This window comes from Pelodiscus sinensis, chromosome 3, assembly GCF_052426305.1.
Source record: "Pelodiscus sinensis isolate ZL-2025 chromosome 3, ASM5242630v1, whole genome shotgun sequence".
In the NCBI taxonomy this organism is placed as follows: domain Eukaryota; kingdom Metazoa; phylum Chordata; order Testudines; family Trionychidae; genus Pelodiscus; species Pelodiscus sinensis.
The window spans coordinates 101219774-101363952 of NC_143054.1; the positions used below are offsets into that span (position 1 = coordinate 101219774).

The 144179-nt window shown below is 43.1% G+C and overlaps 3 protein-coding genes across 4 annotated transcripts; 1 reads left to right on the top strand and 2 right to left on the bottom strand.

The window, feature by feature from the left end:
* The first annotated feature begins 426 nt into the window (after positions 1–426).
* Positions 427–33404, top strand: HECA (HECA ribonucleoprotein granule regulator). The gene is made up of 4 exons (XM_075924306.2): positions 427–1182; positions 20217–21257; positions 24613–24767; positions 29064–33404. The coding sequence occupies exons 1-4, from the start codon at positions 948–950 to the stop codon at positions 29226–29228; spliced, it is 1596 nt and encodes a 531-aa protein (XP_075780421.2). The 5' UTR covers positions 427–947; the 3' UTR covers positions 29229–33404.
* Positions 33405–56790: 23386 nt separating this feature from the next.
* TXLNB (taxilin beta) lies at positions 56791–103152 on the bottom strand. 2 transcript variants are annotated; one of them, XM_075924309.2, is made up of 10 exons: positions 102999–103152; positions 93268–93737; positions 89026–89117; positions 77951–78121; positions 70432–70626; positions 66979–67098; positions 64171–64245; positions 61799–61891; positions 61111–61206; positions 56791–60009 (listed from the first exon to the last, which is right to left on the bottom strand). In XM_075924309.2, the coding sequence occupies exons 2-10, from the start codon at positions 93707–93709 to the stop codon at positions 59449–59451; spliced, it is 1845 nt and encodes a 614-aa protein (XP_075780424.1). In that variant the 5' UTR covers positions 93710–93737; positions 102999–103152; the 3' UTR covers positions 56791–59448. The 2 variants fall into 2 exon arrangements, with proteins under 2 accessions (XP_075780424.1, XP_075780425.1); XM_075924310.2 differs by lacking the exon at positions 61799–61891.
* A 21187-nt stretch (positions 103153–124339) lies between these two features.
* Positions 124340–126731, bottom strand: CITED2 (Cbp/p300 interacting transactivator with ED-rich tail 2). The gene is made up of 2 exons (XM_006112703.5): positions 126504–126731; positions 124340–125919 (listed from the first exon to the last, which is right to left on the bottom strand). Exon 2 carries the CDS (start codon positions 125910–125912, stop codon positions 125208–125210), a length of 705 nt encoding a protein of 234 aa, XP_006112765.2. The 5' UTR covers positions 125913–125919; positions 126504–126731; the 3' UTR covers positions 124340–125207.
* Between the last annotated feature and the right edge of the window lie 17448 nt (positions 126732–144179).

A 144179-nucleotide genomic window follows, 5' to 3' on the forward strand; every position in this document is an offset into this window, starting at 1 on the left:
TACCAACAGGGTAGCCAACAGTTCCTTCATACATGGGATGTCCCTTGTTTTTTCATCTCTGTACAAAATCGGGAACACTGCAAAAGGCAGCAAGAAATGAATATAGGTGAGTACCTACTTCTTAATAACAACAATGATGATAAAAACAATATGAGGAGGAGGAGTGTGCAGTAGTGCTAAGAAAAGTCCTTTATTTTTGAAATACCGTATTGACAACCCCACCAATGGCATGCCAGCTATTTTCCAGGGAGCCCACCAGAGGTACTTCCTGTGAAGTACACTTAACACAAGTTTGCAGCTGCCTCCCGCCTTGCATTTTGGGGGGGTTGTTCCTTTTCGAAAAAGAGGCAGATCTCCCAAGGAGTTGCTCTCTTCTGCTGTGAGCACGTGAAGCTTCTCCTAGGCCAAAGGGAGGAGCCTTATACAGCAACCCCCTTCTACAGCGCAGGCAGCCACCAGGCCCTGGGGCGGAAAGTGGGGGTGGGGAGGGCCCGCTTCCAGCGGAGCCCCTCCTGCTTTCTTTGCTGCCTGTTAGAGCTCAGCCCCGTAGCTCCCCCACCCTCCCTACTTTAACTTGCGCTGCTTCCCTCTGTCACCAGCCAGCGCTAGTGCGTGTGAAAGGAGGAAGCGGAGAGGGGCGGGCGGAGAGCGGTAGTAGGGGAAGCAGAATCAAAACAAGCGGGACACGCCTTTTCCCGTGGCGCTGCTTCCCCCTGGCCAGGCGGCTGGGTGTGAGTGTGTGTGCGCGCAGCGGGGCTGGGCTGGCCGTGGGTGCCCGCCCGGGAGGGCAGGGAGCGCTCGGCCTGGGAGAGCCGCCGCCAGCTCCTCTCTTCCTGGGCGCCCTGTTTGTAATGGAGCCGCAATGATCCGGGGTTAGCGCAGCAGCCGCCGCCGCCGCCTCCCCCCCACCAGCAGCAGCTGCTTCAGCCTCCTACTCCAGCTCCGTGATGCCGAACCAGAAGAGCAGCAAGGGCAAGAAGAACAAGCGCGCCAACAGCAGCGGGGACGAGCAGGAAAATGGAGCCCTGGCCCTGGCGGCGGCGGGCGCTGCGATGGGAGCGGCAGCCACCGCGGCCGGGGCGGCTGGAGGAGCGGGCGGAGCGGCGGCCACGGCGGCGGCAGCCGGAGGCGGCGGGGGAGCGGTGGCTACAGCCGGCGCGGCTCCCAGCGACAGCAGGAGCGGTGAGAGGGGGCGGCGGGGCGGGGCGGCGCTGGAGGGTCCCTGGTTTGTGCAGCGGCGGCGGCGGCGTGATGAGCAACTTGTGCCCGCTCGGGCTGAGCGCGGGGCCCGCGAGAGGCGAGCGAGAGGCGGTCCCCGCGCTCAGCCCCGGCTCTGGCCGGCTGCTGCGCCCGAAGAGAGACGCAAGCGCCCGCTGCAGCCCGAAGGGCCACGCCGCCCGCCAGGAAACAACATGTCATCTGGGGAGCTGCCTGGTCTCCCCGCCCGGCAGCCGGGGGGTGGTGGGGGGGGGGGGGCTGGCAGACTCCTTGTCTTTTCCATCCCCCCCATTTTATTTTTCTTCCTGGAGCGGCTGTGTGGGCGCCCGGCGCGTGTCATGCGCGCACACCAGGCGGTGGGGAGGGGAATAAGAAGGAAAAAGAACCAAGAGGAAAAGTTACCTCGGGAAAAATATTCGCCTCTCCTTTGTGTCGGCTGGCATTGAAGGGGGTGTGTGTGTGTGTGTGTGCGGGGGTGGGAACGATCATCTCCCCACTCTGAACTCAGTGTTGAGCACTGTGATGGAGGTTAACCTGTAAGTGACCGCCCCCTTGCTTGCAAGGGTGCGTGCATGAGAGTCAAACAGGTGGAAAGCACTTTGCATGCTGCCCAGGCATTGGGGTCTGAAAGCTTACACACTCTGGTAAAGGTACATTAGTGAAGAAAAAATAACCATCTAAGAGTTGGCTGGTACTAAGGTTAGGACATAGATGTCTAGGCTCAGCACATTCTGATGAAGGTGGCTATTCTTACTGCTACATATATAGAAATGTGCTCCTATCGGAGGCCTTGGGGCACACTCACAACTGAAACATGTAGGTAATTTATTTTTATTTCTTCAGATTTCTAAAATGGAACTGTAGACATCCATCCAGTATTAATGAACTGTCAGTCAGCGACCCCTATGTTATTTTACCATTTGCAGTTCTCTTTGTAGAGTGGCCAGCTTTAGTTGCTTTAAGTGACCATTCAGAGTTATACAAACCCCAAGGTAAGCTAGGGGATTTGGGAATTTTTTTTGACAGACAAATACATTGGAATCAGTGCTTGAACTTTTTCCATTATCAGTAAGTTGGCAAGGCTAGGAGAATAGATGCAATTGGTTTTATACTTTGTCATGTCAGTTTTGCACACTGCAGTTAATTAGCAATAAGAATTTTACAAGTGTTATCACTTCATTTTGGGAGGGAGGGGAGGAGAGCTCTTGTTGCATATATTTAATGGGCATGAATATTTAACAGTTAATTACAACCCTTTTTTTTATTTCACTGGGCTTCTGTCAGATTGGTTTTATAAGAATATAATTATACTTTTTATATTTCTGTGATAAGGTTCTGGTTTTTGGTTTAAATGCCTGAATGAGAAAAACTGAAGTTAGAGAATAATTAGGGTCTTTTACCTTGATTGTTGTGCTGTGTTACAACAGAGGCTTTTATTATTATTTTTATTTTGTTCTATTTTTATTTTAAATCAGAAAATAAGTATTAGGCCAGCTCAGGTGATTTTCGTTGAGACACCGCGGGCACCGTGTTGGGGACCACGGATCTAGCTTCTCTTTAATCTCTATTATAGTCCTAGCCTTCACAGCCTCCTCTGACAAGGAGTTCCACAGGTTGACTATACGCTGTGTGAAGAAGAACTTTCTTTTATTCGTTTTAAACCTGCTACCCATTAATTTCATTTGGTGACCTCTAGTTCTTCTATTTAGGGAACTAATAAATAACTTTTCTTTATCGGCCCTCTCCACACCACTCATGATTTTATAGACCTCTATCATATCCCCCCTCAGTCTCCTTTTTTCTAAACTGAAAAGTCCCAGTCGCTGGAGCTCCATGGGAGCTTTTAGGACTCCCAGGGCTCCATGGCTGCTGCAGGCCCCCCCACTACCACCTGGCAGCAGGGGCCAGAGTCCTGCAGTCCGACCTCCTTATGCCTGGAGTCTGTGGTCCAGAACATCAGTGGTCTTGCTGGATCATGGAAGTTGCCGGACCACAGAGTCCTGGTTAATGGAGGTGTGACTTATGCCATAGAGTACCATTACCTTCTTATTCCTTACCCCCCTCACTTTTGTATAATATCATAATTTATGTGTTACTACACAAAACTTATGTTGAAAGAACATTTGGGTTGTGGAGTCAAGCATTCAAAAAGCTAGGAAGTGCCAGAATTAAGGTTCCCAGTCAAAACTTAATTCTTCCCTCTTGTGCATATGCATTGTACCACTGTCTGTGATTCCATAATGAAGACTATTTTTTAATACAGTCTCATTTTCAGATGGATTTCCTAACAGTGAAGTTTCCTCTTCCACTGCTAAGGCATTGTTTTAGTGCTGTCTTTGTAGATGGAACTATTTCCCCTGAATCACTGCAATCACTTCCTGCAGTACTTATGTGTTTGTTAGGTCTTCTATATGGGTAGTGACCTACTCTGACTGTGCTTAATTTGAGAGATCTGAATTGGACCATAGCTCAGTGTGGTAAAGCTTGAAATATAATGCCACATTATATGAAGTGACCTCATCTTTTAGACCTGTCTCAAAGGTAGTTAAAATGAGAATCATACCCATGGTGTATTGTAATGCACAATTGCGAGTGACACAACTTCTTCTATTTTTTTTACTGGTGTCTTAAAATGTGCCTGCTTTGACTCTGTTGTGATTACTGTGTGGCTAATTTAAAATAAATAACTTTAAATATAGGTATCATTCTTTAGTATTTTCTTAGAGGAAACAGTAATTTGAAATATTTGGTAAAGCACTAGCATGTGCTGAATATTAATGTCACTATTCTAAGTTTTGAAAAAAAAAAAAAAAAAGTCAAAGAAAAGTGCTTCACAGTTGATTGGAGTTTTCACATGTGAAGCCAGTCAGATTGAAAACTGACTTAGTTTTTTTATAAAAACCTCCAAAACGTCTTCCCTCCCTCCCCCCGCCCACTTAAGATAACCAACTGTATCTTTCTATACTGTTTAACTGTGACTATACAAGTTCTTAACTACTTTATTTACTTTCAATTTGAAATGCCAGCTGGAAGAAATATATAAAATACTCTTACTTTAAAATAGCAAATGGAAAAGGTAGGCACAGTGGTAGCTAAGAAATACTGAAAGCTGTGACTGGCCATCAATTACAATTTAAAAACTGATTACATTGTGGAACTAGGGTATCTAAAGAGGATCAGAGAATTTGTGTAAGAATTATATGTCAGTGGTTTAGTTTTCAAAATGAAATATTCTAATATATATATTTATGAAGGGCAAATGACAGTGGTTAAGCACTGATATATATTCTCTGTCAAGCATTCTCTGCTGTGTATAACAAATCAAATTGCATCTTGGCATTTTGATGATACTAGGTATCAGAATCTACTTGTTGAGTGATTTTAAATGGAACTGCTTGTGGAGAATAGGTACTGCTAAGTGTGAGTAGGGTCATAAAAATGACCTATAAGAAGATACTAAAACATAACTTGTGCTTCATAATTCTATTTATTTCAGTTTCAATTGAACATAACTGTTTTATGGTCTGCACCAGTGCACTTTATTTTTTTAAAAGAACCTTCATCCTGTATTTGTAGTACCTACTTGTAGGATTCTAGAAACTGCAAATACTTGCTTTTGTGAAGAAAATAGTTAATGAAATTACAAATTTGTGCAGACGGAAGCAATTTTATAGTATATAGAAACAATCTTTATCAGTATGGGTGAGGTAAGCATATACACATGCAGATGTCAGGAAAATTTAAGAATTATATGCTCTCAGAATGGTTAACTGTGGGCTGGATTCCATGTTCAAGGCCCTATATTTATTATTAGGCTGTGCTTTAGGAGGTATTTTTAAAACAGACTTCTTTGAAACTGGTGAGAGACTATTGTAAGAATTAAGAGGGGAGTTTGCTTTGCATTTAATCATTCCAGAGCTCCCTCCCATATGTCTGTAAACTGCAGCAACAAAACAATTTCTGGGCATGGGAGAGGTCTGTAAGCTCTTTTTCAACCCTCCCTTACATTATCACACAGATACACACTTTTGTCTGTTTTATGGTTGTGGATCCTGAACCTATGCTTGCTTCTCTACTTTTCTGCCTACAATACATTAAGCAAAAGTTATTGGCTGTAAGGCTGTTCATAGTTAAACAGATTCAGCCTACAGCTTAGATCACTGAGGGTACGTCTACACAGCAACATTATTTTGAAATAACTAGCATTATTTTGAAATAACTTAGTTTGCATCTACACAGCAGGTAGTTAGTTCGGAATAGAAATAGTGTCAAAATACTGTCAAGCTGGAGGACTTCTTACTCCCAACTCCTGTAACTGTCATTGTATGAGGAGCAAAGGAAGTCGGAGGGAGAGTGCTCTATTTCGAAATTAGTGCTGTGTAGATGCTTCCAATTTTGAAATAAGCAATTTTGAAAAAAGGTACACAGTTGACGAAGCTCAATTTGCATAGCTTATTTCTAGTTAAGCACTGCTGTGTAGACTCACCCTGAAATTCCAAGTGTTAGCTTCTGTTGATCCTCAGGGGTACAGACATTGGGCGTTCTGGGTATTCAGCGTGTTGCAAGGTTGGACCTAATTACAGGAAATAAATCTAAATGGTTTGTGACCTTAGAAGGTACCTGAATTACAATAACACAAAATAATGAAAAAAAGTTACAACCTTTTAATAAGAGTCCCTTTCATGGAAATTCAGGATTGTGGAAATGCAGAAGTTTTGAAGGAAACATCTTAGTTCACAGAAGTGAAAGTTTGGCAGCAGAAGCACTGGTAGTCGTGGTAGAGGGCAGACTGTGAAGATGGGACACATCTAAACTGCTGTTGTAACATGTCAAAGAATGTTTATTCCATTAGGAAGGAGGGAAAGAGAGAAAGAGGATATGATTCTACTCTATTTAAGGCTACAGCTGCACTACAGCTTAAATCAACATAAGTTGTTGCTCTGTAGTGTTTTCTGGAGAATAGTGTGGCTAATAAACATAATTTATCCTGATTTAAGCAGCAGTGTGAACAGCATTATGTTGGCAGGAGAAATATCTAGTCCTGCTTGCAGGATCTGGAATAATTAAGCTGACACGAGAACTCTCTCCCTTCCATTTAGGCTACGTCTACATTGGCAAGATTTTGCGCAAATACTTTTAACGCAAGAGTTTTTGCGTTAAAGTATTTGCACAAGAGAGCATCTACACTGGCATGTGCTTTTGCGCAAGAGATGTGCTTTTGTGCAAAAGCATCCGCGCCAGTGTAGATGCTCTCTTGCGCAAGAAAGCTCCGATGGCCATTTTAGCCATTGGGCTTTCTTGCGCAAGAAATTCATGTTGCCTGTCTACACCGGCCTCTTGCTCAAGAACAGTTGCGCAAGAGGGCTTTTTCCTGAGCGGGAGCATCATAGTTCTTGCGCAAGAAGCACTGATTTCACACATTAGAACGTCAGTGTTCTTACGCAAGAACTCCCCGCCAGTGTAGACAGGTAGCATGTGTTTGCGCAAAATCATGCCAATGTAGACACAGCCTTAGAGTAGCTACATGATAGAGCTTACAGCGCTGCTGAAAGCTCTTTAGTATAGGCATAGCCTAAGACTCAGAGCAAGTCTATAAAATTAAGTTAACCTGTTATGTTGACACACAGCCACCGCAATCACTGAATTGTTTTTTTGTGTCCACGCTACGCTCCTTGAGTTGGCAGTGCTCATCTTCACCAGGAGCGCTTTCACCAATTTAACTGCCAGCGTGTGGCACTGTGGGATGGTTTCTGAAAGTGAAGGGCAGTAACAGACAATGTAAGCAATAGGGATGTAAGCGACTAGTCAGTAGTCCAGTGGTTCCCAATTTTTTTTTTTTTTTAAATGGGACTGGCAAACCCATTCATAAACTTTTGGTGTATTGGTAATATTTTATTTGCATATTCACTATAAAGGTGGTTCCCTCTAGCACTGTCTCTGTGAAGGTAGGAGGCAGAGGTACAGTGGGGGACCTGGCATGAGCTCCTGGCTTGTTTCGTGTCCCAGATTGCTGCAGCTCTGCTTTTTAAATGACGTAAGAGCAAGGCTTTTACTACGTTTAAAAAGCAGAGCCACAGCATGGGGTGCCTCCCCTATCACCTCCTCCCCAAGTCTGCTCTTAGTACATTTAAAAAGCAGAGGTCCCGGGCTCATGCCACCCCCTGGAGCTACCCCCCTTATTGACTAGTCTATGGAAGTTTAATCGACTACTCAATTAGCTTATTAATCTCTACTTAACATCCCTAGTAAGCAACACAGTGTCTCGACTGACATTGTGTCAACCCAGCTACATAGATTTAGGTGCTATGGCTTTTGCAGAAGGAGAGTTATAAAGTGTATTGGGCAAGCAAGGTCAGTGGGAGCTCTATAGTAAGATACAGTAATCTCAGTGCAATGACCCCTTTATTCATCTCACAAGTTGGAATTTCACACTAGTAGCCTACTAGGATTGCAGAACTGGAAACCTACTTTAATTATTAGGTGGCTCTTTGCTTCCTGAAATACAGGGATTCATTTTCTGAAATACTTTAAATACTTAAAGCCCCTAGGGAAGGCTACATAGAGGGGAATTTAAAACATCTTTACATCATGAAGTTGTGTGTGTGGGGGGTTCTTATATGTGTTTGTCATTTTATTTTTCTCCGTCAGTAGAAACAGGTTAACATGTCTTACATCTGGGACGACTAATTTTAAGTTGCCTGTTTTAATCACCAATTTTTATACTGGCTAAATTCTGTAGTCTGGATCTCAGTAGGAAGCAGTCTTCAATTGCGTTTTTCATTCTTAAGGAAAAGTTCATTCTTAATCGATTCATATGAAAGCCAAAATATCTCTTATTTAAATAAGGATATATCTTGGCTCTCTGCACATTTATTCCAAATATTAATGTTTGTGAATATTATTCAATATAAAAGTATTTGTTCAACGGTCACAAAACAAAACCAATATATGAAAACACTTGCATGGAATCAAGGCTTGTTTAAACAATCATACCTTTGATGAATCAGTTGACATTCATGTCTCTGAAATGTAGCCATGTCTGGGCATAAACCTAGAAGCCATTCTGTTACAGCAATACATGTTCATTTCCCTTCCTTAAAAGAATTACAGAACAAAAGAGAACAGCAGCAACTTTAGCTAAAATTATAGGTGAGCAGAACAGAACTACTTAAGTTGGCATTTAGCCAAGACTCCTAAATGTCACAAAGTTTTACTAAATGAATGCTTTTATGACACAGACATCTATAATTCGTTAGTTTTGACAACTATTCAATACCAGGACTGAAAGAGACCCATTCTGAAGTGCATATTGACTTTCAGAACTGGAAAGTTGAACCATTGAATGACAAGTGGTCAGACAGCCACCTGGAAGCAGATTATGTTTAAATGGTAAATCAGCTTTAGGTACAAGGCCAGTATTTTCTTTTTGACTACAGTAGTCATATTTGCTAAACAGAGTGAGAGAAAATAAACAGTCATGTTTAATGAAGAAAATGAAGCTGAATGTGGTGAAGTGGGATTTGTCTGTCATGTTTAAGAAGTCTTGGCATGCCTTTGTGCTTTGCATCGCTGCCCAATGGGTGTAAAAGGGTTAAAGCTGCTCTTGGAGCAGAGTAAGAGAAATAAGGAGTTTGTGTGTTACAGCTGTCAGGGGTGAAATGAAGGGTCTGAAACTGGCCAATATCAATTGAAAATCTGAAAAGACAAGAGGAACCCCAATGGCCAGGATATTTGCAGCACCTCTAGGGAAGGTGATTCCGTCCCTCCCCAATCAGGGAAGCAGAGCATAGGCGGCAGCTTGAGAACAATGGGGAAAGTTGTCAGGTGGCTAGGTTAAGGGCTGCCCTTTCTGAGAGGCAGAGTTCCATCTTAAGACCAGTGGTCTCCAACCTTTTAAAGTATGAGATTACTTTTTGAATTTAAGTGCAATCCAGGATCAGCCTCAAACCCAAATACCTTTGCTCCACGTCCTCCGTGCCCCTTCTCCAAGACCCCACTGCTGCTTACTCCGACCTTCTTCCCTCCCCCATCCTTCCTCCCTTTCATCAGGTGGGTCAGGGTTGGAGTGCAGGCTCTGGTTTTAGGGCTAAGGGATTTGGAGTGTGAGAGGGGCTCTGAGCTGAGCCTGGGGCAAGGGTTGGGATGCAGGAGGGGGTTCAGGGTAAGGCTCTGTAAGGGAATTTGGGTCTAGTGGGGGACTCAGGGCTAGAGCAAGGGCTTGGGGTGCAGGACGGGGTACATGACTGGGACAAGGATTCAGAATGCAGGCTTCAGCTGGACACTGCTTACCAATGGTGGCTCCTGTGGGGTGATGCAGTGTGGCTAAGGCAGGGTCACCCCTGCCCAGGCCCTGTACCACTCTCAAAAGCAGCCAGCAAACTCCCTCCATTCCAAACCCTGTGGTGCCCCACACCCCCGTTCTGTGACGATAGGATATAGGATGCTCCAACGCAAAGGGTAAGAGATGCGCTGCAGTGGGAGGAGGGGCAGTTGAAGTGCTGCACTTGATAGTCTCTTGGCCAAACCAGTCAGAGGCTCCAAGATCTACCAGTAGATCCTGATCTACTGCTTGATGACCACTGCCTTAGACTGACAAGAGAGCTAAAGCCAGCAAGGAATTCCATGGGAGCTTGGCTAGGTGGAAGGCTTGCTTGGTCAGAATGCACTAGGTCTTAACCTTTATTTCTGTATGCTAACCTAACCATGTCCAGATGCTGTCTTTCAATTGGCTAATAAATTCTGTGTTTTGAAGAAAGCTCCCTAGTGTGTCTGCAAATACTTCCTGTGGTACGTGAGTACGTGTACAGCAAGAGTTTTATTTAAGTTGGACTTGGTGGGTGGAGCTCATGATGTAATGCAAGAGTGCTCAAGCCCGGAGGCTCGTTCTAAGAGGCTGTGAGGTCACATGGCCTGCACTTTAGGTAGGGTGGAACCTCTTGGATAGGATTTCCCCAAGGGACTATTTAAAAGCTGGAGGATAACACAGTTCCTGTGGATCCGTGACAGCAGGATAAAGCTCTGCTCTTTTCTCGTTCATTCAACTCAAATATTGAGATTTTGAAAAAAGCTCAGTCACTTTCATAATACTGGCTATAATATTCCTTAAAACAATTGCTTGGTGTTTTGGAAAACAAGCCGTATTGCTGCACGTGTGAAGTATTCTGTTGGGATAATAGCATAGACATGCAGTGCCTTTAATACTGATTCAATATACTAAACTAACAAGGTTTCACAGGTGGTTTAATTTCAATAGATTTTTTTTTTTATTTTAGTGAGCTGAGTTCTGGAGATGGAGGTTGGTAATTCAAAGGTAAATTTAGAACTTGTTTAAATTAAATTAAACCATCCATTCAAAGCAACCATTGATATTTTAAGCCACCATGACTTATGTAGCTTCAATGTGTAGAAAGGGAACACAAAACAAACAAAATCTAATTTTTCCCTTTTGTTGTGAAGTTCATATGTGAGACAGCTATTAAAATATTATTGAAATTCTTACATTACTAACCCCTTGAAAAAGGGACTTGTCAGGCTTATGGTGGGTGTCAAACTATACACTGACAATAAACCATTCTGTTTGAGGAAACTGTCTCTTTAAAAATAGCTCAGAGAACTAAAATCGAAACTTGAATTGTTTAAGCCAGAAAATGCAAATATGTGGTTGCTATATCAGTAATAACTGATGAGAATGATATATATATATATATATATATATATATATATATATATAATCATTACATGTACTTAAATAATAGTACATATGCACATATAGTATTTTGTTGTACTGTAAATAGTAATGTAGACTTTACATATAAAAACAATCAAATTTAGGGTGAGTCACTCACGCTGTTGCAATGGTTCTCAAACTTTTTGGCCTGTGGCCCACCCTGCTCAATGCAAACCTTTCTGTGGACCACCAGCCACCTACTCCAAATTGGTGAAGGAGGAGGTAGGGATCGGGAGTCTAGGAGGGAGGGTACAGGAGTGGGCTGAGTGTGGGGAAGTCTGCACAGAAGGGGGCGTAGCGGAGTGGAAGTGGGGATCTGGGCTTGAGAGGGATGCGGGTTTGCTTTCATGGCTCTGCACCCCTTCACTGCTCCTAAAGGGGGAGGGGAGAGAGGACAGCAGAAGCGGCATTGCGCTGAGTTGCTTCCTGCCCCTGTGAGCCAGATCTGGCCCAAGAGGCTCTGGCTTCCCCCCCCCCGCTCCCCTCTCCCCGAATCAGGAAGCCAGCACTGAAGCTCCAAACTCACGACGGGTGCAAGGCTGATGAGCCAGTGCAAGCTTTCCACTGTGGTGGGAAAGGATAAGCCCCAAACCCTTGGGCCCCCACCCACAAGACAGTCATGAACCACTAGTGGTCCATGGACCTCACTTTGAGAACCACTGAGCACAGGCTACTTAGATACTTTGCTGTAGTGGGGGTAACTGCAAGGACCCGATGCGAGACAGGACTGAGCCAGCCTGCCTGCCAGTCCTTAAGTACTTTTAGTGTAGAGTCATAGCAGGGGTAGCTGCCGGGACCTGGTGTGAGCCAGGACTGAACCAGTCTGCCTGCTGGCTCTTTAGGTACTTTTAGTGCAGAGCCACAGTGGGGGTAACAGCTGGGACTGAGCCAGCTTGCTGGCCAGCCTGCAAAAATGTACTTGTAGAGTGACAGGGTTAATACTTTTTGGTTAATCATTTAACCGGATATGCTAGTACATCCCTAGTATACATATCTCTGGTTGAGGACCACTGTCTTAAATGTTATTGAGCTTCTTAGAAGTCATGTATATGTGAGAGTAACAACATAGTAAAAAAGCCCATATCAAGACGCTAACATGTAACATTTCTTCAAGGAAATAGAAACTAATTCCCATCCCTAAGTAAATTAAGGAAATAGGAACATTTATTAATTCTATTGATAAATATCTTAATGTACCTATCTGTGCACATCATCATTCTTTGAGACCAAGTTTAAGTTATTTCCTCTGGTATCAAAATTCAAAGCTTAATTGTTACATCATAGACAACCATGATTTAGGATGGTAAGACCCCAGTTATATGATGATCAAGTTTTACTTGATATTGTCTCAGATTTAGTTGAAATTGTAATATAATATGATTTGTGATAGCTCTACACTCAAATTGAAGACTGTTTCAGATCAACCAGTAATGAGTTTAAATAGATGATGATGTGAATGTGTGGTAGTATTGCACTTTCTGGCAACACATCCCTTCTATCTTGATCCTTCTGAACCTGGCTGGTTTAGTGACCATTTTCCTAAGCCACTACACTCTATAGAGTGTAGGGAGTACATGGGAGCACACATGGAGCCTAAAGTTTAAAAATGTACAGATTTGAGATGTTCTTAGATTTGTTAGCTAAAAAGACTGGCTTAGGTTCGGGAATCTCCCTCACATCCTCTGCCAGGAGGACCAATGCAAAGAATTCATTTAGTTTCTCCCAATTGCCTTGTGCTCCTTTAGTGTCTTGATTAGGGATGTAAGTGACTAGTCAACTACACGAGAAGCATAGGCTTTTTGGCTAGATGAGTTGACTAGTTGCTCCGCCCCTTGCTGCCCCTCTATCAGAGGCAGCAAAGGGAGGCGGGAGCAGGCACCGGTGCTGGGGGGAGCAGGCTTAAAAGCTGGTTCCTCCCTGCACTGTCTCTGCGGAGTGTGTGTGTTGGTAGCAGGGGAGGCAGAGGCGCAGCAGGAAATTGTGCAAGTAGGGCCTGAAGCAGTACCCATTCATGCCAGTCTGATTGCTGTGCCACTGCCTTTTAAATGTAGCTAGAACTCTGAAGGCAGAGGCGGGCACAGCGGGAACCCAGAGCAAGCGGGCACTGAAGCAGTCCCTGCTTGCCCCAGGTTCCCTGCTGCACCTCTGCCTTTTAAATTTAGTAAGAGCTGCGGGCAGGATAGCAAGCACCCCACCCCAACCTTTATCAACTAATCAAGTAGTCAATGGAAATTCTATTGACTACTCAATTAGCTGATTAATCGAAATTTAACGTCCCTAGTCTTGATTGTCCATTCTCTGAGTGGTTGTAGAGCAGGGTTTCTGCTTCTGATGTACTTGAAACTTATTTTGCTATTACTTTTTGAGTCTTTGGCTATCTGTTCTTCAAATTCTTTTGTGGCCTTCTTAATTATCTTTGTATACTTCATTTGCCACAGTTTATGTTCCTTTCTATTTTATTCACTAGGATTTAACTTCTACTTTTTAAAGTATGCCCTTGGGTCTCTTGCTGCTTCCTTTATTTTGTTGTTTAGCTACAGTGGCACTTTTTAGGTTCTCTTATTATATTTATTTAATTTGGGATATACATTTAAGTTTAGCCTCTTGTGATGTTTTTAAAAAGTTTTCATGCAGATTGCAGGTGTTTCACCTTTGGCACTGTACCTTTTAATTTCTGTTTAACTAATTTCTTCATTTTTGTGTAGTCCCCCTTTCTGAAATTAAGTGCTTCAGTGTTGGGCTGCTGTTTTCCCTGCCACAGAGTTGTTAAAATTTAATTACATTGTGATTACGTTACCTCTGCTATATTTACCTCGTTGACCAGATTCTGTGCTCCATTTAGGACTAAATCAAGAATTGCCTCACTGCCCAAGAAGTAGTCATTTAAGATGTCAAGAAATTTTATTTCTGCATACGGTCCTGAGATGATATGTACACAGTCAATATGCAGTAGTTGAAATTCAAAGTTGAAATTCAAGTGCTTGTCACTACAATCCCCTGTCTCAGTTGCCTTTCATACTCTGGATAATTACAGGCCCACCATTCTGACATTGATCCTGGATAAGATAATGGGGCAGCTGGTATGAGACTTAAGTAAAATTAGAAGGCAAAATAAATTAATGGCAATCAATTTGGGCTTATGGAAATAGAACTTGTCAAACAAACTGGATGTTTATGAGATTACAAATATGGTTTTAGATGTTAATGCAATATAGTTAATATTTCTGTAATGTGTTTGACTTAGTATCGTACCTACCTTTTGATTTAAAAAAAAAAATCTACGCATATAAAATGAACATGGCACATGAAATAGATTTAGTTAATACATTTCAAAATGCAGAAGTAAATAACTCCTCATTGAGCGGGTTTGTTTCTAATGAGGGGTCTCACAGTGCTCAGTTCTTGGACCTACTTTATTTAATCATTTTATCAAATTACCTGGAAGAAAACCTATATCATCATAACGTTTGTGGATGACACAAAGATTGGGAGAGTGGTAAATGACGAAGAGGATGGGTCAGTGATAGAGCAAACTGGAGAGCTTGTTAAACTGGGCACAAGCAAACAATGTGTATACATTTAAGAACAAAGATTGTAATATGTAATTACAGGATGGTGAAAAGCAATGACTGGAAAAAAAGTTTGGGGAGAAGGTGGATAAACAGTGGAACATGAGTCTCTAGAGCAGCACTGTGCCCAAAAGGGCTAATGCCGTCATTGGAGGCATACGTGTAATCTCAAGTAGCAGTAGAGAGAATTTTTATTTCTGTATTTGACAGCAGTGTGATCACTGCTGGAATATTATGTCCAGTTCTAGTGTCCACAGTTGAAGAAGGATGTTGTTAAATTGGAGCAGGTTCAGAGAAGAACTATGAGAATGAGTAAAGGATTATGAAATATGGCTGATAGTAGTAGACTCAAGGAGCTTAGTTTGTTTAGCTTCACAAAGAGAAGATTAAGGAGTGACTTGGATATAGTCCAGTGTTTCTCAAAGTGAGCTATAGGCCCACTCTGAGGGAGCTGCTAATGGGCTGCTCTAGTTTGTTTACTTAACGGCTCCGCAGCCAAGGAGCTTTGCTACTCCCATTGACTGCAAATGACAGAACTTCCCTTCTGGCCTAGAAATGTATAGATTCATTCTTACCCTAATGTTCTGGAGAACAATCTTCCTTCCTTCTGGGATCAGATTAGCCATAATCCAGTTCCCAAAAGAGATACCTATTCATCTGCTGTGGGGTTGGGGACTCCCTAACCTTCTTTTTGGAACTGTGCATTTCATCCTGATCTCCTATGCCTGCAGATGCAACCAGCTAGTTCAAGGTCTCTTCAGCCCTCCTGGAAGAGGTTCGCGGTAGAATTCTCCTCCTCCTTTGAGAGTCACCCATCACAGTCATCCAGCCATACCCTTGAAACTTGCTAGGTGGATTAATTACCCCAGACTCTTGTGTTGGCTGAGTAGAAGAGAGGGGAGGGGAGCCTTGCCCTACCCACCAATCAAGGCTCCAGTAGATTCTTCAGAAAACTAAGGAAGACCACGTTTCACAGGGAGGGGGAAGGGAATAAAACCAAACCCCTTTCAAAGAACTATATCCATCATGAAAAAGTGCATTTCCCCCCCCCCCCCCCAAAAAAAAAGGTCATGGAGGAGGGGAGACAAGCTTAATTTAAGAAAAATAATCCCTCTTTCTACTTTGCAATCGCCTTTAAAATATCCACTAAATATAAAAATAAATTACAAACAATGAAAAATGTCTGTGTATGCCTCCCCCGCCCCACCCAAAAAGCATGGAAGTACCCTTTTTTTTTATGTCTAGCACTTACCTTATTAATGCCATTTTTTGTTTGCAAGCTCATGCAGCTAAGGCACTAGTCTTGTCAAATGTTTATGGATAATTTATTTTTGTGTTTGTTTTGCATTCAGCAAACTGAACTATAGAATGTTTTATGAGGCTGGGACAAAGGGAATTTTTTTATCGGCTTTAATGATAAGGACTCTGTTCCACAGGCTGTTCTAATTTAAAAAAATGGAGAACTCTGGCCGTAAAATTAAAACCATCATTATATTATTGGCCATCTCAGTTGTATTTGTGTACACAAATATTAGAGAGCACTTTCATTTTTAGGAGGTTTTTGTACTTTTGGTTTCTTTCCTTCAAAATGATATAAAAGACTGAATACAAAGTAGATGAATTCTGAAGGATGTATGAAAGAGAGATTTTCACAGTAGTGCTTAAACCCCCCCCATTTCAGTATTGGGTTTATGATTATGTGCCTTTTATGGTTTAACTTCAGTTAGATCCTTTGAGATAAATAGAATATTATTGCCTAATATGTTATACAGTAATTCGAAGCTACACTTTTCAAATCTTAAATAACATAAAAGTATTACTATCTGCTAGAGCAAAAGAAAAAATCCTGCACAAGCATTACTTGATGTGGTATGAGGTCTGTTGAATTGAAGGGGGCAGTATCGGATGAGTAGTTGGTTGGGAAACTCTTGAGTTTTTTGGGTCCAAAAAGATAAGTTGCTATTGATTGATCATCTTAGTCCAAGTTGGCATACTCAGCAATACACAGGAGCACTTGAAGTTTTAACAGCGACGGTAACCAGCAAAACAATTTGAAGACTAGAAATATAAAATCCAACAAAAGCCCACCATAGTTTCTGTGAGCTTTGTAAGTAGTAGGTAAACAAATCTTGTATTGATGGGATACACTTCATAAATGATGCCAGAGAGATACCATAGCTGTATCTCCTGATGCTATCTATCCAACTTTGTACTTGTCTTTTCCTCTTGGAATTGGATATGTTTATACCCAGGTAATGCATTCTGACATGGAATGTATGCTCTTCACACTTTGTGAGAAAAGGTATCTACATCTCAAACTGCCATTGCAGTGGATACCATTTTTGACATTAGGAATAGAGAGGACAATGATGTAATACAAGATTACAGAGACTTGATTGACCTCTTACGCTAAGAGGTGGGTTTCTTGAGAGGAGAGTTGAGGCACATTGATGGAGCAGCAGGGGTAGATTCCCCCCCACCCCTGCACATAATCTGCATATGTGTTTTGGATAAAGAGGGCTCTAGAGAATTCAGTTTTGTACTTTTAATAAATGTGTTGAAGTTTTTATGGGTTTTATTTACCCTTTTAATGGAACAAAATAGGAACGGGAAACAATGGCACTAGAATTGATTGATTAAAATGAACTGTGTGTGTCTATGCATGGCCACTGTGTAAGAGTTTCTTAAAGTGGAGATGGCTATTTAAGAGTAATATAAAATAGTCTTAGCATAATGTTTTTAGTGATGGCCAGAAGCAGCTGAAGCTGAGCTTTTTCCAAATTTTTTCTGAATGCGCTGAACAGCACAGATCCCCGTAGAAATCCTTAGGAAGCCCTGCTATTTACTGCTCTCCATTGTGAAAACTTGTTTACCTATCTTTTAATCAGATACTGATCCATGGGAGGCCCTTCCTTATCCCATGACTGCTTACTTTGCTTAAGAGCCTGTGGTGAGGGATCTTGTTGAAGACTTTCTGAAAGTCCAGGTACACTATATCAACTGGATCACCTGTGTCGGCATGCCTGTTGATCTCCTGAAAGAATACTGATAGACAAGTTGGGAGGCATGATATTTTTTTTACAATACCCATGTTGACTCTCTGACATAGTGTTAAAGTGTGTGTGTGTGTGTGTGTGTGTGTGTGTGTGTGTGTGTGTGTGTGTGTGTGTCTGATAATTTTGTTCTTTATTCTGGTTTCAATCGGTTTTCTTGGTACTGTATTATTGGGGAACGTCAAGGAGACACAAGTTTCTACAATGCCTATTATATCAATATCCTCATTAAATACCAGGTACTCCAGTTCACCCCTCTCAGTATTTAGACTCCTAATATTCGTATATAAGCACTTTTGCATTTGATCAATATTCAGTGGCACGCCTTCACGTATTATACATAAATGGGAGTCTTATACATTTGACTGTACCTCGCTAGTTCCTACCGTGCACTTTTCCCATTTTTTTTTCCCTGTCTTCTTTATGAGGCTGTTGAGTTTTCCCTTTAATTAATTGATCCCTGAGGGATGTCTTTGCCTGAACCCGTGGGCACCTGTTGGCTTTCCCCCAGTTTGGGATGAAATTCCCTCCCCACCAGGCCTGCCCCCTTGGATAGAATTCTACTACGGAGTCCAGAAGTTCTAGCAGCTCACCTGCTGAGCTCTCTGATCCTTGATCTGTGCTTTCTTTTGCTCTGAAGAAGGGTGCTTTTATCTGAATGCAGTACAGGTTTGAACCTCTCTAGTCCAAACAAGAGAATTTTCTGGACCATGGGAGGTCTATATTGCCTAGTGGTATTACCAACACTTCCACTGCTTACTGGGCTCTTAGAAGACATTTAGGGGTACATTAGAGCTAAATATCAGCACAGAACACTGAGAGCTGGGACTGGTGGCTGTTAACAAACTTTATGGGACCACAGGAAACTTGGCCATACCCATGAAAAGTGGACATTTGGCTAACTAAAATAATTCTGGATGACGGATGTTTCTGGACAAGAGAGTTCTGAATTAGGGAGGTTCAACTTGTAGTACCTAGGGACCAGTGAGACATCAGCCTGATCTGCTGAAATTCTGAATGATTTCTGGGAACGGAAGCAGAGTGATGAAGTGTAGAGTAAGAACAATTATGGGCAGTGAAAGAATATCCTATATAGTATGTTCAGTGCCTACAGTTGTTGATGCTTATACCGCTGAATCTCAGAGGCTGTGTCTAGACTGGCTGGTTTTTCCAGAAAATCAGCCGCTTTTCCGGAAAAACTTGCCAGCTGTCTACACTAGCCACTTGAATTTCCGCAAAAGCACTGACTTCCTACTGTAAGAAATAAGTGCTTCTTGCAGAAATACTATGCTGCTCCCGTTCAGGCAAAAGTCCCTTTTGCGCAAAAGGGCCAGTGTAGAGAGCTCAGATTTGTTTTCCACAAAAAAGCCCCGATCGCGAAAATGGCGATCGGGGCTTTTTTGCGGAAAAGCGTGTCTAGATTGGCATGGACGCTTTTCCACAAAAAGTGCTTTTGCGGAAAAGCATCCATGCCACTCTAGACGCTCTGTTCCGAAAATGCTTTTAACGGAAAACTTTTCCATTAAAAGCATTTCCGGAAAATCATGCCAATCTAGACGCAGCCAGAAGGTTTGCCCAAGGTTTATCATACTGCAGAAATCCTAAATGTTAGAAGTTGCAAAAAAAAAAAATAATCACATTCAGCAATCCAGAAGGTAGCAGCAGTGCCACTTCTAGCCTTTTGCATCTTCAGTTACAAGGTCAAAAAACAGCCAAATGATTTTTCCATGTATTACAACAGGCATTTAGATTAGGGGAAAAATACATAAGCCATAAAAATGCAAAGCATGTGTACAGGAGCAGGTATTTTCATATGAGAGGGAATTTCAAATGGACTGCTCTTGCTTGAGAATGTAGCAAAGGCTGCCAGTCGAACTGATTTGAGATTCACATAAAGGTAAATCAGGTCTTGAATCAGTAGTAATCTCTGAAAGCCTTTAGTGTGGCTGAACTGATGTAGTGGGGGTGGGGAGGAGGAAGCAGGCTGCCTTCAGGAAGCCCATGCAGGAGTGGTGGCTGTGCCAGAGCTCTCTGCATCCTGGCCAAAGATGGGTAAGGTGAATGTGCAGATCTGCAGCCACCCTGTCAAGGAAGCATCTGCAATCAAGCACTAAGGCTGTTCTAGGCTTCAGAGTGTAGTCATGGCTATGGATTTTCAGATAAGGTCTTTTTTTTTTCTTTTGATTCCCATGGTGCAGCCTATGTAGACCCTGTGTACACTTGCTGTGTATAGGCGTTAGGACTGGTGCAACACTTAGAAACAACAAAAGAAAAACTGTTAATAATAACCAGAGTTACAATAAGGCCCTCAGCCTTGCAAAGCCTTACTGGGTGTCACTTTACGTCCCTGAACAGTGCCATTTGAGTGGGACCATTCATGAACATAAAGTTATGCAGGTGTTTAAGTCTCTGTAGGCTCAGAGCCTAATGTGGTATTATTTTCTAATCCTGGTTATGTTGCAAAAGTCTTTCAGTTTGTAAAACTGACTATAGATAAATCAGCAGTTGTGGTAGTAGATTGCTTATACACCTGAGTACGCAAACCTAGAAGGAGAACTTGCTGTGCAAGATAGTGCAAGCCTAAAATAAGTATTGCGGATATATTACATTCAGTATAAGTTACTAATGTCTCTATTTTGTGTCCCACAGAAGCACCTTGTGCTACTCCACTGATCTGTAGCTTTGGAAGGCCTGTTGATCTAGAAAAAGATGACTACCAGAAAGTTGTATGCAACAATGAACATTGTCCTCACAGCACCTGGATGCACCTTCAATGTTTTTATGAGTGGGAAAGCAGCATTCTTGTTCAGTTTAACTGCATTGGCAGAGCAAGGAGTTGGAATGAAAAACAGTGTCGTCAGAATATGTGGACAAAGAAGGGATATGATCTTGCTTTTCGCTTTTGCTCCTGCCGATGTGGGCAGGGTCACTTAAAGAAAGACACAGATTGGTACCAAGTGAAACGGATGCAGGATGAGAGGAAGAAAAAGTCTGTGTCAGAGAAGAGCACAGGAAGGTCCATGGCAGAGTCTATGGAAGATGCTAAAAAGTGCAGGCCTGTCAACAAACCACAAAAAGGCCTAAATCATGACATCCAGCGAAGGCATTCAATGGACAGGCAGAACTCTCAAGAGAAAGGCATAATTAGTGGGAGCTATGCAGTTCGTTCTCCCTGTGGCTCTCCTGGCCAGTCCCCTCCTACAGGTTATTCTATACTTGCCCCTGCACATTTTAGTGGCCCCCGTTCTTCACGATACTTAGGAGAATTTCTAAAGAATGCAATTCACTTAGAACCTCATAAAAAGAACATGACTGGTGGTGGCATGTTCAGGAATGCCCATTTTGATTATGGGGCATCTGGTTTGCAAGTGCATAGGTCAGGACATTTTGATGCTCCTGTACAATTTTTGAGAAGGCTTGACCTATCTGAATTACTTACTCATATACCTAGACATAAATTGAATACTTTCCACGTACGGATGGAAGATGATGCCCAAGTAGGTCAAGGGGAGGACCTACGGAAATTTATTCTTGCAGCACTTAGTGCCAGCCACCGGAATGTTGTAAACTGTGCGCTGTGCCATAGGGCACTGCCAGTATTTGAACAGTTTCCGCTAGTGGATGGCACCCTGTTTCTTAGTCCATCAAGACATGATGAAATTGAATATGATGTTCCCTGTCACCTTCAAGGTACAGGTTGTCTGTCAGTTGTGTTGGGTGTCTTATAAAATGTTGACATGCTTTTTGTGTATATCATTTTAGATTTATATCTAAAATGTAAACAGCAAATGTTTTTGTAATTCCTCAGTTCATTTCCATTCTATCATTGGGTCAAATCTGAAGTAACAATGTTTGATACAAGTAAGCTTATCAGAAATGGACGTGTTATATATTCTGGAAGGCATAAATGTGTATATACCTTGCTATTAGTTCTACAGGTGAGGGGTTTTTCCTTCAGGGTTCCAGGTACAATGGGTAACTGTCAGCCACACTGTATAGCACTGTACCTACACTGCCTTATTTGCTGTGAGTCTTACAGTAAGGCATTGTAAGTCACTATAATATAGTCTCAAACCTAAATGTCCTGTTGCAACCTGGATTAAGGGCTGAAATTAGACATATACCGGAGGAGTTGGCCATGCCATTTAATGGTTAGATTATTTGTAGTGGCTTCTGATTCAGAAATCTTTGGATACCACGGTAATACAGAATTAAGGCTACTCCTTGGTACCTCTAATTAGGGACACACACAGGCAATCTAGGGAATTGACCAAAGAAGGTGGACAATGATCTGTGCAAGGCAAATGTCAACAGAAATATTAGTACTTTGGTTGAAACAGCAGTGATTATTTTGAGAGTTTAATGGAAAAAGCAAGAAAGTGGGACTAAGACAATCCCCCAAAGCAGGTTTTAATATGAATTTTTCCCATTTATAACATTTTTTGTATCCCACTCATAGTCATAATGCCCATTATATGTGCTTACTTTATATAGGCTAACAGTATTGTTTCCATAATACCTAATATACTTCAAAGGAAAAAAGTGGCAAACAAAACGCAAGTAAAATGTTGCTTTTTTGTAAGAAATATGCATAATGTGCTCGTGGTTTTGCCAAATTTTAATCAGTTTTTACAACAATTAATATATCACATGTCAATTTAATACTTGCAAAAAAAAATTCTGAAATTCTTCATGTGATCATGACTTACATGTATTTCGGTAATTGTTTCCTTAGTAGATGTAGTACTCTACTCCTAGTAAATTTATGTACACCCGTGGAAATACTAGATCCAAGGAGATTACCTAAATTTTTGAAATTTACTTTCCTTTGTCTTAAGCAGAATGATTTTTTTATAATAAAAATAACTTTTAAACTTCTTAGTGCACATTTTGACACACATAATTGAACTGTGAGTCTCTGTTCCAGGACATTGTTTCCCTCCTGAGTTAAACAAGTAATTTCTTTTTCAGTGAGTGACTTAGCAGTCAAACCATTTAACTAGGAATCTCAAAATTAATGAGGGAGGAGGTGAAATATTTCTGTGCACAAAAACTATGAATTCTGTGAAGTACACTTAAAGCTGTCTTCTATAAATGTTACTAATTTTGTTACACAGTAAAAGATTTCAATTGCATGGAATGATGTCATAGTTTGAATATCCAGATATTCATTTGAGCAAGAGATCTTGATGTATTTGCACTCCAGGAGCCTTGCAAGGAAAGATCTGAGTAAATAGCACTCCCATCATAAACTACTTTTTGAAGATTGTAAAATGAAGCTATAAAAACTCAGACATTTTCTCAGTTGGGAATACTTTTTTTTAAACCAGTTTATATTTAAAGCAATGATGCAAAAATAACTGGAAGCTTTATCAGTTTTGTTCAATGGCTTTACTCTCCTTTCTATTTCTCTAAAATATTTGCTTTAAAAATTGTTTAAAATCTCTGACACAGACTAATTTTACTTCTTGGCTTCCAGACACTGTGTATATTTTGAGACTTTTCCAAAGCAGCTGCTAGATTCATGAATTCATTACTTATGTTAAGAAATTGTACATTCAACTGTTGGATTCATAAGAGTACAGCCTGTGTCCTGAAAAGCACAAAATTACATCGCATAGCTTTTTTGTAGATGGTATTTGTAGTTAAGTTTTGGATCATAACTTTCTTGTGTACCAGTAATGCAAAATATAGGGTGATATTTTATTGTAATGTGAATATACACATTTAAATAGCCAGGGATCAGTTCAATAACATGCTATGAGCCCAGATTAAAATACTGGATCCCCAAAACTCATGGCCTGCGTCTACAATGGCACGATCTTGCACAAATACTTTTTAACACAAGAATTCTTGCGTTAAAGTATTTGCGCAAGAGAGCGTCTACACTGGCACGTGCCTTTGCGCAAAAGATGTGCCATTTTAACCATCGGGCTTTCTTGCGCAAGAAATTCATGTTGCGTGTCTACACTGGCCTCTTGTGCAAGAACAGTTGCGCAAGAGGGCTTATTCCTGAGCGGGAGCATCATAGTTCTTGTGCAAGAAATACTGATTTCACACATTAGAATGTCAGTGTTCTTGCGCAAGAACTCCCCGTCAGTGTAGACAGGCAGCATGTTTTTGCGCAAAAGCGGCTGCTTTGGTGCAAGATTGCGCCAATGTAGACACAGCCATGTAGAGCTTTTTATATTCTCATCTGAATTTTGTATCTTCATTAAGTCTCCACTGAGAAGTCTGTTAATGTTTTTATAAAGTAAACATTCAGTCTTTAAGTCTGAACTGCTTGACTACTATGGAAGTAAGTGACATTTATTCAACTCTTGAAAATTCACCCCTGTGTGGGGAGTGTATGATTAAAATATGATGGGAAGAGAGTTACTTTAACACGTCAAACTGGAATAGAGGATATCTAAAATACTATATGGTATGTTGAAGTTTGTATAGCTATCTGAAAAAGTAATGTGCATTAAAGCAAAATTTGCTCATGTCTGAAATACACACACCTTAAAGTGTACTGCCAACCAAAACCAAAAAGAGTTACAATTTTGCTCTCTTCTGCTTTGTGTGTGTGTGTGTGTGTGTGTGTGTGTGTGTGTGTGTGTGTGTGGTTTCTTGCGCTAGGAGTGACACATCTTTTTTGCTGGAAAATCTTGTCAATATATTTGGCAGACTTGAATAGAATTGTTAAACTACACTGGCAAGTAAGCTGCAAGTCTTCCTCTAGAGGTGGGAACAGAGAGTGGGTGAATTACTGGAGTTGGAGAGTCATCTCGATGACGACTTTCTAGGTTACCACAGTATTTTGCCAACGTCCTGCTGCAAAGAGAAAATTAAGGGTCTGCCTTTTGTTTATTAAAAAGTGGGCCTTTTTGCCCCTTGAGAATATACTTTTTGGCCCAGTCTGTATCATATTTAATGAATTATGTACTCTGTCATTCTTCTTAAAAAATGTATATAACGACAAAATGGTACATTATAGGAAATGTCTGCTTTAACCTTTCGGATAATGTCTCTTTTCCTTAAGAAATGTGTTTCCTGTTCACAGGAAGGCTTATGCACCTCTATGCTGTTTGTGTTGACTGCTTAGAAGGGGTTCACAAAATTATCTGCATTAAGTGCAAATCCCGATGGGATGGAAGCTGGCATCAACTGGGAACCATGTATACTTATGATATTCTGGCAGCCTCTCCCTGTTGTCAGGTTAGTATTCTGCATGATAACATGAAGCTCCAACTGAAGATAAACAAAGCAATAGCCTGTGCCTGTTTCCCCTCCTTCCTCCTCCTCCCCTTCTCCCCCCTGAAATCCACTAGTTTAACAGCAAAAACCAGCATCATACAGGATGCCAGACTAGATGATCTAATGATGTTTCTTGCTTTATAATCCTGTGGAATTATTATGTGTTGGGGTGTTCAGGAATAGGAGATTAAAAAAAGACACAAACCAATATAAACCTTTTGTGCAGGGGATAGAACTAAGATACATTTAAAAATAATTTAAAATGCTTAGATTGGATTGATGCTCCAAAATATCACGCACTTCAAGCTTTTCCATCATAGGTTCATTTTGGGATAAAAACAATATAGTATCAAAACTGTAATTACTGTTTAAATAGCACTTTTATTCAAGGCCTGGTCAGTTTGAACGATGGCTATGAACTATCAAGGGGTAGTCCTGGTGAAAAGGCAAAAGTAATGGAAACTCTTAGGAGAAATTCTTTGAGCACAGAATAGCTTTTTAAATATTCACTATGAGTGTAGTGATTTTATTCTTCCAAATTTTGAAGAAACTTGGTTTTGACTTGACTGTTCTCCAGTTTTCACCTTAGATGGAGAAAATCTCGGGTAAGGGACAGAATGCTTGGAATATTCTTGCATGGTGCTGCAGTCATTGCAGATTAATGTGGGGATCAGTGATTTGATGGATTGGGGATGCTCAACACCTTGCAGTAGCTCATAAGATGTTACTTTCTGGCGCAATGCTTACATGGTGATCTAGTAGACATATCAGTGATACTCCATTGATTAATTATAGGACCCACTCTAAGGAAGTGCTAAGAGAATGATTCATTGGATTAGTCAGATAGGACAAAGGAACAGGTTGAGTCAGTTCAGTAAATGTTTGTATTGCATCAGATGCATTCCTTGAAAATAGGGGATATATCTTCATTCATTGTTTACTCCATTATGTACCGGTACCTGGATTTCTGCTGCTGGAGAACATGAGTACTCAACATCAAGCTCTGTAGTTAATTGGCTTCCATAGTAGTAGGTACAGTGAAGAATGATACTTCAAATTTTGTGCACTTAATTTGTGAGCCTCTCTTTAAGTAGGTAGTTTTAAATGCAGTATTAAGATTGACATTTTGATTTTGCAAGTCAGTCAATTTAGATTATTTTTAACATTAATCTTAATTCTTTTTCCTTGTGTATGTGTATTACAAGAGTATTAAGTTGTGATCAGTGGGCAGTGTGAAAGTACTTGGTAAGCAATTCAATATAATATAATAGAATACAATTACTAGTTTTCAGTCACCTAAATTATTAGATATGCTCATTTTTGCTAGTGCACCCACAAGTGTGGTGCATGTTTTCAAAGGAACAGAAGTAAGATACATTATGTAGACTAAATCTGAATTAGCCTTACATTATTTTAACGGAAAAATAATATTTGGTACCTTATTCTAAAACATCTCTGAGCATTTCACAACAGCGCTGGGCAAGGCAAAACTTTGGCCAAGGAGATTATTAACAGACACGCATTCCATCAAAGATTGCTTTGGAATTTTCAGCTTCCAAGCAAATCAGACACTAGGTTTTAATGCTTTCTCAACCTGAGTTGTACATGAATGTTTTTTTTTGCATCCAAAACATCACTGAAGATCTCTTATTGAAGAAGATAATTTCTTTATTTTGAGATGTAGTTTATGTTCAGAAGCATCCTTTAGGCTCTGTGCAACTCAGACCCTGACTCCGTACTTACCAGCCCTAGTTTCCTCCTACACTCCACCGTGGACTCTGTTCTCTGCTTATCTTCTCTCCTCCCACTCTTGAGTCTGTCTTTTGCACATTGCCTGCTGTGATTGCAACAGCCTGCTGCTTTATTTTCCTCAAGTGGCCTGCATTTTTTTACACCCAAATCTTTCCTTAAGACTCTTGTATTTTACTCATCCCTCTGTGTAATCAGTGATGTTTCTGTCTATTCTCCGACTTGCATTTACACTTTGGTTCTCATCTATCCAAATAAGATTGACTTTAAGGCCCATCTAATTGGAATTTGTAAAATACTTTTTATACTATATTGCTGAATTATAGTAATGTCTAGCTCTTACATATAGTAATGTCTAGCTCCTGCATAGGTTATCAGAGTAAATATATTTAAGGTATGGTGCATGATGTAAATGATTCTGAATACCGTAACCTATATATCTATTAAGACATAAGAATTAGAATGCATCGTCCGCATAGTCAGGTTATGTTTGAATAGAAAAAATCAAATAGCATCACAATAATAGATTTTAACTATGTAGATTAAGAATTGTATGGCACAGACTTAATTCCTTTTCTTTTTACTTTAGCATTTAAGTTAACATGCTATGGCACTTAACAGTGATGATATTGTGAAGGATTTTATTTAGAGAATAATAACCATAAAGCCAACATATGTACATGTAAATTTGGAAATGCTGCATGTATGACCAGTTGGAACTGAATTCCTCTCAGTGTTAGGAGTCAGCGCTATATTTCATTTTTATATGTGGAAAAACTCTCAGTTTGTACTAATGTCTCAGAGGGATGGCTGTGTTAGTCTGTAATCTTTAAAAAGAGTAGTCCTCTAGCACCTTACATACTAACAAATATATATCATGAGCTGTTGTAGGCAAAACCCATCTGAAGAAATGTGTTTTGCCCACAAAAGCTCATGATATTAATATATAATGTTAGTCGTTAAGGTGCTACAGGACTACTTGTTTTCTACTAATGTGTCAAGCATGATTTCAGAAGTTCATTAGTGACCATCCATACATGTAAATACATACAGACAGAATGTAGTCTTTAATTTACGAAAACTCAGTTAGCAGAACATGCTTATTCCTGTACTTTAACTAGTTTACTCTAACTATAGCTACTGTAGGTAGAGGGAAATCACCACCATCCGTAGAAGTAACATGGCTTGTGCTGTCTTGGGATGCCCTTCTAGATGGCCTCTTTCCAAATTAATCATAATGCTATGATATCTGAAATGTTTCTTGCTTTTCTCATTGCTGTGATGTACTTACTAAAGAGTTAAGGTACACACTAGGGATGTTAAAGACCAGTTGACTACCCGATAAGCAAATGCTTACGATAGTCAGTCGATTAGTCAATTCCCCTCCCCCCTGCTGCCTCTATCAGATAGAGGCAGCAAAACGGGGGGAAAGAGGATACTTGAAAGCGGCAGCGCTGCACAGCTGAGCCCGGGCTTATCTGTGCGGTGCTGTGCGCTTGGAGCCCGGGGGCAGCTGGGGAGTCCCCAGGTGATCCCAGGCTCCAGCACGGCATTTCCGTGGAACCTGCGGTCAGTTGAGGAGTCCCCTGCTGACCCTGACTCAGTATGGCATTTCAAAGCGGCAGCACAGCATTGTCCCCCCAGTGCAGCATGGTACATGGAAGCTGGGGACTCGTGTGCATTTCAAAGCTGGCATCTGTATGCGGCCTGAAGTCAGAGGGACTTCCCGCTGGCCCCGGGCTGCACACAAAATTCCGCATTCCTTCTTTGAAATGAGCAAAAGCCCCAGCTCCTGCTGAGGCTCTCGTACATTTCAAAGGAGGAATGTGGAATGCCTATTGACTAGTTGAATAATCTATGGAAATTCCATCAACTACTCGACTAGTCAGTTAACCGCTAGTTGACATTCTTAGTACACGCATCATGCCTCATCAGTTCTCTCTTGTGCCTCTTCCCTCAACTAAACTGAAATACAAACTGGGTACAATTTTCAAAAGTGCTTATGTAATTTAGGCCCCGCTGTTACTTTTGAAAATGGCAGTTAGGCACTCTTGTTAATTTTACTCTTCAATTAATCCACCAAAAGTCTGGAAAGTCATGATAATACTAGCTTGCTGAAAAAAACTTGAAACACATGTAGAAAAATCTGGCTTGGAAGGAGGAATTGAAGCAACATTTGAAGGTTTATCTGCAGAGTCAGGTTACTATCAGCATGACAGATGAGTTACTTATTTGATTATCAGTTAGAGTTCAATATTGCAAGGGGTTTCAGTGGGAGTTGAGGTTGTTCAGAACTTAGCCAAATCCCCCAGAGGCATTCCAGTTAAAGAAGTTGCCATTCCAATTAAGTAGTGGGCTTTGCATCCAATCTCATAAGCTATATACTTTCTTAATCAAGCCTGTCCTTAGGAAAGAGAAATGGACTGTGAAACATACATTCTCTTTTTCTGGGGCAAGGGTGGAAGCAAATTGGAATGTTTGACAGTGTTTCTGTCTACTTTTTGACAGGCTCGACTGAACTGTAAGCACTGTGGAAAGCCAGTAATAGATGTACGGATCGGGATGCAGTATTTCTCTGAATACAGCAACGTCCAGCAGTGCCCGCATTGTGGAAATCTAGACTACCACTTTGTGAAGCCATTCTCTTCATTTAAAGTTCTGGAAGCTTATTGACGAAAGCTTTGCTTTAGTAATAGCTATTTTATGGGTATTACTACTTTATTAGACACCTTTTTATAGGATCCGTTCTGTGACAAAATTAATTTCTTTTCTAACTGAAAGAGCAGCTTCTTTGTGTGTCTGTGTACATATGTATTAATATGTATATGCGTGTTACTAAGACCTGGTCCTCCTGACAAGATTTCAGCAAAAGGTGGAGGCAAGTCGGTTAATGCCAAGAGTGGGGGAAATTTCATCTTAAATGGTTTGATTTTAATTTTTGTATCATCACAGAAGAGTTTAGAGGGGTGCAAAGGTTTTTAGAAGAGGAGCCCAGTTGGAATATGGAAGATTTTGTTGACTCACCACACTTAGGGTTGGGTTAAAGGGGAAATCTTCAAGAAGATTCCAATCTTGCTACCACTGATTTCTGTAGGATCTTTGCCATTGGCTTCAATGGGAGCAGGATTAGACCTTAAAAAACAGTTACTCTAGCTGGTCTGCTTCCCAGAATTGGGTAAACTAAAATATTGTGACGAGTGAATGTAAATCTGTGCCAGAAAATGCAACCTTAAAAATTTTTGGCATGGTGTCTTCCTGCAATATGTATTTGATATGAGTTACCCTTGCTGACAGATTGACAGAGATAGTACTGTTGTATGGAGATACACTGGTGGAAACAGAACTTGTAATTTTAGCAGTCAGGTCAATTCTTTATACCAAAACAAGCTTGAGATTTTAATACACTTCATTTAAAGTTATTTGCTTTGCAGATATTTTTAGAACTTTGTTGTGATGAACAGAAGGAACATATAGGAAGATGTGGTCCGTTGAAAACTAATTATGAAGGGGTAGGTGTATGCACATGTGTGGTGGGATTGGAACTTTACAAACAGCATATATGAGGCTGGTATGACTGACCTGTAAAAAGGATCTTGAAAAGTATGATCTCAGCAGAGTCAGATCTGTGAGCACTGTGAGAAATTTGTGCCATCTTAATATAAGAATTTGTCATGACTTTATTTCAAAGTTCAGTACATTTTCCGAAATAGCCTTTGCACCTTAGTCTTACAAAGGTAAGCAAATCTAGAGATTGCCCAGTCGATTTTGAGGACTTGGAAACAATGTGTATTTTTAAAAATTTAGTATAATTCTTTACATTCCCGTATGTAATAAACTATACCAGACAATGAACTGGTATGAGAAGAGTTGCCTCCATAGAGTTTGCCAATGTTCTTTTATCGTTTCCCTTTCTTCTTTGCAAGAATTTTTAAAAGTTCATGAGTCTGATCTTAAAGAGTCAAGTAATAATCTAAATATTTCGATACCATGTTCATCACTATGGTATCTCTTGTCACGTGACTGCCTATTGAGATGGCATAATTATTACATAAAAAAACCTAGCAGTATTTAAGTGGTCAGACACTGTTTATAGAACAAAATATAGATTTCTCCAGATTAATTGTTCATAATATTTATTGCAAGTATGAATTTAAAATGGCTTTGATATCCTGCATATCCTTTAAAACAACAAAAAAAGAAAAAAACCCAAAATGGGAAACAAAACGGTTAAATATTGACTGTTTTCTAACTTTTTAGAAAGTTCTTGAACTATGTGCCCAGGTTATTTAGTAACTGATATTGTATTCACAAAGAAATTCTTGCCTATTTTTCCTTTCATGTGGCTATGGCTTCTACAGATATACTACAAATTTTTTTTGGCATAGCTGTGTTGGCTAGGAATATTTTTTGGGGGGAGGCAAACACAAAAACCCACATACACAGACCCTGTAGCTGCTATAGCAACTGAAGCAGCCTTCAGGGAGTTTGGGAGATGGTGTAGCTACCTGTCAGGATATGTTCTTTTGTACTGATGTGCTGCATCTCCAATAGGTTTCTTTGATAAAGGCTCTGTAGTTTAGACAATATCAGTGTCTTCACTTCAGAGTGAACACCTCTTAATTTAACCTCACTCAAGTGAGAGAGGCCACTCTGCAAAATATAACTTGAGCTGCAGAAGGATTGTGTGAGCAGCTGATGTGTTGTGCTAAATTGAGCTGTTGCCTGAATCCCCCGACAGGCCAGCCAGCTTGAGCTAAAAGCATTTGAGTTAAGGGTTTGTGGGTGGACTGGTCTAGAGCTTGAATTCAAATTAACTCTGCAGTGAAGCTCTCAGACATGGACACCTTGTTTTGATACATAGGAATCACCTATGCACTGTGACTAAATGATCTAGCATGCGTGCCTGGAAGCATTATCAAAATCACTTTAGCTGATTTGATTATAAATATAGTCTACCGCACCTGTGCTAGCATGTTGCTGGTCTAAAATTATGTCGAAATGAGAAATGGCTTTAAACAAAGGAAAGGAACAGAGGGCACTTGCATTGCTGTATTATTCAGTAGTTGGGCCAGATTCTTCTCTGCCCTGATTCTCGTGTAGTCATGTACACCCGTGGAAAATGGGTATCAAAGACGATGAAATGGTAGCAAGCAAAACCTGCTTTGCACTCACTTTGCAAAGGTGTAAATAACTATGTGAGGGAGTGGAGAATCAGGGTCTTGGTTTCTTTGGGACTTTCCTAAATATTCCAGTTAATGCCTTTCATTCAATGACTTAATTTATGCTTCTAGTGTTTATATAATCAGTTAGATGCCTATCCATACATGCACGTTTTACAATCTATAGTATGACTACAGGCATAATACGACTTTGCCATTTAAAGGATAAATGTATGACCAGACTGTACAGTATCTTCAAAGCAGTGCCTAGAATTTAGCAATCTGTGATGGAATAAAACATGTTTAAGGGAGCCTTGAAAGAAACTGTACAGAGGACTGTAAATGCAATATTGTCCAAGAAAAACAATTTAAGTCTTGAGAAACTTTTTATTTTGCTATTGAATGCATTGATGCCACTATTTGAGACAATGTCTATTTTCTTATAAAACTACAACTTTCAAGCAGATGTTAGAATCACATGGTAACAAGTATTCCTATTGGATGCCAACTGAACTATGAAAATATTCCTTTTACCCTGCTCTGCAAAGAAAATTGTCCCTAATTTAGAGAACATGCTTTTTGTGCTTCTTGATGATAGTGAGAACATCCAGTTCTCAAGTTACATTACCTAAAGATGTATTTAGCATAACATACCAACAAAGACCTCAGTCCTGCAATCTAATCTGCACAAGCAGACCCTTTCCCCCGTGCAGACTTCAACTGGGCTGTGCACATATGCAAGGATCCAATTACAGGGTTGGGGCCCAATGGTAGCTTTTAATATATACATTAGGAGTTAAATCAGATATTTAAATTGATTTGCTTTTCATCTTAGTGAGGGGTGGAAAATATCTTGAGCTTTTAGGAGTTTCAACCAGGAAACAATTTTCTGGGGCTTAAAAAAATTGGTTGCAGTGTCTGGCTCAACTCCTCCTTGCTTTTCCCCTTTCCATCCACTGTGGTCTGCTTAACATGGTGCAAGTAAACTTGCTTTTGTAAGCCATAATATTGTCCATTTAAATTTAAGGGTTCATTCTATAGGCATGTCATTCCTATGCATAACAAGGACATGGCCTTTCTAAAGGAGATGCTTGCATTCAGATAAACTTTACATTGCATATATGCAAATATTTTTTTCCATCAATAGGTCCTTTAAAACCAAATTTTGATACATGTAATTAACAAAATAGATAATTTTAAATATTGAAATATCTCTTCCAACATGAACTGGGTGAAATTATTCTATCTGCTGCTACAAAGCCATTTTAAAACAATCCAATATTTTTACCTTATTGAGCTAAAAGCACAGAATTTGTTTTTCAAGATGCAATTAATCTATAAAAAAGTAAATTTCTAAGGTTGTTTAATTGGAGGAATAAGTAAATGTCAGTAAATGTATCAAGAGGGAGACATCTAACCCAGTTTCTTCAGTTTCATTCTGCTCACTTTACTGTATCAGGTAACCATGGGCAAATACATTGTGATGTCACCATTTAAAAAAAACTTGTCAGTAAAGGTTTCTTGTAAAGACATTTTTAGAATGCACTTTTACAGAGGGAAGAATATGTACATAGCAAACAAATGAATGTTGATGACATTAAAACAATTGGTTATGATACCGTTTGTGTGTGGTGTTATAATTTTTTGTTGCAATTTCTCTGTATTAAAAAAATAAATTCCAGAAAGCTAACCGTGTGGGGCTTTTTTAATGGTTGAAATGAAAGTTCATGGTAGAGTGCATTTTGGTCCACTTAGGGAATTATTTAAACTTGCTTTTTTCTCAGTCTATTATTCCTGGACAGTCACTTTTGAGGACTGAGCACTGGTGGGGAAGGGGAGGAGCTGGTTCTTATTCTGTTTTTTTTTTTCCTTTAAAAAAAAAAAAAACCCTGAAGTATTCAAGGACATGGTGACATTGTCAGAAATTAACACCAATAACTGCATAGGGACTAGAAAGGAAGGTCTATTAAGTGAAAAGCAGGGCATGGAATAGGACTCCCACTTTTCTCCTAGGTCAGCTCTATGGATCCGGATGCTTTTTTGTGTTATATGTGCCTTTATTTGCAAGTGAGAATAAATAGCATACAGCCTACTAAATTCTTTCTTGTTCCTCCATATTGTGACAGACCACAGCCTGAAAACTGCAAAACTCTTATAGAAGGCAGCCATATTGGGAGGTGGATTAATGCTTTCTTGTTTCCAAATTAGCCTCACCTGAACACAGGTAGAAAATAGAGGCCTAATTAGGAGGCAGCTGGGGTTAATTAAGCACCTGCTGCCAATTAAGGCCCCAAGGTTCCTATAAAAGGATTCCTCCCAGGCAGCAGGGGGAGTTTTTGGAAGGTGCACAGAAGAGCTGAGCCCAGCCCAGCCCCAAGGCCTATGATGAGAATGACTTGGTAAGCAGGGACCCTTACCTCTCGGGAAATCCCAAGGCAACAAAGGCGCCTCTGAGTCTCTGAGGCGCTCGAGGAAGATCTACCATATCAACCTCTTGAAACCTTGGCAGGAGGGGGATGCCTATGTGGTTACCCGGAGGGAGGAGCTTGATCCCCGACCAAACCCTCAGTACCAGTGAAAGAGGGCCCCGAGTTAACGCCAGTCCAAAGAAAAGAGGTTTCTAACATCATTGCTGAACAGAGATGTGTTTTTGGAGAAGCCTGGCTGAACATCAGAGGCCACCCACCAAATTATTACCAATCTGGGAGCCCGAGTGACGATGAGACCCTATCAGGTCCTCGCAGCTGAAAGACAGGAGATAAGTGCGGAGGTACACAAGATGCTAAAGATGGGTATCATCGAAGAATCCCATAGCCAGGGGTCCAGTCCCATAGTACTGGTGCCAAAACCTGATGGCACCACCCGTTTTTGTAACCATTTCCAAAGGTTGCATGAGATCTCCCAGTTCGATGCATATCCCATACTAAGCATCGACGAACTGGTAGACCGCCTGGGCCGAGCACAATACCTAACAACCCTGGACATAACAAGGCTACTGGAAGATCCCATTGGCCAAGGATGCCAAGGAGAAGATGGCCTTTGCTACCCCAGAGGGGCTGTTTCAGTACATAGTCCTCCCGTTCAGCTTCCATGGGACACAGCCACTTTCCAGTGCCTCATGGACAAGCTGCTGCGGCCCCATGCTGCCTATGCTGCTGCTTACTTAGATGACATCATCCACACAGTGGATTGGGAGACCCACCTGAAGAGGGTAGAGGCTGTTTTAGACTCCTTTAGGCCGGCCAGCCTCATGGCAAATTCAGCCAAATGTGCTGTGGGGTTCAGAGAGGCTAAACACCTCGGATATGCGGTAGGAAAAGGGATGGTAAAACCCCAGTTAAATAAATTAGAGGCCATTCAGCAGTGGCTCTGGCCTAAACGAAAGAAACAAGTTCGAACTTTTTTTAGGAGTAGTGGGCTATTAATGATTTATTTCCCATTTTGCAACACGGGCCACCTCCCTGCCAGAGTTGGTGAAAGCCCGGGGGCCTGACCCGGTTAAATGGTCCGAGGCAGCAGAGAATGCATTTGAGGACCTACAGACTGCTCTCTGTAGCAACCCAGTATTGATATCACCAGACTTTTCTCAAGAGTTTATCCTACAAACTGACATCAGATGTGGGGTTGGGGACAGTACTATCATGAACAATTGGGGAGAAAAACTCGCAGTGTTGTATCTTAGCAGGAAACTGCTCCCAAGGGAATGCAAGTATGCAGTAGTTGAGAGGGAGTGCCTCACCATAAAATGGGCCATGGAGGCACTACGCTATTACCTCTTTGGGTGACATTTTGTATTGGTAACGTACCACGCCCCACTGCAGTGGATTCAGAGGAATAGGGAAAAGAATTCTAGGGTCACCCGGTGGTTCGTATCCCTACAACCTTTCCAATTTAAGGTGCAGCACAGGGCTGGAACCCAACACGGGAATGCGGATGGGCTATCCCGCATGCATTGTTTGGTGTCCCAAGTTGCCCAACCCCCTAGTGCTGAGCAGCGGGGAAGGCTGTGTGACAGACCACAGCCTGCAAACTACAAAACTCTTATAGAAGGCAGCCATATTGGGAGGTGGGTTAATGCTTTCTTGTTTCCAAATTAGCCTCACCTGAACACAGCCCTGCAGCCAGGATAGAAAATAGAGGCCTAATTAGGAGGCAGTTTGCAGCTGGAGTTAAGCACCTGCTACAATTAAGGCCTCTGAGGTTCCTATAAAAGGATTCCTCCCAGGCAGCAGGGGGGTAGTTCTTGGAAGGCGCACAGAAGAGAGCTGGAGAGCAGAACAGAGCAAGGAAATACTGAGCCCCAAGGTCTGGCCTATGTTGAGACTGACTTGGTAAGCGGGGACCCTTGCCTCTAGGGAAATCCCAGGGCAACAAAGGAGGCTCTGTGAGTCTCTGAGGCGCTCAAGTAACTGCCAAGAAGTGCAGAACCCCCAGGGAGCTACCAAGTGACTTGGTCACAATATATTGATGGAACTACTCCTCCAGTGCTGATCATGGGGAAAAGAGGAAAATCCTATCCTGCTATATCATTGCCAGCTAGAAAGAGTTCTCTAGACTGGGACTGAGCACTTTATTTCTGAAAGCAAGTTGGGTCATCTTGGCTGCCATATGAGATTGGCTGCCTCTTGCGTTTTAGCCGTGGCTTTTGTAATGAGAAATTTTCACCATTGTATGCCACAAATGGGAATTTCAAAATAGTGATGCCTGAAAAACTACAAGGCTTGAGGGTTAGTCTGGTTGCTATAGGAGGGAACAAAGGCCTTGTGGGGCTGACAAAAAAAGTCAGAAGGGAAGATGTCATGTCCGCCCCAGAGGGGTCATAAGCTTATGTTATGTTGCTCAGCTGAATGTAATGAGAATTTGAAGCAAGAAAGATTGTGTAGTGGGCCAACAATAAAGTTGTCCAGACTAAGATATGGAGGTACATATTGCAAATAGTTCTGATAGCCAGATTACTGAGGCTACGTCTACACTACAGACTTCTTGCATAAAAGAAGCTTTTTGCACAAGAGCGTGTCCACACTACAAGAGTGCTTTGCAAAAGCAATGCGCTTTTGTGCAAGAGAGCATCCAGGTTGCATGGATGCTCTTTTGAAAGAAAGCTCTGATTGCTATTCACAGAATAGCCACCAAAGCACCTGTGCTTTTTTCGATTTGCTCTTTTTGTGTAAACCTCCCCCCCATTGCATGTCCCCACACACCTTTTTGTGCAAGAGCTCTTGTGCAAAAAGGAGTTATTCTTCATAGAAAGAGGAATACCTACACTGCAAAAACCCCTCTGTTCTTTTAATTTACTGTACATTTACTTGTGCAAAAACACCTTTGAGGTATGGACGCTCTGCGGGTTTTTACGCAAAATTGGCTGTTTTTGTGCAAAAACCCTATAGTGCAGATGTAGCCTGAGGTGAGTAAGCACTATGAGAAAAACCCTCTACATCTTCTGCCTCTTGAGTAAGTGAGAGTATAATGTAGCTGGAATTATGTCAAATTTTAGGGTATTAAACCTCATATGTGGGGATTCAATCCACCCCTTTACCTGTAAAGACCATTGTGGGAGCAGATTATCTCATATCTGCATGCTGTAGAGTTCTTATTCCTTCCTCTACATCACCTGTTGCTGACCACTGATAGAGACAAGATGGTAAATAGATAAACCTCAGGTCTAATTCAGCAATTCCTATTTTCCTAAGGAAAAATTAGGAGAAGGAAAAGAAAGGCTAGAGTGATGCGAGGTGAGTGGGTGGGGTATGCATGTGTGGGGGCACATTCCAACTAATGATAGAGTATGTTGTGTGGGTGTACGTAGGTAAATTGGGCTAGAAATGTGCCTCTTCTTGCGTTCCTGCTGAAGTGGATCAGAGGAGAGGAATAAGCCAGTACCACTGTATATGCATGTGGGCGTGTATCTAAAAATACAAATCCAAATTTCACACCACTATATTGGGATTTGATTTCTGTTCTGACAGCACTCTATGAAACATCTTCTGTTTATTCTGATGCTTGTACAACCTAGCTATATAAATAAAAAAATGGTTTCTTATCAAGATGCAGCCAATATACTTCATATTGACTTACTGCATTTAATTTAGAATTTTTTTTTGTTCTTATGTATGAGTCATAGATTTTGCTGTGCAGGTTGAGCCTCTCCAGTCTGGCACCCTGGAGGCCTGACTGGTGCTGAACCAGAGAATTTGCCAGATCATGGGATATCAATATGGACTAGCAGCATTACCAACGCTTCCATTGCTTACTGTGCTTTTAGAAGATGTTTAGGGGTAAATTAGAACTAAGTAACAACACAGAGCACTGAAAACTAGGACTCGTGCCTGTGAATAATCTCTATGGGACTGCAGAAAACTTGGCCACACACATGATAAATGGACATCAGGCTAACTAAAATCATGCTGGATGACGGATGTTGCCAGATCAGAGAGTGTAGGATTGGAGCGGTTCAACCTGTATATTACTTCAGTCAGCAATGCCCAATTTTTATTCAATAGGACATGCAGGGTAAACTGCATTTGCTGGACATAGCCTGATGCTTTAGCTCTTACCCGTCCGAGTAGTCCTTTGGTAGCCCTGGTCACGTAATTAAGGCTTGCAGGATTAGGCCCCAACCTTAGAAACTTTTCCCTATCTAAGTTAGTATTTCAAGGAGAAATTCATCTAACTTACCCTCACTCCACTTTTGTGGTGTTCTGATTTTCTGTGGTCCTGCCTGGAGTGCATGTATTCAGGGGTTTCTACCTGGGATCATCTGCACATCCTGAAGCCACAGCCTTTTGTTATATATATCCTGCATTGGTTTTGTTTTGAAAAAAGATGTAAGTAATATCCACCCTACTGCTTTTGCATCTCATTTTTGCTATGTACAGGCAGTCCCCGACTTACGCGGATCCGACTTATGTCGGATCCGCACTTACGAATGGGGCTTCTCTCGCCCCGGAGGTCGAGGTGGCGGATTGCTACCTGCGAGCTCCGGGGCGAGAAAGCCCCGTTCGTAAGCTGCTCCGGTGCCCCTGGTCTGCTGGAGACCGTCTCCAGCAGACCAGGGGCACCGGGCGGGTTCCCGCGCTTCTGAGGCTTTGCCAGAGCAAAGCCTCAGAAGCGCGGGAACCCGCCGCTGCTGCCGCTTCAGTCCCAGTGCCTGTGGTCTGCTGGGGACGGTCCCCAGCAGACCACAGGCACCCGGACTGAAGCGGCAGCAGCGGCGGTTCCCCGCGCTTCAGAGGCTTTGCCAGAGCAAAGCCTCAGAGGCGCGGCACCCCGCTGCCGCTGCGGCTCTGCTCCCCGTGTCCCTGGTCTGCTGGGGGGAGGGAGGCGCAGCTAGTGTTGCCGCCCCTCCCCAGCAGACCAGGCTTTTGTTTTGGACCCTGGGGCAGAGCAGCTGGGGCGCTGCCGATTGGTCCTGCAGTGCCGCTCTGGGCACTACTGGACCAACCCGGCAGCACCCCAGCTGCTCTGCCCCAGGTCCTGATTCAGCCGCTGCTGGTCAGTTTCAGCAGCGGCTGAATCAGGACGCCTGGGGCAGAGCAGCTGGGGTGCTGCTGGGTTGGTCCAGTAGCACCGAGGAGCGGCGCTACTGGAGCAACCCAGCAGCACCCCAGCTGCTCTGCCCCAGGCATCCCCAAGTCAGCTTCTGCTGAAACTGACCAGCGCTGACTACAGGAAGCCCGAGGCAAGGGGAAAAAGGGGGAGGGGGAGCTCAGGGTTGATTGTCATGAAAAACTTCTCCTGGGTTCATATGTAGCCTTTGGGGGCCAGGCTGGCAGCTATCCTGCCATAAATGGCTGCGTTCCTCCATCTAGTGCGGAGACCATGGACGTTGGGGGCATTCCCCCCCAAAGCTGAATAAGGTCCATGATTTTGTTTTGAAATAGCTGTTTGGCTGTGTAGATGATAGGAAAGCTATTTCAAAATAACTTCGCTGTGCAGACATACCCTAATATATCTTTCACAGGAACTGTAGGTTTTTGCCCCATACTGACTATACAAAAGGTATGAACCAGTTACAAAGTTCTGTCAGCATAGCTATGTCAGTCAGGGATGTGAAAAAAACCACCACCCACCTCACTGAGGGCATTTCTACACAGCAGCGTTATTTCAAAGTAACAAAGTGAATGTTTACACAGCAAGCCTGTTATTTTGAAATAATGGGCTTCCTATTCCACATTCTATAACCCTCATTTTATGAGGAATAACACCTATTTCAAAATAGTTGTTTCACAATAGGGTGTGTGTTAAGGATGTTAAGTGTAATTCACTAATGGATTAGTTGATCATTTTGGGGACTCCCCAGCTGACCCCGGGCTCCATGCGGTGCTGCCACTTTGAAACACTATGGCAGCATTTCAAAGAAGCAGCGTCACACAGCTGATCCTGGGCTTCATGCGGTGCTGCCACTTTGAAACACCATGGCAGCATTTCAAAGAAGCAGCATCACACAGCTGATCCTGGGCTCCATGCGGTGCTGCCCCTTTGAAACACTGCGGTTGCCCCTTTGAAATGCTCTGTGTGGCACTGCTGCATTGAAGTACCCCCTCCCCTTTTTGTCCCTCTATACTGCCTCTTTTTGATAGAGGCAGCAAGGGGGGGAAGCGACTAGGTGACTATCCTGACGACTATCTGATAAACATTTGCTTATCAGATAGTTGACTAGTCCTTCATAACTCTAGCAGCACTGTCTACACACACTAGGGATACTTCAAAATAAGTGGCCTCCAGGGCTTCCCACAGGTACGCTATTACTGCTGCCATGGCAGATCCCCACGTGCTTCCTCTGAGTCCCCCACAGCTGCAAGGGAGTAGTCAGCCACCTCCCAATCCCTTGCCCAAGGCTGAAAGAGGAGTGATGTGGAGATCCTGGATCTCATTGAGATCTGGGGTGAACACTCCCACATCCAGGATCTCCACATCAGACAGCAAAATGCAGATGCCTACGGCCACATGGCCGACAGCCTGGTCCAAAGGGGGCACAGCCACACTCTGTACCAGGTGCAAATGAAAATAAAGGAACTCCGGTAGGCTTATGACAAGACTAGGGAAATAAGTTCCCAATCAGGAGCGGCACCCCAGACTTGCCACTTCTTCACTCACAAGATACGGACCTCGGGTGGACAAAATGCAGAAAATACCAATATCCATCAATCTAGGACAGGGCTACTCAACTTTGGAAGCCCCAGGGGCCAGAATGATATTCAGAACACATGCCAAAGGCTGCAACTTAAGTGTGGTTGTATATACAGGCAGTCCCTGAGTTACGCAGATCCGACTTATGTTGGATCCGCAGTTACGAACGGGGCCTGTCTCCCTGGTCTCCAGCAGACGAGGGAGAGGAAGCAAAGCGGCGGAGCACGCGGGCAGCGGACAGCCCAGACGCGTCTGGGCTATCCGCTGCCCACGTGCTCCTTGGCTTTGCTCTGCTTTGCTCCCCGTCTCCCTGGTCTACAGACCAGGGGGACGGGGAGCAAAGCCGTGGAACACGCAGGCAGCGGACAGCCCAGATGCGTCTGGGCTGTCCGCTGCCCGCGTGCTCCGTGGCTTTGCTCTGCTTTGCTCCCCTTCTCCCTGGCCTGCAGACGAGGGAGAGGGGGAGCAAAGCAGAGCAAAGCCACGGAGCCCGAGGGCAGCAGGACAGCCCAGACGCATCTGGGCTGTCCCGCTGTCCCCGTGCTCCGCGGCTTTGCTCCGGATGCCTGTGGTACAGCAGCTGGGGCACTGCCGGTTGGTCCCATAGCGCCGCTCTGGGCGCTACTGGACCAACCCGGCAGCACCCCAGCTGCTCTGCCCCAGGAGTCCTGATTCAGCCACTGCTGGTCAGTTTCAGCAGCGGCTGAATCAGGACGCCTGGGGCAGAGCAGCTTGGGTGCTGCTGGGTTGCTCCAGTAGCGCCAAGGAGCGGCGGCGCTACTGGACCAACCCAGCAGCACCCCAGCTGCTCTGCCCCAGGCGTCCCCAAGTCAGCCACTGCTGAAACTGATCAGTGGCTGACTTCAGGAAGCCCCTGCCCCGGGCTTCCTGGAATCAGCTGCTGATCAGTTTCAGCAGCAGCTGACTTGGGGATTCAACTTAAGAACAAACCTACAGTCCCTATCTTGTATGTAACCCGGGGACTGCCTGTGCATGCAAATAGCTTCTTTCACACTGATGGACATGAATACAAAGATTAAGGCAAGACTATACAACACACAGGCCCCATTTAAGTCAGTTCTGCTGGTATATATAAAATGCAATATTTACCTGATTTCCACCCATATGACAGTCCAGGGTTTTAACTACTAAAATATATATCAACAGAAGACCATTATATTGACTACTTTATTGTTTTGGCTCCCATCCAGGGCTGCGTGTTAAGCCCCGCATAAACCCAAACCGCACCGCGGGCTGCAAATAAATGGGCTGTGGGCAACGTGTTGAGTAGCCCCAATCTAGAATATGTATCTAGTATTGTTGCTAGCGAGGTGCAGACCAAACTGTATTGTAGCAGACAGGCATATTTGTGGTGCCATTGGGAGTATATAGTAAGGACCACATGAAAAGTGTGGGGAATAAACAGCAAGAAATAGAATGGTTGTGAATAAAAACAACATTGTTGGCATCACGGAGACTTGCTGGGATAAAAGGCCAAGGCACGAAACAAGATTAAAGTAGCTAGAAATATAAAGAGTAACCAGAAAACATTCTACAAATCCACCAGAAGAAAGAGGGAGACCCAGGACAGGAAAGGTCAGTTATTCAATGAGGGGACAAAGACACCAATAGAAAATGACAAAAGTGCTAAATGACTTTTGTTTAAATTTTCAACAAAAAGGTTAGCAGCAATTGAACATCTCTCATAATGAAAGCCAGTGAAAATGAGGTAGGATTTGAGGCTAAATTAGGGAAAGAAAAGTTACGAATTACCAAGACCTATTAGATGTCTTTGCCTGATGAAAAACATCCTAGAATACTCAAGGAGCTGACTGAGGATATAGTTGAGCTATTAGTGATTATCACTAAAAACTTATGGAAGACAGGAGAGATTCCAGATGAGATACTACTGAACCCACCTGTTCTTCCAGGCTGTACACCCTATAACCCTGTCATGCTGAGCCAGGCTCTTAAGGCTTGTCCTGTCAAGCACAAACCACACCCAACTTCAGAACAATACAGACACTGAGATCAGCTCAGGGAATGCTCATTTTAATGGATTTGGCACAGAACCAGGTATTTCCTGTTCTTGGAGTGCAAATCCCAAATAATATGAAATTTTTCTTCCTCCCTCAATGTAGAAAGAGATAAGCAAAACACCTCACCACATTAGAAATTACATAAATTGAGTTATATTATAAACAAGAATACATTTATTTGCTATTAAAAACATATTTTAAGTGGTTAAAGAAATAGCAAACAGAACAAAGCAGATTAATACAAAGAACATAAACAAACCTAGATTCACTAAAGAAATTAGTTACCCTAGAGATAGGTTTAAGTAAATTCCTCCACAGGCCAGGACTATCTTTTTAGCCTGGGTCCAATAATTCTCTCCCTTTCACTTCCACTCTTTTTGTTTTGGGATGTGATCAAGTATCTCTGTGGGTGGGGAGGAGAAGCAAACTGAAAACCTTGATTGTTTCCCTCCCCCTCATTTAGGATTTCCATAAGGCAGGAATCCTTTATTTGAATCCCCGCCTCCCAATAGAAAAGGTCAGCAGATGCAGATTATTTTCAGGTGACCAGGTCACCTGACATTATGTTGTTATAAAATTCGTAAGTTAATGGCAGTAAGTCAACGGGAATGCCAAGTCCTTTCACAGTCCATTGTTCTCATTGAGGGGCCATCACCCCTGTTTTGTATTTTCATTATAGTACCTGAAGTGCTAGTAGAGGGCATCACCCAAAAGAGCATTGTTGAGATACAGATACTTGAGTAAACAATCCTAACTTCAGATATAAAAAATGATACATGCCTATAAATAGGATAATCAAATCAAAACCTTTCCAATCATACCTTACATTAGTTATCTCGACTAAAGTACATCTCAGTTATGTCATATTCATATCATAAGCATATTTTCATAAATAATAAGTGTAAGGTCACATACTACTATTAGTTTGCTAGCTCAGTTGGGAGATAGCACAAGTAGGTCTATGGCAAGCTGGGATCACATCCCAAGTTTATAGTAAAAAGATGTAAACAGTTATGACCACTTGCAGTCATTGAAGATCCCCTTTTTGGCACTTTTCCCCCAAATAGGAACATTTAACAGCGTGTCCTGACTGAATTCTCCTTTGAGTAACTGTACATCTAAATGTCCTCTGCAATTTCAACTAGGTAAAATATTCACTTCTTAGGGACAATGGAGGTGCCTATGGTTCATGCACTTCAGTATGTTGGGCCAGATTCTTAGATGATGTAAATCAGTGTGGCTCAGTTGACTTGAAAGAAGCTAGATGAATTTGCACCAGCTGAAAATTTGACTCTGTGTCAGGCTGTGGCCATACCTATGTTTTTCAGGGGAAACTGCAATACAGTCTCATAAGAGGCAATCAGGGAATAGTCTGAACATTGGGAAAGCTTGTTCCTAACCCCAGGAAGTTAATTAGTACCTGGTCTATGCTGTGAAGTGTGAGAAATTTGTATTCCTCATCTATCTAATGAAACAAGTGTCTTAAACTCATGTATTGTTACTATGAATTGTGAAAAAATTACTGCAGTCCACTGCAGAACTGTGATAGAAATGTAGCCGTGTTAGTCTGGGGTAGTTGAAGCAAAATGCAGGACAATGTAGCACTTTAAAGACTAACAAGATGGTTTATTAGATGATGAGCTTTCATGGGCCAGACCCACTTCCTCAGATCAAATAGTGGAAGAAAGTAGTCACAACCATATATACCAAAGGATACAATTAAAAAAATGAACAAATATGAAAAGGACAAGCTGCTTTTCAGCAGTGGGGGAAGTGATTCCTGTATGTCTATTTCTTGTAAATCATGTTGGAATCCTACGAGATTAAAGACGCTCTATGTAATATATTATTTATAAGGCTGTGATTTAGTCATGGATATTTTTAATAAAAGTCATAGACAGGTCCTGGATAAAAATTCACAGCCTAGTGTGACCTGTCCATGACTTGTACTATAAATACCCCTGCTGCTGCTGGGCCACTAGTTGGTGTGGAGCCTGGTGCTAGCAGCACCAGCTGATGGGGACCGCCAACAGTAGCTACTCTGGTCACCCCTAGGACCACAGCTCAGTTCATCCCTGTATCCAGCTGCTTGGGTGGAACTGGGGTCAGCCACACTGGCCACTACATAAGTCATGAAGGTCACGGAAAGTCCAAGGTTTTAATAAAGTCAGTTAGAATTAGATGATTCTCACCCCTTATTTGTCCCATACCTGCAGCTGTCTGGTGGGAAATCTTTGCCAAGATTTCAAAATATCTGTGACTGAGTGTGATGTGTTAGCTAAAGCTGCCTTTCATTCCCATTGCATTTTCAGGGGTGTGGTAGGTGAATCACAAATATGGATAGTAATTGCTTACTCAGGCATAGACTTGCACTGTAGCTTTTTTATTTGATTTGATTTTGGTAAGGGTTATCAGACTATTGCATGGAAATAATATTTCAGTGGTCTGTTAAGAGAAATTAGTCTCAAAGCACATGAATGACTAGTGATGTATGGGGGGAAAAGCAACAGCTGCCCCTATGCAAATGTACAAACTCCTCAGCCTATACAGACCTCCAAAACTGGTAGCATAACCTCAGTCACTATGTAAGGTGTGACTGTGCTCTGTGAGCACTCTGAATATGAGTATTAGAGAGTATCAAGGGGACATTTCTGCTACATTAACTTTAATCCTCCAGCTATGTGATGCAGATTTGGTCAGGGACTCAACATACATCAATTATTTTCTGATTCTGTGTTCTTCTGGCTCTTCAAACTCTTCTAGCACAGCCTCTCATCAACTGTCCCTCTAATTTTTTCCTTCCATGTGTAAGTGGGGGAATGGTCCTACTATTGTGGGTAACTTTCCTGGCTTCTGTACCACCCCGGTGAAATGGACCAACGAAAGGATCTGAGTCCCCGCTCCCACTTCCTTTACTCCACGGCCTCCCTGATCCTGAGGGCTCCCCCTCCACTCTCCTTAGTAGGAGTCCTCGAAAACCCAACAAGGCTGGGCCCAGGTTTCCTTGGGCTTAATCCCCGACCTTGTAGTCACTTGGGGTAGGGGCTAGAGTGTCCCCACTCCAGGGTGCTCTCATCACACTGCATGCTTTCTTGGCCCAGTGATCATTCCATAAAGTTCAAAGCAAATACAATTTATTAAACATCAACTGATTAGAGAGAAAAGAATAAGAAAAAATGAGAAAGGTTAAATGAGAACACACAGTCCTGCTCTGTAGCATGGGAACATCACAAATAGCAGTCTGCAGAGTGTAAGGACAGTCCACAGTCTCTTCCTTATAGGCCCCTTAGAGGCCCCAGATCTGCTGCAGGGGGGCTGCAGGCTGGACACGCTTGCTCTGGCAGTGACCACACAGCCTCAGGCTCTAGGTGGCCAGACCCCTCTCCCAGTCTGGCTTGCTGGGCCTCTTGGCTGGTGATATCTCCCTGCCCAGAGCCTCTCCCCCCACTTTGCTGGTCCCAGCTGCTCACCACACCCAGCTGCAGACTGTGCTGCTTTGTCAGTCTCCGGCTCCTTGCGTTGCTTCTCTGTCCCTTTTGGCTCTCTGAGCACTGCCAGTCTGCTGCTCAACACAGGATCTGCATTCCTTGGGCTGTGTGTGCCTGGCTCTGTTGCTGCAAGACTGCCTCCCCACACAGCTTGCTCCTCTAAGCTCTCTCTCCTTGCTCAGAGAGACCCAAAAAAATCCCAGCTCACAGGGAGGACGGGGCCTGGCCTCTTACTTTCCTCACTGGCCCGTCCAACCTGTCAATCAGGCCGAGTTGGAGTGTTGGCTGCTTTCCATTGTCTTTGGGGTCTGTCAGTCTCAGGGCCTTGATTTCTCATGGACTCTTCCCCTTTTGATACTGGGAGCTGGCAAACCAAAAACTCCCACAGAGTTTTAGTAAGGGGCTAACAGTCCCCTTACACATGTGTGGAATACATTTTGCTATGTGCACCAAGGCAGGTGTGGATGTAGAAATACATGCTGCTGGCTGTGGAAGCGCTGCTAATCAGTTGAGTGGCATTTGAATTTCTCCTGGGTGGCCACCCAAGCGCACAGCTTACAGGGAACACTACCTCTCATCTATGTAGCACTACCTCTCATCTGATGGGGTAGCACGCATACTCCTCTATAGTTGCCTTTTCCCCTTACATAACACTTTTATTTTTGTGATTTTTAAGATTCACATGCCATTTGTAACACTGAAACAAACATGCAAAAGTATAGGCACACCCCTCAACTCATTTCATAATTCATGGACAGGCCCTTCAGCACAAAGCCAAAACCTTCTTCTATCTTCCCACTCATGATGTAGAAACAGGGAGCACGGAGCCTGTGCAACGTCAATGTTCTCTGAAAGTGTTCCTTGTGCTGCTGGCAAGAAGGTAATTTTCTTTATCAGGGAGGGAAACTCTAAATTAGGATGTGCCTCTTTTGCTGTGCATCATGGGAAGGCAGTTATTTAAAGTGTTGTGAATCAAACATACACCAGTAAAAATAAAGGACAACATGGGGGGATAGATAGGGCATAAATACCATGCTTCAGTTTCCTAAACAAACTTTCAAAATAAACACTAAGGGCCAAACTGAGCACCGATGCATTTCCTGAGGAATGCTATTCATTTCAAAGGCTAAATCGGCATTGAATTTGGTCTTATGAGAGCATATGCAATGCTCACTAAGTGCAGTATAACAGGAGCGTGCATATTTATCCCAGGGAAGAATCTGGCCTAGAGATAAAGTTGATGTAATTATAAGGTGGTTGGGGAGGGGAGGGAAAAGGGAGAGAAAATTGAGAGAGATTTTGTGTGTGTGGAGAGAAAGGCTGTGTCCAGACTCAGGGTTTTTTTTGGGAAAAGTAGCCTTTTCCCGAAAAAACTTCCCCTGCGTCCAGACTCAAGCCGTGTTCTTTTGAAATTAATTCGAAAGAACGCGGCTTTTCTTTTGATGGCGGTAAACCTCAATTTACGAGGAAGAACGCCTTCTTTCGAAAGTTCCTCTTTCGAAAGAAGGCGTTCTTCAATGTAAATAGGGCTTCTTCAAAAGAGAGCATCCAGACTCACTGGATGCTTTCTTTCGAAAAAGCAAGCCGCTTTTTCAAAATTTCTCCGTGCAGTCTAGACGCTCTCTTTCGAAAGAGGCTCTTTCGAAAGATGCTTTCGAAAGAGCCTCTTTCGAAAGAAGCCTGCAGTCTAGACATAGCCAAAGAGAGAGAGAGACTAATGCCTCTTAGGTCTGCCATCTTTGAAGTATAAAGCCTGGGACATCTGCGATGATCCTGAGCTCATGAAACCAGACACCTGGCAGTATGTTCTCAGCTCTTTCGGGGTACATCTACACAGCAGGGCTAAACTCGAAATAAGCTACACAACTTGAGCAATGCTAATTGCGTAGATTAAGTTGAAATCGTTTATTTTGAATTTGGGAACTTCTACACAGCACTTATTTTGAAATAGAGCACTCTTCCTCCAACTTCACTTCTCGTATAATGAGGGTTATGGGAATAGGAGTAAGCAGTCCTCTAGCTCAACAATATTTCAACATTATGTGAATGTTGAATGCTGTGCTGTGCTTGTGTGCAGATGAGGACTATGTTATTTTGGAATAACATCCGCTATTCTAGAATAACACTGCTATGTAGGGTACGTCTAGACTACATGCCTCTGTAGCCAGAGGCATGTAGATTAGGCTACCAGACATAGGAAAATGAAGCGGCAATTTAAATAATCGCCGCTTCATTTAAATTTACATGGCTGCCGTGCTGAGCCGTGCTGATCAGCTGTTTGTTGGCTCAGCGCGATAGTCTGGACGCGCGGGTGTTGACATCAAAGGTATTTGTCGACCACCCAGGTATACCTCCTGGGATGAGGTATACCTGGGTGGTCGACAAATGCCTTTGATGTCAACACCCGCACGTCCAGACTGTTTGTCAGCTCAGATCAGCTGTTTGTCGGCTCAGCGCGGCAGCCATGTAAATTTAAATGAAGCGGCGATTATTTAAATCGTCGCTTCATTTTCCTATGTCTGGTAGCCTAATCTACATGCCTCTGGCGACAGAGGCATGTAGTCTAGACGTACCCGTAGACATACCCTTAGGATACGTCTACACTGCAACGCTATTTTGGGATACCGGAGTAGCTATCCTGCGTCTTAACAATAAGCCTGTTATTTTGGGCTCGCTATTCTGATGTCCCTGTAAACCTCATTCCACGAGGAGTAAGGAATGTTTCGAAATAGCGGGTTATTTTGAAATAAAATTGAAATAAGATACGCAATTTGCATAGCTCAAATTGTGTATCTTATCTCCAACTACAGTGCAGATGTAGCTTTATAGATTTCAGCTACCTCAAAAAAGGGAAGATTCTGGAAAAAGCTAGACCGGTGGTCACACTAGAGAGTATTATAAACAGTGCTGATAGTGACACCAATAATTAGTTACCCAACACTTGCTGTTATAAGATCTGCCTCCCACTGACTTTCTATGGGAAGTTTCAGATAAAATGGTTCAACTTCTTCAGAGAACAAAATTAGGGGAAAAATATATTAGTTTATTCATGTTAAAAACCCTACCTTTAGTTTCCTGAAGATGTAGCATCTCTATAGAGCAAGGACTTGAAGTTTGGGAGGGGTATTGTGAGCATCAGGAATGTGTCTTTTGCCAGCCCTGTGGAAAATCTGCCCAAATTTGGCCAAGGTATAAGCCTCTGAAAAATTTCAGCTTACAAATGCTTAGGAAAGGCTTGCTTGTTAGTTTGTCAACTTAGTTTGCTGAAGATTTCATCTTCACTCAGATTGTTCTGTTCATGGTTCTTATCAGAGCCTGGATTGTGCATGTGACCATCCCCACAGAGTGACTCAGCATGCTCCATCCTGAAGCAGCAGGGGCTAAGCCAAGGCTTGCATGGGTGTTCCTCCTCCCATTTAGACCACTGTGGTGATGGCTGCCTTAACTGAGAAAGGGTGATTGCCTCTTCTGTGTTCTCAGAGCTCCCCTCTGTGGACTCTTCAGCAGTGTGGAGGAGAAAAAAGGAAGCAGACTGACTGAAACACAGGGCATGTCTACACTACCTTATTTTGAAATAACAAGGTGAGCATTCACATTGCCAAGCCATTATTTTGAAATAAAGGGCTTGTTATTTTGAAAAAATAACTCCTGTTTGTGAAGAGGAATAAGCAGGAGTGGCCCGAGGCTGGCTGCAGCAGCTGGCGCCCTAGGTAGGGCGGCGCAATTGGCGCCCCTGGCTGCACGGCCGTCAATGGCCGTGATGTAATCACAGGGCGCCCCGGGACCCTGTGACGTCATCAGCGGGCACCTGGGCCAGCTGCACCCTAGGCAGCTGCCTAGCTCGCCTAGGCTCACGGGCTGCCCCTGGGAATAAGCTTGTTTTGAAATGATTATTTCGGAAGTTATTATTGCGAAAAACTCCCTAGTGTAGACATAGCCATAGAGAGATGAGTAACTATGGTAGGCCATATGGTGAACTCTTTATTATTGTGATGTTCTATTCTAGCAAGGGGGGGCACTATAGAGTCTAAGCAATTTGATGTAGCCAATAACCTGACAGCTCTTGTATTAAAAGTTCTCTGCAAGAAACGCTTAAGTTTTTGTTATGGCACATCCAAAGTTACCTCGCTTGCAATGGTTTTTGATACCAACATTTTAAAAAGTGGTGCCTATAATTTCCCAAATATTTGCCTACTCTGGGCCCAAATTGGTTCAAAATAATTGAAGTATATTAGAAATATCTTAAAATGATTAGTGACAGCATAGTACAACTGAAAGATGATACATAGGTGAAAATGTGTTTAAAATGCTCAAAAACCCCTCAGTCCCAGACCTCTGTATTTTATCTTCGCATTATGAGTGAAATTGTTTATAAGGCCCAGAAGTCTGGTCCATCTAGTGTATAATATACATAAACATTTTTCTTATTTATCATGCAGATTATATGCAATAATCAGCCATATCTCTATTTTGGTAAAACTAGTGGGGCAAAACATTACCCTACCCCCAATTTGGCTATCATCTGTACTACAGGCAGTCCTCGGGTTACGTACAAGATAGGGACTGTAGGTTTGTTCTTAAGTTGAATCTGTATGTAAGTCGGAACTGGCGTCAGCCGCTGCTGAAACTGATCAGTTTCAACCGCGGCTGAATCCGGACGCCAGTTCTGACTTACATACAGATTCAACTTAAGAAACCCAGGCGTCCCCAAGTCAGCTGCTGCTGAAACTGATCAGCGGCTGATTCCAGGAAGCCTGGGGCAGAGCAACTCTGCCTCGGGCTTCCTGTAGTCAGCCGCTGGTCAGTTTCAGCAGCAGCTGACTGGGGACGCCTGGGGCAGAGCAGCTGGGGTGCTGCTGGGTTGCTCCTGTAGCGCGGCTCCTCGGTGCTACTGGAGCAACCCAGCAACACTCTAGCTGCTCTGCCTCAGGCGTCCTGATTCAGCCGCTGCTGAAACTGACCAGCAGTGGCTGAATCAGGACTCCTGGGGCAGAGCAGCTGGGGTGCTGCCGGGTTAGTCTGGAGCAGCGCTGCGGGACCAACCCAGCAGCCCCCAGCTGCTCTACCCCAGGGGTAGGCAAGAAAAGCCTGGTCTGCTGGGGGGGGGGGCACTAGCTGCACCCCCCCCAGCAGACCAGGGAGACGGTGGTGGGGACGCCCAAATCCTCCACGGCTTTGCTCCGTCTCCCTGGTCTGCTGACCTGGGAGTCACGGAGCAAAGCCGCAGAGCACGCGGGCAGCGGGAGAGTCCAGGCGCGCCGCGCTGTCCCACTGCTGGCGTGCTCTGAGGCTTTGCTCTCCATCTCCCTGGTCTGCAGGCGTGCTCCCTGCGGGCGTGCTCCGCGGCTTTGCTCCCCGTCTCCCTGGTCTGCTGGGAGACAGAGAGCAAAGCCTTGGAGCATGCCTGCAGCGGGACAGCCCAGGTGCGCCTGGGCTGTCCCGCCGCCGGCTTCCCCGGTGGCTTTGCAAAGCCGCGGAGGGGCTGGGGCTGCGGGGCAGCCCAGGCGTGCCTGGGCTGCCCAGCTGCCCGAGCCCCTCCGCGGCTTTGCTCCGCGTCTTCCTGGTCTGCAGACCAGGGAGACGCGGAGCAGCTTTTCTCGCCCCGGAGTACACGGGCGGCGGGACCGCAAGGTCCCGCAGTCTGTGTCCTCCGGGGCGAGAAAAGCCGCGTTCGTAACTGCGGATCCGACATAAGTCGGATCCGCGTAAGTCGGGGACTGCCTGTACTCACTGTTCAGAATCACTATTAATGTGTTCCATTTTAACTCCAGGCAAATTGTTTGAATGATAAATGCATGATATTTTAAATTACTTTTTTCCTACATATTCATAGTTACATGTGTTTTCATGGCAAACAGTATATTTTTTCTTAGTGGCAGACTTTTCAATTTTTATCATCTAGTGTACAAATATTGAAAAGTTAATCTGGTATTAAGCCCCTCAAACCACATAAAAAGAGACACCAGTAAATCTTGGAGGCTTTGAATGTGACCAGTTTCATGTATTCATATAGAACCAATATGACCATACTCAAGGATGGTCATGAAGACTAGACAAATGTATTTGTTCATGCCCACAAAAGCTTCTGCTCAAATACATTTGTTTGTCTTTAAGGTGTCACAGGACTCCTTGTTGTTTTTGCTGACATCGACTAACATGGCTACCCCTTTGAAGCATGAAGACCAGAAAATACATTGTCATCTAAAATTCACAAAAATTCAGTGTAATAAAAACTATTATTTGCCTCTAGCTCAGTCTCCGGGAAGTCCTTGGCAGTAACTTCCTACTCTCTTGCTAGTGCTGCTGATGCTCTGGCAACCCCCTCCTCCCAAAACCAGCTGTGCTTTAGCTTCAATCCAGAAGTGAAGACTGTCATACTGACCACATTCCAGAGAATAGTGCAATAATGTTTGATGGAATGGCTATTGGCCAAACACTTTGTGATGCACTTTCAACATTGGATGAGCTTATAGATGCCATTTTAAAGTACATAATTAAGCTTGCAAGAAAATGCAAGTGTATTTTCTTTGGACTTTGTCACAGATCAAGAACCCAATGTGAGCCTCAAAAATGTGGAACAGTTATGCTAAGCAGCAGATGGCTCCCAAATGGTACAAATCTATGGAAAGGACCAGAAAACCCCCAGTCAGTCAGTTGAAGAAAATTCTTTCTTATGGCAACACTAGGGTAGCACTTCAGATAGTCTTGCACATGAAGTGAAGAGATGCAAATTTGCAAGGTGTAGCAAATGACATCATGCTCTACCTAGCTCAGGAGGGAAGTGTTACTGCCTGGCTGTGCAGAAGGGTTCAGTGGCAGTCACAGCTGTTGATGAATGAAGTTGTGTCCACAAAGAAGGTGACTCGTATATTTATTCATGTGAAACAGGCTGCCAAGGACTATGGGATTGTGATGATAACCTGGATACAGATGTTCCTAGAGTAGGCATCAGTCTTAAGTCACAACAGCCAGTCAATTTGCATTTCTTCACTTGTGCTAGGACTCAAAGCCACACTACACTACTGATTTGGAGAAAATCACTTCAACTCTAGGCCTGAAGGTAAATGCCCCCTTTACTGGACTCTGCATATTCACAAGATGTGATTCTACAAGTGCATTCTATAACAAGGGAAAAGAGAAAGGCACTGTTGTGGCTTCTCAGAGTGAAGAGTTCCTGGATGCTTTCCCGTATCTTGGGAAAGACTTTTCACTTCAAGACTCAACTTTCCTGGTGTTTGAGAAATGTGTGTGTCATCTGTATAGCTAAGATTCACTTTAGGATGTCAGTGATGCCTGATACAAGGTGTTTCATCTTCACTGCCTGAAGTGAGCGTCCCACAAGCATGTAATGCTCTAAACCAGGCTGGGGCAAAATACCCTCCACAGGCTGGATCTGGCTTGCCAAGCCGCCAGATCTGGCCTGTGGATGCAGCGGGGAGCCTCAGGAAGACTCCTTGTCTGCTCCCTCTCTTCCCCCATTGCGGTGCTCTGTTTGAACAGCTGTGAACTGCGAGGAGGGGAAAGAGGCTTTGTGTGTTACCCCCAACCCCAGCACAATCCCATTGGCCAGTTACCAGCCAATGGGAGCTGCCTTTTGTCAACAGCCAGCTTGCGAAGAACCCTCTCTCTCTTTCCTCAGGCTCATAGCTGTTCAAAAACCACATGGCCCTTGCAACTAGTGTAAGGGTGGGGCAGGCAGGGAGTCTGAGAAAGTTGTAGGTTGGCTGGGAGTCAAGCAGGTAAGTCTCCCAGCCAGAGCCTGCCTCTGGCACCCCAACCCTCTGCCCCCCCACCTCACAATACCCAAAACCTCTGCTCCCTTCCTGCCACCATATCTGCTCCCAGATTCTGCACCCTAATCCCCTGTCCCAGGTCACAGCCCCCTTCTGTTCTAGGTCACAACCCAAACCCATATAGATGACACACACATTTCTCAAACACCAGGAAATCTGAGTCTTGAAGTGTAAAGTATTTCCCAAGATATGTGAAAGCATCCAGAAACTCTTCACTCTGAGAAGCCACAACAGTGTCTTTCTCTTTTCCCCACTCATAGAAAACACTTGGAGAATCACATCCTGTGAATATGCAGAGTCCAATAAAGGGGGCATTTACCTCCTGTACCCCTACCCCACATAACCCAAACCCTCAATCCCCCACCTGCACCCATATCCCCTTCCAGATCCTGCACCCCAAACCCCTGCCCCAGATCACAATCAGTGTTCACTGTAAACTCAGTGCTTGTGCAGGCACCAGGAGACATTCAAATGCTGCTCAGGTGATTAGCAGAGTGCTCACAGTGCCCAGAGCCAGCAGCATGTATTTCTACTGGTGGTGCATATCTGCACATGCCTTGGTGCACATAACGAAAATTATTCCACCCACGGATGGAAAAGCTTAGAGGGTTATAACCCAAACCCTTGTTCTCTAACCCTGGTCACAACTGTCTTTCACCCAAACTCCCTCCCAGACCCCACACCCTCTCTAGCATCCCAATCCCTTACTGAAAGCTTTCTTCTGCACCCAACCTCCATCCCAGACCCCACATCTCCTCCATTAATATGAAAGAGTGTGACTCCTGACCACTTCCCAAATTCTTGGCATGGCCCCCTGTCAAAAATTATTGCCCACCCCTGCTCTATACTAACACAGCAAGCAGGCAAATTGCCAGAAGAAACACTCTCTTGTTGACAGGATGAATGCCCCATTCCCCTGCTGCTAATGGAGAGCATTAACAGCGCCAGATCCTATTTTGCAGTGTCTCACGCCTACAAGCATGTGATATGTCAAACAGGGTGATGTTCCTGTCTTGCTGCTGGGCTTTCCTGCCCAGACTTGTGTTAGAAGAAGTGTGAGAACACCAACAAAAAATCTGCTGAACGTGCTTTTCACAATGGTGACATGCCTGGCTAGAGAGATTGTGGTGAGTAGGTTACCAGACTGGCAAATAAAAATGTATTTTATTCAGGAATAACCATTACAGGGCCAACAGCAATACATATGATTCATAACAAACACTGGACTTGAAACAGAAATTACAATTTTGACTTATGTTAACAATTATATCATACCAATCCGGATAAACTATCACTTATAAATATTTGAGTAAGAAATAAAGCGGACTTCAGTGTTTTATCTCGTTCAGTGCTGTGGTTGAGGAAAACAGTAAAATTTTAGGTATTTTCATAAATTTAATATATCTGATGCATTTTTCTATCATTTCACGTAGCTAAGCTGGTGCAGAAACACTTCTCTTGAGGGTAAATTCTAACATAATTCTGCCTACAGTGAAAGGTGAGTATTGCTAAGAAACAAATTATAGGGATGGGGTAATAACTTTAATTTATACTTACTAGCAAAAAAGAGTCATGGTAATTTATTGCACATTATCTGTTAGACTGATTATAGAAAATATTAATACATAAACACCCCAGTAGGGCAAGAATTTTTAATTCTTTAGCACATTTTATTATCCATAACTACTAAAAAAATGTATTTTCACCCAAATTAGGTATTTACAATGTTTTGTCTTATGTATGACTTCTAAGTTCCTCAGTCCATTACACTTGTCTATAATGTACTTCCATATTCATTCAATGATTTGCAGCTTATTTGGGCCTTTACAGGCCAAATATTAATGAAATTATGGAGAAGAACTCTTTTATATTATATCAAAACTGCTAACTTTAGATGTGCCATGACGGTAGAATTAAGGGTTTCTTGCAGAGAACTTTTAACACAGGATCTCCGGTTATTGACTGAGAATAAATCTGCAGAGAATAAGTAGTGTCTGGTAAAGGAATAAAACTCATTTTCTAAGTACAACAACGGGCCTCACTGTATGGTCTATGGGGTGGTAGAGGAAGAGATGCAGGGTTGGAAGACAGGTGAGAGACATTGAGGAAGAGGAGGGAATTGGGAGACCTGGGCAGCAGAAAAGGATTTAAGAGCTAGAGCTGGGTTGGGGAAAGAGGCATGAGCGCAAGTGGCAAGATTACATACTAATTTTCTACAGGACTCCTGCCTCATTCCTTACATCACCCTGACTTGTTCTCAGAACACAGCATGGGTGATGTAGGGGATGAAGCTGTTGTCTGTTGGTTACACAAGCAGCCTTAATTCTGGCATTTCCTTCCTTCAGAGTGCATGACTTTGTAATCCAAATGTTCTTGTAATGTAGTTTTTTTTAGGGGGGATACACTCAATATTTAAGTTTGTAAGGAGCTTAAATACAATGGTGGTGAATACATTATAAAAGACTATATGGAGAAAAAGGAGTAGTATGAGGACATGTATTAAAATGGCAAAAAAACCCAAAACAAAACAAACAAAACCCCAAAACAAATCTAAGCCAGCCCCCCAACAAAAAATCCCCCCTCAAACAAACCCAAGCTAAAAAATTCACAAATCACCAGAGCAGAAAGAGGTTTAATGGATATATGATTTATACTAATTTAATTTTAAAACATACTAACCACAAGCAAAACTTTATATGCTTCAAATTTATACCGAGTTTCTATTAACACAAAATCACTAGAACTTAAACAGAAATCAACAACTGAAACAATTAATTTATAGGCTAAAATCTTCAAAGCCAGGGATCTACGTGGTCTGATTTTTCAGGAGAGATTACCAACATTTAGGAGCTTAAATATAAAAGGCAGCATCTAATTTTAGGCATCTAAATTTGAAAATTTTAGCCATAATGGCCAAGTCCAATCCCAGAAAAACAACTGTCATAAATCATTCTGTGGCTATTGCAACAGTTAATTTTCAAAAAGATTGTACAGAACAGTGCAAACATGAAACATTTGAAGGCATTTCAATGTTCATATATATGGATGAGTTTGTTAGTGTGTAATATTTCTTTTTCTAACTTCTGGACATCTGTTCTCATATTAGTGGCATTTTCACAGTTTTGAGATAGTCAGACTAGGAACTGGTAGCCGAAGACCTGGACTCAGTATTCTTATTGTGGATACTGGGATGGTTGGGCCCTAGATTAAGTGTGTCTATGTTGTAACTGGAAGCTGGGAATGGACAATGGGATGGATCACTTGATGATTACCTGTTCTGTTCATTCCCTCTGGGGCACCTGGCATTGGCCACTGTTAGAAGACAGGGTACTGGACTAGATGGACCTTTGGTCTGACCCAGTATGACTGGTCTTATTTTCATAAAAATGGCAGGCCTGGGCTCAAACATGACTAAAGGCCTGTCTCCTGGTGGGAGAGGAACCACTAAGCCCAGGCCACAAATGATACCTTGGGAGAATAAATGAGAAAACAGGAATGGAAGTGAAGCTCAAAGGGATCCAGAAAGAGACAGCATGCAGAGAAACCCTGACACCACTCCTTAAAGATGTCTAAGGAATCAGTGGACAGCACCCACAGGAACTCTACCTAGTGGTATGATTTGATGAGGAACCAAAAATAGGTGCCACAGTTGCAGCATGTTCCTCTTGCCCCATCAAGCTTCCTCCTCCTGGTCTGGTGGTAGTCATTTTGGCAAGTCTAGGAGAAGGTTGATGGGGAGATCTTGCAACATCCTGGGACCACGGATAAGGTGTGCAAGAATAAACAGGTCAGGAGAAAAGTGCAACCAGACCTTCAAAAAGAGATTCCGAAGGAGCTGGCAGATTGGCTATAGCCTGACACAGTCTACATAGCTGTGACCCAGGGTCTCCTTGCCATAGATACAACAGGTGTCATGGGATTCCATGAGCAGTGCTGCCTACATGCCTGTGCTCATTGCTCCCTGCAGGAACTGCCGGCTAATAGCCACAGAGAGTAATGAAACCAGAGTAGAATACAAATGGGCCCACTGGAACTCCCTACCCACTGGACTGAGTACAGAGAATGCAGTTTGGGGATGAGAGAGGGATTCTAGCTATGAGTGGGCAGGGAAGATGAGGATTCTCTGCCAAATAAAACACCTGACATTCCCTTCTGGGTGCCCTATCAGCGCCCCCCCATAGGACCATTTGCTCATGACTCTAAAATCAGCTCATCACTCTAAAACCAGCTGGCTAACATAGTAAGGACCAGATGGGCACTTGGGTGGGCTTGCTGATGGGTTGGGGAGTTCAAACCACCTTTCTTCTCCTATGCTCTGCATTCCTGGTGCTCAGGGGAGCACAGAGACTGTTTGCTTTTGTTCTACCCTGGGGAGCAGGATACCAGAAAAGGGAATGAAGAGAAAGCAGCATAGCCCAAGTCCTTCTCCTGTCTGCACCAGTTTAAGCAAAAGGGCGTATGCTTCTGGGAGCAATCTGTGGTGGAGCATTCTGTGCACCACATGGAGAGAACTATGGGGAGAAAGTATACCTGTCTGAGACACAATCTCTGGTTCTCCTGGCAAGGCAGGGCATCTCCATGGTGTCTCCTGCTCAGGGCTGTTCCTTAAAAGTCAGGATTTAATCCTAAAGAATAAAACAGCAATATTATGAAGCCTCTCACAAAGAACTTTTCCCTTTCATTATGTGTCATTTGAGAGCAATGACATAATCATAGCACTGTACAGAGATGGCAATTAGCGGTAGATGTTTGGAGTTGTGTATGGGTGTTCAGATACAACGTTTCCAATAACAAGTTAGTGATTTGTGCAGGTAGATTTTGCAAAAATATGCCATTGTTGTACTGAATGGCTCCAACTTGCCCTAACAATGCCTCTGCTGTGATCACAAATCCTCATCACCTCATTTATTAAACTCCCCTGGTTTCAACACAGGGCATGTTTTGTGCAACACCAAGCCAAATTAATGTGTTTAATTATATAGCTTTAAAAATGAGTATCTGCACTGCAACAATTCTTAAAACATGAAACCTGAACAATTTGTTGGGTGAGATGCCTAGAAAAAAGATCCTGAAATGTTATACTTTTGCTGATATTAAAAAAAAATTGTGCTTTGGACATATGAGGGACAGCCGAAATAGGTACCCTGCTAATACTGTGGGGTGTTGGTGAAAAGGTGACATGTTTGAGCATGTTTTCAAGCTTTTTGGTTTGTTTCAGAAAATTATTTCAGGGAGAAAATGGAGCTATGATTGGTAGAAAGTCGAGCCAGAAACCAGTGTTATGTTTAATCTACTCCTTCCATGTCATCATTTACTGTTTGTTGTGTGGGCTGATTTTGAAGAGGCTGCTCTGCTGGGGCTCCTTCACATTTTTCAACCTTTGGTGCACATTCAGTGGACTTCAGTGCAGGACTCAGCCGCCCAGAGGGACTCCCTGCCTCTGGCTGAGGAGTGGGATGAGAAGGAAGCTCTGGCTGTGAGAGGCAAAGAGGGCTGCATGCTTGATGGTCAGCCAGCTCTGGATTGCTGTTCTCTCTGGAGACTGTGAGGGGATCCTGCACATGGTGGGTCACCGTGAATGCTGCAGCTAGATTCTTCAATATGTTCTCATCGATACTGGACAGCTTTGCAGTATCCTGGTTGGTAATGGATGGATTTGCATCAGCCTCTTTCCCTAAGGTATCATCATTTCCATCCTCCTCATCCTCCTCTTCCTCGTTAGTGAATTTGGCTTCTTTTATTTTTGTGTACAGTTCATTCCTCTCTTCCTGCAGTGCTCTGCAAAGATTCTCTAGCCTCTGGATTTTCAGCACGAAGCACTCATACTCCTTAGCCCTCATTGCTTTCTGTGGGCAAATCAAAATCAGGCAAAGGTGTAGAAAAATGAAGTTATACAGATATAATGTGTTCCGTACAGTCTTTCTTCACTGCAAGTTCTAAAAGTAATCAAATACAATTACTATCTTCCTAATTAAGTACTAATTCACTCCAGTGCACTGAAGTGTCACTTAAGCGGTGAATAAGACATTCTGCAGGTCCTTTGCACTCAGCTGAATTTGACCAAGAGATATGAGGCATAGACATAGTCATGAATAATTTCTAGCAAGGGAGGACTATAGAATTGTTCAGGATGTCAGAACAGATAAGCACCTAAGATCTATATTGCTTACCTGGACTTCCTGTAAAACCACTGGAATTTTTTGTGAGAACAGGCTCTCTTATATTTTCAGTCCATCTTGTTTTTTGATTGGTAGGACATTCTGTGAGAACAGCCTTTCCTGCAGCATTTTGTGGACATCTACATTTTCTGAGTCTAGCTGGTGTAGAAATCCACAAAAATGATAGTGCTGGAGGTTGTGGGTGGATGGGGGGCACACGTGTTGTTCACCTTTTTTTCAAATCTCAAAAACTTGGTCCAAGTGACATTTAAATTTGGGATGGCTTCTTATTTTATTTGAACCTGTTCCTACATCCCTACTAATTTTCTATGCAGTCTATCTCTATCAGGAACTTTAAAATTTACAGTGGACCCCAATGGCTTCTATTCTGGAAATTAACTGAAGGTCTGACTTTAAAGTGCATCATTTAAAGCACATTAAATCCCTGTGTGGACACTTTCTTTCAGAAGTCAAGTGGCTTTAATCTAAAGTGAATTAAGGGCATGCCACTGCTGAATGAGAGCATCCACATGAGGATTTAATGCACTTTAAATTAGTCCTTTTAGTTAATTAGGAGAAACTTCCCATGTAGACAGACTGTTAGTGTAAGCAAGGAGGCAGACTCAGTTATATCTTGACCTCAATAGATTCAATATTTTTTCAAAGATCAACATATACAGAACTCAGAAAAAGGTCCCTGATCCAGAGCCATCAATTATCAAGATTTTAATGGGCTTTGGATCAGACCTTAAAAATATGAAAAAAAAAATTGTGAAGCAGGTTTCTCACCTCATCAATCATGTCCAATAGAGCTTTGTTACAGTTTTCAAACCTGGCTTTCCATGTAGCTGTATCCTTTTCCAACTTCTTCATCTTCTTTGTCATCTATGGAAGCAGGAAGAGAATCACACCATGAATCCCAAATGCGAATTGAAGTTAGAAGAGCACTTTTGTTATCTTTTCTTAAATCCATACTTATAGCTCTGTAATCAGCAACTACAGTGAACATGAATATAGCACTGTCAAAGAAAGATGGGTGAAGAGTAACATACAGCAAGAGACTGGCTTAATGTCAACTCCTCAAGCATTGCAAGTTGACACACGTGAATACCCCCGCCATACACACCTGCCTACTTGAAAATAGGAAAAACGTATTACACGGTTAAAAATTATTATGTGTTAAAAATATAGGCTGTGATTAAGGAAAGTTCCCATAAGTGTCTGTGAAGGGGAGATTCTGGGTCTCTTCTTAGAGTTTATATCAGTTGGCAGAAATCAGAAATGTACACAACATATCAAAACAATCCTACAATATATTTGGTCTTTCTGACCCCATCTCACATACCACTCAAACTTAGGCCAGTGTGTTTCACTCAAGCATACAGAAATGGCCCAACTGAAAGATAAATAATCGCAAAGGAGAATCCTGTGTCTCAAAGTGAAGTGTCAGATTTTAGAAATAACATGTGCTACTCACTTTCTCCATCTCCTGTTTGAAACTGGCAAACACCTCATTGCTTTTTGTCAGTGTTTTCTGAAATTCTTCAAATCTTTCAGAATAGAGGGTGAGCTACGTACACGGGAACAAACAGATCAGTTTCAGAAGCTCCCTGTAGTCAAATTGAATGAATACACCCCTTATTTTAATGTAATAATCCTTTTGTGCTGGCAGAGCACCTTTCATTTGAAGATTTCAAAGCACCACATTAGTGATCTTAGTCTCATTGCACTCTGATGAGATGTTATTATCCTATTTTAGAGAGGAATAGAATAAGGAAGAGCAGAAAGACTGAGGTCAATATTTTCTAAAGTATGTTGGAGTTGTGTGTGCTCAGCATTCTGAATATCAGGCTCAAGATGTCATGTGGAAGAGCTCAATAAGTAAAGACTTGAAAATGTCAATACCCACAATTTTCCTAAGGTCCCACGTGCAGAAAGCCGACATTGTAAAGCCTAGTAAAGAACCAGGGGCTCTGAATCGTAACCACAATGCCTTCCAAAAATGTCAAATGTGGCCATGGCAGTTTAAAAAGCATTTGTAACACAAGCATAATAGACCCATATCAGCTAGAAGTCTCAGTTGGCACTGGTATGTCCCAAAGTGACACATAAAACAACTTCTAGAAAGGCTAAACATGAAATAAAGCACAGGATGTAACATAAAACCAGGAAGACAACTGCCTTTGTTGTCCTTTTAAAGGACCATATATCCTTCTCACCTTGTTGAGCCATGGCTAGATTGTCACAGCTCTTACTTGGCTGCACAGTGAGGTTAGGTTACCCTACCTGGATTGTGAGTCTTTCTACAGGGATAGTCGAGGAACAATATATCAAGGCTGTGTCTACACTGGAGCGATCTTGCGCAAAAGTGGCCGCTCTTGCGCAAAAACTTGCTGCCTGTCTATACTAGCCGCGTGTTCTTGGGCAAGTAAACTGATGTTCTACTGTATGAAATCAGGGCTTCTTGCACCAGAACTCTGATGCTCCTGCTCAGGAAGAAGCCCTTTTGTGCAACTGTTCTTGCCTGGTGGTTACAACAATGAAAGCACCACTGCAGATGAGGTGCATTGTGAGTGTTTTCACCACTGTGTTGGGCAGATCTGCTCCGAGATCTCCAGTGATCTCCAGTAAGTGCTCTTAGGACTGCAAGCATTTAACAGTGAGTTTTATCTGGGCTATAGAGAACTATAGGCTGGTTTAAAAATGCTCCTTAATGGCGTAATTCTCATTTAAGTCCTAAAAGAGAATCTATGAATCTGTATGAATATTTCCATTAGGTATTTCCCTAATAGTCTAGGAAAAGCTATTCATGGTTTCTCTTTTTGGAATACACATCATATGTCTGCTTTTAATTGCTTACCCACATTTCAAGTCTGGTATCGTTACTGTCTGTGATGGAGTGACTGTTGTAAGGTTTTGTATGTTTCTTGGCTGCTATTGCATTTCACTCCAGCCCTATCTGTGATAGTTTGTTTAATACATTTTATTTTAATGTATTTTTCAAACACAGTCTTATGCCCTGTTAAGCAGAAAACACAAAGGGCCCATTTGTACAAGCACTCTATGCCTGGACGTTCATGGGAATTCTGCAGTCAGGCGCAATTCCGGCAAAACACTTAAGGACATGCTTAACAACAGGCTACACCACAATCCATGTGCTTAAAGTTAAGTACATGCTTCAATGCTTTGTTTAATTGGCATCTAAAAGGGTGTATTGGTCTGGGCTAAGAAAGAGTCATGGTGAGCATCCTGGTACGGGCTTCCAACATTATTACAGTACAGGCAGTCCCCGGGTTACGTACAAGATAGGGACTGTAGGTTTGTTCTTAAGTTGAATTTGTATGTAAGTCGGAACTGGTACATATTGTAGGGGAAACTCTAGCCAAACATTTCTCCAGAGCTCAGTTTTATTCTCCCACACCTCACTTCCCTCAGTCCTTTATTCTCAAGCTGAGGTTTCTGCTGAGAAAAGCCGCTTCGCGTCTCCCTGCTCTGCTGGGGGGGGGGCGCTAGCTTCGCGTCTCCCTGGTCTGCTGGGGGGAAGCAGCTACTGCGGGGTTGCCTCACCCTGTTTGTAAGTAGGGATCTGATGTAAGTCGGATCCATGTAACCCGGGGACTGCCTGTATAGAGTTTTGCGGCTCAGTATTGTATGCACATGCAAACACTTCAGTGGGGTTCACTGTTCTGCTACATGCTTGAATATATTTGGATTACATTAGTACAATGCCTTTATGATTCAGAATAGGCTTTGGAGGAATACAGACAGGGCTTTTGGAATACTTTACCTGGAATGTGTTGCGTGGGCTAAAAATGGGCAAACATAGGCACACCATGCAATCAACTTCACCTGAGCCTGGAGTACAGTCTCTTGTTCCTTCAACATTTTTGCCTGGAGTTTCCATTCTGCCGCTTGAGTTAGTAGCTGTGTTTAGAACAACAGAGAGAAGATGATTATTTCTGTGCCTTTGCAATTATAAATCCAACTAAGATGCACAGTGTTTCTGGAAATAGCTGATATAAATTCCAGCAACACAAAAGACTAGTTTATCGCGATTGGGGCCGTTAACATCAGTTTGAAAATTGTGGGTGAGGATTCAGTGAAAAAAATCTGGGATTTCAAAAATAGCTGGGGTAGAAGATCCTGGGGTAGAAGATCGCATGTGTTGTATACAACGTGGTCATGAAACATCTAAGGAAATATAACTATACATTTTTAGCCATGTTGGTAAAATCTTAGCCCCATTGAAGTCAATGGCAAAACTCCCATTGACTTTACTGGAGACAGGATTTAGATAATTTTGGCTAGGATCCCAAGTTCTGGCCAAAGTCAATTTAATACATGTGTAATTCAAAGGATCCCATGGAAGGCCATCCAGCATGAAGAGAGGTTATGGATGACCATTAGTTTGATGAACCCTAATTTCTGAATTACTTTCTTGAGAAGGCATGTAAGTAACACATGTGAAGAATACCTAATTGTGTTAACATTTGCATGCTGGACTAGATTTTCAATTCCAGGGGCTTGTCTATACTGGTATGTTTTGTCACCAAAACCTGCCTTTCAGCAACAGCGAGAGCATTTATACAGCAGGGCAATTCTTGTAGGGGAAAACACCCAGGTTTGGTGACAAAAAACTTCCACCCCAGCAAGAGATTTTTGTCTTTTCCTATTCCTCTATTGTCGACAAAGAGCCAGTATGGAATCTGCTGTTTGTTTTGTCGAGACAACTGGCTTTCTCCGGTATCCCTCAGTGCCTGCACTGATGGCTGTACTCAGTGTTTTTTTTAATCTTTGTTACTCTGCAAGTATGTGCCCTTTCCCTTTCAAAACTCTGGGAAGTATCTAACAATTGAGTGAGCTGCTCTGTCTTGGAACAAACAAAGAACAAATAATTGGAATGCTGTTCTGCCCTGCTAGGAACACAGCAGCAGGCAGACTGCTGTTGCAGGGGGAGGGCTGGAGAGCCTGTGCTAATTCACAAAAACCAAACTGGTAGAAATTCAATAATGAAAACTATTATTTTTAATTAATAAAATGTGAAGTAATAATAAGGGAGTAGTCCTACAGTCTGGATACAAGATTGTGAATGATGAATTCTGTTGTACCAAGTCAACTTAAAGACCAATTATAACAAAAATATTTAATGCAATGTTTAGACAAATTATGATGTTATTGTTGGTATTCATGTTTTGATTGTGGATCAGGATCAAGCTCCACTGTAGTAAGCATTATAAAAACAGAGTAAGCGACAGTCCTTGCCTCTAAGAGTTTGCAATCTGTTTTAATGCAAGGTGTAAAAGGGAGTATTACAGTTTCAAATCTAGACTTTTCTTTTTGCATTCACAGACTACAAAGTCAGGTAAATTAGATATTCAAGTACTTGACTGTGTCTTCAAATCAGGCACTAAGAGTCAAGTATGGCCTAAATTGCACCTGCAATTAATTGAAGACCTAAAAACTTATTAAAAGTAATGATAATACATGGCACATTGGGGTATCAAAGCAACACCAATCAAATGGAAGATGATGGAGAAAATCTACTATAGGCCACTGAAGCCTTGTGCTAACTCATCCTCAGTTTGTGCCAGCCTCTAAAGAAATGCACATACTACTAGATGTTGCATTTTTATTAGAGGATCTCACACTTCCTTACACATATAGGCCAAGTTGTACAGCCAACAAAAGAGTGCAGCATATTATGGGGCTGCCTGTGATGTGTGTCAGTAACAGCAAGGGCCACCAGAGTAATTTTGCCACCTGCAGCACCCAGTGAGCACTTGATGGGCCTTTTCTGATTTCCAGTTTCACTCAGATGATTAGGACTCTGTCTACTGAGACATAGAGCACTTTGGGACATTTTAGAATTGGTTGGGTGCAGTGTTCAAAAGTTATTGTGTAACAGACAAACTCTAATGAGCGGTGTGTGGGGCCTTGCAGGCTCTGTCAATTATACAATTAATTTTTATTGGGTGACTAACTTGTTTTCTCAGTTGGTATTTCTATTAGGGGGAAACTCTGGTCTTGTGCTTGACCTCAATGGCTGAGCTGAGTGCTCAAGACTTTGGGGGAAAGTTAGAAGACAACTCTGGGCTTTGTAGTCTAAGAGAGAGAGCACTTCTTAGGGTTTCACTTTCAGCACATGTTGTTTTGATTACTGGATAATGCACTCAAACCACTTTAATTGACTTCTGTGATCACCCCTGCCTGCAACCTCTACTGGAAACACCCTTTCACATGAGCTGTGGGGCCCAGTTAGAATTTAGTCACATTCATCAGAGCCCTTTGGAGAAATATCATCAACAGGCATAGATGGAGATCAGTGCTTTACAACTGGGAGTATGATCTGACCCTGTGTACTGATGAAATAAGCCATGCCATATGTACTCTGACCCATGTTATGGTTTGTTTTATTTATTTTTTAACATTAAGAAGAGGTGGCAATCTGGTAGTCCTGGAGGCTGTATTTCTGTATCTATAATGCAAACACATCAAGGGCAACAGCAGTGAAAGTTTCCATCACGTTGCCCTGTCACTGTATCACAACTCTCACTTGCAGAGCCAATTATTGTGGTGAAATAGTTTGAGGTGAATTGGGCCCATCTCTTATCTAAAGACAGACAGACAAATGAGCAGACAAATTAGAGAGATAAGTACATATTCCTTTTCTCGTTCATGTCGCTCCTCGGCTTCTTTCATCATTTCCTGTGATTGCTCCAACTTGGCATCCACCAGTTTCTGCTGAAGTTCTCTGTGCTTAAATATTTTATCAAGTTGCTGCAAAAAAACCAAAAACACACCACTGTTCTCAAACTGCAGTTATAGTGACACACACACCCCTGCATGCTCACACACACATGCTGCCTACTAGATCAAGCATAAAGGCCAAAATACTGCAAATGGATAGAGCTCTGCAAATCCATAGATATCCATTTTATATCCGCAGATATCTACATCCCTGGAGGTGGATGAGGTTATATTACTTACCATCTTTTCAGATTGTGTATCAGATGCAGATCCAACTTGCATACCAATGAGATATGGATGGATAGGCATGAGAAACAGACATGTGGAGGGTGCTTCAGCACCCACAGGTTTTGCCTTGTCTTCCCTGTGCCCGGGGGCCAGCTCTGCTGTCTACTCACCAAACCAGTATCCTGGCCTCCACGCAGCCGCTCCAGGGTTCGGCCTGCCCCACCAACTTTGGTACTCCCTGGGGTCCCACCAACTGCCATACCCACCATTCTGCAGTCTGATATCACCTGAGTTCAGCCCACTGGCTCTGATGGGTGTGCTGCTGCTTGTGGTTCTGTTGCCAACCCAGGGTTCCACAGCTGCTTTCAGCTGTGACTAGGTTGCCAACTCTCCCAGACCATATGCTATTTGTGGCAATGGCATCTGGTCCATCCAATCTCCATGAGTTGGCAACCCTAGGTATGACCCCAGCATAGGGTGATGAGGGGTGTGAACAGGTGGAGGGGTAGCACAGCTCAGCACCCCCACCTTACAAACAGTTCCTGCACTACTATGTGGATGTGGATACATATAAAAATAGAGTGTTTCTTGTGAGTCAGAAGTTAATTATCATGGATGTGGATGGGATGTGGATCCAAATTTTTGTTTCCAAGCAGGACTCTACAAACCCTAAACATTCCCAGCCTATTGCGGTTATTAGAAAACAATAGTTCTTTTCATATGAACAAATTGTGCCAGAATTCACTTCAGAAGCAAAGCCAAGTTTGTATTAGTTTAGATTTACACAGTAATAAAAAACAATCCTGGGGATCTTCATCCTTGCTATGCATTACAATGTACAATATCAACATATAAACTCATTAGTACAGGTTGAACCTCTCTAGACCAGCACTCTTTGGTCCAGCAACATCTGTGGTTAGTTAGCAGGATGTCCACTTATCATGGTGTTGCCAAGTTTCCCGTGAACTCATAAAATTTGTTTACAGCCACCAGTCCTGGCTCTCAGTGTTCTGTGCTGTTATTTAGCTCTAATTTACCCCTAAATGTCTTCTTTAAGCCCAGTAAGCAGTGGAAATGTTGGTAATGCTGATAGATAATATTGGTTTCCTGTGGTCCGGCAAATTTTCTGGTTCAGCATTGGTCAGGTCTCAAGGGTGCTGGACTAGGGAGGGTTCAACCTGTACAATCAAAAAGATTACTCGCATCTCAAATAGCTGCTCATCAGATCATGACTATGCACAGTGAACACTATTTATTGATACTGGTAACTGGTTAAGATTTTGACTGATGTATTAGAACCAAATATCTAAGCCAACTGATGGATAAAGTGAAAACAGAAGTATTAGGTCCCAGTGCTGCACATAGCTCAGTGTGAATGCAGGGATTCATCTGGATAAAACACTAAACAGGATCAGGCCCTTTGGGCATCAGTGTGCAAAGTGCTGAGCAGCCTGGCCTGACACAACAAAGCACTTGAGAACATGAGCTGTCTTGCTGAGGCAATGGGACTCCATACCCAGGTAAAGTTAAGCACATGCTTCAGTACTTTGCTGGATCAAACAACACTTTGTGGGAGTGAGCCCTTACTGACTATTGTTTTCTCCTGGTAATTATATGTGCTTTAACTCATCCACATAAACTGGGTCAATGCAGAAATTATTGAGTGAAATATACAGGCAGACAGACCAAATGATCTAATGGTGCATTCCGGCCTTGGATCCATGACTCTAGAGCAGCAGTTCCCAACCTTTTCCAGATGGGGACCCATTTTGACAATTCAGGAAGACTTGGTGACCCAGGGCAATTAAAAAAAAATGCGTGAATGACTCCTTAAGAGCCACCTGGGGAGACACCTGGCAACCCTTTTGAAATGTAATGGTGACCCATATTTGGGTCTCAACCCATAGGTTGGGAAACCCTGCTCTAGAGCATTGGCGTGCTCAAAAGAAATATCAGCAGTGACCCACCTGGCTTTTGTTGTGTTGAGTAAATCATTAGAGCTGGTTGGAAATTTTCCAATGTAACGTTTTTGTGTGTGTAACCAAAACTGTCCACAGGAAAAGGTTGTCCCCAACTAATTTCTCGATTTTTAAAAAAAAAAAAAGTTTTGAAATGATCAAAACATCCTGTTTTGACATTTTTAACAGGAAAAAAAAGGATTGCTTTATGGTTTGAAACAACTGTACATTTCAAGATTTTTGTTAATTTATTCCTAAAAAGCTTAAAAATAGAAAGTCTAAATCAGAACAAAATATTCTAAAATTATCAATGGACACAATCCAAAAACTGTTTCAGATTATTAGTTCATGAACATATTTAAAATTTTGACTTTTTTGTCCTGATTTGGAATTGAAACATTCCCTTAATCTCTCATTTGATCAGTCTATAAGTCATCCCACATTTAGATAAAACTTCTTTTTATTTTGATAGAAACCATTCAAAAACATGTATGTTTCACTCAGGGGATGATTTAATACAGGATACAATAAGATTCTAAAATAATTAGATGGGTTTCTTCAGTCCAAAGGGGGTCAGCATTTGAGACTGGAAATACACAGTACCTATATCACTTTTCTTTCTTTTTTTAGTGTGTTTTTAATGCATATATTTGGACTGAGAATCACAATGAACATACTTATTAACAATGAAAAGTCTTATGCAGTCATGGGTTGAGATATTTAATAGGTCTTGAAAAAAAATCATAGTATGAAAATGTTGGGGCTTTTTTGAAGTTTTTTCATCAGCTCTAATATTTACTGAAGGGATAATATGCTATCTATATTTTTAATGCAGATTTTATAGTGAAAGTTGTATCTGCATGCTAGAATCTGTTCAGCGTCCAATGCATCGCCGGTTAACACTTTTCATTAATCTGTAGCTGCCAGAGCATTTCTAAAGCACTAATGTGTTTCCCACATGGTCTAGATTAAATTGCAATGTGCTATTACATTTTGACAATGTTATCTATGTTGCACATCACAGAAAAGCTTTGCAAAGCACAAAAGTGACAGCAAATTGAGAGGATGGGGTTGGAAATACATCTAATGCTCATGCACTTCAAAACTTGCCTCTCTCTTCCTCAAGGAAGCTGCCTGCCCTAGTAGTCTGTCTGGAATGAAAGCACAGTAGTCTTACCTCCTCTCTGAGTTCATACTGATCAATGATGCTTTTCAGCTTCTCAGCCAGCTCTGTGTTCTCCTGGCACAGTTTCATGTTCCTTTCACTTTGCTGCTCAATCTGAGTCTGGATATCACTCAGTGTGCCCTGGAAATGATTTGTGATCTCTTTCCTCTTCTCATCTTCCTCCCGGGCCCGTTGAAGAGTTTCTTCCTGTTAAAAACATGGAGAATGTGATAATTTAAATAAATAAATAAAACAGCCTGATTTTAAAAAAGAGGGGAATTGGACCCATCTGAAAGTTATTATGTTTGCAGTTCTCATTAGAGCTCATTCTTTCATAAAGACAGGTGACGAATAAGACTATAAATACACAGATTGGATTAGACCAATCTTTCAAACCGAAGAGGCAAACTACATCAAAATTCAGAACAAGTGGTCAACAAAGAGCCAGTATAAGAATGCCCATTTGCATGACTGAAAATATACAACTTAATGTTAATGATAATTAACACAATGATTAATAATAGCATAATTGAAATGTATTCACAGACTTTATTTGATGGGACTTCTACTGCTGCATCTTTTCACACATTTCTTTGAAGTTTACATCATAACTGGTCAAATTCAACTTCATGCACGCATTCAGGCTGTCTTCTGTCAATCTTGAGCGCAAATTACCTTTGATGTGATTCAAATGAGAGAGAGCCTGCTCACACATATAGGTAGAACCAAGCATTGAAAATACTACCAATGTGACATTCTGCATGGTGTTGTATATTACAGGAAGTTCTTTTCAAGTTTTCAGATTCTGATTATCATCATGTTCCAATTTCTTCATGTCTGCCAATTTGTGTGGTTTTGCCAATACTGCACATTGTTGAGCAAGGTATTCTAAATCAGAATTCAGCTTGACAAATTTTTCCACCCAGATATCCGACTCCTTGAAATCTGCTAATTCCATTTCCAAATTGCTGACTAAGATGCTTGGAATGACTGTCAAATCCAGTTCTTCATTGGATGCTTTATGTCGATGAATCATAAACTTAAGCAGAGCACTGTGTTTGTAAAAGTCAACAAAAAGACACTTAAATGCTTTCAGGAGCTCAGAAACAAACCCGCCTAGCTGCTGCAAATCAAGGCTGTTATTTGGATTCTCTTTCTGATATGAATCATGAAACATTTGTAGTCTTTCAAAATGTGTGAGTCTGCCCATCTTGATATCTCTGATACAGACAATCAATTTTGACTCAAATCCAAACACTATCTGCTGCAGAGTCAGGACTGTATTTCCTTGCCCTTGTAGCTTAAGGTCCAAGTAATTCAAATGATCAGTAATGTCAACGAGATAGTAAAACTTGAGCAAAGAGTCACAGTCTGAAAGTTCACTGTGTTTGATGCCCTTCATATCCAAAAATGACTTAATCTCGTTAATGCAGGCGGTAAAATCAGAAAAAACTTTGCCACGATATAACCCGCGAACATTGTGCATTAGTAGATCAGGGTATTTGGAATCTACTTCCTCAAGAGTGATTGAAATTGATGGTGATTAAGGGCTCAGGCAAGAATCCAACTGACCATGCAAATGATCAGTCCCATTACATTTCTGAGTTTGGTTCCACAAGATTGCGCACAAAGTGGCTCCTGATGCACAATGCATTGAAAGTTCAAAAGTGTGTGGTTCAGCTATTCTGACAAAAGAGAAAGGAATTCCCTGAACTTGCTGACAATGCTAGGTGCACTGACCATACACAGACAGAAGATTATGCAACTGTATTTCTTTCTTGTTTACAAAGTTCATCACAGTTTTAAGGATGTTTTCAGCCCTTGTTTGATTTTTCATTGGTAATATTGCAATCATTTCTTTGTGCACTGCATTTCCACAAATATATTGTTCCAGAATACGCAACTGATAAATGTCACATATGTTGGTTGTCTCGTTCAAAGAAAATGAAAAATAAGTAGCTATACTCAAATTCTGCATTTGTTCCTTGTCGATTTGATGGCCATGTTTGCAGCTCTGGCATGAACTGTTTTTGCCAATAATGGCATGTCTTGAATTTTCTGTAAGATTTTGTCTTTGTGAAAAAAGTCAAATAGCTCATGACCAATTGTTAGCATGCACCTCTTCATGTAATCCCTGTCAAGAGGGCTTCCCTCTTGAATAATGCTATTTGAGCCTGCAAAATCTGCACAGTTTAAGCTCCCATCTTTTTTTGACCATGCCAACAGGCTATTTTGTCCAATGTTCATTTTTTGCTGCAATTCCTCACAGTCTATTTAGTGTGTCACCATTGGGGTATTTTGTAGTGAATGTTGCATGTTTTGTCATGAAATGCCATTCTAAATTCATTTTTTTTTGTTTGAGGACAGTCTCTCACAACAAATTAGACTGCATGGAGATCCAGAACTCTCCAGAAATGTATACAAGTCCACTCCTGAAAATGTTGGTACTTGTCATCTTTCTTTCTTTTTGCCATTTTTACTGTTAGGGGGGTCACAGAGTTCACCATCATGTATGATGATGGAAAGATTTCTCAACCAAGCAAATAAAAAGAGAAAATGCACAACCCCTGTTAATGAATGGTTGTTAAACTATACACAGCCTCAAAACCAATTCTAGCATCATAATCAAAGAGACTGACGAATGGGGCACTGTATTCATTATGAACAAAACAGATTATGAACAGGAGGCTGCCAGACAATTCACCAACACCAGATTCTACAAGCTTCTTTCCTGTGATCCCACTAAGGAATACCAAGCAAACAAACAAAACTAAAACAACTGCTCATGAAACTCCCTGATCCTGCTCAGGACCAAATTTCCACAATCACCCCCACTAATCCCCAACCAGGAGTTTTCTATCTGCTACCCAAAATAAACCAATCGGGAAATCCTGGATGATCCATTATCTCAAGCTTTGGTACACTTACAACATGATTATCGACCCAGAAGCCTGCTCCACTCCACCCCACTGCCCTCTATCAGCCCACTGTACTCTGATTCACCATGGTGATGGGAAGTGGAGCACCCAGGGGTATTTTGCTTCCTGCTGCCACAGTGAAGCAGAGCACAGGGGGCTCGGATATGGGAGGTGTGGTGTGGCTGCTGGGTAGCTCTGTCTCTCACTGCCGCCGTGAGTGGTGGGGGTAACTCCTGCTGCTGTCCCATGCCAGACCCCTTATAAGCCCCTGGACTGCCCTCGGTCCCATCCATAAAATGGTTGAGGCAGCCCCACACCTCTCCCCGCCAAAGCTTGGGGCATAGGGCAGCCACCCTGACTTGTCCTATGGATGGAATGTTTCTGCTGGTTGGGTTGTGCCCAGAATTAAAACTGTTGACTGGCTGGTGTTTATGTGAGAGACTTTCACTCTTAACTGTCCACTAGAAGGAGGCACAAGGGATATGAGATATTTATTTCATTAAACAGACACCTGGCTGTTATCTAATTCTCAGAACAGTAACAGGCACAGAGAAATATGTCACTGGGAATATTTGGTAAAATAGACTGGAGACTTTGGTAAAATACAATGGGATATATAGTATAACAATGAGAATAAATTGTGTTATTTTTAGGAACATCTATTTTTCTTAAGGGAGAAATAAAAAATCTGTTTTCTGCTGGCAAGTGTATTTGTAGGGAAATTATTTGTATGGTTGGTTTGTAAATGCATAAAGATTTGAGATTTCGTAATTTGTTTTTATATTAACCAAAAAAAACCCCCAATAAGACAGATCCTCTCCTTCCTGATTGGAGCTGTGTATTTTTTGTTTGTGGTGGAGTTCTGTATTACTGTAGCCAGACACGAACCCCATCTTGGTTTCCGCCCCCCCCAGAGAGCAGGAGAAAGGCAGTCAGTCTTTGATGCCCTGGGAACACAGGTGTGCTGCCTGTCCCTGACTCTACCATAAACAGAAACCAGACAGTAAATGGGCTAGCTGACGACCCGGGGCCTCCCGCCGCCCTGATGGCTAGTACCAGTAATTGACATGCCTGCACTGTCCCAGGAGAGGAATCTTCACCCATCACATACCAGAGGTGCCCATTGTCTGCATTTTCCCAGGTGTAAATTATGCTTTGCACCCTGCATGGGAAACTTGGCATTCAAAGCCATTTTTCCTAATTGGCCACTTGAGACCAGGAAGAAGCCTACATGACCCAAGGGGTATAAAAGAGGTTCACTAGCCCACCCCATTTGAGCTCCAATCATCTATACCTGCTGGCAGGTATTGATTGTCTCCTGAGGTCTGTGGGACGCCCAACCTCGCCCTACTTCTTCCCGAGGGATTGAGAGAAAGACGCTGGCCACGCCAAGTCTGGAACGCAGAGGTGAGAATTATACCTGCTATGTGTCTATTTTGCATGCATTTAATAAGAGCTCAGAGAACCAAAGGGTTTCATGGTACCTGTAAGTGACTTATTAGTGTAATTTCTGTCCTGTCCTTTGTAGTGTCTGTGTTATCTGTAACACAGCAGTAGCATTTAACAACTAAGTTTACAATAAAATAGTAACTGTTTAAGCTTTAACCTGACTCCTTCAGTTGCTGTAACAGAACCAAGCACAATTTAAAAGAACTTCAGCCGGTCATAAGGGACTCACTGCCCTGACCGTCGGCTGACAATTACATATTCATTAGTACTTCGGTGCATGCCAGTGGGAATTCCACACACTGAATGAGTGCAGACTATACACATGATGTGCTGTGCATATAATATGCCAGATGATAAATGAGAGAGGATTCATAATATGGATAGGAGAGGTCAGTTTTGCCCTTTGTTACTTAAGTGACACAATCAACTACTTTCTGTACTATTTTTTCCCCATGCTTTAACAACATAAACAAATTTTCCAACCCCAAATGTTCAGAAATTATGAACTAGCTCCTCCCCAAATAAATTGGCTCAAAATGATGAAATGTAAAAGAATATATACTCTGGATGCTTTTTATCACTTTCTAGATTTTTAGCCTCTTTCTGAAACCCTAAAGACAAGAAACATTGCTTTAAAAAAAAAAAAAGATTTTTCTGTAATCACATGAATCCAGGTGCTGGGCCTTAAAAACTGCTACATACTACAAGAATCATGGGTGGCATGCAAGGGAGGTTGGGGGAAGCTAAGTTTCCCTAAACCATGCACTGAGAGAAGTGAATAAGAGGCCCCAAGAAAAAAATCTCCCACCAGCGTGGCTCTGGGGCTGGAGGAGCTCTTGTTCCCTGCACTGGCCCTGGGGCTGCAGCAGGGTCACCTTGTTTTTCTGGTTGCTGGGCCACATGAGAGAGGGAGGGGAATGAGAGAGATGGGGCGGGGTCTTGGGGGAAAAGAGGCAGACTGTGGAAGGAACACGGTTGAGGCTGCGGGGGAAGAGGTGGAACATAGATGGGGCTGTGGATGGAACGAGGGAAGGACCATAGGTGGAAAGGGTGAAAAGGAGGAGGAACTCTGTTTTGGAATGCTGGCCAAGGCCAAGAGCCCAGTTACAGTTCCAGCCAAGGAGCAGTTATTCCTCCTGTGACCCCGACCAAGCTCTCTGCCTCTCCCCACAGTCCAGAGCCATGGGGGAGGGTCAAGAGCAGCGAGCAGGGGCTGTGGGGCCATTCAACCCTCCCAGATCTGAAATCATCTGACACAGCTCTGACTAGCTGGGGAGACATTCTGAAAGGACTGGTTCCCTACAGAAACAACTGACAAAGAAAAAGGCTTTGCATTCAAAGTGCATGTAATCAAAGGACCAAAGACCAACGACCTTCTCAGCTGCTTTAAAGGCAGGCATAATGGGATTAGTGAGAAAGGTAGAAGAACTCAATGGAGTAGTTGATGAGAGTGTACTTTTTAAAGGAGATACAGTGAAATAACCATAAGAGGCAAAGCTGAACCTACAAAATAACAACATCGCTATCAGACAGGCCAGGGAGGAGACTAGATGTAAATTAATGCAGATTCAGAGGACATCATTACCTGGTCCTCATGGATGAATTTTCCAGCGTTAGAGAAATAATGTATTTGAAAGACATAATATGACATAGTGTTATTGAAAAACTGAAGTGCACTTTACTCATTTTGGTATTCTAGCACAGCTAGTGGTGGACAATGGGCTACAATTTACCTCAGCATAATTTAAGTAATTGCAACAGAAATATGGTTTTGATTGTATTACTAGCAGCCCACATTACTCACAAGGAAATGGAGAGTCTTAGAGAGCTGTTCAGACAGCAGGAAGATTTGTTTGTTACTCTTCTGAGTTACAGATCAGGATCTGTAACAGCTACTGAGTATAGCCCAGTTCAGCTCCTGATGAGAAGACATCTCAGAACTACTATGATGACTTTGGGAAGAACTTATCTTCCAAGTGGCCAGTCTTAAAGAGAGAAGCCAAATCAAACAAAAGGCAAAAAGAGCCTATAAATTTGTCTACAATAGACACAACTCAGAGAGGGTCTGTGTGTAGAATCTTCCGTCAAAATTAGATGGAACAAAAGAATGGGGAAATCCAGCTATTGCAAAGAAAAAACAAACAAACGTATGCCCAAATCATACGTTATTGAGACCAACATAAATAGTGCACAAAAAACTGTTGATATCTATAGTTTGTTGTGGAGAGAGAACTAGCCACAGAGGGAACTCTGTAGATAGCAGATACGGAACAAGTTAAAAAAACAAAGATGCAAAAATTTTAAACCAGCCATGTCTGGTTGTAACTAATGGATACCCAGACGATCATGTTGTTACCTGTTTAGGTTGTGTAATCAGAAAACCAGTATGATGCGGAGACATGGGTAGAGACTGATCCACACTGAACTTTAAAATGGTGTGCTAGTGAACATTTTATAAATGGTAGGAATATAGAACTTAAACAGGGAAACATAATGCACTATAAAACTACATTACAAAGTTTCACCACTAGATGGTACTTTGTGTGTAACTTTACGTGAACTTGTGATAAGCCAGAGACAAGCAATGCATTGATAAGATCTCATGGCAGACACATCTGATGTAGCTCTCTCTCTCTCTCTCTCTCTACAGTAAGCTCTGTAGCCTGTCCACATCTGTCACAAGTCTGAACTATTAGCATAGGCATGGAACCTACTGTTTACAAGACAAACATGACAGAAAGGATGGCCACATCTACTAGCTATTTGAGAAGCTTTTCAGGGTTCCGGGCATAATTGTACAGCCCATGCTGCCACTCTTCCTACAATGCCTTCAGTACCATTGTTATTGGAATGAGTTAGATCAGAATTATCTCAAGTATGTGTCCGACACACCTCTGATTGCCATGTGTGTCATTTACCCAAAGATCCCTTTATACCACTCTGATGGCATAAATAAGCATTACAGTTGGTGTGAATGGCATTTAGACTTTCCTGAATTGTGTAAAGGGCCTTACTGTAAGCAGGAATGAGGCCTACTGTATATAATTGCACATTGAATACATTAATGTAAATAATCTTTTCAGTGTGATATTTGAGCAGTACAGCTAGGTTTCTGAGCTGTCCACTGTGTAGGGCATACACATCCTGCTGCGTAGTTTACTAACCTTGAGGGTTTTATTGTGTCTCTGGAGCTCCCGGCAGAGACTCTCCAGTTTGCTGCGGGCAAGGATGGCTCTGCTGTGCTCACTCTGCAGCTGGTCCTTCTCTTTGATGATCTGTGCTTGTCTCTTTTGTAGATACTTCAGCTTTTTCTGCTCAGCACGATGTTCTTCCAGCTAAAGACATAGGGAGTAATATGCAGATAAACATAAAAATGGAGTGTATTGAGAGGAAGAAAGAGAAAATGAGCTTTTTGGGTTGCAACCAAGTTACTACACTTTCATAACATTTTGGAAAGTGTTTGTATTTAGATCAGCATCAACTGAAGAGGGGAAAAGGACTAGCAGCAGAATCACAATCTCAACAGTAACTCAGTGAGGGTATGTCTCTGGTGACAGAGGCATGTAGATTAAGCTACCCAGCATAGGAAAATGGCTGCCGCGCTGAGCCAATCAGCTGTTTGTCGGCTCAGCGCACTAGTCTGGATGCTCCGTGGTCAATATCAAAGGCATTTGTCGACTGCCCTGGTATGCCTTGTGGGATAAGGTTTATCAGGGTGGTCGACAAATGCCTTTGATGTCGACCGCAGAGTGTCCAGACTACCGCGCTGTGTCGACAAACAGCTGATCGACAGCCATTTAAATTTAAATGAAGTGGCGATTATTTAAATCGCCGCTTCATTTTCCTATGCCAGGTAGCCTAATCTACATGCCTCTGTTGCTAGAGGCATGTAGTCTAGACATACCCTGAATGATGTATATGTGTTGTGTCCCAGGGTATGTCTACACTGCAGCATTATTTTGGAATAACTAATGTTATTCCAAAATAACATAGTGCTCATTGACACTACAAGCCTTTACTTCAAAATAATGTTGAGATGGAGGACTTCTTACTCCAACTCATGGTAAACCTCATTTCACAAGGAGAAAGGGAAGTTGAAGGAAGCGTGTTCTTCCTTCTACTTCTTGCTGTGTAGAAAGCGCCAAAATCTGAGCTATTTTGACTTACGCTACACAATTGATGTAACTGAAGTTGAATAGCTTAATTTGACTTTAGCCCTGCTGCGTAGACGTATCCCAGTTATGAGGTAACTTGGTGCTTATTCATTTTATAGTTTGGTTTTGCAAGAAGTAGCCAGATTGTTCAGACAAACTTTGTTCAATTACCAATGCCAAAAATAAATAAAACTCAAACATTTTTTATATACCCAAGCAGCTATTGAAGGAAAACCCCTGGTAATCAAAACTGTAGCTTTTCAACAGGTGTATGTTGTCACAAACACTGCATTTTTTAGTGGTAAAAATTCCGGTAGGTTACAGAAAAAGAATACTCTTGGCTGATGCAGATACTTGGTGTGAACCCCAAATATTTGCCACAACCACATTTTAATAGTGTATTTGGGTATAGAATGACTATATGTTTGATAATGATTGGAGCTGTTCATTACTGTAACAGGATAACTGGCCCCTCTAAGGGTATGTCTACACTAGCTCCCTAGTTCGAACTAGGGTGGCTAATGTAGGCATTCGAACTTGCAAATGAAGCCCGGGATTTAAATATCCTGGGGTTCATTTGCATGTTCCCGGGTGGGTGCCATTTTTAAATCCCCTTAGTTCGAACTGACTGCCCATGGCTACACACGGCAGTCAGAAGTTAATCTGAATTAAGTCCTAGTTCGGATTAATTTCTGACTGCCGCGTGTAGCTGTGGGCAGTCAGTTCGAACTAAGGGGATTTAAAAATGGCGCCTGCCCAGGAACATGCACATGAAGCCCGGGATATTTAAATCCCAGGCTTCATTTGAAAGTTTGAATGCCTACATTAGCCACCCTAGTTTGAACTAGGGGGCTAGTGTAGACATACCCTGAGAGAGGGGGTCCGGTGCACCTATGACTGCCCTGTTGTGTTAGGGGAAGTCACTGGGAACTTACAAAAGAGGATGCTATGGGAGAGTGAAGCTGTAGAAAGTTTGCAGGTGAGTCTGAGATTTCAGAGACTAAATGACTATAGCCAGGTACTGCTGAAAGTGGCTTGTCAAAAACAGGGAAGAACCAGGGAGGCTTGGATCCTCTTCTGGGAAAAAGGGAAGAAGTCCCAGGACTGAGTTTTGTTCTGAGTTCTTGTGACCCCTAGATATTCCTGTATTTATACCCTACACACTACTGCAATAACATGTATATGTTAAATTGTGAATAATAACATTGTATATGAAAAATTATGAATTCCCTCTGTATGATGTTACTAAAATGTATTTGAAATAGTCAAGTCTGGGGATTGGGTAGAGAGGGTTCTTTTTCCAGATAAAGAAAATGCCAGTGCTCTGATCCAGACACAATCACAGACAATTGGGAATTACAGTCCAGTGATCAGTCATTGGTATAATGGAACCTGCATGGCAGATCGCTTCGCACTGTAAGGGAACCAGCAGGGATGAAATCAGCAGGGAAATTTCTCCATCAGACTCCCTGGCATCTTTCCACATAACTGAGGTACTGGATTTTGAGATGGATACATTTCAAAAGTTTGCTGGAGCGTTAAAGAGATAGGCAAGGAAACCCAAGTTATCTTTCACCCTAGAAAACAAAGGAACCCAGACCTTTGGATTTTTAATGGGGTGATCAGCCATCTTGCTGGAAGGAGCATGATAAAAGTCTCACCTTGAACCAAGACTATAGTTTTGTTAAGAAATAGTCATTAGAAAGTGTTTTACACTTTTATTTGCTTGTAACCATTTCAGGCTTTATCCCTTAGGTATGAACTCACTTAAACCCTGTCTCCTTTTGATTAAATACACTTGTTTTACTTTTATTCTAAATCAATCCAGTGCTGTGTTGGAATTGAAGGGATTGTTAATACATGTTTGACTCTTTACAGGAAAAACAGACCTTATCACTCCACAGAGTGGTTCAGGAGAGGGCTGGACATTTCAGGACAGAGGGTTTTGGGGAAATTTGGGAATAACATTGGGGCCATCTGGCTAGTGGTAACTGAGACTAGTGGAGGCCACAGTGTGGTTGTGGTATGACAAGCAGGCAGCTGGCCCCAGAGTGGCTGAACCAGGGCTACTTAATATAGAGAGACTTGGTGATTGTATGCGAGGTTGGTTGGTGCATCCAGACAGAGGGCACTCAGGTTTACAGGAAAAACAGTCACACCATCTCTCACTGATTTGAATTATACCCCAGAATGTCCCAATAGAAGTGAACATCATGTGGTACACAGCTTTCAGTGCTACATTCACAGGAAAAATAATCACAGTGGGAAAGAATGTGTCTGTGAGCCACCAATAGAAGTAGCACAGTCCCTAGACGACTTAATGGAACCCTAGTCTCCATGGGGTCAAAACATCTGGTGGTGGTAGGGAGGATGGTGGTGGCTATATTTTGTTTTTCTGGTGGGCATTGTGCAGTAGACAGGGACATCAGTGAATGCCATTCTTACGGTGAAAAGGTTTTGCCCATGAACAATTTTCTATGTAAGAAAATTAGACCTGAAAAGGCAATGTTTAAGGACTATGATCTGGTGGAGTTTAATTAAGGTTTCCAGGAATAAGGGAAAGCAAGGCAGAGTGATGTAGATACACTTTCTGTCCATAAGGGGTTCTTGGGAGGCCCCTGATTATGTTACAATTAGCAGGCATTGTACATCCTACAATAAAGCAAAACATTCAAAGTGTGCACTGTATTGGTCAGTTCCATAAGTTACCTGTTACTATTTATATTCCCTAGAATCATAGAATCATAGGGCTGGAAGAGACCTCAGGAGGCCATCAAGTCCAGGCCCCTTCCCAAAGCAGGACCAATCCCAACTAAATCATCCCAGCCAGGGCTTTGTCAAGCTGAGACTTAAATTCCTCTAGGGATGGAGATTCCATCACCTCCCTAGGGGTACGTCTACACTAGCTCCCTAGTTCGAACTAGAGAGGCTAATGAGGGCGACTGAAATTGCTAATGAAGCGCGGGATTTAAATATCCCATGCTTGATTAGCATATTTCCAGCTGGTCGCCATTTTGGAAACTGACTAGTCCGAAGTAACTGCCCGCGTCTATACGCGGCAGAGATGCGGGATTCCGAGATAAACCCCTTAGTTTGAATTAACTGTTAAACCTCATTCCACGAGGAGTAACAGTTAATTCGAACTAAGGGGTTTATTTAAATCCTATGCTTCATTAGCAATTTCGGTCTCCCGCATTAGCCTCCCTAGTTCGAACTAGGGGGCTAGTGTAGATGTACCCTAGGTAACTCATTCCAGTACTTCCCCACCCTCCTAGGGAACTAGTTTTTCCTGAGATCCACCCTAGACCTCCCCTTCTGTAACTTGAGACCATTGCTCCTTGTTCTGCCATCTGTCACTACTGAGAACAGCCTCTCTCCATCCTCTTTGGAACCTCCCTTCAGGAAGTTGAAGGCTGCTATCAAATCCCCCCTCACCCTTCTTTTCTGCAGACTAAATAAGCCCAAATCCCTCAGCCTCTCCCCCTAGGTCATGTGCTCCTGACCCCAATCATTTTGGTTGCGCTCCGCTGGACCCTCTCTAATGCGTCCATATTCTTTCTGTAGTGGGGGGCCCAGAACTGGACACAATACTCCAGATGTGGCCTCACCAGTGCTAAATAAAGGGGAATAATCACTTCTCTAGATCAGCTGGCAATGCTCCTCCTAATGAAATCTAATATTCCATTCACCTTCTTGGCTACAAGGGCACATTGTTGACTCATATCCAGCTTCTCATCCACAGTAATCCACAGTTGTTTTCTGCCGAATTGCAGCTTAGCCAGTCGGTCCCCAGGCTGTCACAGTGCTTGGGATTCTTCCGTCCCAAGTGCCGGACTCTACACTTGTCCTTGTTGAACCTCATCAGATTTCTTTTGGCCCAATCCTCTAATCTGTCTATGTCACTCTGGACCCTATCCCTGCCCTCCAACGTATCTCCCTCTCCCCCTAGCTTAGTGTCACCCACAAACTTGCTGAGGGTGCAATCCATCCCCTCATCCAGGTCATTAATAAAGATGTTGAACAAAAACAGCCCTAGATCCGATCCTTGGGGCACTCTACTTGAAACCGACCACCAAACTGACATTGAGCCATTAATCACTACCCATTGGGCCCAACAATCGTGTCAGCTTTCTATCCACCTTACAGTCCATTTATCCAATCCATACTTCCTTAACTTGCTGGCAAGAATGTTGTGGGAGACCGTATCAAATGCTTTGCTGAAGTCAAGATATATCACATCCACTGATTTCTGTAGAATGAACAGAAACAATAAAGTCCCTATTGATTTTATGAAGCTTCTGTCAATTCTCCATTTTTTGTGTCAAAACTGTGCTTGGGGTAGTGTTGTAATTGCACTTATTTTCTAATAAATATTATGGAGTGGAAGGGGGATACCAGTGAATGCCCTTTTTATGGTGGAAAGGCTTTATCTAAGAGGATATTTAGGGGTACCAGTGGGGTTTCTTGAGTGAATAATTCCTAGATTATAGCTCACTCTAGTTGTGGATACTGAGATTTATATGAATTAATAGTTGAATAGATAAATCAGAGTTTTCACTACTTTAGTTAGTCACTTACCATATAATATGACAGAGCCAGTTACCTCATCATAGAAGCTAATCAGATTGGTTAGGCATGACTTGCTCCTGGTGAATCCATGTTGACTATTCCTAATCACTTTCCCCCCTTCCAAGTGCTTCAAAATGGATTCCTTCAGGATCCCCTCCGTGATTTTTCTGGGGACTGAGGTAAGGCTGACTGGTCTGAAATTCCCTGGATTGTCCTTCCCTTTTTAAAAGATGGGCACTACATTTGCCTTTTTTTCAATCATCTGGGATCTCTCCCAATCTCCACGAGTTTGGGAAACTCAGAGGTGCCCTGGTGGCCACTCCGTCCATAGTAATCACAGCTTAACTGTGAGAGAACCTCCATTTAGTGAGGATGCTATCTTTCAAAAAAGCAGATCGCTTTTTTGATATTCTTTGGTAGTGTGGATGCTCTCTTTCGGAATAATTTTTTTCAGAAGATCTCTTCTGGAAAAGCTTCTTCTGAAAGAAGTCTGCAGTCTAAACGTAGCCTGAAGAAGTGAGTTATAGTTCATGCAATCTTTTGCTCCAATACTCTAATAAACGTGTTAGTCTTTAAAGTGCCACCAGACTCCTCATTGTTTTTGCTGAAACAGACTAATGTGGCTACCTCTCTGAAACCATTCATGGCTTGGAAATTCTTCTAATGCTTTTTTGTTATAATTTTATAAAAGCCATTTGTCCTAGAAATTGTATTTAAAAGTTCTTGAGAAGATGAAGGGCATTGTATTAATTTTGAAACTGGAGAAGAATCTTTGGGAAGGAGCTCACTGGCAAATTAAAAATGACAGAATGGTCCATCGTGTTCCAGTGGACTTGAAAAGTGTAACAAATGATAGGTGGAGACCTAAATTTCAGTAATCACTATTAAAAAATTGCAATGTTGGCCCTACTGAAGTTAGTGGCAAATCTCCTGTGGATGTTGGTGAGGGTAGGATTTCACAGTAAGGTTCTAGCCTTTTTTCTCCAGATAGGTAAAGCCTTCAGAATGTAAACTGACCACAAGGAAGTTTGCCACAATGGTTCATGAGGAAAAGTTAAGATAAATCACATCTTGCTCCATAATCCGAACCATCTTTACCAGCTGTGGTGTTGTCTAGCGCAACCTGGTAGGGCAGAGTGAATAGTATAAGCATTTGTCAGCAAATCGTTGGTTAATTTTATTAATTTATTCACTTGGCAATGTCATAAGAACACAAGAATGGCCATATCGCGTCAGAACTATGATCCATCTAGCCCAGTATCCTGTCTTCCTACAGCAGTCAGTACCAGACATGTCAGAGGGAATAAATAGAATAGGGTGATTGGTGAGTGACCCATCCTTTGCTGTCTAGTCCCAGCTTCTGGCAGTTAGAGGGTCAGAGATACGTGGAGCAAGGGGTTGAATTCCTGACCATCTTGGCTAATGTCAGAGTTATATTCTAAGATGCAGGAAAGCATGAATGCTTTTGTGTGTTTCTTTTCTGATAGAGTCTTCAAAGCCTCTCCCTTTCAAGGGCAGTTGGTGGTATGAGTTCATATTTTCTACATGTTTTCAAGCTGTGTTTGACTGCAGTGGAGAGAAAATTGTAGCAGGACCAGTCCCGCTTTAACTTATTCTGAAGGTATGAAGTCCCTTTAAGTATGTGCTCAAGTTCCATCAAAGTCAGAATAAACCACCCAGATTATGACATTAGGGCATTACATGAAAAGAGCACAGCTCTGTTTTGTGATGAAGCACAGATCAGACACATAAAACCAATGTTCCAAGAAGCAAAATTTCAATATTCTGCAAACTGTACAAGTGCAGTAGTGTTTCCAAATGGATGATGTCAGGAGGCTATGGCTGTGGAGTCCTTAGAGGACTTGGAAAAATCCTTAAATCAAAAGTAACATATTTTGCAAAGTACGAAAGGAGCAAAGTAGGTTGGCACAGGTAGAGGGGTTTGGTACATTAACTGTTCATTTCCAGTTTAAAATTGATTCTGGATATTCTGGTTTTCTACTCTTTCTCCATCCCCTTTTATATAACTTAAGTCAGTTACTTTGACACTTAAACTACTCATATGTGTGCTCATCATTACAAGTTAGTTTTTTAAAACTCTGTATTTTAATTAAGAAAATGATACACACATTTTTGCCACTTCTTTAAAAAAAGATCTTTAAAACCAGAGTATAATTTGTTAATAAATTACATAAGCATACACACATATATGACTTTCAAAAGAAAGGAAATGTAAAGTTAGGAATGTCAGTCATTCTTAGTAGCTGTGTAGTGTCCAAAGTAACACCCACTTCTGAAAGCAGGGATTCCACTAATCTCCAGTGTGTGTGGGTTTGATAGTGCAAAGCCATGCTCAGTTCCTGAGTTTTCCTTAATATGCTTTAGGAAGCAAACCGTGCAGGAACCAATACACCGAGAAAATCATTGCCTGAGGAAGTCAGGCTGTCAGATGTGATATGTTGTTAATTTTTAGCATTCTCAGTTTGTTTGAGAGCTGTTTAAAGTACAAACTTGACCTGCTCTCTGTTTCATCAAAAACTCAAAACGGTTGGTTGGTTGGTTATGTAACTGGAATTCTGAACAATATGTTTCATAAACATTGATTTTCTTAAGCACAGAGGATATTAGTAGGCAGGCTTTCAGTGTCTGAAAGCACTGCTCCTTACAATTTTAAGGTTCACAAATGATAGACTACCTTGATATTTGTGCAACTTTGTAGTACAATAAACCTGTTTTCAAAGAATTGCTGTTTCAGTTACAGAAACAAAGCTAGATAGATTTCTATCCATCTTGGTCAATCTTTTCTGATTCCTTTATATTCTAGTTCTAGAAATAGAGCTAAAGCAAACATCCAGAAATGAACACCCCTGAACTTCAGAGAAGTTACATTGAAATGTTTGCATCAGGCAGAGTTAAGAGGGGAATGAAGACTTGAGTTCCCTAATATTTTCTCTGTGAAGTGCTGTACAGTAGAAAAGCGCTGCCTATTTTATTACCACACTCCATGTTAATGGTATCTGATCACAGGTGTAGCTAGGCAAATTCCTCATAAACTCAGGCAAATTTAAGGCATAACATTTTTATGGCTGATTTTTCTTGGTTATTCATCAAGTCTTTTATAATCCTGCTCCTAAATCAATCAGTCTGTCTATCTACCTATCTGCTCTTATTTAGTTCGTGTCCACACTGGGCCAAATGTAGCCAATGGAATTACACAGGGATGAATTTGAAGATCTTGATTCCACAATGAGCTCATCATGGGAAGATCACTGTACTCAAATGGAATCCAATTTACTAGTGTTGAAAATCAGCCCAAGCTGACTTAAATGGCATTCTATATGGGAATGAGTGCTGCTTTCAGGAAGCTCATTGCAGGATTGAACACTTGGATTGTAATTATAGAGCAGTTTACTCATGATTGGTACCTTTGTATAGTAATTTATACATGTGAAGTGTGGATATAAAATCCTACCACATCAGAGTGGTAGTGCTGTCCACCCACTTTGCACTGATGTTAATGACTATCCGTGGAACAAGTCAAAGGAAAATCAGGCCCCTAGTGTTTTTACAACCACTCTGAAAAGTTGTAAAATGATTACACAAGGTGCAAGTAGGGAACAGACCTGCCACCTGTATTTTTGGGTCAAAGGTATTTTTCTTTGCTTTCCCTGTGTTAAAAGTGATACTAGCCCCAGTTCTGATCTCAGCACTACTCAGTTACATCCATAATAGAAATTATATTCTAATCAATGGAGTTACTCTGATGTATATGAGATAAGACTCTGACCTAAAATGTGTGCTCAGAATCTTCTTGTGAAAGTTACTTGTGTGATGAGGGGGCAGGGAAGTCATGAGAAATGAAGATAAAAGGATACATGGAATCACAAACAACTGTTCTGCTCCCTGGTAAATAATCTTATACCTATAGTATAAAAATAACACGTGGCCTCCTTAAAAAGGACAAGGAGCAGTAGGAAATATACAAATTTAAAAGAAGAAAATCCTTTTTCAACTGCAATAGCTGTTAATCCTTTATCATGGCTGTAGCTTCACAACTGGTTGGCAAAACGCATGTCTTCAGTTAGACTTCATTTTACCAAAGATTTGGGACATATTTCATTTAAACTGCCAATCAACTGTCTATCTCTTTCCAGATCTTCTCTGAAAACATATCTTTTGGCCCTTACCCTTTTGTTTTTACTCTTCTTTGGCTGTGATTTATTATTTAACCATGAAAAGTGTTTTGGGACACAGTTTGTATAAAAGGCGCTATGCAGAATAAAGTTAGAGCATATTGCATTTCACATCATGTACAGGCAGTCCCCGACTTACGCGGATCCGACTTACGTCGGATCCACACTTACGAACGGAGCTTTCTCGCCCCGGAAGTCGGGGCGAGAAAGCCCCGTTCGTAAGCTGCTCCGGTGCCCCTGGTCTGCTGGAGACCGTCTCCAGCAGACCAGGGGCACCGGGCGGGTTCCCGCGCTTCTGAGGCTTTGCCAGAGCAAAGCCTCAGAAGCGCGGGAACCGCTGCTGCTGCCCCTTGAGACCCGGTGCCTGTGGTCTGCTGGGGACGGTCCCCAGCAGACCACAGGCCCCCGGACTGAAGCCGCAGCCGCGGGGGGGTCCCGCGCCTCTGAGGCTTTGCCAGAGCAAAGCCTCAGAGGCGCGGGGAACCGCCGCTGCTGCCGCTTTGACTGAAGTCCGGGGGCCTGTGGGACTGCGGCTTCAGTCCGGGGGCCTGTGGTCTGCTGGGGACCGTCCCCAGCAGACCACAGGCACCCAGACTGAAGCCGCAGCCGTGGCGGTGTCCCTCGCCTCTGAGGCTTTGCCAGAGCAAAGCCTCAGAGGCGCGGCACCCCACTGCCGCTGCGGCTCTGCTCCCCGTGTCCCTGGTCTGCTGGGGGGGGGGGGGCGCAGCTAGTGTGCTCCCCCCCCCCAGCAGACCAGGCTTTTGTTTTGGACTCTGGGGCAGAGCAGCTGGGGCGCTGCCGATTGGTCCTGCAGCGCCCGTGGGCACTACTGGACCAACCCGGCAGCACCCCAGCTGCTCTGCCCCAGGTCCTGATTCAGCCGCTGCTGGTCAGTTTCAGCAGCGGCTGAATCAGGACGTCTGGGGCAGAGCAGATGGGGTGCTGCTGGGTTGGTCCAGTAGCACCCCAGCTGCTCTGCCCCAGGCGTCCCCAAGTCAGCTTCTGCTGAAACTGACCAGCGCTGACTACAGGAAGCCCCAGGCAGAGTTGCTCTGCCCCGGGCTTCCTGGAATCAGCTGCTGATCAGTTTCAGCAGCAGCTGACTTGGGGACGCCTGGGGTTCTTAAGTTGATTCTGTATGTAAGTCAGAACTGGCGGTCAGTTTCAGCAGTGTCTGAATCTGGACGCCAGTTCCGACTTACATACAGATTCAACTTAAGAACAAACCTACAGTCCCTATCTTGTACGTAACCCGGGGACTGCCTGTATATCACTTCAGGTACAGATTTTCCCCCCTCATAAATCAACAAATGTTATACTAACCATCTCAGCGTACTTCCTAAACAACATGTCCAGCTTCTCTTCTGGGGTAGTCAGCTTGTTCAAGCTTTGCATCAGCAGTGTGGCTTCCTTCCCTTAAAAAAAACGAAAGAAGGAGGATCGATGACTAGGCAGGCAGTGTATGGCATGCTGTTGGGAAACAGACTGTTTGATACGTTAATCTAAAAAACTCAGAAATGAAACCTCTTGTTTTGAGAGGAATAATTTTCACTTTTTTTTAAAGGAAGTTATGAACAGAACCTGCTGATCACGAACATTTCTAACACTTGATCCTATTCTAGAACTTGGACCTGAACAGTTTTCTAGCTATGGGCACAGATTTTTCAAAAGCACCGAGGAGTCCTGTGGCACCTTATAGACTAACTGAAGTGTTGGAGCATAAGCTTTCGTGGGCAAAGACCCACTTTGTCAGATGCCATGCATCACGAAATGCGTCAGATGCATGACAAATGTCATGCGTCAGATGTTTTGCCCACAAAAGCTTATGCTCCAACACTTCGGTTAGTCTATAAGGTGCCACAGGACTCCTCGCTGCTTTTGCAGATTCAGACTAACACAGCTACCCCTCTGATACTTAAAAAGCACCCTTACAAAGCAGCATTATTTCAGAATAACTGACGTTATTTCGAAATAACACAGTGTGAGTTTACACAGCAAGCTGTTATTTCAAAATAATGTCGAGATGGAGGACTTCTTACTCTGACTCCTGTAACTCTCATTTCATGAGGAGTAAGGAAAGTTGAAGGAATAGTGTTCTTCCTTTGACTTCCTGCTGTGTAGACAGAGCCAAAAGCTGAATTAAGCTTTTTCGACATAAGCTACGCAATTGACGTAGCTGAAGCTGCATATCTTAATTTGAATTTTGCTCCGCAGTGTAGATGTATCCTGGGGTGTCTAAATTCCATTGACAGTCAGTGAGAATTAATTGTCTTTGAAAATCTGACTCATGATTCTGGATCCTAGTTCTCCATGATACAAACCCCAAAATTCTCCAATAAGAAAACCCATAAAAATCTGTATTTTTTGCAGCTTTAAAATGAAATGCTGAACTTCAGTTTCTCTAGCCACAATATATATAAGTATCAGTTGAATACCAGGTTTGTTTGATGTATTTACAGTGTTTAAGCAAGTTCAAAACCTCACAGTGCCATCAATCATTATAATAAAATAAACTCATTGGACCGATCCAGTTTTCTTTACTGTTGTCAATTGCCCAGTCTCTTATTTTCATTTCTTTCATTGTTTGTTTAGCACTTCCCATGTTTTCTACAATTGTCTGCCTTTGAACATAATTCACAGCATTGCTGTACACAGTACAGAACAGCATATTACCAAATTCAGTGACACAGTTTTTACGGGTGAATTTTAATGTCTTTGGCATCCTTTCATAACTTGAACTACTCACATCTGGAGGCTGAAATGAGCTGTATTAAATATGAACCCCCACATAGTACTGAGTAACTTCTGTTTGCTGGAAGCAGTTTATTGGAGTATGTTTAGCAGTGTAAATTTAAAGTACATTCAAAAATCCACCATGGGGGCATGGAGCTGGCTGTGCACATTAAATAAGTGACATTTGTACTTTCTGTAAAATTTAGTATTTGTTAGTATGTTTTTATTTTTTCACAAAATGCAAAAACTAAAGATTCTCTGTAAAAATACAAATTCTGAGCTTTTTTGCATTTTTCTGTGGCAAACCTTCTATGATCCCTGCTCAAGAACGATTTTTGATTTTTGTTCCATACTTTTTTGTAAAATGACTGAGATATATACACAGTATCAAGCTAGAGATTCCTGGGGCAGAACCTTTGCATGGTGCAAAAGGGCTGGATTCTGGTTGTAACTGGACAAATGGGACTTCCCTCAGCAGGTGGGAGCTCCTAGTTGGTGTAAAGCTGGTACATCTCGCTCTTGTGCCATCCTCTTTCCCCAGAGCAGGAGGCAAGATGGCTTTGGGAAAGCTTATGCTGGGGGGTCTGCTAAAGTGGGAGAGGGGCAGGAGATGATAGTATGCCACTATGCTGTTCCTCAGTGACGGTATGCCATTAGTATAAATTGAAGTAGCCCCTTGGCTGTTCTATCAAGGATCAGTGCAGACTGGCCCATGTTGTTAGGTAGCCACCTCTATCTGACAGGCTGGGAAACTCTGTGAGGGTATGTCTACACTACCCCACTAGTTCGAACTAGTGGGGTAATGTAGGCATACCGCACTTGCAAATGAAGCCCGGGATTTGAATTTCCCGGGCTTCATTTGCATAAGCGGGGAGCCGCCATTTTTAAAATCCCGCTGGTTCGAACCCCGTGCAGCGCGGCTACACGGGGCACGAACTAGGTAGTTCGAACTAGGCTTCCTAGTTCGAACTACCGTTACTCCTCGTGAAATGAGGAGTAATGGTAGTTCGAACTAGGAAGCCTAGTTCGAACTACCTAGTTCGTGCCCCGTGTAGCCGCGCTGCACGGGGTTCGAACCAGCGGGGTTTTAAAAATGGCGGCTCCCCGCTTATGCAAATGAAGCCCGGGAAATTCAAATCCCGGGCTTCATTTGCAAGTGCGGTATGCCTACATTACCCTCCTAGTTCGAACTAGCGGGGTAGTGTAGACATACCCTGATTGATTTGTGCTCAACAGGTTTTGAGGTTTTTTTTGTATGAACAATCTTTGTAATAGTAACAAATTAGGTATATAAAAAAGAAGAGATCTGAGACTGGTCAACACTTTAGCACTTGGGACCCCTTAGACATTTCTTGGATATCTTTCAAGCTCCCCTGCAGAAGGAAGGCTAGCCAGTGGAACTCTATAGATATCCACTGAAGACCTTCTCAAGACCTTGGGTAAACCTCAATCTGGGGTTAATTTTTGGGTGCTCTACTAACCGTCATAAGTGCTGGAGACTAAATAAAGTAGAAGCTTTGAGTGGAAGCACTTCTGTTTGCCTGCTTGCATCAACTAGCTATCAGCTTGACATGCCATGTTCCCATTGATTTATTGCCTGCCACTGCCTTGCAAAGAAAAAAGTTACCAAAAGCTCTGGATTCAGCAAAACCCCAGGCAACACTTCTCCCTAGCGTTTTCTCCAACCCACAACTTCCAAACTACTTTGAACAGGAGAAAAAAGTGCCAGTTGGGTACCACAAAATTGTATAATATTCTCTTGGGTGTGTATGGATGTGTCTACGCTGCACTGTTAGGCCGTGTCCAGACTCAGGGGTTTTTTCGGGAAAAGTAGCCTTTTCCCGAAAAAACTTCCCCTGCGTCCAGACTCAAGCCGCGTTCTTTCGAAATTATTTCGAAAGAACGCGGCTTTTCTTTCGATGGCGGTAAACCTCAATTTACGAGGAAGAACGCCTTCTTTCGAAAGTTCCTCTTTCGAAAGAAGGCGTTCTTCAATGTAAAGAGGCCGTCTTCGAAAGAGAGCATCCAGACTCGCTGGGTGCTCTCTTTCGAAAAAGCAGATTTCTCTTTCGAAAGATCCGCCTGCAGTCTAGATGCGATCTTTTGAAAGAGGCTCTTTCGAAAGATGCTTTCGAAAGAGCCTCTTTCGAAAGAAGCCTGCAGTCTAGACATAGCCTTATTTCGAGATAACTAGTGTTACTTTGAAATAACGATGCAAGCGTCTAAACAGCCATTCTGTTATTCAAAATAATTTTGAAGTAATGGACAGATTATTCCGAAATTTGTAAACCTCATTCTACAAGGAATAGCACCTATTCTGAAATAGCTATTTTGAAATAAGGCAGGTATAGACACTCCGCTGCTTCTATTTCAAAATAGCCCCTCACTAGGACCATTCTAAGTTATTCCTCCTCAGTGCCTCCTGGGACTCTCACTCGAGATAGCACGGCTACATTAGGGAAGCCTGCCTTGGACTAATTTTGAGGCTTCTGTGCAGTATAGACGTGCTATTTCGAAATAAGCTATTTCAGAAAAACTATTCTGGAATAGCTTATTTTGAAATAGCCGTGCAGTGTAGATGTACCTATGTTATTAAAAGGATCAATATCTCATGCAGCCTAAACTTATTTCTTGGATAATTATGTAAAACATAATGTAACTAGACAAAGATTGCAACAACAATCATCGTTTTCCACACATAATCAGGACATTTTTACTATCAACCATCAATAAAGATTTAATGTGGGAATGAACAGAAATCAGAAGAGTTTCCCCCCTCGTGTTAAGCCATGACTCTTGGAATAGCTGTATTTCAGTTACATAAATACTTGCCTAGCCCTTTCAGGATTTTCTTTTCCAATTTTTGCTCCTTATTGATGCTGGATTCCTTTGCTCCTGCAGCATCCCCAGTAGCTATCTGTTCTTTCTCGCTCTCGTCATTTGCATCTTCATAATCTCCGTCCTCATTATTGAATGATTCTCCCTTCTCAGGCTTGTCAGTGCCTTTGGCAGCTCTCTCCTTTTCCACTAGACTAGCAGCAGAGCCATAGGTTTTAATAATGTCCTCCAGCTGTCGGCTCAGCTCTTCGGATATGTCACAAACTGTTGTTTCAGGCTCAGCACTTGTTTCGTTCTCAGGAGGCTGGGGGTTGGTAGAGGATGTCTCACTGTTGTGTTTCTCAAGGCCATTCTGATTAGGTAATGTTGAAGTGCTATTTACAGGAGGGAGTGGTTGGTGTTCAGGTTTGAGATCAGTAGGCGGGTCATTCTCCATAGTTGGTATAGCACCTAATAGCTCACAGCTGTAAGTTTAAAATTAACAAATTAATGTAGCCATTACTAGGGAATGTGCTTTTTTCTTAAATATGTTGTGTAAAAAACTTTATCATCTAGGTCAATTTATCCTCGGTGAAAAAAGCAAATTTTATATATTAAAAATGGAAAAGGCCCACATAAGGCTAACATTTAAAAAAATTCTTATCCCCATTGCCAGTGATACTACAGACAATTAAACAAGATACTATCTACTTTATTGTACTTTCTGAGTGCACTCTATGCCATTTGTTTTATTTCTTGCATTTTTTTCCAGCTGATTGGAACAGATTTATTTTATACTAGAGGTTTCCAAATTCTAGTGCGTGTCCCCCCTGGGAGGTGTGTGTGTGGAGGAACATTTAGAAGGATGCAGTGGTGCCCAGGCTAGCCCACATGGAGGGCAGGGAGGAAGCACCACCCAGCTCCGCTCTGCTCCAGGGTCTGGTGTGGCCCTGCCCCAGTTCCCAGCCCTGGCCTACCTGTGGCTCCCCATCTGCCTTTGTTCCCAGCCTCTGGTCCACCCCCAGCCTTGGCTCTGTTTCTGGTCACAACCCTGCTCAGGTCCCAGCCTTGACAGCAACCTTGGTCGTCTTACCTCTGTCTACATCCTTCATGTGGGAGCCACAGCCCCATTCCTAGCTCCAGGGAGGTACGGACAGGAATAAGAGGGGCATGACCCTGAAAAGTTTGGGGACCATTGTTTTAGATTTTAATCAGTTTCACTTTCATTATGGCACAATGTCTTGTACTTTCAGTTAGCAACACTGAAGAGAAATCTAAAATAGTTCTAAAATTGTTATGTAATCATACAGCAGTGAGGCCCATCATCACTATCACAATAAAAACACTTAACTAATGTTAAAAAAAACTTCTGTAAAACACCGTTCTACTATTTAATTAGCACTGTACACTGTACACTTGGCATTGTACAAAACATTCCAAAAGGCAGAATCTCAGGATCACAATGTTATTTCTTGATGCTTAAGTTCCACTCCACTTGCTTCACTGGTTACACAAAAGATTAATCTAGTACACTGCGTGTTTCTCTTCTCTTTTTAATAATAAACCAGGGTATGTCTACACTACAATGTTAATTCGAACTAACTTAGTTCGAATTAGTTAATTCGAACTAAGCTAATTCAAACTAACGCATCTAGAACTAAAAACTAGTTTGAATTAGCGTTTTGCTAATTCGAACTAGCGCGTCCACATTAAGTGGACCCTGAACCGGGCTTAAGGATGGCCGAAAGCAGTGCTGGCAGGGCATCAGAGAAGAACTTAGAGCATGGAGATGCTTTCTCAGGCTAGCCGAGGGCTGTGCTTAAAGGGTCCTGCCCCCCACCCCGGACAGACAGTTCTCAGGGGTGCCCCGCTTGCAAACTAGTCCTGGCTTGGATTGCCCGGACTACCCACACTGGGCACATCACACCACTCGGCCACAGCCCGGCTGCACTTGCCGCAGGCTGCCATCTGGGGAGAGGGGGCAATTGGGGGGCTGCAGGAGAGCTTCCACCCCCAGAAGCCCACAGAGCCAGCCCAGTCCTCCCCATCGGGGGCTCGTACCCCATTCCTCCCTCACCTCCTTCCACTTACCCTTCCCTAGCCCCTCTTCTTGATGTACAAAATAAAGATAACGTGTCTTCCAAAATGGAATCTGTCTTTATTGAACAAAACTGGGAGAGACTGGGAAAAGGAGGTGGGAGAGGGGAAGAGAGAGGCTGGGAGAGGGGAGGGCAACTAAAATGATGAGGGGTTGGGAACAGGTCCCATATGAAGAGAGGCTAAAGAGACTGGGACTTTTCAGCTTAGAAAAGAGGAGACAGAGGGCGGACAGGATAGAGGTCTCTAAAAGCATGAGTGGGGTGAAGAGGGTGCATACAGAAAAATTCTTCATTAGTTCCCATAAAGAAGGACTAGAGGACACCAAAGGAAAGGAATGGGTAGCACGCTTCAAACTAGTAACAGAAAGTTGTTCTTCACAAAGCAAAGAGTCAACCTGTGGAACTCCTTGCTGCAGGAGGCTGTGAAGGCTAGAACTAGAACAAAGTTTAAAGGGAAGTGAGATCAAGTCATGGAGGCTGGGTCCATGGAGTGGTATTAGCCAGGGGGTAGGAGTGGTGTCCCTGCCCAAGGTTTGTGGAAGGCTGGAGAGGGATGGCACGAGACAAATGGCTTGGTCACTGTCTTCGGTCCATCCCCTCCAGGGTCCCTAGGGTTGGCCGCTGTCGGCAGACAGGCTACTGGGCTAGATAGACCTTTGGTCTGACCCAGGACGGCCATTGTAAGCTCAGGGCTCAGGGTCGGGGGTCTCACTGGACCCCCTTGATTCTCTTGCACACCTGCTCCTGGGTGGCCAGGCTGGCAGCTCTCCTGCCCTAGATGGCCACTTTCCTGTGCCTAGTGCGGAGATCATGGACAAGGTCCACGATGTCTGCACTAGCCCAGGCGGATGCCCGCCTCTTGCGGTCCCGGGCAAGCTCCCGGGGGCCGCCAGCCTGGTCCCGGGAAGAGGGGGAGGGCTGGGGGGCATCGGGTGGGTGGCTCGATCCGTGCCAGGTGCAGGGTCTGCTGGCTGGGTGCTAGTAGGCTTGCACCTGGCATGGGCACCGTAGCCAGCCCGTGCCCCTTTAAGGGGTCCGGGGCCGGGAGGGGGGCAGTAGAGTTTCCCTGGTGTTGGCCAGAGTGGCCACCAGGGAAACCTGGGGAGGGCTAGCCTCCCACTAGTTCGAATTAAGGGGCTACACAGCCCTTAATTCGAACTAGCTAGTTTGAACTAGGCTTAATCCTCGTGGAATGAGGATTACCTAGTTCGAACTAAGCGCTCCGTTAGTTCGAATTAAATTCGAACTAACGGAGCGCTAGTGTAGCGCCTATGAAAGTTAGTTCAAACTAACGTCCGTTAGTTCGAACTAACTTTGTAGGGTAGACATATCCCCAGAAGTCTCAAACTCCTGGCCTGTTGGCCATCCCCAGCAAGAGCAGTTTCACAATCTAGCCTGCAAGTACTGGTGGGCCATTGAGGAGGAAGGGACCTGTCTGTTGCAGTCACTCTAACCCTCCCCTTTCCCACCGTCACCCTGCCCTCTTCCCCCAGCCCACATGGCACCCTGTTCCTCCAAGGATGCAGCCTCAGGGTATGTCTATACAGCAAAGTTATTTCGAAATAACTTTACCAGCGTCTACACAGCCAAACCACTATTTTGAAATTAAATCGAAACAGCAGAGGACTTATTTTGAAATTGGTAAATCTCATTCCATGAGGAATAGCTCCAATTTCGAAATTGCTATTTCGAAATAAGTGCTATGTAGATGCTTATTTCGAAATAGGGGGTCTCTAGCCCTTCCCAGGGTGCCCTGCTGGCCACTCTGGGCATAACCAAGAAAACTCCTCTCCCTCCCCCATCCCCGGAGCCCTTAAAGGGGTAGACTCTGGCCACAGTGCCTGTGCCAGCTCCACGACTGCCAGCCAAGAGCCAGCAGTCGCTGTACCTGACCCAGTGGCCCCAGCATGAGCCAGGCAGCCACTGCTCCCCAGGACCAGTCTACCAGCTCCCAGGGGCTGGAAAAGGCGGGCGCCTGCCTGGTCCAGTGCGGAGATCAGGCACCTAAGTCAGGTTTGGGGGGATGCCTCCAATGTCCATGATCTCCACACTAAACGGAGGAACACAACCGTCTACAGGTGGATGGCTACCAGCCTGGCCACCAAAGACCACATGCGAACCCAGGAGCAGGTTCGCTTGAAAATCAAGGAGCTGTGGCAGGTATATGCCAGGGCCACAGGGGGCAGCTCCCAGCCAGGGGCAGACCCAGACCCCTGCCCCTATTTTGATGCTCTGGACTGCATCCTGGGGAACAGGATGGTCCATGCGCCCCAGGTGATCATCGACCCTGGGGCAGAGCTTGCTGCCTCCTGCTGCCTCAGCCCCTGCTGGCACTCCTTCTTCCCCTCCTGCTTCTTCCTCCCCACCCTCCCCATACTCCCAGGGACACCAGGGCCCCCGCACCTGTGGTGCTGGGAGACAGTTGGGTTGGCAAGACCGCCAACCCCGAGCTTCTCTTCCTCCTTCCTCCCCCTGCCAGCTCCCTCCTCCCAGGTTTTCCCCTCCCCTCTCCCACCCTCCCTCCTCCCCTCTCCCATCTTCTTTCCCCAGTCTCAACTTAGTTTCATTCCCTGCCCACCCCAGTTTTGTTCAATAACGAGGCTTTGTTGTAATGAATGCGTGTCTTTTATTGTACAGCAGGAAGGGGAGTCAGGGAGGGATAAGTGGAAGAACATAAGGGAGGAATGAGGCACAAGCCCCCAGTGAGGCGCACCAGGGAAACTGTTACTGCCTGCAGAACGTGATGCCAGGCTCGCAGCAACATGTCCAGGGGAAGCACCAGAGTGCCCAGGGGTGGCTCCAGCTACATGCTGCAGAGTGCTGTGGCGTCCCAAGTGAGGGTAACTAGAGCACTCAGAGAAAAAAATGCTTTGCTGTCTCTCAGCGAAGTAGGCAAGCTAGCAGGGAAATCTTAGAACCGGTTGTCTGGGGGGTGTCCCTTTAAGCACAGGTCTCAGATAGCCTCAGGCAGCAACCACAGAAGGTAACTCCTGACCTGATGCCCTGCCAGAACCGGTTCTGGCCAGCCTTAAATGCGATTCAGCATCCTTCGGTGTGGAGGCACTATTTCAAAATAACAAAATGCTATTTCGAAATGCATTTTGTGTCTAGACATGTTATTTCAAAATAAGCTATTTCGAAATAATGCTGTAGTGTAGACATATCCTCAGGTATTATTGGGGAGCAGGTGGAAAGGGAGGTTAGTGAGGCGTGGCAGCAGCCCCTCCATAGTCCCTGCAATGGCAGGAGCCACAAGGAAGAAGAACAAGTGCATCCTCTGAGTTCCTCTGCTTTAAACCGTGCTTTAAACCGCCTTTATATTTCCCAAAATCAGAGCTCCAGCCTCTGTATGAAGCCTGCTCTAACTTACATAGCAACCAAGGATCATTCTGATTGTTGTATGTGTGTTCTACAGTGTCCAAGTTGCTGCTGTTTTAAAAGGCAGCGTATAATGGGAGCAGGAGCGGCCTGAGGGCTTCAGCAGCTGGCGCTCCAGGCGGAGTGCGCGATCAGCACCTCCACCTGCAGGGCCATCAATGGACTGACATCATCATTGGGCGCCCTGGGTGGCGGCACCCTAGGCGGCGACTGAGTCCGCCTATAGCCACAGGCCGCTCCTGAATGGGAGGTGTACTGTTTACTTGCAATACATGTCTCAGTGCATATCAGCCTAGTACTAGTCAAATTGATCTTGGATATAAAATGTTAACATGCAGGTACTTGTAGATAAGATAGTCAACCTTGTATAGCCTATCACTTCCTCCAGCAACTAACTTCAAGCATGAACTTGGAATGTTAGGAGAAAGGCCCCTTTAATTGTTGGCCTGCAGACTTCTTCTTGCAGTCCTTGCATAAACAAAACTATTGTCTATGCAAAATTCTGTAATGACTGGTATATACTGTCACATCAGTGGATCTGATTCTCTGCAGCTTTTCCCACAATGTAGTCAGTACACCTGTGTGAAAGGACCTAAAATGTTACTATTCTGGTTTGATAACATGTGGTGCCCAATTTACTGTGGAAAATTATGCCCAGTATAAGTGATTTATCCAAACAATTCCTGTCAGCATTAATATGTTTGTCTAGACTAGCGCTTGTGGTCCTATTTTAACTTGAGTTAGTTGATTGCCAATTACTCAAATTAACTGACATGTTTATAAATGCTAGTCTGGATGCTCTACAAATGTTTGTTCCAGAACACAAACATTTGTGAAATGTTTAGACTAGCATTTACAATTATGCTAATTAATTAGAGTTAATTGGCAATAAATTAACTAGAGTTAAAACAAGACCACCAAGTTGAATATAGGCAAACCCAGTGTGAACTTCACAACTAGCATGCCATAAGATATAACCTTAAATGTGCTACAGTTCTCAAGGGTCCCATGGATTAGGTCATATTTGGCTATAGCAGACACATGGATATGTTAACATTAGGAATGTAAAAAGGCATTTAAAAATGTAACCATGTAATGGCTAAAAATCCTAGTGGTTACATGGTTACATACTCCATGGGCACCACATTATAAAGTTTAAATAGGCTTTATACTGCAGAGTCCTCAGTGAAGCCTCCCCGAGAGCAGGGCTGGCAAGAGCTACTGACCCCGCTTCTGGGGAGGAGGCTTCGCTGCCCATAGCAAAGCCGCCTCCCAGGAAACAGGGCTGGAGGAGGAGGGGATTTTGCCGAGGGCTCTGCATTTGGTTCCCCAGGGGCCAGTGTGTAATCTGTGTGGAGTGGGGGCGGGGAGGGAAAATAGATGACAGATTTGCCACGAACAGAAGCTGCTTTGGCCAGCTGACCAGAGCAGACACTGCCTGTGATGGGTCTGGGGCAGGTGGGAAACTGCTCCAGCCCCTACTGGTTAACTGCAATCCATTAAGGGTGAGGTTTACCGATAAACCAGTAAACCATGTACATTACCTTTACCTTTACCTTTAATAGCACCTCTTGAAATATCTGTTGTACTGTGTGTTCAGCTGGGATATTCCTAGACATGAAGAAGCGGTCTGTGTAAGCTCAAAAACTTGTGTCTCTCACCCACAGAAGTTGGTCTAATAAAAGATACGCCTCACCCACTGTGTCATGTCTACTGACCTTCATCTCTCTAAAATTATTACAGCAACTACAATCTATGTAGACTGTATCTCTGTAGTTTAAAACAAGTTTGTATGATCAGGGCCTTCCCTAATGGGATGTGGGGCAGGGACAATCCACCCTTCTGCCCCAGGCACAGCTCCCACTCCACCTCTTCTTGCCCCTGTTCTTCTCCGGCCTTCTCCTGCTCTGCCACTGCCCCTTAGCTTCCTCTCCTGAGTGATGCTGGGAGCCAGTGGAGTGCAGCTGGATGGGTCCAGGGTGCTTCACGTCCCACTGCTGCCAGTGAGTGCAGGGGTGGGCCTGCTGCCAGTGCCAGACCCCACAATGCTCTTGGCTCCATGCTTCCATGCTCCCTAAACAGCATGGTCCCCCAAAGCGCGTGGCTCAGGGAGGATGCCCTATGGAGAGGATGGCTCTGTGTATGATATACAAAAATTATACAGCAGCTTTCATAAACTTAAGATATTTTGAAATGTAAAAAAAAAACCATTACTAATGGGAAACTTATATTTACGTGAATACAGCTGCTACTGTAGCTCACATGCAGCTCTAGAGATGAGGGGTTTTTAGTGAGGTAGCCCCAAATCCTCTACTCCCTGCTGAGTAATCTGTCTGTGCATCAGAAATCCTTCCCCATCCGGCCTAAAGAAGTTACAGAATCACTCTGGAGGGAATCCACCACATGATTTAGGCATTGCAATGTTGGGTATCACAGTGCTTAGAAAATCTCAGGAACAACATGTGGTCCACAAAATCAAATTATGTGTCTAGGCTTGACTCCTCTACAAAGAATGGGGAGCGATAGGTGCCTAAGAATGAGATCCACAAAAGCTGTGTAGACTTGAAGACTTGAACTAGAAACCGGGCTCTAGGACCCTGTGGGATGAAGAGGGTCTCAGAGCTCAGGCTCCAGAAGTCTGCATAGCAATGCAACAGCCCTGTTGTTGAGGCCCTGCATGATCAAGCTGGCTTGCATGGGCCAAACATGGGAATGTTTTTTTGTGCTGTCTAGCTCTACCTTTTTTGCCTTGGGGTAGGAAAAGTTTTGCTGGAGGGAATGGTGTTTAGGACACTGCAGTTATCCTCTAGTATTCCTTTTTAAAACAAATTTAACAAGGCTTTAACTTCCACTGGAGGTAGGACACCCTTTAACAGCCAGTTCTGCTCCTAATACTGCACTGTCAGCCCATGAACTGGTGGGGGAATTCAAACATACCATTTACTTAGCCCAAAGAGAGAGAGAAATGGTGCCCCCCCATTTCATAATCCCAAGATGGTCAGCATTGTCGTGTGTTGAATTTGTTTGGATCGAAAATATAACACCCTTTTAAATGTTTCTGACAATGATCCTTAACATCTCACTTTTAGGCCTATATCCTTTTACTTCAAAGGCTTCTTAGTCCCAAAATAGAAAAGGACAGAGCTCCGATTTAGCGATAATAGTATTCTTCTACTGCTGGAAAAAATAGTCACCTTTGCAGTACAGATGCTCTGCCACTTTGCTATTCTCGATGCTTAGGAAATACTGATCAATTATAAACAGCCACAAAAATATTTTTTTCTGTAAACAATGTTAAGTCCTTTAAAATTGGGCTGGGAATTATGAAAAGTGATATTTTCTCGGCAACAAGTGTTTCTTTATCCTTACCCTCTTTCAGGTTGCACTTCAAGAAGGTTTGCAAACACTTGTCTATATTTAGTTCTTGCCTTCCCTTGTAACCAGCAGAAAGACACATGGCATCTGCTCTGCAGCCAGAAGCTATTTTAAGCACTTCTAAAACGGGTAATGGTATTTAGCACTTTATTCTTGAAATTCATTAAAAACTATCTGTAAAAAAGAGTCTTCAATATGATTAAACCAAACAGCATGTGTTGAACAAAACTAAAATATTACCATGAAATGAATTCAGATTTAAACTGCAGCAAAATTTCAAGCAATAAATGTCAAATCCATGTCAGATTAGGTCTGATAATCCTACAGACAAATGGATGTGCCTTGTGTTATCTTTAAACCCTCCATATTCCTTTACAAACAGTTATGAACCTGACATGACTAATTACATGAGGCATAAAGGAGTCGGCATTTGTCTATGACCTCTAGTACAAAGATCTGCAAAGTAACTGGATGTTGCAGGACACACACCCACAGAAGAACAGAAACAAACAAACAAACCAGACCCAGAAACTTTACTAAGTCACTTACCTGCCTGATGTCTCATGCCACTCCTGAGTCATGATTATTTATTTTTGTAAATAAATACAAAACTGCCATTTTCCCTGATCTTACATAAAATCCATCTTCATCTAATGCTATTTTTCAATCTTTCTTTGGAGAAATGTATTTCTTACTTTCAGTGGCAGCCCACGCCAGGCTGTTATATTGGCTGTGTGTTTCACACACATAGCACCTATGCCTATATGGTAGCGCCCCCAAAATAAACTTATTTAGAAAACTTGTACTGACACTACTGAAGTGAGGTATTTTGATTGAAAGCATTGCACAGTGCCACAAAATAGTGTCAACAAAGAAACAGTTTGTTAGACTTACCAGAAAGAGAAGGAGAGTTGAGTGAAGAAAAAATCAGGAGGAGGGTGGAGGCAGGGGCAGGACAGCAACCGGACTCTCACTCTGTACTCCTGTTACCGAGAGTGAGTGAGAGAGAGTGTGACTGAGAGATCAAGGGAAAGGGAAGGACTGGATGACACAGCAAGAGAGAAACACTCCAGAGTTTGAGTACAAGCATCCCAGGGCACTGATTCTAATAGCAATACAGAGAGGTTCCTTGCCCAACAAGTATTTCTTCTGCTCCCCTTTCTAACATCCTAATGAAAGGAAAGATAAGGAAAGTTTTAAGCTCTGTTTTAACCTCCAGGCACACTGTTGAGAACCAGAGCACAAACTTCAGGTTGTGAGTTCTGTACTTAGATATCTCCAACAATTCCCAAGTGTAAACGGCTCCAGCATTATAACAGCCTTAACACAAAGTCACAAAGGACGCGTGTACACAGCAGGGCTTAATTTGAAATGAACTTTGCAAATTGAGCTGGTCAATTGCGTAGCTTATTTCAAAATAGATTATTTCGAGTTTTGGTGCTGTCTACATAGCACTTATTTCGAAATAGAGCACTCTTCCGCTGACTTCCCTTACTCCTCATAAAATGAGGGATACATGAGTCAGAGTAAGAAGTCCTCCAGCTTGACAGTATTTCAACATTATGTCGAAATAACTGCCTGCTGTGTAGACGTGGACTATGTTATTTTGAAATAACGCTAGTTATTTCGAAGTAATGTTGCTGTGTAGACATACCCAGACAGTCCTCTGAAGTGCTCAGATCTATCTTGTCACCCAGGTGAGTGTACCTTTGTGATAGATGGTCCTTTACCCCAAAAATCACAACATTCAGATTACTCCTAGCACCAAAGGACCAGACACTTACCCCGATCAATTGCACCCTATATCTCACACCAAAGATAATGTTTGCAGCCAAACTATACAAAGAGATAACTATATAAAGACTTATTAAACAGGAAAAGGAAACCAGATAGGTATCTACATCATGAAAGCAGGCAAACATATATTCACAAATGAGTTACAATCTTAAGTTTCAAAAGATAACAGAAGCTTCTATGATCAGCAAGCTGTGCATGTCCCTTAGGGCTGAGGGATCCATTTCACAATGCTCTGGACCAAATCCTCAAGACAACACAGCTCAGTCCTGTTACTAGAGAGCCCAAAAAATACCTTAAGCTTACTTTTGAGGAACAAAGACGAACTGGAAAATAGCGGGTCAGTGAACGGGGTGACTAGTGAGAGTTGAGGCTGGACCAAAAAGGGTCAACATGTGGCTAGGATCTCAACCTATCTTTTTTGAGAACTAAGGATCCTGACATAGCAGTAGGGACAATGGTTTGGCTTAGGGAAAGAATCAACATATGTGCACTTTGTATGGAGTTTTGTTTCTTGTTTTTGTTTCTCAACATGAGAAATACTGTTTCACATGTCATTCAGGGGCAAGCCAGACATTATGATTTACATGAGAAATCAGACCTTAAGGGAAGTCTTATTTTAACATTGGTAACTTAACAATACCTCTGTAAGTGGGGAGGGATGAAGTAGGACACCCAGAAGTTGCGTTCCTAAGGGAACACAGAGGAAGTTGAGACAAACTTTACCAGAATTACCAACTCACATCTGCTACTGATTCAAATTTCTTAAAAACTGGCAATGGCAGATATTTTGGGTCAGATTGTTCCTAGTCCTGCAGAAGTACACACTGATGGGATATTAAGTGCCATGAAATCCTGAGCAAGAGTTAGTAGAGCTGGTTAGAAAACATTTGGCACAACATGTTTTTGTTAGAACTTGTCAGTTTGTCTAATTCAAAAACAATCTGCAAGACCATGTAGATTTTGATGAAATTCTGTCAGAAATCTGCCTTGGTTTTTTGCTATCTCACCCTCCTGCTAGGTCACGAATTGATTTTGCCCCCTTCTGGAGTAACAGAGCACAACAGAATATATACAGCTCAAAGACCCCACAAAAGAAAGAGTTTCAGCCCACCTCTGGGGCCCTGTGGATGGCATGCCCTTGACTCAATGCTTACAATGTGTCTATCCTCACCTTGGGGGAGAGGGATAAGTAACAGCTCTTCCACAAGCAGGGTGTTTGTTAGGGGAGCCCAGGCCCTTGCTCTCCATTAGGCTCTGACCCTGAGCCCTAAGAGAGGCAGTGATAACCCAGAATGCTTCAGGGCTGCCTTCTTAGGGGACTTCCTACCACTTGCTTCCCCTTAAGGCACCAAAATACTTCAAGTACAAAAGAAGATAGGAAAAACAACAGAATCTTCAGTACATCTGGTGCCCTTTTTCCTTGCAGGTGGGGAACCTGCTTCAAGCTGGAGTAAGTTCCTGGGTTTCATTCCCACTGTGGCTATGTCTAGACTGCAGGCTTCTTTCGAAAGAGGCTCTTTCGAAAGCATCTTTCGAAAGAGCCTCTTTCAAAAGATCGCGTCTAGACTGCAGGCGGATCTTTCGAAAGAGAAATCCGCTTTTTCGAAAGAGAGCACCCAGCGAGTCTGGATGCTCTCTTTCGAAGACGGCCTCTTTACATTGAAGAACGCCTTCTTTCGAAAGAGGAACTTTCGAAAGAAGGCGTTCTTCCTCGTAAATTGAGGTTTACCGCCATCGAAAGAAAAGCCGCGTTCTTTTGAAATAATTTCGAAAGAACGCGGCTTGAGTCTGGACGCAGGGGAAGTTTTTTCGGGAAAAGGCTACTTTTCCCGAAAAAACCCCTGAGTCTGGACACGGCCTGTCTGAAGCTATCATTCTCACTGTATGGGTCAGGTAGGCTTCACATTCACTGTCCCTACTGCCATATTAGAATGACAGGTTGAGATCATCCTGATAATTCAGCCAGGTTCTCCACTCAGGATATAGCCTCACATACTTCTTTTAGCCCCCTGCCCAGCAGGAATAGCTTCTAGCCTTGTCTCTTTCATATCTCCTTTTCTAAGCCTTGAGCAGCTGCCACTTGCAGGTCCCGCTCTTTCAGAAAGGACTCCTGCTGTAGCCTTATTCAGGAGCTCTCAAGAAAGGACTCCTTTCATGTCATCTCTTCTCTACCTTGCTCCTTCCCTGTCCTTCCCTCCCCTTCTGAAGTATCTATATCCCTCCTAAGATCCTCTTTCTACTGCAGCAGGGTCTATAAGTTTCAGCAGGTCACAGTCATCTGGGTCCAGAATGGCTCCTTAATCTCTTCTGTCCTAGTGTGGGGTTTACACACAAATGGACAGAATTCATTCCTGGTGTAAGTCTACTGCTGGGATAAATGCATATGTGAGGACACATTTGGGTGCAAACAATGCAGAATCTTGTGCTTAGTCTGCCAGTGCTTCTCTGCCTTATACAGTGAGTTTTGTTGCAATACTGTGAATCATGAATTGTCTCCTTTCAGATTTCATTTACTTCTGTAAGAATGTAGCAAACATTTGGATCAATCAGATGTTTTTGAACAGTGACCTTGCTGGCACTGGGACAAAGTTCTGCTATCATAAGCTCTCATATCAAACTGGAAAAGGGGAGAAAATCGTATTAGCATATGCACATATATTTATTACATTCATAAATCAGGTGTCCTATACAGTATTCATTTCCCTCTGATTTTCTGGCTATAACTCCGTCTCAGAAGGGCTGTGAGTTTATGATTTGCCTCTTAATAACATTTCATGACCTCAAGGGTTTCTTATATAACTAAGCTTTTGCAGCTTTCCTCTACAATTCATAGATCCTGGGTATCAATGACAAAGTTAATAACATAGCCAAATTAGCAGATACTGAAAATCCCTAGAGGAAAGAGTTATCTATTTTAGGCAAATAATTTAGTTCTAAATCTACATCTGTAAAAGTATCCTTTCTCAATTTAAGCAAGGAAGCAGCTCTAGGAATCTGGAGGAATTCCCCCAGGCTTGCTACTGAGCAGTTTTGATTTGATCTTGGAAAGACTCAGGACTTTCAAAATCTTAACAGTAAGAAAATCAGTTATTAGGGTTTCAATTTTCTCCAGGCAATTTCCACCACTTCAGCCTGCCCAAGAGATAAACTTGCTGTAAATCTGCTATGCTATCTGCTGTTTGGTAAGTTGGTTAATAGCCTCATGAAAAATCTCACTGAAGGGTGTTTTTTGGGTGTTGTGTGTTTTTCCTGTTTTGTGTTTTTGTGGTTTTTTTCTGTTCAGTATGTACAGGCTGGCTGGGGGCTATGTAAAGACATTCCTTGGGTGGAGCACACAGTCATTTCTGAATGTATCTCTGCAGTTTTAAAATAGCCTTTCTTGATGCCAATCTATGCAGGAAACCTAATGAACAGAAAAAAGCCCAGATTTCCTGCTCTGCTATTCTATTACTTCAGTGATGCTACCAAGGATTGACACCACTGTAAAATGGAGCACAATCTGTACAAAAATACATAAATATCCTTGTACTGAAGACAGATTTTTTTCAAAACCATCCATTTCAGTTCAACTTTCTTAAAAACGCACCACTCCTCCACCAAAAAAGACTTTATAACAATGCTCCTATGGGATCAAAGATTGACTGGCCAAATTTAGACTTGATGTAAGCAGGTGTAATCTCAAGGAAATCTCTGGAAAAAATTCATATGTAAAGATTGGTATAAATTATATAAGAGACCAAGAATGGACATATGGGTCAAACCAATGATCCATCTATCCCAATATTCCATCTTCCGAAAGAGGTCAGTACCAGGTGCTTCAGTGGGAATGAATGGAACAGGACAGTAACTGTGGTACAGGAGCCAGCAAACAGAACTGTAAACAGAGGAGATGGAATGGGATTTCTGTTGCAAGAGAAGGGAGAAGGCAAGTTCCTGGTTCTTCAGGGAACTGAATGAGGTTTTTTGGGTGTTGTGTGTTTTCCCTGTTTTGTGTTTTTGTGTTTTTTTTTCTTATTCATATGTAGAGGCTGGCAGGGAGCTATGTGCTGCGAGAGAATCAAAGCCCTGATTAAGGAGTGGGACTTCTCTAATTAGAGGTTCTATAAAGGTAGCCAAATAGTCAGCCAGTGGCACAGGTGCCAGCAAACAGCTGTAAAAAAGAGGCGTCTGAGTGAGAGTTTTTGAGAGGGAATGTTCTAGGTTTGTTTGGAATTTTGGTTTTGTCTGTTTTTTTGTTTTGTTTTTATTTTCCCTTGACAAGATTTGAGGTGGGAAGGCTATGTCACACACAGAGGCAGCAGTGGGTAGTGAACCAAAGAACCAGAAGAGACAATGAAGTTGACTGGATGTGGAAGCTGCAGGATGTATGTGATCCTGGAGTGAGTTCCTGAAAGGGGCCTAGTTTGTATGGAGTTCTGCCTGATAGAACTGATGAAGGAGAAGATCTGAGGCTTGGAGATGCAGGAGAAAACTATGGCTGAGTTTCAAAGGAGATTCTAGCAGAAGACAGAAGAAAGGTAAGAGGACGTTGAAGGGAAAAGTCAAGATTTGTAGATGTAAGCTGGACTGATGAACTGAAGGGAAACTGTTGGGTGAGGAAGGTGGCAATTGGAAATATGTGACTGTGAGAACCAGGCAGAGGTAAAGGCCAGCTAGTATAGGAAAAATAGAACTCAGGAACAGGTTTGCTGAGTTGGAAAATGAAGACGGGGAGAGCAGGCTGTAACTTATGGAAGGAGGACAAGAAGGAAGAGAAAAATGGCTAGATACCTGAAGTTCAAAACCCTTGGAGGAGACAGGATGACTGATGGAAAATTGCAAGGGAGAATAAAGCACAAGGGGATTTGCATCCAGAAAGAACAGGAGAAAGGCTGGAAAATCACACCATCATTTTGAAAAGGTCCATGTGACTAGTAACTTCAGTAAGAAAAATGACAGAGCTGATCTAGAGAACAAAAGGGTGTGTTGTCTGCTGGGACCTAAGATATGGGATGTGGACTTGAGGCTGAAGTATCTCAACGGAAGCAGGAAAGAATTCACTGATTGTCCTTGATGTGGGAACAATTGACACAGCTAGATTCTTGCTGGAATGCATCAAGGGAGATGATACCAGGCTGGGAAGCCAATTAGGAAATGGACAATCAGGTGATCTTCAGTGGAATTCTTCTTGTCTATGGAGGAGGAGAACAAAGATGAGACACGATCATGATGATCAAGAGATGGTTCAAGCTGTAGTGCTGTAAGGAGAGCTTTGGGATATTTGGCCCTTGGGAGACCTTCGTAGATAGAGGACAGTTCTCATGAGATGGACTCCATCTGAGTAGGGTGTTGAATTAGTTATCTTGCAGTTATCTGGTACACAAGTCGATTTAATGGATAGGTTACATAACACAGTTAGAGGTTGTGCAATTTCATATTTGAGTTCCATCAGGACTCTTCGATGAATACCATCTCGTCCTCATAATTTATTTGTATTTCCTGATTTGTTACAAAACTTCCTCTATTGACACCTCAATTTGGGACAATTGCTCAAATTTGCCATTGTGAAAGATTGGCTCAGACCTAGGAATGTCCCTGACATCCTCTGCAGTAAAGATTGAATCAAAGAATTCATTTAACTTCTCTGAAACAGCCTTGTCTTCTTTGAGTGCTCCTTTAGCATCTCAATCATCCATTGGCTCACTAATTGTTTGACAGGCTTCCTCTTCCTGTTGTACTTAATAAACTGTTGTTTGGTTTTGTGGCTTTTTCTTGTTGGTCTTCAAATTCTTTTTTTGGCCTGCCTAATTATACTTTTGTATTTGACTTGTCAGAATGTATGCTCCTTTCAATTTTCCTCATCAACAGTTGACTTCCAATTTTTAAAGTACACCTTTTTGTCCCTAACTGCTTCTTTGCTGTTTAGAAATCGTGATAATTTTGGGTTGTCTTAATTTTTTTATGTGAGTGTAGCCAGACACAAACCCCATCTTGTTTTTCCACGAACCCCATCTTGTTCCCTGCCCCCAGAGAGCAAGAGAAAGGCAGTCAGCCTTTGATGCCCTGGGAACGCAGGTGTGCTGCCTGTCCCTGACTCTACCATAAACAGAAACCAGACAGTAAATGGGCTAGCTGACGACCCGGGGCCTCCCGTCGCCCTGATGGCTAGTACCAGTAATTGACACGCCTGCACTGTCCCAGGAGAGGAATCTTCGCCCATCACATACCAGAGGTGCCCATTGTCTGCATTTTCCCAGGTGTAAATTATGCTTTGCACCCTTCGTGGGAAACTTGGTGTTCAAAGCCATTTTTTCTAATTGGCCACTTGAGACCAGGAAGAAGCCTACATGACCCAAGGGGTATAAAAAGAGGTTCAGCAGCCCACCCCATTTGAGCTCCAATCATCTATACCTGCTGGCAGGTATTGATTGTCTCCCGAGGTCTGTGGGACGCCCAACCTCGCCCTACTTCTTCCCGAGGGATTGAGAGAAAGACGCTGGCCACGCCAAGTCTGGAACGCAGGGGTGAGAATATATACCTGCTATGTGTCTATTTTGCATGCATTTAATAAGAGCTCAGAGAACCAAAAGGGTTTCATGGTACCTGTAAGTGACTTATTAGTGTAATTTCTGTCCTGTCCTTTGTAGTGTCTGTGTTATCTGTAACACAGCAGTAGCATTTAACAACTAAGTTTACCCTGTAACAATAAAATAGTAACTGTTTAAGCTTTAACCTGACTCCTTCAGTTGCTGTAACAGAACCAAGCACAATTTAAAAGAACTTCAGCCGGTCATTAGGGACAGATATAGGGAGAGCTTGGGCGTTTGGATTTGTGTCACACCCAGGTGGCAAAATCCACTGGGGCACCTTTCAGTCTTTCCCCAAGGCTGCCTGCTGCGAAGGAATTACGCATTCTAGCAGCTGAAATCTAAGGTGTAATAAGCTCTTCCTATAAACTCGGGGCGTCTGAGAGCCTGTTGGCTACCCTCTGCGACGGGACCCCGGTCCTAGCAGTAAAGTCACAGACGTTAAACTATTTTTCGGGGTGCCCTCCAGCCTCCTAGGCTGCCCACTGCAACGAGACTTTGTGTCTCAGCAGTTGAAGACTTGGGTGTAACACACACGCACACACTGCCCTCACCGTCGGCTGACAGTGGGATATACATTTAACATGAGTCTCTATTATGGTGTTTTAAAATAGTTTGTATGCAGTTTGCTAGCTTTCAGTTTTGTAATTGTTCCTTTTGATTTCTGTTTAATTAACTTCCCCATTTTTGTGTAGTTCCCCTTTTTGAAGTTAAACGATACTATGGTGGGCTTCTTTGGTATTCCCCTGCCAGGATGTAAAATTTAATTATCTTAGAGTTGCTATTACTGAGTAGTCCCACTGCATTCACCTCTTAGACCAGATCCTGTGCTCCACTGAGTGTCTCCTCCCTTGTAGGTTCCAGGACCAGGTGCTCCAAGAAGCAGTCATTAATGACATTTAGAAATTGTACACTGAATTGCATCCTGATTGATATATATATATATATATATATATGTACAGCCAATACGGGGGTGGTTGAAATCCCCCGTTATTATTGGGTTTTCTGTTTTTGTAACTCCCTGGGTATCACAGCAACCATCACTATCCTCATCAGGTGGTCAGTAGTATATTCCTACTGCTATATATTTATTATTTCTGTGTGGAGTGTCTATCCATATCAATTCTATGGTATCATTTGATTCATTTAAGATTTTTACGATAGTAGATTTTGTGTTTCCTTTTTTAGTGCCACTCCCTACACAGGGAGTCACTATATATTCCTGTTCTGGCATTCCTACACATTTTGTACCCCGGTATTACTGAAGCTTTATGCCTAAGACAGGGCTGGGGGTAATAAAAGGGAAAACAACTATACTAAAGGTGTGTAAGATAAAGTAAGATTGGCTTATTTTATGTAATACCTTCTTACATTGCTAGTTGTTTTTCCTTTCCTCGCTCTATTAGTAAGCATGAAAATAACATTCACTTACATAAAAGTTATCAACATGCACAATGTGCGCCAACTCTGTAAATGCTCAGGAGCTTAAGCACTCCCCGAAAAAATATGATGAGTGCTCAGCACCCAAGAACAGAATTTGAGTGTGGAATGGGAAGAATTTGGTGCTGTTAACAACTTCTGCCCTTGGTTCAGGCCATTTGTTTAAAACAGAGGCAGGGGTAATAAATTAAGGATCCTTAAATAACCCTGAAAGCACTCTCAGGCTCTCCAAATACAGAAAACAAAGGGTAGGAATAAATGGTCCATTTTCAAAACAGAAGGAAGTAAATAGAGATGTCCCCCAGGGGCTTATACTCGGACCAGTCCTGTTCAACACATTCATATACAAAGTGCAAAAAGGGGCAAATAGTGAGGTGGCAAAGTTTGCAGATGATACAAAATTAAGATAGTTAAGTGCAAAGCAGGCTGCAAAGAGTTACAAAGGGATTTCACAAAACTGGGGGATTTGGCAACAAAATGGCAGATGAAATTCAATGTTAAAGTTATGCACATGGCAAAATATAATCCCAACTATATATGCAAAATGATGGTAACTAAGTTAGCTTGATATTACCCATCAAGAAAAAGATCTTGGAGTCATTACATTTATAATGAATCATTCTCACTGTGCCTATATTATCCTGAACTCATTTTCCAGCTTCAACGAAAACTTAAAAATTATCTCATGCTATCAATGGGACAAATGCAACTGCATAATATAGCAGTCCTTAACATGCATCAAAACAATACCAGGGAACCTTGATGTAAATAAGATTGCTAGCAATTTCATCCTGAAAGCCACTGGGAGACACAGTGTCTTTAAACTGGGAGGTTACTGAAGACACCTTGTAGTGTATTGCAATCATTTCAATATACCGTCATTCATAACATAACTATGTAGTCTGTAACAATTGAATCAGTATTAAAATTGTGTCTCATTGGTATCTTTGCTTTCAATAACTAGAATATGAAAAGTGTGTAAATATGCTGAAAATAGACTCTCCAAAAGTGACAAGAGTGCTGCTCCCCCAAACACACACTCTTCAGAAGTACCCACTGGTAAAACCAAAAATCAGCACCTATGCCATACGCCATTGTTTAGGTCAGGGGTGGGCAAATTCCAGCCCAGAGGCCGGATCCCTTCCTCAGGGTTAATTGTTAGTGGGCTGCCACTGCTATATTTTCCTGCACCTCCGCAAGTATCAGGTGATTGCAGCTCTTGTTGACCGTGAATTGCTTTTCACAGCAAATAGGAGTGGCGGGAAGTGGTGTTCTAGTCTGTGCTCCCACCGTTTTTTCATTGCCCATTCTCGGTTTAGGTCATCATTGAAACTTAGGAAAGAAAAGATCTATCAAGGGCCCATCTGAAGAAATACTAGGGACTCTATTTGCAAATATTAGCTCTGCAGCTGCCAAGCTATTGAAACGTCACCTAATTCCAAAGCGGAAACATTGCTTATGTTGATGACAATGAAATCTAAGCAAAGAGATCTGAACAATATTTAGCCATTGATACAAATGCGGAGAATAAAGATTGATATACAGTAGAAAATTAAGAATTGAGATAATACATGTAGAGTGCTTAGAAATGGTAGGGACATTTGTGCTGGAAGACAAAAAAATGTAGATAGAGAGGTAGAAAGAATAATAGACACAATGATGGTGAATTCAGTATAATGATAGCCCTATTTTCTTGCCAGACTGGCAGATGCACTGTTTGTTCAGAAGGGAGCACAAAAGAGAGCAGATATTATTGTGTGCTGTCTAAAGCTGTTTGTGATGCAAACAACAACCTTTCAGGATTGAAGCACATTGTAAGACATCTATGGGCACAGAAGCACTACATGAGGAATATTTTCCATGAGGCCTCTCGGAACATAGGCATTAGAAATATATTTCCATTCCGAAATTAAAGTCATGTTGCAGAACTAGCATATAGGAATGTAGGTGAGGGAGTTTGCCTCCTATGTATGTGGATTCATCTCCTCAGACATGCCTCTATTGAAAAGAGCTCAAAGCACAAGTGAGTAAAGACATAGGAAGGAAAACAAAAACTAGCAAGGATAGAGACAAATAGAAAAATACCCAGATCTGATAGGGGGAATATTAAATTGTAGTGACCTGACAGTAAATATAACTGAAGTGAAAACAAGATCAATAATAAATCTTCATGTCCCCAGATATAAAAAAAATCACTGTGTGTGTTGAAAAATACATATATGGTAAGCACAAAGTTCTGTCTTAAATTATACCCTTGCAGTCCACTGACTTCAGTGGGACTGTAGGGAGATACATGGATGGTATTTAGCCCTGAATATCTTCAGATATATCTTAACATTTTTCTATTATGGCCATGAATTTCAAAAAGTATAACAGGTTTTCATTGTATAACATGATAAAGGCAAGAGCATGATTTGAATTGTAGCATTTCTCCATAACCTCTCAGTGATGATGTAAATTGGACGACTCAACCTAATCAGAGTGCAGGGAATTGCAGAACTAGGAAGAAACCTGAATCAATCATTGTTATTATCCCTCACCCCCCAAACAATTCTATTTCAGTGAAATACCTGGTGAGCAGGGAGCAAAGTGACTAGACAGTAAGTATGAAAAATTGGGATGGAGGGGAGGGAGAAGGGGGAGAATAGATGCTTATAAAAGACAAAGCCCCAAATATCAGGATTGTCCATATAAAACTGGGACATCAGGTCACCATAGCAGGGAGTACCTCAAAATAAACATCAGGTTAATATTCTGTTTGTTTTATTATAGATAGGAGAGATTTGTAACTGCTCACGTTTTTCATTTTGTTCTTAAGTTTGTTAATTATTTATGCACAATATTATTAACAGTGATTGTATTATGTTGCTTGAACTGAACAATTGTTTCTAAAAGGATCATGGACAAGCTGTGTTAAAATAATCAGGCCTTTTTAAAAACTTAGCTCAGATTTTTTTCAATAAAGAACTGGTTTTGATGTTGAAGGTGAAAGGACAAATGAAGGGACCGCTTTTGCTCACTGTGATCATGATTGCCATTTATATAGTAATTTTAATGCAAGGATTTAAGAGTGTGTTATAAATATCTATTAACTGAGCTCCACAACACATTTTGATAAGGTGTTATTATTGTACTTATGATACAGAAAGATAAATTGCAGCACAAAAAGGTTAAATAGAAATACACAAATAAGATGATTAGATCACAGAGTGAGTCAACTATAGAACTGGGAACAGAATGTGTTGTGACTGTCTCTTACTTTAATCACGAGACAGACTTTCTTCATTCATGCCAATGGAAGTTATGCAACATGCTTGAAAAAAATGGAGTCACCTCAAAAGAAGATTTTCATTTAGTGGGCTTGAATCAGGACCATGTTTCAGATCCTGGTAACTGACTTGAATACCAACTCTCTAACTGCTACCACTATCCTTCACAGTGTGGGGTCCACATGAGCAGCTTGCATGGTATGACTGGTAAATCTGTAAATCTGGTGTTTGTATAATTGATGTTCTACTGTAAATAAGAAGCTGTCAGTATTATCTCTCATAAATGTAAATAAGCTTGTCTGAGTGACTGGCTGAACAAGAAGTAGGACTCAGTAAAGTTGGAGGCTTTAAAGTTTTACATTGTTTTGTATTTGAGGGTAATTATGTAACTAAACCCAGCCACAACCAAAGATATTGGTGTGATTCCATCTTCTTGGCTACCTTGTAGTGACCATTTGAGAGCTGCAGCTGAGTACCTTCAAAAAGGACCTGCCGGAAAAATTCTCCTGTTGTCTCTCGAACTGCAATAATAAGCAATGATTCAATTTTAGAATTAGATTCCATTTCAATTGCTTGGCAGTTACAAAGCTAATATTTGCAAATAGAGACCCAGGTGATAACCTGGGGTATGGAGGGATAGTCTTCCATGGCCTGTGAACAGTGTCTCGGAAGTGGTGAAAAGCCCCATTCCTTGAAATATTTATAGCTAGAACGAATAAAGTAAGGAACCATCTTGTTATATTATTTCTGTGATTACATTACATTATGGAATTTTTAACACAGTATGATGAAGAAAAAGTATGATGCTCCATTAACATGTAGCACTGTTCACTTATGTTGACTGCCTTTCAGTTAATTAAGATGTATATGATAAATCAAATAGAATAGCTTTATCTCAAGCTATATGCATACATAAGATAGAGCTTCAGCTACATCTAGTGGGCACCCTGTGAATACTGCAGATTCTGCAGCCATGCCAATAGATTTTATTTAATCTGTCATGTGACATTACAACTGTTCTATCTCAATATGTAAAATGGAAATCAACTCTAAACATATTTGAAGTTAGAGTTTCAACAAATGTATGTGGCCCCTTAACAAATCTGTGAGATCACCTGTACAATTATGACTTGCAATGTTTGATTAAACGCTTTAGGAAAAAGGAGCTCTCTTTAAGAAGTGAGAACTTTTTCTGAACAGCCATATGCTGTGATCTAGTGGCTTATAGCACAAGCTATTGTGATGTGGAGAGTCCAAATCCATGAGCCCATTAAGTAGGTGGCATCCCTTGTTGGCATGCTCAGTCCTCTGACAGGTTTTTCTCAGGTATTTCGTACTATTTTAGCAGGCACAACTGGAAGCAGTCCTAATATGCGTCTTAAAGGCAAATCTCTTCCCCCCCCCCCAAAATAAAGAACATTAAAAGTATTTATTTTAGTATGTATTTAACCTAAATTAAAGTAAGGAGTGTATCCGTTAATTACTTGGAACCTGACATTAAGAGGTGCAGAGCACCCATACTTGCCATGAACTTTAGGGGCAGGTTTAGGTGTCTGACACTTCTGAGAAATCGTGTATTAGCTAAAAGAAAAGAGACGTGGAAAAGTGATAAGCATTTTAGGAATATTGAAAGTCAGTGATGGAAGTCTTTTATTTTTAATGTAGCAAATCTCTTTTTCTTTCATATGGCTATTAAGGTTGAGCACTGATCAAACTGCCCATTATTTTTGGGGTATATGGGTGTAGCCCAAGGTCCAGTGTGTTTCAGCAGCAGCCCTGGTAACTACAAGTTGTGGACTACAAACTGCAGCATGTTGGGAGAACTTCCTGGTCCCTTCAAGGATGTGCCCTCTGCCCCCAGCAGGGTCTCAGCAAGGACTGTGCTAGAAGCAGCACACAGGCTGCATGCTGAGAGAAGGGGGCTGCTGAACTGTTTTCCTGTTCTATGTTTTTTACAGAATAAAGCCTGTTTCTGGTGATTTGTCGGAGTGGGTCTGGTCTGAGGTGCACTCACACATACACAACGCAGAGCACACCAAGCAGCCTCAGGCCTAGCTCTCCCTCCACAGTGGTGTAAGAAGTCACAAGCTTCCCCTATGCTGAATAACCTCACACTGGGCTAGCCAACAGGAGGGGTTACATTTTTTAGTTACTGGTGCTGTGACTCGGATAGGGGAAGCTTGATTAGTTTGTAGAGAGTTAGGAATCTGCCACACCAGGACAGCATGAACTCACAGTTTGGAGCCCAGGGGGATTGGTATGACCTGGGGTTGGTGTCAGTGAAAGTAGAGATCCCTAATGGGTGCCGTGGCCTACAGATCCCTGTGGCTAAGGATATAGCTGTTAGAGGGGAAACCTTAGGGAAGAGCATAGCAGTGCCATATCTCCCTGCACAGCACCAAATCCGTGGGGTGCCTGTTTTCAGTGGTGGTACAGATTGCAGAGTAGACATTGAGGACTGGATAAAAGATATAGAGTATCTGCTAGCAGCCACTGGCATTCCTGAGCCTCTGAAGTTCCCCACCCTTGTCAGATACCTAAGTGGGGGGGGGCGTAAATTAGTCCTTAATCTGCCGCCTCAGGAGCAGTTTCCAGACCGAGCTGTTGAAGAGCTTAGAGCAGAATACAGTGACTGTCATTTATCATTGGACCCCTTGGCAGACTTTTATGAGCGATGCCAACGTCCTAGAGAAACAGCCTCAGCCTATGCCATCGAGTTAGAAGCCTTACTGCGGGTAGTAGAGGAGAAGCTCCAACAGGGCCGATCCTTCCCTGATTGGGACTATAAACTGACACAACAGTTCATGCGGGGCATCCGGGACCGAGAAGTGCGGAACAGGTTGGCACCTATGCGGCCTCGCTACATGACATTCCGACAGTTGCAAGAAGAACTGCGTCAGCTGGCCCAGGAGAGGAATGTAGAGGGTAGAATGCATGGGCCAGCCCAGAGGATAAATAGCCTGCAACAAGCTGCCCCGTCAGATGATGCTGTGCAGGCTGCCCCTGAGGTACCTCCACCCAGCAGTACCTCGCATCAGGCAATGCTGGAGACAATGAAGGGCCTAACTGGACTAGTCCAGGAACTGACTGCCCTCCAGAAACAGAGCCATGTGAGAATGGGACAGCTGGAGGCACAGGTATTGCAGCAAGGTGTAGCAATGAGGGCAGCACCTCAAAATTCTAGATGGGAAAGTGAGGGAAGTGCCCCTGACAACAGTGCACGTGTCACCAGAGGCCGTTTTGTATGCCACCGTTTTGTATGTGGACAAGAAGGCCACATAGCCCGTGGCTGCCGTCAACTCTCTCAGTCTCCCTCCTCTTTAAACTGCTAAAGCCTGACACTGAGGGGCAAGTGAATGGCACAGAGTTGGTAAGAAGTTCCCCAATAGCATCAGTGTGCACAACGTCCCAGTGTACCCGACCATCTGCCAGCTGGCCTCCCAGCCTGGTGGGGCCCTTGACCGAGGAAATTGTGGAAGTGAATGGTATTCTGTGCAAGGCTCTAATTGATTCAGGGTCGCAGGTCACAACCATCACAGAGGATTTCTGGAGAAATCACCCTACCCTGGGCAAGTCATATCCCACACCTGTAGATCTCCTGATAGAGGTGCTGGTGGCCAAGCAGTCTCTCATCTAGGAGCTATCAAATTAGATTTATCTTACCTTGGGCTACATGTGTATTTGTCAGATGGACTGGGGTTGAAATACCTGACCCATCTCTATTAAAATCCTGATGTTGCAAATATCTTCTCTATAATGGGACAAAAAGAAAAACAGAGAATGTACAATAATAGTGGTTCATTTGTTCAGTCATCTGATGTGCTTCTCCATTGTTGCAGTTCCTGAGACTCAGCTTTATCCTGTATGTAAACTCTGATTTTAATGATAGTGGCCTGCTAGTAAAATGAGTAAATCCAATTCTGAAACCAGTGGCACTGGAACTATTGTTGGGAGAGAGGGTGTTAATCTGCACACATCCCCTGTAGGCCTGTGAGATCAGGTTGCCAGCTCTCCTGGACTGGACAGACTGGACTCCATTGCTGCAAATGGTGTCCGGTCCATCCAGTCTGGAAGAGTTGGCAACCATCATTACCCCAGGCTGGGGCTACAGCTGGGGGCAGCTGCAGAACCCTGGGATAGCAGCAGGACCCTGGAGCTGGCAGGACTGATTGAATGTAGAGCCCATGGCATGGCCAATGAGCAGTGGGACCCTGGGGCTGATAGAGACCATGAGGCTGGCAGGTGACAGGAATCCATAGGCTGGTGGAGCCTGTGGGGCTGGCAAGACCTCAGAGGGATGGCAAGGTACATGGGGCCAGTGGGTGGCCAGACCCAAGGGGCTCAGCAAAGCATGTAAGGCTGGCAGGACCCCCCTGGGGCTTGTCTGGAGGCTGGAACCTGGGGTTGCAGGAGCCAGCAGCAGGGCTAGCAGCAGGTGTGTTTCCTATGTCTGAAACTCTTTTGACTGACATAGTATATTCAAAGTACATGCAAATCTGGAAACTACCATTTGGGTTCCAAATTCGTTTGATTTCTAGACTTATTTTTATTTTCCTGGCAATATTATCTGCCAGTTTTTAAAAAGTAAATGAATCTGCCTTCATCATTTATACTGCTATCCTCACTGTCAGCTCAATTTGGTCCCCAAATGCTCCTGTCAACATGAGAAATGACAGACAGATGGAGCAGACGAGTTCAAAGGGTAGGCCAGATCCACAGCATAAGCCTTCCTTGCTCCCGTAGTGTGGGAACACTTCAGTGCTGCTCTACAGGAATTGAAGGTGTGGGTGGGAGGGTACAAAGCCAAGGCAACTTTCTGTTGCATCATTTCCTCTACCAGACCCATAAAGATTTCTGGGATAAATGAATATCGGCCCCTTCAGTACTAACTTACTCTGTATCCCCTATTTAGGGTTGCCAGGTGTCTGGTTTTGAACCGGACAGTCTAGTATTTGAGCTTTCTATTCGGGAAACAAATTGAGAAAATATAAATGTCCAGTATTTTCTAAATAAGATGTAATGTAGATTGTGATGTAGTGTCAAGTGTGTCTGGTATTTTTGTTGAAACCATCTGGCAACCCTACCCCTATTGCATGCTGATGCCTCATCCCAGGAGGAATTTTGGTAGAAGCAGCCAGTGGGGACATGGAGGCAGGCCATGAAACAGAAGAGAGACCTGGGTCTCCAGACAGGGAGATTACAGTAGCTTCTGGTCCATCTCCAAAGATTCATGTTTAGGAATATACATTCCCTATCAAATGTGGAAAACAGATATGTGGAAAACAACATCTCTGCCAAAGAAACATTTAAATGAAAACTCCACTAAACTGGATTTGAGAGTCAAGGTGGATGAGGTAATATCTTTATTGAACCAACTTCTATATATATAAGAAAAACAAAACACCCTGATCCAATAAAAGGTATTTCCTCTCCCACCATGTCTCTCTAATATCCTGGAACTAATGTGACTACAACTACATTCCATACAATCCAGACTTGGGCAGTTTCCAGTCCCTCTCACAGGAATAACTTAAGCAAGGCACAGTTTAACCCTCAGATTTTGTGGAGCAATAAACATTTACATGACCTGAGACTGACAACAAATTTCATATTTTTTTCAATTATAAGGGAAAGCTACTTTTTTTTAAACAAACATTCTTCTGTAGCACTTGAAACCCAAACTCTGTAATGTTGTGCTAGTGAATAATAATAAGAAAATGGAACTGAACTGACTAAAATGTGACCTGCCTGCTTTCACTGTCCATGCTGCTAAATATTAAAAGTAATCAAGGAACATTCCTAGTGAAAAAGAAGTTAGTTCATTTTTAGTTGCATAAGGGGTTGACTGTAATGTAGAAAAGGAATTTCTTTAGTTTTAAATACACAGCTTTTCACTGTGGTTCTTTATACAAAAATAAGGCAATTGCCAGGCCAAGTAAATGTATTCTGATTCCTTGTAGGTACGACTAGCTACCTTATTAATTTTACCCCCCAGTAGAGTGGCTAATGATGCTAGGATGCAGAATATTTGCCATCTTTCCACTTGAAAATTACTTTACTTCAGAAGTTGCCTGTTTACATATACTATACAGCAGTCTTTTAGACTGTTCCTATAGAATATAGCAGCACTGGTTCCAGGCTGAGACTTTTCATGGAGTAAAGAGTGCAGTAAGGTGAACACAGTTTGTTACAACTCTTTGGCAAGTACAATTATTTTTCTTCAGTGTTTTCATGTACCTCTATTCTCCAGTCTTTATTAACCTGTTTTCAGATGTTTGCTTGCTGCTACATAGGTAAAAATCGTTCTGAAACTATATCCCTTTAAGAAAATAGCTGCTTTCCTTTTTTACACTCAAACCACAAGGGGGCGCAAACACATCATATATGCAGGGTTGAAAAGAGTTTATATTTCAAAGCTGACCACCCATAGCAGATTAGTGGATTAATATTTTGCTCTAAAGGAGCTGGCCTTTACTGATGACAACAATTTATATCCAGCCCACGCTTTTACAGTTGTAAAAGTCATTGAGACTATAATCTTCACAATAGATGTCAGCCTATTCATGGTGTGTGCTGTAGAGCACCCCATAAGCACCAGTGATGAGGTAACTGTTCTTGCAAGACCCAGCTCAGGCTGTAATGGACCAGCAAAAGGGCTGCCCTTGTATTTTTTTTCAGCCACAAGACACCAAAATTATTGTATTAATCAGTACCTATTTTTCTGACAAGTGTGTTTGGTGTTATGTGAAAGCTTATCCTTGATCTCCCCTGCAACTAAAGCAGTGTGTCTATTTATGGACATGGCTTAAAGAACAGTAGATCTCATGTACCATATTAGAATTTTTGAAAAACAGCCAAAGTACAGAGGTCAAGTTTCCTGTACTAAAAGCAAATTAACAGGATACAAGACCACTACATGGTTTATGTATATCTGGTAGTAGCTGGTAAACTAGGTCACTGTACATATTTCACTAATTATTTTGCCCGAGCAACAAATTATGTAAACATATTTATAAACACTACAAAAAGCCAAATGGGTTCTACTCAAGGTCTTCAACTGCTCCACATTAAATTAGTGACAATTTTGCCATTGACTTCACTTCAGAGAGATTATAGTCAAGGCCTAGCTGCTACTTGAATGACAAAGAAAATATAGTATGAAATGTAGCAATAAGATCACTATGATCTCTTTATGAGCAATTAAGTGACAATGTAGGTGATGTGATTAGAAATATGTTTTGCAAATGTATCTATGGTATAATCTCAAGGGTTGACAAAAATGCTTTACATTATTTTTCTGTGGACAAAAACGAATGCTTTTGGCAGTTCAGTCTGATATGACATTGTCTGGACAAATGGAGCACCACTGTTATGCAATAAGGTGTATGCAAATAGCTTTTTCCTGTGTGCGCCTATGAAACTACCTATTTATGGAAAAGCTTACATGGGAGGATTTATCACCTCACAGAAACTAGGTAGTAATGCTTCCCCAACAAGAATCCATGTTTTTACCAACTTTCTAAATCGAGTTGGTAGCAATAAACAGAAGACCATTCTCTTCTGTTTCTAGGAATTTATTGATGAGGACTTAAATAGCTAGTTATAGAATAAAGATAGTTTCCTCCCCCCCCCCCCCCCCGGAAGTAAAACTAATGGAGGCCAACAAAGCAATGTGTAGGACAAAATAGCCTCAAAATGGAAAAAAAAAAAAGTGCCAAATTAGACCGCAGGTACTAAGACTGTATCTGTAGTCTTCTAAACACTTAAGTTATAGAACAGATATGATTCAATGGCATTTGATGTTAAATTTAGTGTCACATAATTAGAGATCACTGTCTGAAACATACTGCTGCTTTTTCAGCGACAGGTCTAAGAAAAGGCTGTTTTCTACCTAGAAATACTAGGGAATAAGGGATTGTTATACTTTCTGGATTCTCTTTTCCTCTGCAATCTTCACACCTGCTTGTCTCTAGCTTTGTCTGTTGGTGTACTTTATGAACATTCACCATTTTGAGTACTAGTATGATTTTTCACATTGATTAAACTAGAGTTACTAAAATACCACCAGTTGATTGGCAATACTAACCAGCTGAATTTCCCAGCTGGATTCCTAACACTGTAATCTACACACCCCTTATCTGTGGCTATTGTCCTCTGTTTACATATCCATGTTAAGGAATTCATCTGAATAGTTGTGTTCTTTCCCACCATGCTGGGAAAGTGTTTAATTCACAACACTGAAAAAATAATTTTAAAAGGAGGATGGAATCAGATCTGTGTCAACTTGAGAAGCATTGCTGAGATAAGTATTATTAGGAATATGATCCTACCGTCCTTACTGAAGTAATGATTTACATGGAAGGGATTTTGTTGTGGGCTTTTTGGGGGTGGGGGCAGAGGATGAAAAACAGTACTGCAAAATTTGGTCCTTACATGACAAATGTACACATTACCCTATAATGAAAGGATGTTTTTATTCTCCCACAGACTAGAAAAAAAATGGGTATAAATTCATTTAATTGGGAATTAGTTGGCAACCATGTCTGAGAAAATGGATCAGGGCTGTCCTGCAATAGAAATGTTTAAGAAATTGCCAGCAGATATAAGTCACTAAATATGAAAAAATAAGATTTCAATTTGATGCATGTCTTCTAGCTTCATTTAGCAATCTATGTAAACCAAATAATCAAAGATGGCATAGAAACCTCCCCCCCCCACTACCTAATGAGTCCATCTTTTAAATAACTCTTCAGTATGACATTGTAAAAATACAAGAGAAAAAGTCTACCATGGAAGTGAAAGAATTTATAAAATTACAAGTTTAATAGATAAATATAATAAATACTTTAGGCATCAGTTCTGGACAACTACATTTAAAGCAACTATGCTGGCAAGTCACACACAAAAAAGTTGCTTCATGGCAACTTTATTTTTGATAAATCACACTGACAGGCATATTACAATGTTTCTTATTAAGCTTTATGCCATAGTTATGTTTATATCCTGCTCTCCTGAGCTCGATATACATTGGTGCAATGTAATTTCTACTTTGGAATGTTTTCCCCGCACACCAACACAGTTTTACAGGTAGATGTTTTACTTACCAGGGGCAAGGGGAGTTCTGAAGAAAAATATTAGTAAATGACTTCTAGAAAAACTAAAGCATTTCTTAACTTTTTATTGACATTGGCAAATTAAAATAGAATAAATTAACAATATTTTCTCAAAAAAATGTTTTGTACAAAAATACTGTCAAAATTTCCTAAAAAGCTTTCAACACAGTAGTATCTTTTCATGTACTGAATAAACTATATTAGCACAGTGTCAAAAATGCTGAAGACAGAAACAAAATAAAAATCTGTGAAATGTTTGCCACTGACTAGTCAACATTCCATCCACACCATATTATTGTCTGTACATATGGGGGAGGGGGACTGGGTAGCAGACTTTAAGTAACAGTATTCTTTTCCTGATCTAGGAGGGATTGGCCCACATCTGTTAAGCTTCCAGTTTAGCATATTAAACAAAAATTAGTCTGCACTGCAATGCATAGTTAAAAACGAAGCAAGATGGCAGCATTTGTGCAGTAATATCTGCCCTTCAAAGTTCATGCAACCAACTAATGCAATCTTTCCCTGTTCACTCAGAATCTGATTGCAGTTCAAGTCATTGGAAATCATTGTTTACAAAATCCACAAGATTAAGCAATTTGCCAGGATTAATATCTAACAGCTGAGCACTGTCAAAATTATGGACATGTTACTATGAGGAAATTAAGAGAGGGGGGAGGGGAACATAAAAAGTCATTGATAGCCAGAAATTATTACTACAGGAAGGGAAGTGAGTGTCAAAGCTACAAATTAAAAAAAGTGGCAGCACTTATTTTAACACAATCCCAATTTATACAAGCTTATAGTTTACTCTGTTTTCCAGATTCTCAACCTTTCAAGGTACTGAAAAGCGAGATACTGTGTCTAAGGGAATGTTTTCATTCACACGGATAGAAAGTCCTTTGTTTGTTTTTAAAGAAGTCAGCAGCTCACTCTGCTGGGCTGTTGTTTGCAAACGAAGTCTGTCATGAAATCAAACTCGTTCTGTCCCAACCACAGCTCAGGAAGCTCCTTGATGCGGTCCAAACCCATTTCTATGACTAAGGACATGAGCACCTCCTCATCTATGAAGTCAGTGTCTATGACATTGGAAGGCAGCATTGCTGCAGGGACATGAGGAACCGAAGGAGGCATGCCGCTGCCGCCGCTGCTATGCTTTGGGTTGCAGTCTCTGAAATGCTGGCTCGTTCCGTTCATTGGATGATTTGCAGGGTGCAAGTCCGGCATGTAGTGGTTGTGAGGATAAGGATGGTGGCTAAAATACTGGTTGTTTAACTTCTGCAGCTGCATGCTGGCCGTCAAGGGGCCTCCTTGGCTCGCAACAGGGGGGGCCATGAACTGAGAATTGTTAAATCTTGCAGTGGGAGGCAAACTGCTGGAAGGATGCCCCCCATTCACGTTTCCCGGCCCCATGGCATGTCTGATCCCGCCATTTGCGTTCATATTTCCAGCTCCGTAATGTATATGATCGCCCATCAAGGCGCTGAAGGCATGTTGCTGCTGCTGGTGATGGTGATGGGGGCTCGGAAACTGACCCATCCCCATTCGGTGCGCAGGGTGGTGATGCAGCCCGCTGGTTCCATCGGGGAATCGCCCGTGGTTCATGGCCATCATGTGGTCTGCCATTTGCCACCTAGAAAGTTAACAGAGGGAAAGAGATTTTTTTCACATCCACAGGCATCGTCCGCTCCCTTGCGCACTGACGAGGGGAGGGGGGGCTTAAAAACTAGCTAAGCCCCCCGCCTGCCCTCCTCTCCCTCCAAGGAGCGTGCAGCCGCGCTCCTGCACACAAAGCTGCTGGGTTGGAAGAGAGCGAAGTCTGCAGTCCAATCCACAGTCCGTACTGCGACTCCCAGAGACGCACGCACCTTCCCATTGCCACTCCCGCACACCTAGCCACTCAGCCGCGCCGCCCCCCCTCCCTCCCCGCAACGTATTAACCAGCCTTCCCCTTCCAAGCAAGGGGCACCTTGCACCAGAGCCCCTGCTCCCTTGCAAAGAACAGCCGAAGGAACAAGCCCCCCCCCCCTCCCGCAGCAACTTTTGGAAATCAGTCCACAAGCCCCCCTCCACCCAGTCTTGTATTTTTGTATAACGCGCATGGGAGGCGGACACGGACTTTGTTCTTTCTTGCCCCAGTCACACCCCTGCCGCTGTACGCCGAAGTATTACACAAAAAACCCACCAACAATAAACCTTCCCCTCCATTACACTCACCTCTTTTTGTTGCTGCTCCAAAGGTGCTGCTGAAATCAGTCAGCAAAAATCGCCCAGCATAGAGAGGGCTTTTTCTTTCTTCTCTTGGCTACGGTGACGCGGGCCCGCTAATTATTAATTAGTAGTGGGATTGGGGCTGCAGACGCCAAAAGCTGCTTTCTCGCTCCTCTGCGAGGCTCATCCGCACTTGCCAACAATGAGCTGTGTTTCTCTTACCCAGCTTTGGCCACAGTTAATATAGGATTTCAGAAGGGAGGAGCAAAATCCTCACAGGCAACCAGAAGTAAAACCTGGAACCAGCGAGAGGGGGGCAGGGAGGGGGGAAAGAAAGAAGCGGGGGGGGGGGGGGGGGGGGAGAGAGAGCCAGGCGGATCTGGATGGAATCCAAAGAATCCTGTTCGTTCTGGTTGAGCGACACGTGTGTTTGCTGATCACTTATGCAGTGTCTTCAGATCAGCTAATGCTACGGAGCCATATCCCTGCTACGCTCTTCTTCTATCTCAAAGCGAGGGGCGGGGGGAGGGAATTACGAATATATTGCACCGAACTGGATGAGAGCAGCCTGACAGAGAAATCAGAGCCTGGAGCATAATGGACACTGGGGCGACCCCTGTTTAAGAATAATTTACCAGGCTGGAGTTTTGTCACAGAATAGGGGACTCAGCTCGCCCTTCCAATCAACCAGGCTGCTTTAACTGCCATTGATTGGTGGAGCAGGGGTTGTCTGGAGGGTATTTCTCCTCCCCCCCCCCATGCAATTCTGCAACATTGCTTCCCATTACAAGCGTTACACGGAGAGCAACTCGGCAGCGTTGCTGATGCCTTGTTCACAATCGCGCTGCTTCCTTGCTCCGGCTCCGAACACGTGAGAACGGGCGCTGCTTCTGCGAGCGTGTCTGGCATGCTACTTTTTTAAGGGGTAACTCCCTCCCCCACATCCTCTAGCTATTTCTTCCTCTCCCTGCCTCTATTCGGAGGGGGCTGTCGCACGTAGAAAGCGGAGCCTGCAGGTGGCAAGGGGATGTTTTGTCCTCCATGGCAGCAGCCGCAGATCCAATCCGCGCTTTCTGGGTCACCCTCGGCTGCTCCATGTACGTGTGCTTTTGCTAAGTTTGTGTTTACCTCTCTCGGTAGCTTTGGCATTCAAACGGAGGCGACTGTGCTCTGTAAACAAACCCAGCAAGACTCATTCCCGAGATCCACCTTTTTACACATACACGGGCGCTGCAGCTGCCCTTGATCCGGAAGATGGTGGGGGAGGGAAAGGGGTGGCTTGCAAAGTTGCCCAACCTCTCGCCTGGCTGGCTTTGTCTGATGATAATTTGGGGTTGATTTCGAGGGATCGCGTTTGCCGTGAACGAATACAAGAGCTAGAGGCCACGGCTTGTTGCTGAAAAAGAAAAAAAAAGACACAAACATGGTCATTGCTTTGTAAACACAGTAGTCCTGGAGGGAATATGCTGACTGACATCACACATCATCATAAACCTGCCCCTTAGCACAGAGCATCTCACATTCAGCCCTCCTTGGGACGGGTGGCAGGCAAACAGAACCCCCACTATCAGTAAACCAGGATTTTCAAAATGCATCTCTAGTTAAAATAGCCTCCAGATCTTCCCAGCTGCACTAAATTGTCACACAAGAGGGAGCGGGCAAGGGGAGGAGGGCTGCTAATGCTGCAGTGAAGTTGGATACTGTCCTATTTTAAATCTTATCTAGTACAACACTCTTAAGAAGGGACACTGCCCTGCTCACTGAGGACATGTCCACACGGAAGCGTTATTTCGAAAGAACCAAGTGAGCCCAAGTGAGTCTACCAAGTGAGTCTACACAGCAAGCCCACTATTTCGAAATAATTTCAAAATAACGGGCATCTTATTCCAAATTCTGTAGCCCTCATTTTACGAGGAATAATGCTTATTCTGAAATAGATATTTCGGAATAGGGTGGGTGTAGACAGGGCAGATGAATTATTTCAAAATAAATGGCCTCTAGGGTTTCCCATAGGTGACCTAGTGGCCACTCTGTCCACACTCAGCAGAGCTCTATAGTTCCCCATCCCCCGCAGCCCTTAAAGCAGAAGCCACAGGGGAAAGAGCTTGTGACCCAATGCGGACCCTCTCAGCCCTGTCCCACACAGTAGTAGCCATCACAGCCTTCCCTGCTGCTACAGCAGACTGCAGCATATCTTCAGAGCCCTCCATGTCTGCCAGCAGTGCTGCAGGCAACTCCCAAGCCCCTGCCTAGGGACGGAAGAGACAGGCCCTATCCCGGTCTGGTGCGGAGATCCTGGATCTCATTGAAATCTGTGGAGAGGAGGAAAACCTCTAGAATCTCTGCACCAGACGTACGAATTGCAAGATCTACAGCTGGATGGCCGACAGCCTGGGCCAGAGGGGTCACATGTGCACCCAACAGCAGGTGCACATGAAAGTCAAGGAGCTCAAGCAGGCCTATACAAAGGCCAGGGAATGCAGCTCCCATTCAGGGGTGGCACTCCAGACCTGCCCTTGCTTTGGCCACATCCTGGGAGGGGGGTCAGTCCCTTCGTTCCTCCCCCAGTTGTGGACTCTGGGCTGGAGATGCCCATTGTCACTCTCTTGGAGGGCAGCCCTAGGGCTGAGGAAGAGCAGGAGGTGGGGGAGAAGGAGCAGGAGCAGGCAGTGAAGGCACCATGCCCACCAGCAAGGATCTCAGCTAGTCCCTGGAGCCAGTACCAGCCTCCCAGGATGTCGCCCAGGTTTTGGATGAAGCCGGGGAAGGCTCATCAGGTGAGTTCCATAATTTTTCCTAGACACACACAGGGCAGGTGGCGGGTGGCGGGGGGCTGCATACTTCTCACTTGGCCTTCTTGGCCTGGCATCATGCAGCAGCCTGTGCACATGGGTGCACATGGAGCGCCTGCCCAGAGCAGACAGCCCCTCTGAGGTTGCCTCTGAAGACCCTTGTGCTCTTTCTTCTAGGGTTTCTGGAGAGGCCTTACTGCCAACTCTGTGATGAGATGCCCTCCCGCCACAAGCCACCACTAAGGGGGATGGGGTCAGGGATACACACACATACACATACATCGGTCCCGCACTCTCGGGGCAGCATCTACTCCTGGGCGTGGTGAGGAGGAGGACACCAAGCTTCTGCTAGGGGAGCCTGCTGGGAGGGAAAGGAAGTGGAGGGGACGCCAGTAGCACCTTCCTTGGCAAGTGGTGTCTGCCGCTCACATAAACCTTCCCCTACTACCCTCCCCCCCCCCTCTATCCGTCAGTGGGCAGAGATAGAAGTCCTCTCCCTGCAGGACACTGCCACTGCCAGACCCGTGTATGTGTGGCACAGAGAGAAGCCAGACTGCCCCATCACCCCTCTCTGGCCTGCAGGCTCCCAGGCTGTCTAGCACCTTCCCATGCCTGCTTGCCCTTGGGACGTGGGGGAAGCCAGGCTCCCCCCAGGGAATCTGTGCCCACTGTGGAAAGGGCCCACTGTGAAGGCCACAGATGGTCTTGCTCCAAGCACATCGCCTTCCTCTGACCTGAGACCTTTTGGTGTCAGCTCAGAGATGAGGGCTGGGCTTCAGGCCCCCTCTCTCCTGAACTGACTGCTCTTCTCTTTGTTCTTTGCAGCTGCGAGCGAGGTTCCTGCAACATCTCCCATGCCAGCCTCCCAATCCCATGGGAGCTGCTGCTGTAGACAAGCCCATGAGGATCTTGAGCAGGAACATGTTGCCTGCCTGCGTGGCCTCCAGCCCTCTGGAACAGCAGGACCAATGGTGGGAAGCAGACCAGGAGCTGTGCGGCAACATCTGGTGGGAGCTGGCCCAAGAGGCCCATAGCATGTGCATGGCATATATAGCTGCAGTGGACCACATGGTCTCTGCCATAGAGTGGTCCAGCAGCTGCCCCCCTGTTCCTGCTCCTGCTCGGACTTCTCTTCCTGTTCCTTTGGCATCTCCCGCTAGCATCCCTTGTGGTTGCCAAGGGCCCCGCAGAAGAGGAGGTGGGACCAACTGAGGCAGGCACCTCTCCCAGCCCCATCCCTGAGCCTCTCTCCCTCCTCCCCCTTCCACCCCTCTCGTCTACCCTCCCAGGTTCTTTCCCCATCCCTCCCCAGTTACATTTACCCCAAATAAAATACACCGTTTATTCTTTGAAAACAAAAGGTCTGGTTCATTTTATTGGAGAGGGAGAGAGGTGAGGACAGGGAGAAGGGAGGGGTGAAGGAGGAAAGGCACACTGGGGCACTACAGAGGCTTCTTGTAGGGAGGCCCAGGGGAGAGTCTCATGGGTGTCCTTGGCTGAAACCCTTCCTCAGTGCCTCTCGGATGCGCACAGCTCCCCCCCCGCCCCCGATGGGCCTGCTGAATGGCAGCCATGTGTGGCTGCTGAAAGGACCTGGTGAGCTGCTCAGCCTCTGCCCCCCAATGTGGCAGGAACATCTCCCCCTCATTCTAATATATATTGTGAAGGACATAGCACGCTGACACCACTTGGGGGATGTTCGCCGAGGTCCAGCCAGGTGAGGAGGCAATGGAACCTCCCTTTCAGGAGACCTCCATCACCATGCTGAAACCATTCCTTCATCAGCCATGGGAGCAGGTGATAGGCTGCATCTCCCACAATGCACATTGGCATATTCACGTCCCTGATCTTGATGATATGGTTGGGAAAAAAAAGTGCCAACCTGCATAAGGCTGGAGTTCCTAAGATGCGGGTATTGCGTGCCCTCCCCAACCACCTGACATTAATGTCTGTGAAGCAGCCACAGTAGTCCACAATGGCCTGCAGGACCATAGAAAATATCCCTTGCAGTTAATGTAGTTGGATGCCTAGTGGTCAGCAGCCTGGATGGGGATGTGGGTACCATCAATGTCCCCCCCGCAGCTGGGGAAGCCCATGGTGGCAGAGCTAGGCACAATGGGGTCCACAACGCCCAGGAGAATGAGCTGGTGCAGCAAGATGGTGTTGATGTCTCGCAGCACCTGTAGAAGGAGACAAACTGGGAATTACTGGGTTTCCAGGGCCCTTGGGAGCTCCCTCAGCCCAGTCCTACCTTCCCCCACCCACCAGGACCAACTCCCAGCTTGTCCCATCTGCCCGGCAGGGCTTTATGAAGGCGGGAAAGAAAAACCTCCTGGGGAGGGGGCTTCCACCCACCCTTCCCTAGGGAACCCCATTCTAGCAGTTTACCACCCTTCCAATAACATAGTAAGAGAGTCAGACCTGTATGACCATGATCACCACGGCCGATCTCCCCGTACTGAACTGGTTCCCGATGGAGCGGTAGCTGTCTGGCGTGGTGAGCTTCCACAGTGTGATGGTGACCCAATTCTGGAGAGGGATGGCGGGTCTCATGTGGCTGTCCCATTGCCTGAGGGCAGGGGCGAGCCATTCACACAGTTCCAGGAAGGTGTTCTTCTGCATGTGGAAATTCTGGAGTCACTGCAGGTCATCCCACCGCTCCATGATGATATGGTCCCACCAGTCAGAACTGATGTCCGGTTGCCAGAAGCGACAGTGTAGAGTGTGCAGGGAAGGGCAGGAGGGGCTGTGCTGCATGAGCAGCACGTGCAGAGTGGTGAAGGGGTGCCCCGCAATGAGCTGCAGGTCCAAATTCTGCAGTGCCACAAGGGCAGTCTGCAAAAACTGTACCAAGAGGCGCATCATGAGGTGCAGGAGCTGGCAACTGCTTGGAGGCAAGTATGGTTCCATGGCTGGAGTGCTGTGGTCTCCGCAAGGACAACCAGATCAGGCAGTAAAATGGCTTTGCTCTCCCTCAAAAAGGTAGGTAAAAGAAAAACACCTGAGACGTGGCTATGGGGGAATGGGGGTCCCTTTAAGCACAAGCCTCAGCTAGCCTCAGGCAGCAGCTCCAGGAAGTGACTGCTATCCTGATGCCCTGCGCAGAGTGCTTCCGGGGGGGGGCTTTAAATGTTTTTGAGACTCCAGTAACTGCGGAAGGGGCAGTCTGACTGGTAGACCTCTTTTAGAGCAGCTTGACTAGCTGGGGCCTAACTTGCCCACCCTGTCCACAACCTATTTAAAAGGCCAAATAAAGGTGATGCCTTCCTATGTAATTGCTCTGATGGGTAACATGAACAGTGCTTTCTGAAAGCAAAGAGGGTTCACAATTCAGATGCAACGGGAGCAGATGATGTGCGGAGGGGAGCAGTCCTGCACACAGCAGACAGGATCCAAGCACAGAGCTGATAACTGAACAAAAGGAAGGGAGAGGCAGACCACTTAACAAAAAAAACCCAGCAACCTAAAAACAGTGTAGTGCGACAAGGATGGTAATTCCTTGGGGGAAGGGATGGCAGGAAGCATTCAAAGATGGGAGCAAGAACATCTCCACAATAGCATTGCTAAGTGACCTCATCCTCTGGCTGCAATTTCTACAGGAATTGAATGGAGTCCACCATGATGCAATACCTGGCCTGATGGAGAGGATAATTAGGTGCTCTCTGGCGCATTTGACGTTCTTTGGAGATTATGATTTAGCCATGGTCTCTGATATGGGCCATGGCTTGAATGATAAGAAGAGGGACAATCACCATCCTGGGAATTTCCCCCTTAATGGTAGTGGTAGTTTAGTGGGCAGAAGAATTAGTGTTGAGGCTACACTGCTGCCATTTGACAATTTAGGCAGTTGTGGACAGTATGTGCAATGCCCAACACATATCAATTAGTGTTAATACTGCTTTGGAAGCCCTTTCTTATTTACAGTTTTACAGGTTCTGGAAGCTGGCACCAACAGTAAAGATGCCAAAGCAGATTGTGGAGGACTGGCATATGACAGCAAGAAAGATGATTAGACATATCACCCAATACACTATGGGCCCGAGAGGCACGTTCAGACACTTACATCTTATATGCAGAAGTTAGAGCAGTGATTCCCAACCTTTTTCCCATGGAGGAACCCCTAAAATAATTTTTCATATCCCGAAGAACCCCTACCTAGGAAAACATTTGCTTGGCCAGAAAAAGTTGACGGTGAGAAGCGCAATTCAATTACTGCTAAATTATTGTCAAGAAAATGTATTTGTAAAGAGCTGCTATATATCTATATCTATATATATCTATATCAGCTTACATTGTACGAAAAAAATTGGAGCATTTTTCCTGTCTTTTTTTGTATTATCTCATCTTTTTTTTTCCAATATCAAAATATCAAATAAAAATAAAGTTTACTTAAACATCAAAATAAAGTTCACATCCAAAGTCAATATAAAGTTTACTTTCAGTGTGACACTTGGGTTTGTTTCTTTTTGCACAAATGTTGAATTCTTGGCCGAATTTTTGACAAACACACTCTGAGTTCTTCCTAGATAGACAGCAGACGATTTCTTTCTTTGCTTTTAATGTTTGTAAGACATGAGAAAGCTTGTTCACAGAGGTAAGTAGTTGAAAACCGGAGTAAGATGTTCGCGGTATTTCAAAATTTTTATTTATTTATTCCACGATTTCTCGCGGAGCCCCTGACAATGGTCTACAGAACCCCAGGGTTCCACAACCTGAGTTAGAGCCTGAGGGTGTTTTCTTCATCAGGGGCTGCAAAGCAACTTAGTTTGTGGTTCACCACAGAGCTATATATAATTCTATAGTAATTTGGAAAAAAAAACAAAACCCAACAACCAGGAAGATAAAGTAGAGGATGAGTAATGGGGAGTACTGGGTACAAAGCATGAATCCATCATCACAGAGGTACAAGGGTATTAAGAGTTTCATCAGCTTCCCGGTGCCAGTGTGAAGCATAGTTATGGCAGCATATACACATTGGTGTTCTTCAAGGTATTTTGCATAACTGAGCTGGCGCTGCCATCAGCTAATGAGAAAGCAGGGCACTGCATATGCAGGGAAGGTATGCAATGGGACCAGGAGTGGCCAGAGGCCGGCTGCAGCAGCTGGTGCCCTAGGTGGGTTGGCGCAATCGGCACCCCTGCCTGCACGGCCGTCAATGGCCGTGATGTCATCATCGGGCGCCTGGGCGAGCGGCGCCCTAGGCAGCTGCCTAGCTTTCCTAGGCTCACGGGCCACCCCTGAATGGGACTCAAAGTATGGCAGAGAAGTTCTACAGCTGACGCAGCTGCAACAAGTTGTTTGTACCTGTGTTTGGAAGAGGAATAGAGAAATCTTTGTATGTGCTAGCACCGGAGTATGACGATGACCTCCCCCACCCCCCACATGCTTGGGAGTTAAGAGTTTGAAGCAGAAGGCCATACTGGAGGTGGGATTCTCTGTGCTAGTCCTCTCATCCCTTCCAGGTTAGAACAGCAGCAATAGCACAGCAGAATGGAAAACAAAAGAGAAGAATCCAAGCTGGTGCTATTAATGTTATGTACACCTGAAGAGCTCTGTGTAGCATTCACCCTTGTCTCTTTCATCATTAGAAGCTGGCAGAATGAAAGATATTACCTCACCCACTGTGTGCCGCCTCATATCCTGGGACCAACAACAACATTCAGCTTTAGAAATACAATGATAGGAAGACATCTGGGTATTTTGATCACTGGGACAGTGAATTTCAATGGGTTTTGGGCATCTAGCGCTGTTTGGCTCCTTCCAAAAGCCAAACTCTACTCATTTGTGACTGTGCCAATGCAACCTCCTCTCCCCACCCCCCACCCCTGCTCTGAGGACATTTGTTGGCATTCTATCACACATTGTACCAAGCAGTGGGCAAAGACTAGTACAGGAAGACAATAGTTAGGGTTGTCTGAGGATTCTGCCACTTTTACTTGTTTTGGTAGAAGGAGAATGCAGTAGACACAGGTGATGCCAACACTGCAGAATTGGTTATAAACCTCAGCACCAGATTCCCTGATTATTCATCTGGAAAAAAATGGCTTTGGCAAATTTTCTAGTGTGGACAGAGCTAAAATCAGATGGATAGAGTGCAATGCCAGGCACAAGCCACTTATAATCACTGTTGCGCCTTCCACTGGTTCTATAGACAAGCCAGGTGTTCCCCAGAGCCTACCATATGTTTTCCTATTTAGAACATCCTCTCACCATAGTCAAGCTAGCTACTTAGTGAGTCTATGAACCCTGGCACATAACCAGTCAACCCAGGTGTGGGAGAGCTGCCCCAATGGGAATCCCCTCCCGTAGCAGCATAGCACTAAAAGATTAATAGACTGATGACAAGCATCTGCAAGAGGCAGAATCTATAGTGGGTAAGCCGCAATAAATTAGTATGGGAGAAAGGAAAGCTACAGAGAGAGTTTTCTGCACAGGTCAGATTGTTTTTCTCTGCTTGGCTTCATAAGCAGTTAATGCCCTCTGGTGACAGATGGTCATGAGACCAGAGTAAAGTGATAGTGGGGAACTAACAACACACTAACAATACGCTGCCACTAGTGAGCAGTGACCCCGTACCTAAGTTACCGTTACATGGCAGGAACCATAGGCTTGTTCAGTGAAGGGATGTTCTGGACTGAGGGACATGTTCCAGAATTTGATAAATTGGGTAGTCTCACCAGCACTTCCTTTCATGCCTTCTTTCTGTTTGTATAGATGACTCAAGTTAGTAAATATACTAGGGCTGTTAATTCAAAAAATTAACCGTGATCAAAACATTAATTGTGATTATCACACGGTTACACAATAGAATATCAATAGAAATTTATTAAATATTTGGATGTTTTTCTACATTGTTAAATATATTGGTTTCTATTACAACACAGAATACAAAGTATACAGTGCTCACTTTATTATTTTTCTTACAAGTATTTGGACTATAATATAATAATACAAATAGTATTTTTTTCAATTTACTTCCTACAAGTACAGTAGTGCAATCTCTTTATCATGAAAGTGCAACTTAAAGTGTAGATTTTTGTTGTTGTTACATAACTACTCTCAGAAACAAAACAATGCAAAACTTCAGATCCTACAAGTCCACTCAGGCTTTCTTTTTGTTCAGTCAGGTAGTAAGACAAATAAGTTTGTTTACATTTACAAGAGATAATGCTGCTCTCTTCTTATTTACAATGTTACCTGAAAGTGAGAACAGGCATTCAAATGGCATTTTTGTAGCCAGCATTGCAAAGTATTTATGTGCCAGATATGCTAAACATTTGTATGTGTCTGTCCCTTCATACTTTGGCCACTATTCCAGAGGACATGTTTCTTTGCTGATGATACTCATTAAAAATAATGCATTAATTAAATTTGTGAATGAGCTTCTTTGGGGAGATTTCTATGTCTCCTGTTCTGTTTTACCAACATTCTTCCATATATTTCATGCTTTCACTATCAGGTGACATTGTAAATAAGAAGAGGGCAGCATTATCTCCTGCAAATAGTAACCAAACCTGTTAGTCTGAGCAACTGACTGAACAAGAAGTAGGATAGAATGGACTTTAGGTTCTGAAGTTTTACAGTGCTTTAATTTTGAATACAGTTATTTTTGTATATAATTCTACATTTGTAAATTCAACTTCTACGATAAAGAGATTGCATTACAGTACTTGAATTAGGTGAATTGAAAAAACCTCACATTTATTTTGTTTTATTGTGCAAATAATTGTAATTCAAATTAATAGAAAGTGAGCACTCTGTGCATTGTATTGTTTTGTATTTGAAATCAATATATTTGAAAATGTAGAAAACTTTAAAAAATATTTAAATAAATGGTATTATATTATTGTTTAACAGTGTGATTAACTGCACACTTAATTTCAATTATTATTTAATCATGATAAATTTTTTAATCATCTGACAGCCCGGTTTATGGGGTGTGTGTATATAGATAGATAGATAGATAGATAGATAGATAGATAGATAGATAGATAGTGGCATTATCCTTTACAACATAAACCTATGTTGTCTCCTTAAGAGGACCCAGGAATAAAGAGTGATTGCTAGGAACCATTTTTTTTTGTGCTGAGTCCCCCTCCCTGTACACTTACTTCATAGCTGAGGTAATGTAGTTAACGTTTTTGTTTTATAAGTGTAATTCTATCTCAAGACAGTTTGTTTAAAATGTAACATTGAAAATAAGACTATTTAGAACAAAGTTATTTTCTCAGGAGGTTCAAGACGATACAATAATAAAAATAATAATTTATTAAATTTCACTCTGGATTGTCACAACTAATCACAGCCTGAACATCTTTAGTTCGGATATGTCTACACTACAGCGTTATTTTGAAATATCTAAGTTAATTCGAAATAAGTTATTTTGAAATAACGCATCTACACACAAAATGCATTTCGAAATAGCGTTTTGGTATTTCAAAATAGCGCGTCCACACTGAGTGGACGCTGAATCACATTTAAGACCGGCCAGAATCAGGTCCGGCAGGGCATCAAATCAGGAGTTACTTTGTATGGCTGCTGCCTGAGGCTATTTGAGGCCTGTGCTTAAAAGGACACCCCCCATCCCTTGGACAGCCGGTTCTCAGCTTTCCCTGCTTGCTTGCCTACCTCAATGAGGGACAGCAAAGCATTTTGTCTCTGTGTGCTCTGGTGACCACAGCACTCTGCTCACTCTGAACACACCACAGCAGTCTGCAACATGGAGCCAGAGCTGCCCCTGGGCACTCTGCTGCTTCTCTTGGATGTGTTGCTGTGAGCCTGGCTGTACTTTCTGCAGGCTGCCATCTGGAAGGTCCATCGGGGGGCTGTCAGTAACCAGGAGGCCCTGTGGGAGAGCTTCCACCCTGAGGAGCACTAAGAGCCTCTCTGGTCTGCCCCACTGGGGGCTTGTGCCTCATTCCTCTCTCACGTCCTTCCACTTACCCCTCCCTAACCCCCCTTCCTGATGTCAAATAAAATACACGTATTTTTATGAACACAAACTCTCTTTATTTAACAAAACGGGGGGGGGGGGGGAATGAAACTCTGGTGAGACTGGGGAAAGGAGGTGGGAGATGGGAGGAAAGAGGTTGGGAGAGGAGAGGGGGAAACCTGGGAGGAGGGAGCTGGAAGAGGGAAGCAAGGGGAAGAAGGGGGAGGGAAAGCTCAGGACTCAGGGTTGTGGGTCTTGCCGGACCAACTTGATTTTCATGCGTCGTGCTCCCGGGTTCGCATGTGGCCTTTGGTGGCCAGGCTAGCAACTATCCTGCCATAGACAGCTATGTTCCTCCATCTAGTGTGGAGATCATGGACATTGGGGACATCCCCCCCAAACCTGAATAAGGTCCATGATCTCCACCCTGGACCAGGAAGGCACCCACCTTCTCTGGGCCCTGGCAGGCTCCTGGGAGCTGGCAGACTGCTCCTGGGGAGCAGTGGAGGGCTGGCTGCCAGTGGCTTGCTGGCTCATGTTTTGGGGTCACTGGGTCAGGGGCAGTGACTGCTGGCTCTGGGCTGGCAGGCTTGGAGCCGGCACAGGCACTGTGGCCAGAGTCTACCCCTTTAAGGGCTCCAGGGAGGGGGAGAGGGAGAGATGTGTTCTTGGTTTAGGCTGGAGTGGCCACCAGGGCATCCTGGGAAGGCTGGAGGCCCCCTATTTCGAAATAAGTGTCTACACAGCACTTATTTCGAAATAGCTATTTCGAATTTGCCATTATTCCTCTTGGTCTGAGGTTTACCAAATTCGAAATAAGCACTCTGCTATTTCAAATTAATTTCAAAATAGCGGTTTGGCTGTGTAGACACTAGTAAAGTTATTTTGAAATAAGGGCTGTTATTTTGAAATAACTTTGCTGTGTAGACATACCCTTCTTCGCTGGATCTTTTGGATATTGTTAAATGGGATTTTTTTTGGGCTGATAGGAGATTGATAATGGCTTCTGAAGTAAGCTCAATGTTACTGGTCTCATATTGAGCTCAGATTAGTTGTGATGAAAAGTTCTCACCAACTGATAACTCAGTGGCCTGCCTCCATGAAATAAATTGAAGGTCTCTGTCCTGTTTTTAGTAGTTAAGTGTCCATATTAAAGAAATGAGACAAATGGTATAAAATGCCATCTAGCCTTGTTGGAAGTCTCAACCACAAATACGAAAGACTGAATAGTCAAAAAGAATGAACCACTGTCTAACATCATGTTGACAAAGGAAAGAAAAATAGGGGAGCAAACCACATTGCTACTTAGGGGGAATCTCGATAGGTGGGCTGTTCCAAACTCAGGTTGTCTGACTGTGTACCTGGAACCTTCAATGGGGAGTCTCCATAAGCAGACTGAAGCTCTGATGAGATATGGGAAGTTTACATTGTATTTGTCCATATTGCCTCTTCTGTGAATAAACAGAGGACTCTGGCTTCCAGATATATAAATCTAGTACCTTTCATGAACACAGTTCAAATATGTATGAATTAATCAAACATTTTACAATGAAAAGTCACACATTGCCATATGTTTAGATGATTTACAAAGGTTATATGGAGTAGAAATAACAACAGATTTAATCTTGTCTAGAGAGAATTCTCCTGTGTCTTTTTAAAACAATTTAAACTCTTGTTAAATGTTATAAATTCCTATATTCATAGATGGCTAGCTACGGTTTCTAGAGAAAATAGTAGTCAAATAAAAATGATAGTTTCAATACTGATTTTCACTGTAGGTTAATATATTGAGAGTTTGTTTTTAATAAATTAAATCTATTTCCTTTACTACCTCAGAATGAAAATGCTAAGATTCTCCTGAACAGAGACTGTCAGTTATGTTGAAATGTACCAGCCTCTTGTAGTTTTGTTATGTGAACATCATTCAGCAGGAGATAGACTAAGGCAAAGGAGCCATAAGTAAAACTGAGTTTAAATACAATTTTAACCTAGATCTCCAGGATAGTTTCAGAGTCTCCCAATTTCAGCCATTATCTCACACGCTTTATTTGGTGCATAAACACCTGTAGGATGGAATCCATATTTAAAACTGTAGTTGGTATCTTGATTTCACAGATACACAGAATTTTGAGACCAGATGAGACCATTGTGATAATCCAGTCTGACCTGTATAACACAGGCCAAAGGACCTCATTTAATACTTTATGTATCAAGAGCACAGCTTCAAGAGCTTTAGCATATCTTTTAGAAAGAGATCCTGTCTTGATTTAAAAGCTTCAGGTGACAGAGAATCCACCACATCCCTCAATAAATTGTTCCAAAGGTTAATTACCCACACTGTTAAAAACCTAGTGTGAGTTTGTCTAGCTTCAGCTTCTAACCATTGAATCTCCTATGTCTTTTTCTGCTAGATTAAAGCGTTATCTGCTATCAGATTTTTTCTTTTCTTCCATGAAGGTACTTGTAACCACGATAAAAATCACCTCCCAATCATCTCTTAGATAAGCTAAATAGATTAAGCTTCCAAGTCTCTTACTACAAAGTAGGTTTTCCATTCCTCATAGAATATCTGTCTCCCTAGTTTTGGCTCACGAGCTATAGGTTGCTGACTCCTGATCTTGACCATCCTTGATAGGTGTTTGTAATCTTTCTTGTATAACTTTTCTGAATCCTTTGCAATTTTCAACTTCCTTCTTGAAGTGTGGCCACCAGATCTCGAAACAGTTTTCCAGTGAAGATCTCCACACAGCTTTACTTCTAAAGCGCATCTACACTATACTCTTAAATTGACCTAGGTTAGGTTGACTTTCAGGCACTAATTACTGCAGTAGCTGATGTTCACATTACTCTCCTTTTACTAATGGCGCGCATCCTAACTTGGGACTTGGTTCTCACTTAAAACTCAGGCCCCTTTATTCCACTTTTGTTGCTTCATCTGTTAAAATGTACTATCATGGACTTGAAATACACAGAAATCCATCAAAGCTAGATGACAAATTAGAAAAAAAGCTGGAGGTGTTCTTCCAACTTCCACACAGAAAATAAGCCCTTTTCCTGTGATTTGTACAATGAAACTCTACACATAACAGATTGCACAGATTTTAAAAGTATGACTGTGCATCTCTCTGAGCAACACTGGGCTCCTTGAGACTAATTGCCCCTTCATGGGCCTTGACTATGTCCATAGGTTCTACTAGGCTCCTAGGGCTTGGGTCCTCCTTGATTGAGGGGGAAAATAAGTGGTGAAATCTCTAATGCCAGCTATTTGTGGCACCAAAATGAGATCTTTCTCATAGTACATTTTCAGATCTGTGATCCTGCCTGTCCTTTCTTATATGGGAAATGAAATAGTTAACAAAATTATCACCGTCATCTCAATTAGCACCCATCAAATGCACGAGGCAGTCCATATCTCTCAGAGCTATTGTGGCAGGCTCTTTGCAGGCATCTCCACATTGGGCTCTTTCCATTCACATATCTGAGGTTTTCTTCACAACTACAATAAGTAATGACTTATTGTTGAAAAATGAAAGCTTAGATTCTGGAGAACAAGATAACAGCTGGAAAGAGGTACTTGAACACCATGATACCACATACTGGCTGGATCTAAGCCCTGGTAAAGATGACCTTATAAAAGATAATCCTATAGAGTCTACAAATTTTTATATTCTATAAGTGCATTCAGATGTCCTGGGGGAATATTTGTGAAATCTTCTTTGGTACAGGAAAATAAAGAATTCCTTTTAATAATGTCCTAGAAGTTGAAGATGGGAAGAAATATTCATTCAACATATTAATTGGTAGCTGACTAGTAATTTATTTGATGCAGACCACTGTCATTATTCACTGGATAAGTTGTTAGCACTGTAATGTTCTAAACAAACATCAACTATTTTTCACAAAGACCCAGATCCTCAGCTGCTGTAAATATGCTGATATTCACATCTGAGGATAAGGCCAAAGACTTTTCATGTCATCTCTAAAATTTGAATATAGTTTTCTATTTACTAAAGCTTCATTTTTTCTTTACATTTTCATTATTACATACTAGATAATTTATCCGGGGTTGCTCAGGTCATTAATTCAATTTTTGGTTTTTGGAAAATAAAATGAAAATGTACATGATTCATTTAAATCATTGCTCTGGGGTGGGGCTGGGGATGAGGGGTTCAAAATACAGGCTGCCCTGGGGAGAGAGGACAACCCAAGCCCTCTCTCACTGCAGCAGCTTGGGCCAAGTGAGCCATGCCTCTCTGTGGTTACTGCAGCTCCACTGAGCATGGCTGGAGGGAGGGGTGTATGTTCTCTGGCTGGGATAGGTCCAGGTTTGTCTGTCCCTTGTGCTCTCCAGGCAGATTGAGGAATGCAGCAAACAGCACTTTCTCTTCGTTCCTTGACAAAGGGAAACAGTCAGTAATGATCCCATTCAAATTGGGGTGGGGAGTAGCTTCAGCCCTTGTGCTCTCCCTAACTGGTATGTGGGGTCCGGGAGGCTTTAGGATGGTGGGAGGATGTGCCCCCCCCCAGCCAGCCCCTTTCACCCTACCTGGTGATTCTGTCTCTTTTCTGTATGGTTTTATGAGAAGCAATCCCATTCCAAACAGATCCCATTTTCCTGGCACACCCAAACCCTTACTTTGCTTTAAGTTATGATAACAGGAAGCTGTATACTGAATTTGGCAGTCCTAGCTCTTACTATTTAGGAGGAGTTATTGAACTAACAGGCAGACAGACACTGAAACTCTCTCAAATATATAGTAGATATGTAAAATTATTAGCCATAGTAAGCTGAACTGTAAGAATGTATTCAGACACATTTGGTATTATACTTCACTTCATGTATAACTAAGTACATATGCACATACTTTTTGGATCTCACATCTTCATGTGGAGCAGTATCTTCTAATCTGCACAAAAAACATTGACTTCAGCGGCACTCTGCATCAGCTCAAAATTCAGGATATATGTCTGCAGGATCAGGGTTTGGGTATGTAAGTTAACAACTCCTGCTCTGTTGCTCTGTTGCTGTTCAGTGTGACTGTGACTATGACTGCTGCTAGTGCTTCTCCAGAACCCTTGCTAATTTTAAGTTTGTGTTTTACTAGATGTTTTACCCAGTATTGCTCAGGTCCTTAACTGAAATAAGTTTTGTTTTCATTCACTGAAATCATTGTTCTGGGGTGGGACTGGCAATGAGGGGTTCAGTATGCAGGCTGCCCCTGGGAGAGAGGACTACCTCAGCCCAGCTATATATAATAGATAGCTGTCCCTTTCTCCACCCCTGCCTTCTACTGGCCCAATGGGGTTATCACTGTCCCTGTCCCCCTCTTTGGCCCCTTGCTGCCCCCTGTGGTCATTCTATAGTAAAACTGTCCCTCTTACTAAACCCCTCCCTTTCCATTTTATAATTAACAATTGAATACCAGGCACATTCCATTGGCCTGGCACAACCAAACCCTTACATTGCTTTACATTATAATAAGAGGAAGCTGCGTACCAAATTTGGTGGTCCTAGCTCTTACCTTGGACAAATGGACCCACAGATGGGCAGACAGCTGCACATTTTAAATATATAGAGGAAGATTTATATAAATTGTAGATTATTTGATTCGTTTAAATTTACTTTTCATGATAAAGGGCTAGTAGTAGTGATAATGAGATATGTGTTACTGACAGTTGAAGAACCGGTTACATTTCCACCTTTGATTTGATTTTGTTTTTCTTCTAACACAAATTATTATTAGGGCTACATCTACACTGCAGGCTTTTTTGCAAGAATGGCTGTTCTTACGTAAAAACTTGCAGAGCGTCTACATTGCACTCTTGTTTTTGCGCAAGTAATTTTACAGTAAAGCATCAGAAAAGAGGGCTTAAGAGGAATAAGACCTCTTGCACAAGAGCTCTTACGCAAGAAGGCAATGTGGACGGGCAACAGCGGTTTCTTGTGCAAGAAACCCC

Bases quoted from the DNA above. Each gene is read 5' to 3' on its own strand.
- HECA (XM_075924306.2), top strand. From the start codon at position 948: ATGCCGAACCAGAAGAGCAGCAAGGGCAAGAAGAACAAGCGCGCCAAC. The intron at 1,183-20,216 runs GTGAGAGGGGGC...TGTGTCCCACAG, and splicing joins TCCCAGCGACAGCAGGAGCG to AAGCACCTTGTGCTACTCCA. The intron at 24,768-29,063 runs GTTAGTATTCTG...ACTTTTTGACAG, and splicing joins CAGCCTCTCCCTGTTGTCAG to GCTCGACTGAACTGTAAGCA.
- TXLNB (XM_075924309.2), bottom strand. From the start codon at position 93,709: ATGGAGAATGACCCGCCTACTGATCTCAAACCTGAACACCAACCACTC. The intron at 78,122-89,025 runs GTTAGTATAACA...CTATGTCTTTAG, and splicing joins TTAGGAAGTACGCTGAGATG to CTGGAAGAACATCGTGCTGA. The intron at 61,892-64,170 runs GTGAAGTTGATT...CCGTGTACGTAG, and splicing joins AGACTGTACTCCAGGCTCAG to CTCACCCTCTATTCTGAAAG.
- CITED2 (XM_006112703.5), bottom strand. From the start codon at position 125,912: ATGGCAGACCACATGATGGCCATGAACCACGGGCGATTCCCCGATGGA.